This window comes from Sorghum bicolor, chromosome 5 (assembly GCF_000003195.3).
Source record: "Sorghum bicolor cultivar BTx623 chromosome 5, Sorghum_bicolor_NCBIv3, whole genome shotgun sequence".
In the NCBI taxonomy this organism is placed as follows: domain Eukaryota; kingdom Viridiplantae; phylum Streptophyta; class Magnoliopsida; order Poales; family Poaceae; genus Sorghum; species Sorghum bicolor.
The window spans coordinates 68113152-68223520 of NC_012874.2; the positions used below are offsets into that span (position 1 = coordinate 68113152).

Consider the following 110369-nt stretch of genomic DNA (forward strand, 5'->3'; position numbering starts at 1 on the left):
TTTTGAGCCTAGTTAGTGCATGATTGGATAATATTTATTAAATAAAAATAAAAATAATACAGTGTCAAAATCCAAAAATTTTTCGGAACTAAACAAGGCCTGAGTACTAGTACAAAATAAGCATCCAAAGTCCAAATACTAAACAAGCAAGCTAGTACTTGCCCACGATCGTGAAACGTACGCCGCCGCCATGGCACACGCTGCCTGTGGCACTGAGGCGCCGCTCCTGCCCTCCTCGGCGGCAGGGACGCCGCCGCCGCCGGCAGCCGGTGCACCGCGCCGGAACTGGTTCGCCTTCGTCTGCGCCACGCTCGCCTCCATGACCACCATGCTACATGCCTACAGTACGTACGTACGCTGCCCAATTGACTTCCATGGTACTACCATCTATGGAGAAATTTTACATCACGGAGAGAGAAGCTTGTTGCAGACCTGACACTGATGAGCGGCGCGGAGCTGTTCATGCGTGAGGACGTGGGGCTCACCGACGCCGAGGTCGAGGTGCTGTCCGGGTCGATGAACGTCTTCATGCTCGCGTCCATCCTCGCCGCCGGCTGGGTGGCCGACCACCTTGGCCGCCGCCGCACCCTCGTGCTCGCCAACGCCTTCCTCATGGCCGGCGCGCTCGCCATGTCGCTGGGCGCCAGCTTCGCCGCGCTCATGGCGGCGCGCTTCGTCACCAGCGTCGGCTCCGGGTTCGCCCGCGTCGTCGCCCCCGTCTACAACGCCGAGATCTCGCCGGCGTCCACCCGCGGCGTCCTCTCATCCATGCTTGACGTGCGTATCCACCATTTTAATTGGAACACATGCATGCTGCCTGATTCCGATCGAATCAAGGTGTGTATAGTGATTTCACTATTGCAGATATTTATCAACGTCGGCATCCTGCTCAGCTACGTGTCCAACTACGCGTTCGCCGGCCTGCCGGTGCACCTCGGGTGGCGAGTCATGTATGGGATCGGCGTGATCCCACCGGTGTTCATCGCCGCCGGGGTGCTCTTCATCATGCCGGAGTCACCGCGGTGGCTTGTCATGCAGGGCCGCCACGGCGACGCGCGCGGGGTGCTGCTGCGCACGTCGGACGCCCCGGCCGAGGCCGACCTCCGTCTCGGGGAGATGAAGCGAGCCGTCGTCACTGACGCCGCCGAGGCGCCGCCGTCCGCTGCTGCTGCTGCTGCACGCCACGGCGGCGGCGGCGGCGTCTGGAAGGAGCTTTTCTTGCGGCCGTCCACGAGCGTGCGGCGGATCCTCGCGTGCGTCCTCGGGCTGCAGTTCTTCGTGCAGGCGTCCGGCGTCGACGCCATCCTCCTCTACAGCCCGCTGGTTTTCAAGGCGGTCGGCATGGCGTCGAACTCCGCCGTCCTCGGCGCCACCGTGGCCATCGGAGCGGTGAAGACGTGCTTCATCCTCGTGGGCATGCTCTTCACCGACCGCCTCGGCCGGCGCCCGCTCCTCCTCGCCAGCACCGCGGGCGTCGCCGTGACCTCCACCGTCCTCGCCGTGACGCTGTACGTAGCCACGAGCACGACGTCGTCTTCGTCGTCGTCAACGACGACGGCGACGGCCGCGGCGTGCCTGGCGTCGGTGCTGGCCGTCGTGGCCACGTACTCCATCGGGTACGGGTCAGTGGTGTCGGCGTACACGGCGGAGGTCTTGCCCCTGCGGCTGCGCGCGCAGGGCTCCAGCCTGGGCGTGGCGGTGAACAGGCTCACGTGCGGGGTGGTGAGCATGACGTTCATCTCGCTCGCCGACGGGATCGTCACCATGCCTGGGTGCTTCTTCCTCTACGCGGCGGTGACGGCGGCTGCGTTTGTGTTTGTGTACACGCGGCTGCCGGAGACCAAGGGTCGGAGCTTGGAGGACATGGAAGTGCTCTTCCACAAGTGAGGAGGACAGGCATCCATGGAGCTAGGGAGGACGGAGCAGCTCTAGTGGCCGTGCGCCGGCCGAGAGCCTGAGACTCATGAGCGCAAGCAATCGAGCAGATAAGGTTTGGTTTGGGTGGGGAGACGATGACACATTACACATACTGTTGTTCTTATGAGCTTTACTTAAATGTGAAGCAAAGACGTACCTTAATTGTATGGTGGGTCTAACAAAGGAGCTGGCGGAAGCTTGATTTTTTGTTTAGGCTTATAAGTTATGACAAAAAGTACTGTTGGTTGATTTTTTGTGAAAGAAAAATACTATTGAATGACTAACATATTCGCCTGATAAGTTCAAACGAACAGGCTAGCCATGTCCTTTCACATCTTATTAGGTTCCCTTTGATATAGCTTCATCAAACAACTTCACCAGCTATCATGAACTTTTTTTTACCAAACAATTTTTTTTTTCAAAAATAATTTTATGAATAAAGCTCTTTTCTTTTCCTCTCCTGTTTCACATACAAAATGATAGATCAAAACCGAAAATTGTTTAGAATATAGAAGGAGAACTAAACACCCCTTATCCTAACTTCATCAGACAAAAGTGAGCCCAGCGAGCCCAGCTTCTTCAGACATAAGATGTACGGAAGAAAAACCGAGAAGATGTACAGAGCAAAACCAAGAGACCCGTGAGAGAAAAAATGGAAGAAAAGAAAAACATGGGGTATTATTAGGCCTTGTTTAGTTCGCAAAAATTTTGGTTTTTGGCTACTGTAGCATTTTTATTTTTATTTGACAAACATTATCCAATCACGGAGTAACTAGGCTCAAAAGATTCATTTCACAAATTACATGTAAACTGTGCAATTAGTTTTTATTTCCGTCTATATTTAATGCTCTATACATGCGACCAAAGATTTCGATGTAACGGGGAATCTTAAAAATTTTTGCGAACTAAACAAGGCTTTAGTCAACTTATTCATTTTTTCTATCATACGAAGCTATTTTACTAGAGTTACGAAAATAGCTCAGCCTCACCATAAAAACTGCTCTTGAAGCTAAAACATATAACTAAAAAAGCTGACATAAAGCCTTCATAATATTGGTGTAGCAATTCTTTTCATGGAAAAAAAATATGCGAGGATCATCCGTACGGAGATAGCATGGAGATGTATGGTTGACGTGTGGCATATGAGACATCTGATTTACCGTGTGTTCGCTTAGACTATACTTTCTGCCAAGCCTTATCAGCTAAACGAATAAGTACGTGATAGCTAGAGGCTGCAACTTTGTTTATATAGGATCGGAATATGCCCAAACGGAGCTTAGGGCGTCCGCTGTGACCTTTAACAAATCGCTAGCTCAGATCAAATAAAATATGAAAGAAATTTGAAGTACCATGAGAAGATAGCAAAAAGGAGGAAGAGCAGTGACACAAGCAGTATTGAAGACTGCGAGCTGAGCGTTTCACAACTCGCCAACGCTTTGCTTTTTTACACTCTCTCTTCAACAGAGAATATAATATGTTTCTGACTAGCGTTTTGTGCTGCCGTTGAACACGCCCTTACAAGTGACGTTTTAGTTGTTCACTGATTTGTTCACGAAGTATATGAGGATTCAGGATTTGTACTCTTTACGTGAGGGCAGGGTGACGCTCCTTGGTATGTCTGGTCCTGTAGTCACCTCCATGGTGTGTCTGATCATGTAGTCACATCGTCATCGCCTTAAGGACCATATATATCATCTCACTTTATCCTTTTGATCAGCAGGTTGAAATATTTGGCGCAGCCATTCCTTTGACTCGGTTTTGCCCATGCTATCAGCATCGAGCCATCGAACTCAGCAGTTTTAATTATTTCACTCCGCAACAAGTCACGCCAGTTTTAAAATTAGTCGCCTTGCAGGCCTATGGCAACATCAGAGAGCAGATGGCACAAGACCGGGCGCAGTGAATGAGGCATGCATGCTTGCTGCATAAGCAATTAAGCACAAGATGAGGCTGCTGAACGCTGAGCTGCACTGGTCCAACAACAGCAAGTGTGAAAGGCTCCTAAGGCCACCGAGGACGCCTGCAATCAAGCATCACTGCAGTATTTATGCCGATGACATCACCATTTTCATGCACCTAGACGTGGCCGAAGCTAGGGCGATTATGGAGATCCTAAGACTTTTTGGCGATGCCTCAGGACTCACGACCAATCTCGCCAAATGTTCCATCGCGTCGATCCACACACCAGACGACAACCTGCTTCAACTCTAGAAGATCATTGGCTGCCAGCTCACTAAATTCCCCATTACATACCTCGGCCTACCCCTAAGCACAAAAAGGATCCCTAGAGCGCGGATTCAGTCGAGGCCATCGGTAGAAGACTCATAGGTTGCCATGGCCCGCTCATTGCCAAGAGTGGTAGACTGATATAGATAAAATATGTCCTCTCCATCATCCCCATCTACACTATCATTGCGGACAGTCTTCCGCCTTGGGTGATTGAGGAGATCAACAGTGTGGACTGGGAAGGAGGGATTGGTCAGGGGAAAATGCATGGTCGCCTGGCCCACAGTCTGTCGGCCAACAGACCTCAGAGGCCTTGGCATCCCCGACCTAAGGCTCACCACCATTGCCTTGCAGTCCTGATGGCTTTAGCTGCAGAAGGTTGATGAAACTCGGGCCCTGGGCACATCTGCCCATCGCAAACCTCAAAGGAGGTGTTGGCCTTCTTCAACGCTTCCACATACACCGTGCCTCGAAACGGTCATTCCACGACATTCTGGACCGAGAGGTGGATCCAGGGCCAAGCGGTCAAGGACGTCACACCATCACTCCTGGACTTCGTTAGCCAAACGAACATCAAGGCAACCATCGTCGCTGTAGGCCTGACAGGACGTGCGTGGGTACGCCAGATCCCCGAAGGGATCACTGTGTCGGCTATCCTCGACTACCTAAGGGTATGGGACCTAGTGTCACAGATACAGCTTGGCAACGGCGAGGACAAACTCATCTAGCGCTGGACGGCGGACGAAATGTACTCCTCCAAGTCAGCAAGTCAGCATACCGGACACTACTGACAGCCTCACACCCGGTCCACGGTTGCTCTAGGATCTGGAAGATGTGGGCTCCACTCCGTATCAAAATCTTCTTATGGCTCGCCATGCATCAGGGGGCGCCATTGGACTGCAGACAGGAGATGACACCATGGGTTATAGGCAGATGACCATTGCTATCTCTGCGACCAAGACCCCGAAACCATCAACCACATCGTTGCCTCTTGCTCATTCTCGCATCAAGTCTAGTGGACCATTCTAGCGGTTCTCGGGGCCGACGCGTCCCAGGTAGGCTATGGGACTCTGCTAGCCTGGTGGGACCAGTGGCGGCGGAGATGGCACGGGGACAAGCAAAGAGGAGTCGACACCCTGTTCGCACTGGTAGCTTAGGAGGTCTGGAAAGAGCGAAACGCACGATGTTTCTGAAGCGCCCCTTCCACCATCAACCAGCTTTTGTCAACCATCAAGCATACGCCGTGGCGATCTATGGATCGATGTCAGGGCTCAGAACCTGAGTTGTCTCATTCGTGAGTAGTAGGTTACGAGTAGAGTGTGGGAGAGGCTTTGCTGCTTGTAATACCTGTTAGAACCTCCACCCATCCAGTGCTACTGTGCGTTTGTAAGAATTTTTTTCTACTTAATAATACAAAGATGCGTAAACCTTTTGCTTATTCGAAAAAAGTGTTCTTGTCCAAAAAAAAACAAGTGTTGTGCTTACAGCCACTGCCACAGATCACAGCATCACTTCCGGGTCTCAACCAGCCACCAGCCCACCACTGCCGGAAAACGAACCAGCAACGAGAAAATGGCAATAACAGCAAGTATTTTATCATGTGCTCCATTATTGCTACTACCACATATCACAGCATCACTCTGGGACCTCAACCAGCCATCACTATTGGAAAATAAACTGGCAGTGACATGATTTTCTTATCATTGCCTGTTGTTCCAACTAACCCGGCAGTGATACGAAATAAAATAAAAGAAAATATGTGCCGGCAGCGATACGAGATAAATAGGAAAATATTTAGATTCGAATCGAACTCATGAGCTCGACATTTATGTTCTCTCGTGACATTTAGTAACTAAGCTATACGACATATATATATGGCAATATAGTTGATGCTATTGTTTTATTAGCAACACAATTTTGAATCATATGTTATATATTTGACACTCAAAACAATCTCAAATGAAAAAAGTGTTAATGACAAAGTTGTAGATCCCGTCAAGAGTACTACAACTTTGAGGTTGGCTTTATTTTCATTTGACATTGTTAATCATGTAAAATCAGATCCAAGAACTTACATTGAATATTTAGACTTGTAATACTACAAAAGTTTGAGATGTCTTTAAATTCTACTATTTTGATATAAAATCTCGGCTGGTTTCATATGAAGAAGTTATGATTTTTTTTTTTTAAAACAACTATCACTTCCCGTTGAAGCCACGCCTACCATTGCCACTTGAAGCCATGAATCAGCAATGATACTCTCATTGCTAGTTCCAAAACACCTACAGTCACGAGCCGACACTGAATTGATATTAGTCTACTGTGATAATTGATGTTTTCAGGTGTCCCATTAGAGGCATATAATTTGCCAACCACTAAGCGTCTGCTGGATGAGATCCTAGATCGGTGAAGATTTGTTGGAGTTTTTTTTAGTTGGTACCGCTGCCCTCTTCTGGGATTTGTTGGGCTTTTTCTCATTATTTTGTAACTGTGGTGTCAGTTTCTTGGCCTGCAGCTGCTCAACAGATGTGAGGGCAATTGCCAGGGCATGTAGCCGTGAGCCGCGTAGCTCAGCCGATGTGAGCGGGCAACAAGGCATGGAGTTTTTCCTGTCGGTTTTCGGTTCTATAAAAACCGTCAGGAATTTTCTCTGCATGTGGGTGAGCGGCAGGTAGGTGCAGATGAAAACGATGTCTCACCTCCAATGCAGAACGAGTCATTTCTTCGTCCTTGTCGATCTCATTATCAGGGGAGAAACCGTTTCTGCATTTTCTTCTTCAATATCCTCGTTAGATTATTTGCCACATCAGATTGTTTGCTTATATATATGGCTGGTTATTTTGGTATAGAAACTAGTATAGCATCGGGTTGGCACTGTCCTAATTAAACACATAATCATAATTGCATCTTTTTAGGATAAGTGGTAGTATGAATGCCACTACCTTATTTTTGATGCTCCGAGGCTGGCTACTGTCGAGCACTAAGTAGGTAACTGCGACACAGATTGATGCGAACGCATTCATGATTGATGTAGCTAGAGAAGTGAGATCCGGCCATGCAGCAGGAGATTGTCAGGCTGGTAGGATCTCAGTGTTAATCGTTTCTTAATTAGCTCCTGAAAACGACACACTGATTGCTACAACCACGTGGTCTAGCTGCCGACTGTCATGGGGAACATGTTTTTTTCACTCTCTTCGCTTGAGCTTATTAACTAGAAATCAGCAACTATTTCAGTGGTGTTTCTCTGTCACAACAAGTAAGCATCAGTACCAGTTACAAAAACCATCCAGTGAATATGGGAATTAGACATGAAGCACTCTAGCAGACCCATAATCGGTAGAGGGAAGGAATATTTCAACTTTCCCAAAACATGAGGTACACATATTTTCTATAAATCTAGTCAAAATTTTAAAAGTTTAACTTGCACATATCCTACAACGACCTCTATTTTAGAACGAAGGGAGTATTTCATACGCTTTCTCACAGGAACATGAATTGATTTTAGCCCCCTTTATATGATTTCCAACTACTCCAGCTTCTAGAGAGAGAGAGAGAGAGATCTCCTAGAAACTGACTAACAATGCTCTACTAGTATCTACTATATCTAAATAGGAGAAACCTACTAGCAGATTTCTCTACGATCTCATGAAACCACGTCATCAAATGGGTCCCATAACTCACTAACCTTGAAGTGCTCCTATAAGGAACTGAAGCGTCCAGTCCTATATCCATGGCTACCTCATGCGACACTCTCCGTTTCCAACCATGGCACGCACAGCTGTAATATAAGTCGCTACACATATATATATGCTGCTGTCCCTTTAAATAATCTGCCTGTCCTTCAGCTCACCACAACACAACTTCACACCGTTCTGCGAGAAGCGATTTTCTCACCAACCCAACTCTATCCAAGGAATAGTAAGAGAAGGACATGGTTTAGCGCAGCGCAGCGAAAGCGTCGTCGATGGTGGTGAAGAGCGTCGGGGCAGTGGAGGCGAAGGACCGGGGCATGCCTTTGCCTCTGGAACTACACACCGTGGTCCATCCATTCAAGATCCATCCGATCCATCAGGCCACTAAGGCCAATGTGCCGGCATTTAAGGATGGGGACGGTGCTCTAAAAGATAGCCGTGGTTTTTCTCTAGTCTAATTTAATAAACTAGATAAAAAATAAGAAAAGAATTGTCTATTTAATTTATTAAGTTAGACTAGAAAAGAATTGTGAATACCTATTTGGAGTATCATCCCCATCCCCACTTGAGTATTTGAATGGTTTTCTCTTCTCTCTCTATACATTTCTTTATCAAGAGATACCGTTTGATTGTTGGACATTTTGTCAAGCTTCTTAATTAGTCATTGAAGATGAGTCATTGTCTCCAATGTTTGACCTTTCAAGTTAAAATTATGAAGAAGCCAAGATTATTATACTATGAGGCATTTTTCCTCTACATGCACTACTGGACTCGCGTGGTTTGACGAGGGCTAGAGGCCCTCAGAAAAGGCCTAGAAACCCTCAGGAAAGGACCTCTTGGGAAATTTTTAGACGACAAAGGGACTGGTTTTTGCCGAGAGCCCTTTATTAGGCACGCAACAAAGCATTTGTCGAGGGCCTGGATGGTCCTCGACAAAGAAAAGTTGCTGTCACGGCACCGGCGCCGTTGGCAGTTTCTTTTTTTTTTGAAAATTCTTTGCCGAAGGCTTCCTAGGGCCCTCGGCAAAGACTAAAAAAATTTAGGACGAAAAACTAGGTTAAAAAAAAGCCTAATGGCCCTCGGCTGCCGTGACCCAGTAGGCCAAATTTGCCGAGAGCCGCGGCCATCGAGGGCCTATCGAGCCCAATCTTTGTTGAGGGCTTCTGGGGCTGGCCCTCGGCAAAGAGTGCCTTTGCCGAATGTCTGTGATTTAGCCCTTGGTAAAGCATTAGGTCCTTGGCAAAGCATGCGTTTCTAGTAGTGATGCTTCCTCCATAAATTCTTTTTCTATATAACACTATAACTTCTGCAGTAATGCGTGGTAAAGAATAGTACAATTTTCATATACAGTACTTCGTGAACAAATTTGGGAACAACTAAAGCGACATATGTGAGGTTTCCATTCTGTCACGTGTTGATTGGGCAAGACAAACTGTCATCTGCACTCTATTGTCATCACACGCATGCATGTACTTGAAAACACCTTTTTAGGATTTGAGTTGACTGTACACAAGTTAGTCCTTAGGGCACTCCCAATATAAAAACTACAATAGTTTGTATGGACATTAATTATACTACTATCTAAGTATTTCATTGATGTGGCAAGATTGTTATTGAAGAGCGAGAGTAAAAAATCATAAAAACCAGATCTAAGTTAGAAACCATGTCTACATGAGAACCAAGACATGAAGGGATGTGATTGGTAAGAAATAAAGAGAGAATGCATGTGATTGGATAAAACATTGTTCTATAAAAACTATCTAATACCATGATTTCTATATGTAGTGTTTATGAAAATTAATAGGTATAGAAAGCATTGGGACTGCCCTATGTACAATTGTACTCCCTCAGCTCCATTTCAAAACTTACTCTCGACTTTTCAAGATATATAGCTTTTACTATGTATCTAATTATAATATATATCTCGATGTTATTTTTGCAAAATGCATGTGTAAAATATTTTTAGAGGTCTTGTTAAGGAGAACACACTAGTCACGACATTTTTTTCTCGAATACGCAAAAGATGTGGTCTAGCAACTAAACCAACCTAGCAGACTGAACCCTAATCCGATATTACAAAATTGGGCATAACTACATCTATGTGGCTGCAACAAAGAATATACTCACCAAGTGTGCCAAAAACTAGAAGCGGCCACAACAACTATGCATTTCTTTGCTTCCTCTCGATGACAAAAATGTTAGAATTGAGTTTTAAGTGAAACATTTTTGTATTAGTTTAATCTTCTTTACATAATAAGTGGTTTGATTCATTACCAAAATATGAAATTCTCCTAATGTTTTTAAGTAGTAGTAAAACGCTACCACTAGTTATAGTACATAAAAAACCCCACTGTGAAGCATTTGGTAGAAAAAGTTTATACTAATTTTTAAATAATAAAACACTAAGAGAATCCCACCCCACGAGGAGAAGTGGAAAATTTTGGTTGTTCTTCCCTTAATTAATTTTGGTTGTTATTCCCTTAATGAGTTCCAAGGGATGAAACCGGATTCAATTCTTATCTATGAAAAAAAGGTGCATAGTAAAAACTATGTATTAACAAAGGCTAAAATAACTTACAATTTGATGTGAATGTTGTATTCACTACAGATGGATATCATGATTCAAACTTGTAGAAAGCATATATGTACTCTCTGTCACAACCCACCATCACTATATTTATCAAATGTAGATGGATATCAAGATCAAACTATCATTACTATTGATGATCTAACAGACAGATCGAAATAGCAAACTATATGTGGCTGCGCTCTCACTTGTGGAAGAGCACTTCCATGTCCTCCAAGCTCCGGCCCTTGGTCTCCGGCAGCCTCGTGTACACGAACACAAACGCAGCCGCCGTCACCGCCGCGTAGAGGAAGAAGCACCCAGGCATGGTGATCACGTCGGCGAGCGAGATGAACGTCATGCTCACCAACGCGGCTGTGAGCTTGTTCACCGCCATGGCGAGGCTCGAGCCCTGTGCGCGTAGCCGCATCGGCAAGACCTCCGCGGTGTATGCCGGCGCCACCGTCCCGTAGCCGACGGAGAACGTGGCCACGACGGCCAGCACCAACGCCAGGCACGCCGCCGCAGTCGCCGTTGACGACGATGAAGACGACGACGTCGTGCTCGTGCCTATGTACAGCGTCACGGCGAGGGCGGCCGTGGTCACGGCGACGCCCGCAGTGCTGGCGAGGAGGAGCGGGCGCCGGCCGAGGCGGTCGGTGAAGAGCATGCCCAAGAGGATGAAGCACGTCTTGACCGCTCCGATGGCGACGGTGGCGCCGAGGTCGGTGGAGTTGGACACCATGCCGACCGCCTTGAAAACCAGCGGGCTGTAGAGGAGGATGGCGTCGACGCCGGACGCCATCACGAAGAACTGTAGCCCGAGAACGCACGTCAGGATCCGCCGCACGCTTGTCGATGGCCGGACGAGAAGCTGCTTCCAGACACCACCACCAGCACCGCCGCCGCCGTGGCGTGCGGCAGCGTGTGGTGGCTCGGCGTCGGCGTCGGCTCGCTTCATCTCCCCGAGACGGAGGTCGGCATCAGCTGGGGCGTCCGACGTGCGCAAGAGCACCGCGCGCGCGTCGCCGTGGCGGCCCTGCATGACAAGCCACCGCGGTGACTCCGGCATGACGAAGAGCACACCGGCGACGATGAACACGGGCGGGATGACGCCGATCCCGAACATGACACGCCACCCGAGGTGCACCGGCAGGCCGGAGAACGCGTAGTTGGACACGTAGCTGAGCAGGATGCCGACGTTGATGAACATCTGCACGTCGATGAACGTGTTTAAATTTCATGAATTAAAGACGACGAAAACGAACTTTTTTAATCAACTACGCGTTGATTAAAAAAGTTTGTTTTCGTCGTTGTATCCATGCTTGACGTGTATCCAAAATGCAGACGTACGTACGTCAAGCATGGATGAGAGGACGCCGCGCGTGGACGCCGGCGATATCTCGGCGTTGTAAACGGGGCCGACGACGCGGGCGAACCCGGCGCCGACGCTGGTGACGAAGCGCGCCGCCATGAGCGCGGCGAAGCTGTGGCTCAGCGACATGGCGAGCGCGCCGGCCATGAGGAAGGCGTTGGCGAGCACGAGGGTGCGGCGGCGGCCAAGGTAGTCGGCCACCCCGCCGGCGGCGAGGATGGACGCGAGCATGAAGAAGTTCATGGACCCCGACAGCACCTCGACCTGGGCGTCGGTGAGCCCCACGTCCTCCCGCATGAACAGCTCCGCGCCGCTCATCAGCGTGAGGTCTGCACGGAGTATATATATTTGATAAGAACATCTCCATGGATGATGGCCATGGATCGAAGAAGGTAGCAGCAGCAGAGCACACTGGCATCATCACGTACTGTAGCCATTTAGCATGGTGGTGACGGAGGCGAGCGTGGCGCAGGCGAAGGCGAACCAGTTCCGGCGCGGTGCAGGCGGCGGCGTCTCCGCCGCCGACGAAGGAAGCAGCGGCGCCTCAGTGCCGTCGGCGCTGCCGACAGCAGCCTGTGCCATGGCGCGCGGCGGCGTAGCTCCTCTATCGGCTTGGTTTGCCGTCGGCACCGGCGACTTTGTATAGTACAAGGTCGTGTTGTGATATACATATACTAGAGTACAAGGTAGTTGGCAAATTATATGTCTTGAAAAAGACATGAGAAAATACCAAAAATACTCACTGAGTCAATGTAGTGAACACATGACAAATTGTTGGAGCAGTGCAGCTCAGCAACGTGCCATCTGTCTCTCTGATGTTGACCAGCCTCCTGCAAATAATGCCACTATTTTAGCCTCTGTTTAATTCCCTATCCAAAAATTTTTCAATCATCCCGTCAAATCTTTAGATAGATGCATAAAATATTAAATATAGAGAAAAAAAACTAATTACACAGTTAGAAACAAATATAATTGTTATAATAACTTCCATATATACTAATGACAGATTAATTAGACTTACCAAATCCGTCTTGTACTTTTCAGGCTAGCTATATGTAATTTGTGTTTTATTAGTATTCGAAAATCTCTTTCGACATTCTTCCGACACATCACACCCAAAAACTTTCTTTTCACTAACTAAATACAAGACCTTAAAACTGGTGTGACCTGATGTCGAAACAAAATAAATCTGCTGAGTTCGAGGTCGATGGCTCGATGCTTATAGCAGGGGAGAAAACGAATGAAAGATGAAAAATTCGGTGTGGACCATTCCTACCAGTCTTTATGCACCATACTTTTTCATTTTTTTTCTTAATCCCTGTGCCTAGATCGAGCTAAAAAGATTATTATGTGACCGAGAGAGTCTTGTGTTACTTTGTTTTTTATTAAATAGGAATTGTTGTTTTGCTTTTAAATATGTAGAAAACTTAATTCTAGTCTAGATATGGTCTATAGAGAATCAATTATTAGTTAGATGATAAAGTTTATAGTAAGACAATTACAAATTTATGATCTAAATTATTGACACGAAGACAACTAACAATAAATAAATATTTTTATAGTAAGACAGTTAAAAGAATGATCAGAATTGACCGAAAGATATGATGTACGTACGAATCTTGAAGCAACATCAAAGGACCTCATCGTCGTCTCAAGTCTGAACAAAAGACAGATTTCAGACACACGAGAAAACGTGAATATATATGATGCATTGGTTGGGTGGACGATGTTCGATGGATATATATCTAAACATTCGATGTGATAGAGAATCTTGAAATTTTTTGAAAACTAAACAAGGCTTGAGATCCCCAGCAATTACCAAACATGAATACACCTAATGTAACCTTCCAAGAAAACAACGAAAAGAAATCTGCCCTAGAGAATCCAAACAATCGAACCACCTTGGCCTAAAAAATGGAAAACCAAACCAAATTAGCACAAATGTTTGTCATGATGAAGTCAGCCATCATTCTTTGAGAACTGCTAGTGCAATTATTTAACAATTTTTTGATATCCTAAATGTTTTAACACTTCCACAATTTTGAATTTAAAGACTCCATGATTTATTTTTTCAAAGACCGTCTTTAAGAACCCTCCGCATCAGAAAATCTCCACGCTGAGTTCGATGGCTTTGATGCTTATAGCATGGGAAAAACCATTTTTAAAACAGGTGTGACTTGATGGGGAATGAAATAAAACTGCCGAGTTCGATGGCTTGATGCTTATAGCATGGGAAAACTGAATGGAAGTGGAAAAAAAATTGGTGCGGATCATCTCTACCAGGTGTCATGCGAACTATGCAGCTGATACATAGGCCATATTTGTAACAGACTGGAATTTCCAAAATTAAAATCAGATATCTTGAGACTATCATAGAGGGCAAAAAGGTCAGGATTTCAATTTTGGAAATACCGGTCTGTTACAATATTATCATCTTATTAAACGTACATATGGTATATAACCCCCACAGTGTCTCCATGCGGCTGGTCCTCACGCAACTTTTTCCATGAAAGGAACGGCTCTGCACCAATAATACTAATTGTCCCACTTGATCAAAGGACAAAGCGATTTAATTTCTCCATAAGAGCAAGTATTATAATACAGCCAGCTGCTGGCTGTAAGACTTCTTTACAACCTTTTTGCAGCCCACTCATATAATGGTTAGCCCGTCACTATTAATACATGGGCCACTTGTCTGTCTCACAGACTTTCTTGGTTTTTGTGTCTGAGCCGGCTGTAAGCTTACAGCCCGCTTTTACTCTCTCTCCTCCACCTCAGCATTTAGCTGGTTTACAGCCTACTATAATACTTGCTCTAACATACTACAGGTACAAGTAGCTACCATCTACTACTTTGGTGCGTAAGTCATTCTAGCCTCCTAGAGTTGTCCTAACTTAATTACTATTATTCTTACTCCTAATAGTTTTTCTTTTTTATGATACATCTCTATCTTAATATCCTTTTCTCGTTTTTTTGACATGGAAGAGCTCTCCATTACTCATTAACAGACGGTACATGAGTACAACTTGAAATGCTATCCTAAATCGGAGTAGCACCCAAAATCAAACACGCTCCTTGGGCAGCTAGGCTATAAGCAGCCAAATTACAAGAACGAGGGTTATAAACAACTACATATGAAATAAAACTGCTGGCTAGCATGTCTTTCAACTCCTCCGCAAAGCAACGATCAAAGTCGAAGGAGTTTACCGCGTGCACAACCATCCATTTCCAAGATCACCTTTTGGATTTCCAAAATCAGCTGGCCGCTGCAATGCTTGCAAGCAGGCAATGATCTCCATATAGATGGCCGTAGCACGATACTTTTTCTTTCATAATCTCTGTGCCTAGAGCTAAAACGATAAATATCACGAGACTGAGGGAGTATTGTGTTATTTTATTTTTATTGAATACTAATTGTGTTATTTTGTTTTTGAATATGTAAGCTTGATTATTCTAGTCGTAATCACTGAAAATACTGTTCGCTGATTTATCGTGAGATAAAAACACTACTGGTTAGCAGAAAAAATACGGCTTATAAGACAAGCAAATAGGCTAGTCTACATAGAATTAATTGCTAGTTCAATGATAAAGTGTACTATATGCGTTCAGATGTGCTTGAGCAAATGTAGTATTTTGAAACAGGGCATGGAGGAAAGCATAGGAGTATATGACCAATTAGACTATGACTTGCTTCATGTTTTCTATATTATATAATTATATAACATACTATTCGAAAGAGGCCCGGATCCAACATCAGTGCAGGGGTGTCCGAGCCCCACTGGTCCCTAGGGGTAAGTGGAGCCCCACATAGCCTCTTCTCATTTTTTTCTGCCATGGATTGAAGTTTGGCATTGAAGAAAGGTGTTGGAGGTCGAAGAAACAAGTTGTTTGTCTAGTACCCTTTATGTCTAGCCCTCCAACTCTTAAGCCCCGTTTGGTTGCATCTATTAAAAGTTTATCATTCTCTCAAAAAAAGTTTATCATCCGTCACATCGAATGTTTAGACACATGCATGGAGTACTAAATATAGACTATTTACGAAATTAAAAACACAGCTAGAGAGTAATTTGCGGGACGAATCTTTTGAGCCTAATTAGTCTATAATTGGACACTAGTTGTCAAATAAAACAAAAATGCTACAGTACATATTAAAATTTAACAACACTAACCAAACACCCCTTAATTTATTTCTCTGATCTACACTTACAGGCCTAATGCATCCAGCAAAAATCTGCATAGGGAGTGACCCTATGCGTTTAGCTCACTACTGCAATCGCCACAAATACAAGAAGGTATACCTAAACGTGAAAAGAACTATGCATAGAGTACGACTACTAGCTAGTTAGACTGTTAAATAATTTCTTGAAGATCTAGGAGTTAACTGTAAAAAGAAAAAAAATTAACTCGTAGATCTTCCCCAACTACCCTCCTTCCTTGCTAGCCTCCACTGCCCCCTAGATTGCCGGCAAACTCTCTAACAACCCCACCATTGCCACCATCTACCCCGTCACCACACACCTCATCCACCACCCATACGACCGACGCCACCATGACACTTCGCCCATCTCTCACCCCACTGGCGCACTCTCCTCGTCCTCCCCTAATCTTGTTGCAGATGGAATAATCAACTCTGGACACATGTCCGTGCATTGTTGGTGTTGGGCCATTGTGCACGATAGAGTACTAAGTAGTTGGCAAATTATATGCCTTGAAAGGGACATGAGAAAATACCCCAATTAATAATACTCACAGCAGTGCCACATGACAAAATAATTGCTGGTGTTGGATTGGACCAGTGCAGCTCAACAAGGTTCAGCACCACATGTGTGCCATCCGCTCTCTGATGTTGACCATGCATGGCAACGGCATGTGGGTCTATATATAACACCTCAACTCCAGCCTCGAAAGCGGCTGTTTCAAAACTGGTGTGGCTTGATGTGGAACGAAATAAAAACTTGTGAGTTCGATGGCTTGATGCTTATAGCATAGGAAAAAACGAAATGAAAGGAACGGTTGGGCCAATACACACTAATATTTATCGAACTGATCAAAGGACAAAGCGAGATTGAATATGTCAATACGACACTGCCGCAGGTTGCTACGATGTATTAATTCTAGCCTGTGGTAGACTTATCCTAAATTATTTATTATTCTTACTTCTAATAATTTCTCTTTTTTCAGTAGATCTCTATGTTAATACCTTTTCCTCGTTTTCTTTTGTGCAGCATACATTTCTCATTTTATTAATTTCTATGTGTAGATCTAAAACGACAAATATTATGAGACGGAGGGAGTATTGTGTTATTTTGTTTGTTTATAAAATAGAAATAGTAATTGTGTTATTTTTTTTAATATATATGTAGAAAAATTAGTTCTAGTTCAATGATATGGTATATAGTGAATGAATTAATTGTGTTATAAAATAGAAGTTGTTTACAAAACTTGTCGAACTTGCGGACAACCCCACCATTCACCTCCCACCGCTACCACTGGGACGCCAAACACCCCCGCTGCCGACGACAAGCACTCCGCGATGCTACTCCACCAGTCACTACTCCTACTCGGGCACCATGGCCGCGTCGATCGTGTACCTCGTCGGCATTGCCATTGCGTTCTACTACCTCACCCGGGTGCCCGAGGGGTTGGACAGGCCAGGGGCGTTTGACGTCGTTGGGCATAGTAGTCATCAGATCTTCCACGCGCTTGTCAACGCCGGCCGGGGCGCTCGTATTACGGCGCCGCGCGCCATCGTGTTCCTCAAGGTCCGCGTGCCCGACCAGTTAAGCGAGGATGGGGGAGAATCGAAGGAATTAAACCATTTAGTTTACTGCTTTAATTTACTTATAGCAGCAGCAACAGCAGCAAGATTGATCGTTAATTATTACCATGCATGGCCTGTTGGAAGGAGAGTTGATTAGCGTTACAGATTATATTCCTTCTCAATTTGTACATAGAAATAGAAGAACTGAAGAAGCTCATCAAGTCATGATTAGTACTCAAAGGCAGCGAGTGGCTAGGCTCCGCCCGACCAACGAGGCCAGCTGCACCCCTGGCCCCAGCGTCCGCGCAGCTAGCTCCGCCCCCTGCCCCAGCGCATGTTGGAGGATGGAAGGAACAGGACCGGCGGAGGAAATGGAGAAGGGTACGATGGAAAAGCAACGTGAGGGCATTTAGGACTTCTTCTAATGTAGATTGACATCGTTAGATGAAAAAGTGGACAGAATGATTTGAGAGACAAAAAAAATAAAGTGTCATAATATATAAACACATACAAATTTTTTAGTGAAACCAAATTCTTCCGATCTCTCTCCGCCCTGACAAAGTAGAGCACTTTGCTCGCTTCTACCACTGTCTTACCGGCCGACCACACTGAGAAAGCAAACAACATATCATCCATGTCGTCTCATAGGGGGCAGCTAGGACGACGTGGTCACACCGTTCCACAACCTGTACCCTTTAGTCTGTGCCACGCTCATGACCACGGTCTGAAAGGTCTTAATATGACTAGAGGGAGAGTCTCACTAGAGCAAGATGTTAGTAAATAACAAAGCGAAGCTTTTTGCTCTAGCTCTAATGTGGTGTTTGCAAGCCACCTATCCAACAAATCTAGTTGATATAATCACTAGGCACACAAGAGCTATGTCACTACTTACACTAGAAAGCTATCTAAAGTTTCTATACAAGTAAGTAAGCTACTCTAGTTTGCAGGAATGTAAAAGAGATGGTTTGAACTTTATACCGCCGCGTAGAGGGGATGAACCAATCAATAATATGAAGTCCAATCACCGGGAGAAATCCAATGAACAATCACAATGGAGACACACAATTTTTCTCCCGAGGTTCACGTGCTTGCCGGCACGCTACGTCCCCGTTGTGTCGACCAACACTTGGTGGTTCGGTGGCTAAGAGGTGTAGCACGAACCTCGTCCTCACTAGGACACCACAAGAACCTACCCACAAGTGAGGTAACTCAATGACACGAGCAATCCACTAGAGTTACCTTTCGGCTCTCCGTCGAGGAAGGTACAAGACCCCTCACAATCACCGGAAGATGACCACGAACAATTACCAACGAGTCTGTCTACCCAGAAACCGGTTGTTTTGGGCCTCCCCAACAACTGGTTGTTGGAAAGCACCAAAACAACCGGATTTGCAATCAAATAAAATCTGGTTGTTTTGGCTCCATCCAGCAACCGAATTTCCTGAACCTCAGATCAAATCTGATGATCCAAATAATAGACACTAAAATCTAATGACCACAGTTATAATCAACACTCAATCATAAATACAAATATTACACACATAATGCAAAAAAGAAATATTACATCAACAAAGGAATAAATTTGCATCAATGTAACACTAAAATTACAATGAACAAACCACCGTAAATATAGAAATATAGCACTGTAAATACTTTACAAGGAGAATATAAACACATGAAATTGAAGACCTGTTATCTGAATCCACGAGGAAAAAAATAACAGCCTAGGCATGGGTGCCTACTTGAGGTGCTTCAACATCTCCTGGAAGAACTGCATGTGCATGTTGTGGTCACACCAGAGCACAGATGTCTTCTCTCAGCGAATCAAACATTGAGTCCCTCGCAACAACAAAGGTACCAAATGATGAGCAATCAGGGATGTACACTTTGCAGCAGCAGTCAGAATCACATAAGAAACTATGAATTGAAAAAAAATGACCCTATCTTAAAAGGAACTATTGCCAGGCACTACACCATACTTGTACTCGCACAAGAATGAAGATTGAGAACTGCATAACAAATATATATATATATATATATATATATGATATTTTCTTCAAGTTCTTTGGCTTCATTGAAAATTCTCCAGTTGTCATGATTTGTATCTTTGGAGAGCAATTCTTCATATTCTTGTCCCAGATCATAATGCGTATTACTGGGAAAAGGGTAACATCCCTTGTTGATATAGACATCATGGGTTGCAGGCCTTAGTGGTGGCGTGAACCTTGGTGGTGATGAATAAAACATAATCTTGAATCTTCCTTTCAAGCTGGTATCGGAGCCAATAGGTTCGCCCGAGCTCCCCAAGCCATCTTCTCCGAACGGGGGGAGAGGGTGCGGTAGTAGGCCGAACTCGCGGAGATCCCGTAGTGTGTTGGTACGCCGAAGTCACGGAGATCCTGTTTGCTCTTGTAAGAGTTCGCCTCGACCCGTTAGTCTAAGCTTGCCTCGACCCGTTAGCCTTGTTTAGCCGAAGGATAGGCGTTTGTTGGCGTAGAAACGTTGGACTAGCAGCTTAGGCGGTGAAACGTTGGACTAGCAGCTTAGGCGGTGAAACGTTGGACTAGCAGCTCGAACAGAGAAACAAGTCGATCTTAATTGTGAGGTTTAACCCTGCCGTTGGACTGGAAACCATATACCCTACAAGGTGATCTTGATTGTGAGGTTTATCCCTGCCGTTGGACTGGAAACTACCCCATCTAAACTCCTTTGTCTTCGTATAAGATGTCTTGGTTAGTAAGGACGCTTAGTGCTTCTGACAGGTCTGTTGCCTCGTGTAGCAGTGATAGGTCGGTTAAGACTATGTCTGTGAAATATGCATCATCTATTTGTTTTGAAGATATAGAAAAAAGCATTGCAAATTGGAAAATCACAAAAATAAATATTAGAGAAATCTATCATGTAGGAACCTTCTCTCTTCGTTCAGACTACTTTATTAAAACTATTGAAAAAACATGTCGTATTAATACCATGCATGAGACCTTGCACCTCCTTTCTGAAAGAGAAATAAATGACATTAGAGCTAAACCCCAATATCATTATCTGCACTTTGGTTTGGTCCAAATAGCTATCAGATCCTTGACCAGAAAAGGTTTAAATGTATCCATCTTGGCCTGTCTAAGAGACTGTAGAAACAAAAGATTTCAGGATTCTTTACTTGGGATGGTAGAAACACATAGGTCACTTGGTAGAACAACAAAATTATTCAAATATATCTTTGCATGCTCTTGGCCAGCAGACAGAGCGGATAGAAGCCATTCTTACGGATGGAACAAAGCCTAACAAAAGTGAAGTTAAGGTAAATCTTCCTTCCAGCTCTCATTCTGAGGTTCCCCAGACACAAATAGTCATTCCACCTTTTGTTCCACAAATGGCCTCTTCCAACTTCAAGCTTGGAAAACAAAAGGCTATGGGATCCTCTGTTTCTGAGGAATTGATCAATGAATTATCCAACAAACTTGGAAATCTAAAGGTCAACAAAAATATTAACCAGATCACTGATGGTGAAAGTAAAGATGTGATCAACAAAATTAAAACGTTTAAAACAACAACCCAAACGGCTATGACAAGAAACTACTATCCAAGACCAACCTATGCAGATCTTCAGTTTGAAGAATTGCCGCACATAGCCAACATGACTTGCTTCAATGGCAAATAAATAGTTGAGTGGAACCTTGATGGGTTTGTTGAATACCAAATTTTTACCATGTGCCATCAAATGGTTATGTATGCAAATGCTTGTATAGCAAATGGAAATAAAGAGAAGGAAGCAGCCCATATGATTGTCATTGGATTTTCAGGACAATTAAGGGGTTGGTGGGATCACTACCTTAGTGAGACCCAAAGAAAATCGATTATTGAGGCCGTTAAGATAGATGAAAATGGTAGGCCAATTGTCCTAAACAATGATCAAGGACAATCTCTAGGATCTGTTTCTAATGCCATCTCAACCCTGCTCTACAACATAGTTTACCACTTTGCTGGCAACTACCAAGATATTTATGAAAAGAATAGGGAACAATTGATTAGTTTGAGATGCAAAACCATGACAGATTTTAGGTGGTACAAAGACTCCTTTTTATCAAAATTATATACTCTTCCAGATCCTAATCAAGATTTTTGGAAAGAAAAATATATATCTGGCTTACCTCCTCTATTTGCTGAAAAGGTTAGAAACTCTTTGAGAAAAGAAGGAGAAGGTAGCATAAATTATCAAAACCTAGATATAGGAAAGATAACTCAAAAAATACAGTTGATAGGAGCTGAACTTTGCAATGATTTAAAAATTAAGGAACAGCTCAAGAAGCAAAGGGCTATTGGGAAAAAGAAATTGGGAGAATTTTGCTACCAATTCGGTTTCCAAGATCCTTTTGAATCCCAAAGAACAAGGTCACATAGAGATCATAAAAGAAATTATGATGACAATAAGAAAGCAAAACACCCTATGAGAAGAAGGCATAAGAAGAAATATGACACAGGAAATGTCTTCAAAAATTTTAAAAAGGATCACAAGGCAAATGATTTAGTTTGCTTCAACTGTGGCCAAAAGGGTCATAAATCTTCAAACTGTTTCAAATCAAAAGTAAAACAAGAAATTCAAGCCTTGCTTGAATCAGATTCTGAGGATATCAAAGGAAGATTGGGAGAAATCTTAAATCATATACAAAGTGATGATAGCTCAGAAGATAACACTGAGATAAATTGTTGTGAAAATAAAGAATGTTCATGTTATGAACAAGGTACCTCTGAAAATGAGTCAGATGAAAACGTTCTAGTTCTCACTGACCTAGAACAGTTTGTTTTAGACACCTTTGACACTGTGCAGGACCCAGAAGAAAAGGAGATTATCCTTGAAAAATTCTTATCAAGGGTTAAGAATAACAAAGATAAATTGGTTAATGAAATTCAGAAAAAGAAATATTGTTCTGCAGATGAGGTCTTCCAAAGGGTTGAAGATCTAAAAAAGAAAAATAAGCAACTAAGTCTTGATGATCTCTCAAAAGAATATAATTTCATCAAAGAAGAGTTAATAGATCTCAAAAGAAGAATTCAGATCTTGGAGCTCCATAAAAAGAATGATCATGGGGAAAAACTTATCGAAAGAGAGCCACCTGATGATGAATTAGTAGGCTCTATAGAAAGATATTTTAAGCAAAAATGGTACACTGAATTATCATATGAATTCTATGATGGGCATAAATTCACATATAATACCCTGCTAGATTCTGGTGCTGATGTAAATTGCATTCAACAAGATATCATCCCATCCAGGTACTTTATAAAATCCACACATAAGATTCACTCCGCCGAAGGTCATCTTCTGAAGGTAAACTACAAAATTCCAGAGGTCAACATTTGCATTGAAAACATTCGTATTAAAGCATCATTTGTGCTAGTTGAGAATCTAAAACAAGATGTTATTCTTGGGACACCTTTTCTATCTTCAATTCGCCCCTTTATGGTTACTGATGAGGGCATCCAATTTCATTTAGATGGAACCAAGATAGAAATATCCTTTCTATCAAAACCAGAAAAATAAGACTCAATCAGATTTCAGAAGAATCTATCAGTAGTATATCATCAGATGACTCTACGGGAGTAAGATTTCAAAAGGGTAAGATATTACATGATTCATCCCTAACAAAAAGGATTCTCTTGATGCAGCAAAAGCTAGAGATGGCTCCTCTCTTGAAGTACAAACATCTCATGCGGATGAGTACTTGGAGGCTGCCGATACTTCCAGATGGAGATCGTGATCGTTTCAATCATAATTTTGAGATCAATGACTTGCAGCAAGGGTTGTTAAACCTACTCTGGCAAGTTAAAACTAAAAAAGATAAAGCTCATGCTCTAAATGGGATAGCATACTATTTCAGAAGCATGGGAAAAATCCCTTGCATGCAAGATAACCTTTCTGATCATCAGAAAAGGTCTTCAAAATTATCAGATGATGACCACCTTGAAGAGGGGTCCTCAAACTTATCAGATTCTCTCCTCATGCCAGGAGAAAGATTTCCAAAATTATATGATCAAAATGATCCCAACTCAAAATTATTAAATCACAAGGTATGTGATTCTGAGACAAAATCTTCGGAAATATTCCGATCTCCACCAGATGATACTTTCCCTCAAAAAGATAAGATGCCTCATGCCGAGGTCAAAAACACCAAAGATGCTTCCACCCAAATCGATTCAATCCTCGATAACCCCAGTCACCACCAAAATTATACCACCATAGATGAAACCAACCTTGCTCCACTCAAAAGACACAAGCCAGGTTCATTACCTATCAGCACCCCTTATGAGTTGCTTGTCCCAAAGCTAAGCTTCAAAACTGAGCAAGCCCTTTCAATCCTTTCCCAGGATTGTATTAATCTAATCTGGGAAAAATATCAGCAAAGACACATGAATGTGTTCCATGGTCTCCAAGATTATTTCCTAGACCTTTATACTGGGAAAGACACGCACAAGGGGATATCCATCAAGATTCATGCATTCCCCTTCCTTCATCTTGATGATAAATTGATCATCCAGCCACGACACAAATATATCATCCTCAGAGCAGATATAAACCTGAAATATTTCAGGAGCCTACAGACTTATTCCGCCGAAGATATCTCCTTACAAACTATAATAGATCAAGGGTTGGTCCATGCAGTTTATGGATCAATGGAAGAAATTCTTCATTCTGATCTGGGAATAGCCATTAAAGAAGCCTGCAAGAAGCTATACCATCTCAAAGGAAGATTCAAGATTATGTTTTATTCATCACCACCAAGGTTCACGCCACCACTAAGGCCTGCAACCCATGATGTCTATATCAACAAGGGATGTTACCCTTTTCCCAGTAATACGCATTATGATCTGGGACAAGAATATGAAGAATTGCTCTCCAAAGATACAAATCATGACAACTGGAGAATTTTCAATGAAGCCAAAGAACTTGAAGAAAATATCAGATTTGATCCTACATATCATATGGTTTTCCAAAATAAAATTATGAGGGTTTTTCTGCCAGAACCCCATGGAAGTTTTGGGCCAATTACAAGATGTGTCGGAAGGCTGATAAAACCAGACTATGGTAAAGAAACACAGCTAAGGAAAGAATACCGTGAATTTATGGCCTGGCAAGACATGTGGCAACCTGATGAAATTGATGGTACAGAAGCAGCACCCATGATAGATTATGATGAAGAAGACTAGATATCCTTCAAGGACAAAGGAATCTACATTATTGAAGATAAGACCAAACATTATCAAGAGTCTAAAGGCTCATCATGAAGGCCTTTTCAAAGTCAAAAGTATCATCATAATGCCCATAGATAGTCAAAAAGAGATATCATGAAGATGCTCCACTACTTTTGTGAAGTCAAAAAGATCATCATGAAGATTTCCCAATAAAGTATGACAAGGGTTAAAAGGACCATCATGAAGATGCACCAATAATGCAAGAAAAGAGTCAAAAGAGTCATCATGAAGATGCACCTCCACCAACAACCATATCCTTGCCACCCCTATATAAGAAGAGGAAGAGGCAAGAGGAGGGAAGACGCAGAATACAACGCAGAAAACTTCAGACACAAAAACTTCAGACGCAGTCCACACACACCAAAGCTCAAGCCCTAAAGATTGAGCAACACCATCCACCTAAGTATTGTAGTAGTGTCATGTACTCTAAATAAGAGGCTCAGTGTGAGAGTCTAATGAGAGTCGTCTTGTAAACAAGTCCCTGTACTTTGTTCGTGTGTTCGTGTGTATCAAGAGCCTGGTGTACTACTCGAAGGCATTCACCTTCGACTATCAAGGTACCTAATATAATCCATGACTATGTTTGTATAATTATGTTCATGTTCTACTTTATTTATATTTTGTTCTATGTTATATTGTGTTAGTTTTGTGTTTCTTTATTAATTAAAAATCCAAAAATATTTATAGTTATTACTTTCATATTAATTACTTTTATGTTCATTCTATCTTCTGCACTGCATCCGATTTTACTTTCCTGCATATAAACTGCATATAAAACCCATAAAAACTCCACCTTCACGGACATACCATCCTAATCCCACCTAGACCTGGACTCGATCCTTTCAAGCTGTATAAAACCCATAAAAACCCATAAAAACTCCACCTTCACGGACATACCATCCTAATCCCACCTAGACCTGGACTCGATCCTTTCAAGGTGGTATCGGAGCCACTAGGTTCGCCCGAGCTCCCCAAGCCATCTTCTCCGAACGGGGGGGAGAGGGTGCGGTAGTAGGCCGAAGTCGCGGAGATCCCGTAGTGTGTTGGTACGCCGAAGTCACGGAGATCCTGTTTGCTCTTGTAAGAGTTCGCCTCGACCCGTTAGTCTAAGCTTGCCTCGACCCGTTAGCCTTGTTTAGCCGAAGGATAGGCGTTTGTTGGCGTTGAAACGTTGGACTAGCAGCTTAGGCGGTGAAACGTTGGACTAGCAGCTTAGGCGGTGAAACGTTGGACTAGCAGCTCGAACAGAGAAACAAGTCGATCTTAATTGTGAGGTTTAACCCTGCCGTTGGACTGGAAACCATATACCCTACAAGGTGATCTTAATTGTGAGGTTTATCCCTGCCGTTGGACTGGAAACTACCCCATCTAAACTCCTTTGTCTTCGTATAAGATGTCTTGGTTAGTAAGGACGCTTAGTGCTTCTGACAGGTCTGAAGCCTCGTGTAGCAGTGATAGGTCGGTTAAGACTATGTCTGTGAAAAATGCATCATCTATTTGTTTTGAAGATATAGAAAAAAGCATTGCAAATTGGAAAATCCCAAAAATAAATATTAGAGAAATCTATCATGTAGGAACCTTCTCTTTTGAGTGGAGCAAGGTTGGTTTCATCAATGGTGGTATAATTTTGGTGGTGACTGAGGTTATCGAGGATTGATTCAATTTGGGTGGAAGCATCTTTGGTGTTTTTGACTTTAGCATGAGACATCTTATCTTTTTGAAGGAAAGTATCATCTGGTGGAGATTGGAATATTTCCGAAGATTTTGTCTCAGAATCACATACCTTGTGATTTAATAATTTTGAGTTGGGATCATTTTGATCATATAATTTTGGAAATCTTTCTCCTGGCATGAGGAGAGAATCTGATAAGTTTGAGGACCCCTCTTCAAGGTGGTCATCATCTGATAATTTTGAAGACCTTTTCTGATGATCAGAAAGGTTATCTTGCATGCAAGGGATTTTTCCCATGCTTCTGAAATAGTATGCTATCCCATTTAGAGCATGAGCTTTATCTTTTTTAGTTTTAACTTGCCAGAGTAGGTTTAACAACCCTTGCTGCAAGTCATTGATCTCAAAATTATGATTGAAACGATCATGATCTCCATCTGGAAGTATCGGCAGCCTCCAAGTACTCATCCGCATGAGATGTTTGTACTTCAAGAGAGGAGCCATCTCTAGCTTTTGCTGCATCAAGAGAATCCTTTTTGTTAGGGATGAATCATGTAATATCTTACCCTTTTGAAATCTTACTCCCGTAGAGTCATCTGATGATATGCTACTGATAGATTCTTCTGAAATCTGATTGAGTCTTATTTTTTCTGGTTTTGATAGAAAGGATATTTCTATTTTGGTTCCATCTAAATGAAATTGGATGCCCTCATTAGTAACCATAAAGGGGCGAATTGAAGATAGAAAAGGTGTCCCAAGGATAACATCTTGTTTTAGATTTTCAACTAGCACAAATGATGCTTTAATACGAATGTTTTCAATGCAAATGTTGACCTCTGGAATTTTGTAATTTACCTTCAGAAGATGACCTTCAGCGGAGTGAATCTTATGTGTGGATTTTATAAAGTACCTGGATGGGATGATATCTTGTCGAATGCAATTTACATCAGCACCAGAATCTAGCAGGGTGTTATATGTGAATTTATGCCCATCATAGAATTCATATGATAATTCAGTGTACCATTTTTGCTTAAAATATCTTTCTATAGAGCCTATTAATTCATCATCAGGTGGCTCTCTTTCGATAAGTTTTTTCCCATGATCATTCTCCTTATGGAGCTCCAAGATCTGAATTCTTCTTTTGAGATCTATTAATTCTTCTTTGATGAAATTATATTCTTTTGAGAGATCATCAAGACTTAGTTGCTTATTTTTCCTTTTTAGATCTTCAACCCTTTGGAAGATCTCATCTGCAGAACAATATTTCTTTTTCTGAATTTCATTAACCAATTTATCTTTGTTATTCTTTACCCTTGATAAGAATTTTTCAAGGATAATCTCCTTTTCTTCTGGGTCCTGCACAGTGTCAAAGGTGTCTAAAACAAACTGTTCTAGGTCAGTGAGAACTAGAACGTTTTCATCTGACTCATTTTCAGAGGTACCCTGTTCATAACATGAACATTCATTATTTTCACAACAATTTATCTCAGTGTTATCTTCTGAGCTGTCATCACTTTGTATATGATTTAAGATTTCTCCCAATCTTTCTTTGATATCCTCAGAATCTGATTCAAGCAAGGCTTGAATTTCTTGTTTTACTTTTGATTTGAAACAGTTTGAAGATTTATGACCCTTTTTGCCACAGTTGAAGCAAACTAAATCATTTGCCTTGTGTTCCTTTTTAAAATTTTTGAAGACATTTCCTGTGTCATATTTCTTCTTATGTCTTCTTCTCATAGGGTGTTTTGCTTTCTTATCATAATTTCTTTTATGGTCTCTATGTGACCTTCTTCTTTGGGATTCAAAAGGATCTTGGAAACCGAATTGGTAGCAAAATTCTCCCAACTCCTTTTTCCCAATAGCCCTTTGCTTCTTGAGCTGTTCTTTAATTTTTAAATCATTGCAAAGTTCAGCTCCTACCAACTGTATTTTTTGAGTTATCTTTCCTATATCTAGGTTTTGATAATTTATGCTACCTTCTCCTTCTTTCCTCAAAGAGTTTCTAACCTTTTCAGCAAATAGAGGAGGTAAGCCAGATATATATTTTTCTTTCCAAAAATCTTGATTAGGATCTGGAAGAGTATATAATTTTGATAAAAAGGAGTCTTTGTACCACCTAAAATCTGTCATGGTTTTGCATCTCAAACTAATCAATTGCTCCCTATTCTTTTCATAAATATCCTGGTAATTACCAGCAAAGTGGTAGACTATGTTGTAGAGCAGGGTTGAGATGGCATCAGAAACAGATCCTAGAGATTGTCCTTGATCATTGGTTAGGACGATTGGCCTACCATTTTCATCTATTTTAACGGCCTCAATAATCGATTTTCTTTGGGTTTCACTAAGGTAGTGATCCCACCAATCCCTTAATGGTCCTGAAAATCCAATGACAATCATATGGGCTGCTTCCTTCTCTTTATTTCCATTTGCTATGCAAGCATTTGCATACATAACCATTTGATGGCACATGGTAAAAATTTGGTATTCAACAAACCCATCAAGGTTCCACTCAACTATTTATTTGCCATTGAAGCAAGTCATGTTGGCTATGTGCGGCAATTCTTCAAACTGAAGATCTGCATAGGTTGGTCTTGGATAGTAGTTTCTTGTCATAGCCGTTTGGGTTGTTGTTTTAAACGTTTTAATTTTGTTGATCACATCTTTACTTTCACCATCAGTGATCTGGTTAATATTTTTGTTGACCTTTAGATTTCCAAGTTTGTTGGATAATTCATTGATCAATTCCTCAGAAACAGAGGATTCCATAGCCTTTTGTTTTCCAAGCTTGAAGTTGGAAGAGGCCATTTGTGGAACAAAAGGTGGAATGACTATTTGTGTCTGGGGAACCTCAGAATGAGAGCTGGAAGGATGATTTACCTTAACTTCACTTTTGTTAGGCTTTGTTCCATCCGTAAGAATGACTTCTATCCGCTCTGTCTGCTGGCCAAGAGCATGCAAAGATATATTTGAATAATTTTGTTGTTCTACCAAGTGACCTATGTGTTCAACTTTTATAGGTTCAGCATAGGTAGCTCTGGATATGTTTTTGAGTGGACAGGCCTTAATGCTTTCACCTTTTGCTTCCAATTGGATGGGTTCAAAAGGTGGATGCATAGCTTCTACCTGTTTACCACTGGTGGTCTTCCAATCTTTAGAAACCTTTTTTATCATGGTTATCTTCTCATTATCAGACTCAGGTTCTATCTTATCCTTTTGCTTCGAACCTGGTTTAAAGAATTCTTCAAAATGTCTGATCTGACTATTTTCATACCAATCAAAGAAGAATATGTTCTTCTTTTGCTCAATCATCTCTTTGTGCCAAACTTCTCTAATTTTCAACCTAAAAGGCTGATCCACATTTTTGAAATACCTTTCCTTTTTGGCTTTATTTTTGGGGAGTGCTATCTCTCTACGGAGAAGCTCTTTGTCTATTTGGAACTCCTTTTCCCTTACTATATAACAATATGTTTGTAGTTCGGGATCATCAGTCTCAATGACATTGATTTCAAAATCAGAGATTGATGGTTCATAGGAGTTATCTTCATAGGTAGCATAGACGATATTCTGTGGTTTCATTTGGGGTCTATTGTCAATGCTAACTGAGGGCCTAGATTGGACAAAGGCTTTTCTTTTGGAGGAGAAAGCGACTTCAACATCCCCATCAGGAGTTTCAGAGATAGATTGGATTTCTGTTTGCTCAAGGGTTTGTGGCTCAACAGCTTGTGTCAAGGTCCACTTTTCGGGCAGCCTTATTTCTTCCCATTTCAAGGCTTTTGGAGTGATAATGTTGTTTCTGGGATTAGCCTGTAGCAAGGTACTAAGGCCTTTGGGTGTATATTGTTTTGCACATGGAGCTAAGGAGGTCATAGCTTTGTAATAGATTCTGTAGGTTACAGAAATGTTCTCACTCCCTGGTTCAAGGTCAAAGCCTGATGTTTGCAAATTTAGGGTGAGAGCTTTGTTGATATTTGGATCAGAAAGAGATACTGAGAAATCTGGAAAGGTGTTGAAGAAAACTGGACCATTACTGAGGCTAGCTTCAACCATCCCAAGTAAAGAATCCTGAAATCTTTTGTTTCTACAGTCTCTTAGACAGGCCAAAATGGATACATTTAAACCTTTTCTGGTCAAAGATCTGATGGCTACTTGGACCAAACCAAAGTGCAGATAATGATATTGGGGTTTAGCTCTAATGTCATTTATTTCTCTTTCAGAAAGGAGGTGCAAGGTCTCATGCATGGTATTAATACGACATGTTTTTTCAATGGTTTTAATAAAGTAGTCTGAACGAAGAGAGAAGGTTCCTACATGATAGATTTCTCTAATATTTATTTTTGTGATTTTCCAATTTGCAATGCTTTTTTCTATATCTTCAAAACAAATAGATGATGCATTTATATATATATGTGTGTGTGTGTGTGTGTGTGTGTGTGTGTCAATGATTTAGTCTATTGACTACATGAAGAGAGCAAGCAACCACAACAATTCACATAGACATAACATACTCCTCAGAAAAAAAATCAAAAACAAAAAACAGAGAAAAATATCAGACACATTCTAAAATTCAAAAAAAATGAAACAAAAATCTTCAGAAAGACATACAAAACTATGACAAAAATTTTCAGAAACAAGAAATTCCAAATATTTTCTATGGAAGCCATATATACAAGAAGAAATGTGGTAGATACTTCACAAATGCAAAACAAACTATTTCAAAAAATGAGAAGGGGTCTTATACCTAGCTTACATGTGTGCACACACGGTGCAGCTTCCGATGGAGAAGGTGTGCACAAAGAAATCCTGAACAAACAAATGCAAAAAAAATAGCCTTGAATTTGACAATAGCAACATCCTAATAAATCTTCGGTCATTTAAAACCTAAAGCTCTGAAGTGAACTAAGACTTTGGGAAAGAATCAGAACTGCTACATCAAAAGAATGATTTGCTCTATTCCAAAACACAAAACACATTTCCACACTCTTCACAAATGAGATAGATACTTGACCATATGTTCAAATAAAATAAACACAGATCTAACAAGTGACAACAAACAATTTCACACTTGACAATCAAAATAGGTACATCATTATTGCTGGAATAATACATTTAGAGAGCAAGGAACTTACAAATTCATCATTAGAATCAGCATGGCCTTTCAGCATGGCCTTTCATAACCAATATCTGCATGGCATCTCTTAGTTGCATTAGAGGCAAATTAGCAATAAAGGTATAAAACCAAACATTTTATAGACAGAAGGTAATTGATGTGTAAACCAAACAATTTATAGATAGCATAATATAGAACCTCAGTTTGACAGCAAATAGAAATAAATTCATGTTTCATTTTCTAAAGCTATCTCTTGTTACAAATTGAAATGACCTAGCTAAACTCCACACCATTTCCAATTTTCCTGGCATTGTCATCTCTAAGAATAGAATGCCTAGTAACGTCATTTTTAGAAATACAACAATTAGACACTACAAACACACCATAACCAAAGTCTTATCAGAACTACCATGAACAAGTATACACAATATGATCTACAACTTCGACAGCTTGAACTGGTATAACTCAACACATATAGGGAAAGTACTATAGAAAAAACAATAGACCCAGCATAAGCAAAGCTCACCATTCCTTTCCTATAACTCTACAACCTCCCATCTATCTACCCCCAAATTTCTACACGGCCAAAGGAGAAAGGACACTAAATCAACCAACAGACCTATGAACCAGATATCATTAAAGCATAGCCAAATCTGCAGAACACGGCGACAAAGACGACGCATCCACGCTGAATCAAAACACCTACGTCAAACCCCAGTTTGAGCAGCACGCATCCACAGAACATGATGACACATAGGCAGCATCTATGCTAGAACAAAATCATTGGGACAACAGAACACGGCTACGCAGATCCCGCATCCTGAATGGACAAAACCTCGACAACCTACCCAAAAAACCAAAACACATCCAAAAAAACAAGGACACAGAGGCTGCATCGGCACTAGAGCAAATCCACAGCGACAAACACCAAATCAACAAGAGCAGCATCCCCAGAGCATGCCGGCGTAATCCCATCCTCGATGGATCAAAAACCCGGCGACAAACCCGAGATGAACAAGACATCAAACCACCCCTAGAAATCAGAGATTCAGAAGAAATGAAGACAAACCACCACACCCAAATCACTGACTAACGCGAGAACAAACCCTAGCAACGGTTGAAACTATCACAACAAGGAGCAGAAACAACTTAGCTCGCCAAACCCTAGAAATGTCGGCCGCCACAACGGGAAACGTCGAGTCGCCCGGAGAAGAGACGAAATGAGAAATGAGGAAAGGGGGAAATGGGCGCTCCAACTTTGGATGCGCAGACCCCACATGACAGAGTCACGGAGACCCAAGGAGCGATGGCCAAACAGAAAGCGCGAGATCAAACGTCGCAGCACGCTACACGTGCCATATCTAACGGCCCAGAATTCGGTTGCCGGAGGGAGCTAGAACAACCGGTTGACAGATAGTAATTCTGATTACCAACTCGTGCCAATCCTCCTCCGCTGCTCCAAGCCATCTAGGTGGCGGCAACCACCAAGAGTAACAAGAAAACCGCAGCTAGAACGATCCCCAAGTGCCACTAGATGCAATCACTCAAGCAAAAGCACTTGGAATCACTCCCAATCTCACAAAGATGTATAATCTATGAAGGAGATGAGTGGGAGGTGTTTGCTTAGGCTCATAAGGATGTCAAGTATGTTAGAATGCCAAGAGAGTGAGCCCTAAGCCGGCCAACAACTATTTATAAGCCCCTCAAACAAATAGAGCCGTTGGCTCTTTCACTGGGCAAACTGCGGGGTCACCGGACGCTCTTAAAGGGGCATCGGACGCTCAGCACCTGCGTTCGGTGCTCCAACGTCAGCCACGTGTCGCCTTTTGAAATGCTCGTGTCAGAGTCTAACGGTCACCTGCAGTGCACCGGACGCTGAAGTGCACACCGGACCCGTGCGCAGAGAGCTCCGCAAACTCGCAGGGTCACCGGACGCGAGCCACTGGACGCACCCTAAGCGTCCGATGCTCACCGGACTTAAACTCAGAGAGCTCGGCAAAACGGACCTCACACCAGACACGGACCACCGGACGCACAGGCCTGCGTCCGGTGCCTGTCGTCCGGTGCCTTACCCTAGCTGGGTCAGGCACTGTCTGCACCGGATGCTCAGACGCAGCGTCCAGTGCTCCAGAAGCCAGCGTCCGGTGAGTGTTTTCTCAACGAGAAACACTCCCGCGACTTCTCCAAATTTCCCACCGGCGCAATAGAAAATATGCACTTCATTTTCTCAAAAAGCGCCGAATCCCGCCGAGCAAGCTCGGCGGGAGGGAGAGAGGAACCCATCCTCTCTCTACCCTTCAAACTCCACCTCTTTCTCAAAGTGTGCCAACACCACAACGTGTAAACCAACATGTGCACGTGTGTTAGCATTTTCGCAAACAATTTCTTCGAAGGAGATAAGTTAGCTCACTAGGTTCTAAATGCATGCACATGAATAATAACACCTAGTGGCACTTGATAACCGCTTAGCCAAAGAATTTCTCTCTTTATAGTACGACTATATATCCTAAATGTGATCACACCCTCTATGGTGTCTTGATCATCAAAGCCAAAACCCTAAGCAATACCTTTGCCTTGATCTCCATAGGGTTTTGTTTTTCTCTTTCTTTTTTTCCAAGTTGAGCACTTGATCATCTTGTGGTCATCACCATCATCACCATGATCATCACTTGCTCCATCACTTGGCATGTACCAACCTCATTAAGTCTACACACTTAGTATAAAGGTTAGTACAAGGGTTTCATCAATTATCCAAAACCAAACTAGGGCTTTCACGGTCCTCATAAGCTAGAGTTCATTCATCATCCTACTCTTCCATCTTCAACTTCGAGTTAACAAGTAGCCGATGCATGGTCTACCGCCAAGCCGATGCTCTATTCTTGTAGATCTCGTGGTGATCAGTGGCGTGGAGTTGTTCATTCGGGAGGACCTGGGCCTTACTGACGCGCAGACCGAGGTGCTGACGGGGTCCATGAACCAGTACATGTTCGTGCCCATCCTCGCAGCCAGAGATGAGGGTCGTGCGGCTGGTGTGTGCGGCGGTCAGCATGACATTCATTTTGCTCACCGGCGCCGTCACCAGTGCTTCTTGCTATACACCGGCATGGCGGCAGCTGCGTTTGTGTTTGTGTACACGCGGCTGCCGGATACGAGGGGCCGGAGCCTTGAGAACATGGAGGTGCTCTTCGCCAATTGAGGCAATGGGCGTCCTATCTGGCTGTGCTAGCACGGTAGCAACAAATACTTTCTTTCTACAATTCTTTTAAGCTACACCTTATTACTTCCTATAGTGACTCAGTGTAATGATGTTACTTGTGTTCTTTATTTTGTTCATCTACTTGCCTATGCGCACAGTCATGCACCGCGGAAAACATCGATCTTATATACTAAATCTAAATTTAAATATTATAGTTTGAGCTATTAAGAAGACTATTAAGTTACTTAGTCTTTCTTTATATGCCACAAATTAATTATACTTATGTGTCTACATATATGCTGCCATAAACTACATTAACACTTATATTATCACACTTTTTTTTGTCAATGTTGAGGAATATGCGCAATCTATTCTCTTTTTTTCGAAGCGAGCTCGAGCTTTATTTATTAGAACTTTATATAAGAATCACTCACACATTACTAGTGACTAGTATGCCATAATTTATCTTATGTCATTTGTTCAAATGTTTTTCTATTTCCCTTATGTAGGCTTTACATTTATAGTGGCATCTTGCTTGCAGTGTCATAGCCCTTAGGGTTTGAAGGACACTCATATCTTGCCTATGAAAAACATATCTTCTCTAGAATGTTCCTCATATTTATGTAGTTTCTAGATATTTTTTGTGAAGCTAAAAATATCTAGTTTCAAATATTCCATACTTATTTTACCATGAAGCATGATTCGTGTATTCTTTGTTTGTCTTCAAGATAATTGTAGAATTTTAAATGATAAATATCTTCTCTCTTTAAATCTCCACATTCTTCTAGAAACATCCAAGCATGCAATAAAATTTATTTTCAATGGTCAACATGCTTGGTTATAAAAACAACAATATCAATAACATGGTGTCTTTTAACTGTGTCATTAGATCAATTCGACTAGAGGCTCTACTGAGGCGTCAGACCAAAATTTGAAGGCATATCTAACAGGACTGCTACTCAAGCCCAAAAATAGAGAAAGCCCTTAAATCCTTTCTATTGGTCCTTATTTCGAGATACTTTTCTTAGGGTCCATATGTTTTTATTGTGTTGGTTCCCCACTAGTTCTACACGTGCATCGGCATGGAACACGTTGATGCCTCCCTTCTATTCACTGCATTCTCCCTCACCGCCACTAATTCCAGCTACTGGCCACTAGAGCAACTCCAAGAGAATGCATTCTAAATTGTAAGATTTAATCATTATGCAAAATAGAAAATCCATCCAAAATGTGGTGTTCTATAATAGGCTAGCTAAATTTTTGCTTGTTCATATTTAAAATGTCCACATCATCCCATTTTTCACAAAGATCTGATTGGCATCCTGCCTTCGTTCAGCGCCTGAAGCCTACGTTGCATGGCTAGGTAGGGTTTTGAGAGAGGCCTGCATAGAGACAACTAGCAGCTAGCACGGGTAGCCTGCATCATTTACCCAACCTTTTGGAGTTGCTCTTAGATCCGCCCTTCACTACCTATTGAAATCGGCTCCCACACCTTTTCTCCTCTTTGCTTCTTTTCTCATCACACATCAGCCCTCCTCGCTGGCCATCCTCTCCAAGTCCAGCCATCTTGACCATGAGCTCCCTCACTGCTAACCATCTTAACAACGATAGTAAATTTTAAGTTGGGGCACAAGAAGTGGTCGGTGATCATAGTTTTGGTTCACTATGGATGACTTTTTTTTAAAAAAAATGAACACAACTTTAAGGTAGTCTATATAGACGTTACTTGTACACTATACATTATGGAGGTTCCACATTAAGAACTTGAAAATGATAATCGTTGTACTAACTCTAGAGTCTTTTTGGATCTTGTTCTCACAGTGAGAGTCTGGATTCTATATAGTGAATGTAAAATCATGATTTTAGATAAAAAAGCGAAGACCGTTTGGATTTCATTCTTATAATGATTGTTGTCGTCTTTACGTATTAAAAATCTCAAATAGTAGGTTTGCTCTAAACCATAGGAAAAAATACTGTATGTGGTATTGTTGGTATAGATAGATTCCAGAATTCCATTTTAGAATTTCAGTGTTTAGATCTAATTCTTTTTTTCTCACCTAATTCATATTTCTCTTATCATATCAACCAAAGCCTTACATACTTCAAGGTAAAAAAGACAATAAATGTCATCTCTTTTCAACTGCTGCACTGTTATTAAAGAAAACAGAGCTCTGCTAAGTCCGTGCAATCTTAATCTTTTTTTTATTTCTTAGCCTATAAGAATTCTAAATACAAGATAAAACTTACAAGATTTGAACAACACTTGTCTGAAATTTTGGAAGCCACTGAAATTTCCATTCACTAGTGGAAGCCTTTTTTGCCAGCCGCAATCACATCACAATCATTAGTATCTTATCTTATGTAAAAGTTATCAATTATATATTCAAAAGCATGCATGTTGAAACCTATTGGTTGGATTATGATTTACGAACTTGACAAAACATGAATATGTCGAAATAAGTGTTGGAGTAGTAGATATTCCACAATAACTAATCCTTGTAATCACTTGGCGAAGAGAACGCCTATGTCCTCCAAGCTCCGGCCTTTGGTCTCCGGCAGCCGCACGTAGATGAACACCGCCGCTGCCACCGCCGTGCTGGCATACAGGAAGAAGCACCCGGCCATGGTGATGGTGTTGCCAAGCGAGATGAACGTCATGCTGATGACGCTGCACGTGACCCGGTTCGCCGCGATGCCGAGGCTCATCCCCTGCGCGCGCAGCTGCAGCGGCAGGATCTCCGCGCTGTACGTCGGCGCCAGCGGGCCGAGGCCGATGGAGAACGCGGTGACGAACGCCAGCACCGACGCGACGCACGCCGCCGCCACCGCGGGCGTCGGTGTCGTCGTCGTCTCGCCGTCGCCGGCGCCGAAGCAGAGCGCGATCCCCAAGGACGTGAGCGTGACGGCAATGCCGGCGGCGCTGGCGAGGAGGAGCGGGCGGCGGCCGAGGCGGTCGGACAGGAACGTGGCCACGAAGATGGAGAGCGTCTTGACCAGCCCGACGGCGACGGTGGCGGCGAGGACGGTGCTGGTCGACGAGATGCCCGCCTTCTTGAGCACCAGCGGGGTGTAGAGCACGATGGCGTCGATGCCGGAGGCCTGCTGGAAGGAGTAGAGCACGAGGACGTTGGTGATGATCCGCCGCACCATCGGCGACGGCCGCACGAACAGCTCGCTCCACACGCCCGCGCCGCCCACCTGCGCCGCCACGGCGCGCCTGATCTCATCGAGCCGGTCGAGTGCCTCCGCCGGCGCGTCGGAGGTGCGTTCCAGCACGGCGCGCGCCTCGTCGTCGCGCCCGCGCATGGCGAGCCACCGGGGCGACTCCGGCATCGCGAGCACGCCCGCGGCTAGGAGCAGCGGCGGCGGCACGCCCAGCGCGAACATGACGCGCCAGCCGAGCCCCAGCGGCAGGCCGGCGAGCGCGTAGTTGGAGACGTAGCTGAGGAGGATCCCGGCGGTGATGAAGAAGTCGACGAGGGAGGAGAGGAGCCCGCGCGAGGACGCCGGCGCGATCTCGGCCGCGTAGACCGGCGCGACGACGACGGCGAACCCGACGCCGACGCTGGTGACGAAGCGCGCGGCCATCAGCGAGGCGAAGCTGCCGCCCAGCGACATGGCCAGCGCGCCCGCCATGAGGAACGCGTTGGCGAGCACCACTGTGCCACGCCGGCCGAGTGCGTCCGCCGCCCAGCCGGCGGCTAGGATGGAGGCCAGCATGAACATGTTCATGGACCCCGACAGCACCTCCACCTGCTCGTCGGTGAGCCCCAGGTCGTCGCGCATGAACAGCTCCGCGCCGCTCATCAGCGCCAGATCTGCAGGTGGGGAGGATGCCAGTGTCATGAACGATGATGAAGTCCATGCATGAGGATGGTGGTCATGGAGACGAGAGTAGCAGCAACGACGTACTGTAGCCCATGAGGATGGTGGTCATGGAGGCGAGGGTGGCGCAGACGAAGGCGAACATGTTCCGGCGTGGCGGGGCTGGCTCCACCTCCACGGTGGAGGAGGGGAGCAGCGGCTCGGCGATGGCATCGGCGGCGGCATGGTGCTCCGTGGTGCCCATGGCTTGGGTTTCTTGGCTCGTCGCTGGTGAGGACGACTGAGATAGTGGGCTGGTCACTGAATATATCGGATCCCAGTGTGTGTCACTGTCAGTGTCATCAGCTCGGATGCTTGAGAATTATTTGAGATGCACATTGTTGCATCAGGAAAGTAAAAAGGGGATGAAATCAAAGTGTTTGCACCTTGCAAAAAGAAGCATATGAACATGGGACAATCATACAAAGCCATGGGATTCGGTGGTAGGGTAACGTGATTAGCATAGCACCGGGTTAATTAGTCACCTTTTTGTTTGCCCACGCCACTAGCTTATAAGAGGATTAATGACAGTGATTATCACCTAACACGATCGACAATGAGGGGCCCTATGCGGACATGGATGCCACTAGCTCGACTCAGCTCGCTCTGCTGTGGCGTGCATGCCTGCGTGTTGTCGAAGCTGATGGTGGTGTGAGAGTGACGACGGGAAGAACACGACGCTCTGGGGAAGCTGATCGGAGTTGGGAGGAGACAGTGAAAGATTTAAGCTTTTAGATAGATGATGGATGGAAAAGGCCATACAGCAACGTACGGCCTCCAATGGTTCCCGAGCAGCGTCACCTGTACGTGGCGCAGATGTGATCTGAGCAACTCTTGTGGGACGATATTTGGTCATGTCACCTGCCGGGGATTTTTTTCTTTTATTAATCCCTTTTTAACTTTTTTTTTTACTTTAAAAATAGCCTCACTTATTTTGTATTTTTACTTTTAACCCTTTTGGTAGCGGCTACGTGCCTGGCGTGACAAAATGGCGCTGTCATGTCACATGTGTTGTTGCGGCATGATCTGCCATGTAGGACGATAATTTTTACATGAAAAACCTTGTCACACCATTTCAATTGGCATGGCAGCATTGTTTTGTCGCGTCAACAGAAATGATATGGCAATACTCAATCTTAGAAAAATTCATATCTTTTTCAAACGACGTCGGATGAAAATAATTCTTATATAGAATATAGAAGTTATATATCTCGATGAGATTAATAACTTTCTAGTTTTGAGTTTTTTGTTTGAGGCATTTAAATGCTTGCAAAAATAATATGAAATTTTACAAGCATAATAGTCGCATAATAGTGCTCATCACATTAGAAAAAAATCTTTCTTGTATGGTGTCAAATGAAGATACTTTTTTTTATTAAAGTTGTAGTTCCAAATGAGATCTATAACTTTATAGTTTCATTATTTTGCAGATCTTGTTAAGATGCTCGAGAAAATAATGTAAAGTTTTAGCAACATATCAATCGTGTATTGGGGCTTATCGCCTCACGAAAATTATATCTTTCTTATACAGTGTCAGATGGAGATAGTTTTTATATTAAAGTTGTAGCCATAGATCGAGATCAATAACTTTAGTTTTGAGGTCTTTTCATTTAAGAGTTAAGGAACATATTACTGGCGGCTTTGTCTTTTCAAAAAAAAATGACATATTTCTTATTTGATGTCAGATAAAATTAAATTTAAATAAAAGATGTAGATCTTATCTAGAGCTACACATTTCATATAAAAAGTATATTTATTCAACACTATATAAAATGATGTGATTTTTTCTAATAAGACAAGTTCTGATATGGGATTAATATGTCCCTTAAAATTTGTATTACTTTCTTGAGCACAGTAACGGTCTCAAATGAAAAACCTCAAAACTAGAAGTTGTAGATCTCATTGATAGCTATAATTTTGATATAGAAAACATTTTCATTTGACACCATACAAGAAAGATATGATTTTTTGTGATGAGGGGAGATCACTGCAAAATGAAGAAAATGGGGGCAAACCTAGAAAAGCTGATGACGAGAGTCAAATATAGGGGTATGCTAAGTCCCCGGGTAGGAAGCCCCCTGCAAAATGAAGAAAATGGGGCAAACCTAGGAAAGCTGAGACGAAGAGACTCAAATATAGGGGTAAATATAGGGGTATGTTAAGTCTTTGGGTAGGAAGCCCCCTCCCCCTGCTGATCTCAAATATCACTCAGGCTCACGAGCTATACCAATTGGGTATGCTGAAGTAGACCTGCCGCAAGGAGTTAGGGAGAGCCGTAATCCTGTGCGGCATGTGGTCGCTGTGGATGGCGAGAATTAGAAGACGACATGGGGAGGAGGCATTACCGGTGCATAAGGCAGTGCAGTGTGGGCAAAGGATTGTACTGCCTTGGATGTGTGGCAACTGCTACACCCGGCGAAGGCAGTGGTCAGTTCACTGCACAGGTTGTAGTCCTGGCAACGTCCGGCTCCTGGATGGATCAATGGTAATGTGGATGCCGAGTTCTATGCCAGGGATCGGTCAGTGTCGTCGGATGTCGTGCTCCGTGATCATGAAGGAAAGGCATGTGGAGGCAGGGCGAAGTGAAGTGATACGAGTATTGTCTGAATCCACTTGTAGCTGAAGCATTAGCCTGCTGTGATGGCCTGCAGCTCGCGTGGGAACATAGTGTGCGGTGACTGCAACTTGATATACATTGCCCAATCCTCGTTAATAATCTGGTTAAAATCGGAGATTGATCCTTTTTTTTAGAAAGGCGGCAAGAGCTTTGCCGTATTTTTATTAGACGAGGAAAAAGAAAAACAGAAAATATTTACAACAACTTACATAGCAACTCGACTTTAAACTACTATGGCACACATGCCAAAAACCAAAAGACTAACAAAAAGAAAAAAAGTAACGAGTTCCAAACCACTGTATTGCACTGTATTGCACTAGTATAAACACCTACTCAACCATAGTGCTAGGTCTTGTTGCCATTTGGTATTGTTGAATTTCATCCTTGCACAGCTGGGCTACTTGGATCGGTTGCAGATGTTTTTGTTGGAAAGTTCTTCTATTGCGTTCCTTCCAGACGTTCCACCAAAAATAGATCATGACACCATCTATCTTTCTACGTTCACTTCTATCAAACTTTGCTCGACATTTGCGCCAGTAACCATGTAAGGATCCATTCATTTCAACCGAGTTTAGCGCGTATAGATTGAGCCATTGTTTTAAATAAGACCAGACTTGCTTTGCGTAGGTGCAGTCTTTGCAAAGGTGAGTTGGCGTTTCTGGGTCCATTCCACATATTTTGCAAATGGGATCATTTGCCCAATTACGTTTTATCAAGTTGTTGGCAGTTAGAATTTTCTTGTGCAGAAGTGTCCACGCAAAGAATCGGCATTTAGGTTCAGCTTGTGCTTTCCAAATTGGTGTCAATTTTAGCTTGCTGAAAGATCCTTCAAATTGGATGTTGTATGCGCTTTTGGTTGTGTATTCCCCGTCTGCTGTCCATCTCCAACGAATTGTGTCCTCACTATTTTCCTCAAGTGTAGTTTCTTGTACTTGTTCCCATAGTGTGGCGTACTCATGCATCTCTTGAACCGTTTGCAGTGGTAGAATATATGCCACCCACCGGTTATCTTGAAGTGCCTTCCACACCGTAATATTTTTTCTCTTAGCTTTTCGGAAAAGGTTCGGCGCAATGATCTTTGGCGATGTTCCCTCAATCCAAGACGACGTCCAAAAGTTCGCAGTTTTACCATCTCCTATTGTTACCACTGTAGAGGCCGCAAAGAGATCGCGATCACGCCAATCGCATGGCAAATCTAGGCAATTCCAAGCACGCTCCTTGTGTTTCCACTTGAACCAAAGCCATCGTAGTCTTAGCACACGGGAAAAACGTTCTAGGTCCAGCACCCCAAGCCCTCCTTTTTCTTTCGGTCGACACGTCGTTGGCCAATTTACTAGGGAGTGACCGCCATACACTTTGTCCGGGGTGTCATCCCTCCATAGAAAACTCCTCCTAATGCGATCGATCTTCTGTACTAACCATTTCATTTCTGGGAAGGCGGTCATGTGATAAATTGGTTGTGCTGAGAGAACCGTCTTGACTAGAGTTTCCCTTCCGGAAGTAGATAGTAGCTTCCCTTTCCATCCCGGCAGTCTTGCACCAATCTTATCTATCAACGGTTGTACCTCGATTTTGCGAAGCTTTCGAATATGGAGTGGGAGACCAAGATATTTTCCAGGAAATTTACAAATTTTCCCGGGGAAATTTTGGAGAAGTTGTGTAATGGAATTACTATCCACCTGAATGGGGAAAACTTCTGTTTTGGAGATGTTGATTTTGAGTCCTGAGCAATCTCTGAAAAAATTCAGTATTGTGTATAGATGATCCAGTTCCAAAGTTGATGGGTCTGCAAAGATGGCCGCGTCATCGGCGTAGAGGGAGCATCGAAGGTTTGCCGCCTTCGGTAGGATTGGCCTAAGAATGCCTCTTTGAGCTGCAATCTCGATGATGCGCTGTAGCGGGTCAATTGCCAAAATGAATAGCAGTGGGGATAGGGGGTCTCCCTGCCTCAATCCGCGGGCGTGTGTAATCCCTTGGGTCGGTTGGCCATTCACAAGCACCTTTGATTTTGCTGTTCCTAGTAAAGATGATATCCAATCTCTCCACTTTGTACTAAATCCCAAAGCCTCCATGACCTCTAGTAGAAAGCTCCATCCAATGGAATCAAAGGCTTTTGAGATATCAAGCTTGATGAATAAGGCTGATCTCTTCTTTTTATGGAGGAGTTGTATAACTCTTTGGGCATATATAAAATTGTCATGTATGCATCTTTTCTTGATGAAGGCATTTTGAGCATTGGACACTAAAGAATTCATGTGGGGTGCAAGACGGTTAGCTAATATTTTTGTAACAATTTTGACCACGCTGTTTATAAGGCTAATCGGCCTGTAGTCCGTTATTTGTGATGCTGTTTTGATCTTCGGCAAGAGAACGATGTTTGCCTCATTTATAAACTGTAATCTTGCTGTGCGATGACTGAAAAAACTCATAATTGCTTGGATGATATCTTGTTTTACAATACTCCAACACTTCTTGTAGAATAGACCTATAAATCCGTCCGGTCCCGGTGCCTTTTCTGCTGCCATTTCCTTTATTACTGTTGCTATTTCATCTTCTGTGAATGGTGCGTCAAGGTCCTCCAAATTATGGTGTGCATACCCTAACTGTTGCCAATTAATGGCCTTTGTTCTTGTGGTTGGGGTCCCTAGAATTTCAGAGAAATGACTGTGTACTAGCTTTGATTTTTCGGTTTGAGAGGTCACCATTCCGGACTGGGTGTTTAAAGAGCTAATGAAAGTCTTTTTCCTTCTCGCGTTTGCGTGCAGTTGGAAAAAACGTGTGTTTGTGTCACCTTTCCGAATCCAAGTTAATCTTGAATGTTGTCGAGCCCTAGCTTTTTGCATTGCTGCAATTCCAAGTGCTTTGATCTTCAAATATTTCTTGAACTCCATTTCTTCCGGTGTGAGAAGTCGGACCTCTTGTGCCCTTTCTAAATTGGATAAGACTATATTGATGATCGCCCAACTGATTTTCCAGCCACTAAAATGTTTTCGCCTCCAGTTTTTTAGAGCTTTTGCTGTACGCAATAGCTTGACATGAACCCGTAGAATCGCATCTTGGGTGTTAACTGGTTTGCTCCAAGCTTCTTGTACTGTATCATGGAAACCTGGACAGCTTGTCCAGAAAGCTTCAAACCTGAATCCTCTATAGAAGTCAAAAGTAACATCTCCATGGAGGAGAAGTGGACAGTGATCAGAGCCCATGGAGGCCAAGGCCTGAAGGTCTGTTCGCGGAAACACGTCCAGCCAGTCATTTGTGGCGAACAGGTGGTCGATTTTAGTCATCGTTGGTGTTTGATGGTCGTTGCACCAGGTGAATTTCCTTCCCCTGAGATCAAGTGGTGCCATTAATAGGTTGTCAATGGTATTCTTAAATCTGTTCAACATGAGGATGTTGAGGCGTCCATTATTTTTATCTTGAGCACGATAAATTAAGTTGAAGTCACCTAGTAGTAGCCATTCCGGGAGCATTTGTTGTTTTAGGTCTGTGATCTCTTGCATGAAAAGAATTTTTTCATTGTCCGTCTGTGGTCCATAGACCCCTGTGATTGACCACTGTACATTTTCAGCCAGCATAGTGACTGTTGCCGAAATTGTATTTGTCGTTGCATAGGTGTTTTGTATTGTAAAGAAGCGATCTGAGGCTGCAATTAGGATTCCTCCTGAGGCACCTATCGAGGGTAGGAATGCTACATTTTGTGCCATGTCTGCTCCAACGGTCTCATTTAGCAGGGAAGGCGTCCAAGTTCCAATTTTTGTCTCTTGCAGACAAACAATGGTTGCCCCCGACAAAATTATCTGGTTTCTCACACTAGCCCTCTTAGCTCCGTCATTTAGCCCGCGAACATTCCAACAAAGGATATTGCAATCCTTTACTGACATTTATAACATAGTATGACTACTGAATGGCCGAGCACAGTTAACTGACGCTGACCAACCAGCCTGAGAATACTCCTGATCAGACATGCTGGGAGGTAGCCGAATCAGGGAGGCATGGATGAGCTTAGCCAAAGCTTCGAAGGTTGCAAGTTTCTTTTCGTCAATAGAAATTGTAATCTGGTAGCTCATGAGTGTGCTCGCTTGGTATCTAGTAATTCTCGTTTAGAGGAGTGGCTTATAACCCCACCTAGATTTCAGGAAATCATAATCAATGATTGTAATCCTGGTCATGGTTAATATATGATTATATGAAGCACCGGCTTCCCTAAAAAAAGACCTTCGTAATGAAACTCTCTACTCCTGCGGCAACATGCTGGATCTTATTTGGATGACTACTACTCGATTCAACATGTTGAGAAAATAAAACCAAATATATTTATTAGATCCAGGAGTTCAACAACTTTATTTATGGCAACAAAATTACAAGCAAGCTACCGCATTACACAGGTAGTAGTAATACATGTAGGGGCGGCAAGGATCGTCGTATTATTGCTGGATCAGACAGAGCAGCACCAATCTTAAGGCAGGCATGGCTTCACACAGTAGCATTTAGCGGGGAACCCGTCACATGCACCGCCAAGATTGTCGTGGCTCTCGCTCAAGCACTGAGTCCTACAATCAGTGTCAAAACCGCACACCCCGGTAAATCCGCTGCTCAGGTGCCTGCAAAGAGCACCACCTGCCCCAACAGATGACATCTCTGCAGGCATGAAAAAAACCAGCCAAGAAGGTCGTCGTTGATTAGCCGGATAAAAGAAAATATGCTCAAATCACTTGGCTTGCCATATTGTTACACACATGTCCAAAGTTACTGTACATTTTGGATTTTTAATAAAGAAATATAATAACAGAAACTATATATCTTGAAAAACTATAAAGCGACCAACAATTTAGGATAGATAGGGTACTACATACCGGTGACCACGATGATGAGTACAAGGACGATGGCAGCGGTTGCAAAGAGAGTCCTCCGTGAAGGTGCCATTACTATTGCTAGCGAGCAGACGGCAGATGAGTGTTGAGGAAGAAGTTTGGCAGGTAATATATAGAAATCACATGACGAGGAGACAGACAAATTTGCATTGGTTGTGAATGTTTTTTTATCTAAATCTATATCTAAATCTAAATCTATACTTATATCTAAATCTAAATCTAAATCTATTTCAAAATCTAAATCTAAATCTAAATCTATATCTGTACCTATATCTATATCTAAATATAAATATAAATCTATATCTAAATCTAAATCTATATCTATATTTATATCTAAATCTAAATCTAAATCTAAATCTAAATCTATATCTATATTTAAATCTAAATCTATTTCAAAATCTAAATCAAAATCTAAATCTAAATCTAAATCTAAATCTATTTCAGAATCTAAGTCTATATCTAAATCTAAATCTATATCTAAATCTATATTTATATCTAAATCTAAATTTATATCTAAATCTATATCAACAAATATCAATATCTATATCTATATCTATATCTATATCTATATCTATATCTATATCTATATCTATATCTATATCTATATCTATATCAGAATCTAAATCTAAATCTATATCTATATCTATATCTAAATCTATATTTATATCTAAATCTAAATCTATATCTAAATCTATATCAACAAATATCAATATCAATATCAATATCAATATCAATATCTATATCTATATCTAAATCTATATCTATATCTATATCTAAATCTATATTTATATCTAAATCTAAATCTATATCTAAATCTATATCAACAAATATCAATATCAATATCAATATCAATATCAATATCAATATCAATATCAATATCAATATCAATATCTATATCTATATCTATATCTATATCTATATCTATATCTATATCTATATCTATATCTATATCTAATAATAAAGAGACCAAATTTCTAGCCACTTTTTTGTTTATGGTCCCTAACTAACTACTCGGATAACAGCGAGTTTCTCACATGCAGACTTATATGACCCGTTCTCCTACGAGTTAGAATAGATCACATTTAGGCCTTGTTTAGTTCCAAAAAATTTTGCAAAACTTTTTAGATTCCCTCTTTAGACGTATGCATGGAGTATTAAATATAGGTGAAAATAAAAACTTATTGTACAGTTTGGTTAAAATTGACGAGACGAATCTTTTGAGCCTAGTTAGTCCATGATTGGACAATACTTGTCAAATACAAACGAAAGTGCTACAGTGTCGATTTCCCAAAATTTTTTGGAACCACGTATTCGGTCATCGTGTGCAAGGACCCATGACATGTTCGTGTCTTTTTTGTCTACGTGTATTAGGGCACTCACAAAGCAGACTCTATTATAGAGTCTAAAATTATTTATTACCTCGAACAATGTGGACTTAGAGTCTAAATAAGACTTGGAGTCTTATTTTTCCTATCACTTTCTTCAATAAATATTCTGTCACATCAGCAAAATACCATAAATAATATGTAATTAATTGTCTTGGACTCTGTGATAGAGTCTTGCATTGTGAGTGCCCTTACAACCCAAAACGTAAAAATAAAATGGAAATACTATGGACCGAGCGTCCATCAAACACCTCGCCCACTCATGTGCAGTGTGTTAACTTACTCTACTTCCATCCGCATCGCTCTCCTTTCTTCTTCTATGCCATCTCCCCCGCTTCTTCTCCGCTATCGTCTGTGCTGGTCCCCCACTTTCTTCTCTGCCGCTTTCCTGCGTGTTGTCCACGTCGTCGTCGGGATAGGGGCACCGTTCCCTCGCACCCATGAGGTCGCAGCGTGCCCTCGCCCGCTTGTGCTCCCTTCCTCCCTCCATCCTTTGCCCACCGCGACCTCCATGCCTGCGCCCACTATTCCTGTGACCGTAGTCCCACATTCCACCGGAGATGAGGACGATGGTGGCGTCTCCAACCATATAGGACGCAGAGGGATATCGATGTGAGACATGTTGCTGCTCCAGATTTGGATCTAAGGCTTCCTCCTCCTCCTCCTTCTCCTCCCCTTTTCTCCTCTAGATCTAAGGGGATGTGGCGGTGGTCAGGGTTCTGACGAGCTCTCAGGGGTCAATCTCACCAAGTTGCATTAGTTTTTTTATGTTGCACTAGATTTTTGGTTGATGTTGCAGTAGAAATTGTTGCAGTATGTTTCAAATGCTTTTCAATCTTATGTCGCAGCAGTTTGTTTGATGTTGTTACAACAATTTGTTCGATGTTGTTGTAATAATATATTTATGGTGTTTCAATTGCTCCGTCCTAATGTTTCAGTTGTTGTTCTTTGTTGTTGCAATAATATGTTCAAGGTGTTTAAACTTCAACATCCTAATTTTTCAGCTGTCATCCCTTTCTTCTCTGTGGGAAGCTGGGGACAGGGGGAGTTGGGGGGGGGGGTGAGCCAGCGGCAGGCGTTGGTGTTGGGGCCGGCGAGGTTTTGGGGCGAGGCGGGTTCCATGCGCTAGGGTTCCATGAATGGGGAGCAGAGGAATTGAAGGGTTGTTCTGATATGTACTCTTTCTTCTCCGTGCAGGGAGCAGGCGGAGTCACGATTCGGTGTGGAAGGCAAGGGTGGCTCCTATCACCTTTCTTCTCCGTATGGGGCGGTCAGGAGCGCAACATTAGACACAGTACGAAGGTGCGGTGTCTGGACGCTAGCGCTCGGATCGGACGTCCGAGCGCTAGCAGTTCCAAAAAAACTAGGCGTATAGGAAAGAAAAGAAATAATAGAGACAATATGTATACCAGTCCAGAACATCACTTTTTTGGACGGAAACTAATCAAATCTTGACTTATATATGGAGTTATACACCTTTTCCGGTTAAATAAAATAAGCAACATCCATGCATCGATGAAATAAGAAACGTGATGGAGTCGGATATGTGGATGAGGTTCGATCAACTCGTCAAGATCTTCTGCTGCCTAGGGCGAACCACCGTCATTTGATGTGCCTGTGCTTGCACGGAAACCGAAACACGCATCAATACATTGAGCTGCACATATGTGCGAAGACCGGTGCCAATGATAAAACAAGAAATGAGGGAAGGTATAGTGAGTATGGTTGCCCAGCTGGAGCCAAAAGCGTCATCACCGTCTCAACTGATGTGGCACAACCTTGGGAGTTCGTCCTCGAGATCGGGGCCATTGGATGTTTAGCTTTCGGCTCTGAGCGCTGCAACTTCATATCTATATTAAGGAGTTGATATCCCTAGACAGGAGTTGCTAGCTGTTAGAAACTTTTGAGTTATCTGCCACTAGGCTTGTTTTTTGTAAGACGGGCGTGTCTTTACGCAGGAACTAAAATCTAAAATGGTGTGTTTGCTTTTTGAAATACAAAAGCAGGAAACCTCCTTTTTTTTTAAAAAAAGTGCGAAGACTGTGTAATTACCTTTGGATGCTGCCGTGTGCGGCGTCGATGTCAGTCTGTACGTCGTTGTCGCCTCTGCGTGACGGGTTCCTGCTCCTAGGTCAGAGCACGGTGAATGCTCTCTATCGCTCTCTGCAGGTGCAATCTGCAAACTAGAAGCTGCAGATTCCTCCCTGCCACAAATCGGGTGCGGTGTCCGGTGAGTTGTCATGGGTATAATGATTCCTGTCTGACGGCGGCCGCAACGGTGAGTTGGCGGGGGTATGGATGCTCGCCATGGAGATGCAACGGTGACTAGGATCTTCCAACTAGTACAAAAATGAAATTTAGAGGTGCCTCTCTTTTCTAACAAAAACGGTTATCTTAGCAGGCCACCGCTAACTTTCGCGAGAGGCACTGTAGTTATTCAATGACCGCTAAAAATCAATTTTTAGGGGTAGTTTCATTAAGAAATCTCTGCCTCTAAAAATGAATTTATTTTTAGGAACAGTTTCGTTAAGAGAATCGCCTCTGGAAATATATTTTTAGAAGCGGTTGACATAAGACAACTGCCTCTGAAACTGAGTGATTTTCACCAACGTTTTATTAAGTCAAGCACACATAAAATCAATTTTTAGAGGCGGTTGTCTAAGTCAACCATCCTTAAAAATGGTTGTAGCACAAATACATTCATAACTTTTCTAAATGAAGTCGAATAAAAATAAAATTATCTCAAAATTGTGGAGCTCAACGAGATCTGATGGTAGTTGATAAAATTTTTGTATGAGATCATTTAGGTTTCCAAATATATAAATTAAGTCTTAAATTTTCAATTTTAAAATTTTGAATTTTGAATTTTATAAATGACCTTGGATGGAGAAAATATTTTATATCAAAGTCATATTGTTGGATGAGATTTAAAACTTTGTAGTTGAAAGTTTTCTTATTTAAGGTTATTTATGAGCTAAAATATTGATTACAAGATTTGTATTTATTAGTACAAATAGAAAGTATCGTAAATCGTAAAAGTAGACACAAGTGATTGTATGGTGCGATGGTAGCGGATAGATCCCGCGAGGGTAGGGAATGGGTTCAAATTCCAAATAAGTGAAAAATAAATCATGTGAATACCTCTTTTGTATTAGGTATAGATATAGATATTATAATTATATATTATATTGTTTATTTATTTTTTTTGACTGAATTGAAGGGGCCGAGGCCCCTACAGGGAATATTAATAAAATTAAGAAAGGTAGGTAATAGATAGATTTTAAAAATAGCCTCACTTATTTTGTATTTTTATATTATTATAGGAAACCATGGAGACACGCCCGCTCACGGACAATCGATTTATGCTGGAGTTTGGTTCAGAACAGCTGTTCAAGTTTGTGACTAATGGAGGTCCACGGAGGCACAAGGGTTCATCGTCATGCCGTATGACGGCCTCGGGGGTCCATCAGAGAGATTGCCGTGGACAGGATTGGATTATCGGTGTAATTTCATGATGTGCCTGATTTTTTGATGAATAAAGATTTCACACTGGAGCTGGCAAAGAAGTTGAGCAAAGACATCGTTAAAGCAGTAGGCGCTGTGGAGGACTTTCTGAGAGTTAGATTGCTGTTTCCCCTTGCAAATCCACTGCAGAATTTCGTTGAGAAAAAGGTGGCTTGCCGAGTCAAGTACGAGAACGTACCAAATTTCTGTTTTCCCTGCAGCAAGCCGTCGGATGGTCGTCCAATCAAGGAATGAGGTCGGGTTGCGACCTGGCCTGTCTGTTGGAGGAGCTAGTACGTGGGGAGGGTAGATCTGTTCTTTTGCCAATTTACAGAGGGGGCCGGGGTGTCTTTGTAAATGTGAACTGCTTAGTTAATTAGAGTCAGCGTCAACTCTGAAAAATTTCATTACACTACTATGGAGTATGGAATCAATTTTTAGTCACAGTCAAAAACTATTTGTAGAGATTTTTTTCTCTTACCACCTCTACTCAAGTCAAAAACTATGCCTGGCTCTACGGGCCCTGCGTGCCGCCGCCGCTGCCACCGAGGGAACTGTGACCCGCCACGCTCTATATCGACGTCCACATCCGCGCAGATAGCTCGTCACGTGTCTGCGCTAGCATCGCCACCACACAATTCCACCACGGGTATGGGCTACCTCGCATGCCCTCATGGATAGGGGCCACCTAGCCCTGGATCCACGCAACCACGTCATCGATCTACACCACCTCGCCTTCGATGTGCACCGTCCGGCCCTGGATCCGGGCCACCCCATGTGCCACCACGGGTGGAGGACCTCGGGGAAGCAGCACGCCGCCGTTGGGGAAGGAGCTAGCGCCGCTGGTAGAGAAGCGCGCTACCAGGTTGCCACGCATGCCAAGAGCCTGCCAGGAGCATCGCCTGGGCTAGGCCCGTGCCCGTGCTGCAGCTTCGGCCAAGCCACATGCCCGGCAAGGCCGCGCCACCGCGCCGCTAGCTCCTCGATCCAAATAGGTCGTGCTGCCCCGCTCCTCGATCCATATGGCCACGCCGCCTTAGTGATGGAGAGGGAGAGGGAGGCACAGGAGAGTGGGTGAGAGAAGAGAGGAGGGGACGCTCGGGAGGCATGTGAGAGTGGGTGTAGAGAGGGATGCACAAGACAGAGGATGGGGCGCTCAACTGCTGAGTGAGGAGGCGAGTTCACCCTTACTCCCCATCTCTTGTATACATAAAAACCCGATAGTTGATTGGATATGGGCTTTTTTTGGGCTACGGGATTATTAACCGAGGTAGGCCTTATACAAGGCCCACCTTTGGAATAGAGGTATTTTTGGAGGCGGGTCTTTTTTATAAAGCCCATGTCAGTTAATGGAGTTTAGGAGGCGGTTATTCTCGGTAAATTAATTTTGCAAGGTCGTTGACCGTGACCACCTAGGTTAATCCTAGATATTAAACTAGGCGGTTGAAAAGTCTGTCCGCCTCGGAAGCCAATTCATGCCTTTGTGATTCATGTATTAACTGTGGCCTTTTGATGGAGATGGTTGCCTTTGCCCGCCTCGGATAATGGAAAATATATATAACAGCAATATAAGGAAACCCCTTTGTTCAGTATACATAGTTGTAAAGAAACGGAGAATTGTTACATATGTGCGGAGAGGTAATATATATTAAGTAAATAAAAAATATGCAAACAAACAACTCTACGCATGTAGCAGAGTGCTCCGGTTGAACAGGAGCAGTTTTGAGCTGGGGAGCAATTTATTTTATATTTCAGCTTGTTACTGCTGGTTGTGATGTTGCTGCTGGCTTGTCTTTTGTTTGTTTGTCGCAGCAGAAGAGAACCAGCCAAACGACGAGCAATACAGGGACGAGCATGACGACGACTTTGGTGCTTGTCCCCCACTTGCGAGCGCTGCCCGCCGCGTAGGCTCCCAGGAGAGCCACCAAGTCCAGCACCACTGCTCCATACAGCGGCGAAAGATGAACAACGACAGAACTCGCCGTCGTCTTCGCCGTCGTCGTCGTCGCCGTCGTCGCAGCTTCGTCGTCGTCTTTCCGGCGAGGTCCCCAGATCATCCGGACAAGTAGCCAGGCGATGATGTTGATGGAGATCATGAAGGACGCGGAGTTGTTGTAGAAGAAGGCGTTGTACCGATGCTTGCCGGTGTCGTAGAGGACGGGGCTCCCCGCCGAGTGTCCGTCGCCGTCGTCCCTCCAGGTGCCACCCGGCGGCTTCAGTCCCGTCAGGTACGTCACGCTGGCGCCCAGTATTCCGACCAGCATCAGATACGTCATCGCGTCGCCGTCATCCTTGCGTTTTGCCTTGTTGGTTTTGGCTTTTATTTTGGGCCTTTTTTGGCCGCCGCCATCATCATCATCATCACCTTGGCGAATTCTGGCTTTCTTATCGTTGCGTTTCTTCACGTAGATCGCCACCGCGAACGCTGCGACTGTCAGCAGAGACGCAAACACCAAGACAACAATGGATGTCCTGAGATGCAGGGAGCTCCCAGCTGAGTAGGCACCCATGAGTCCCAGCATCCCGGCCACCATGCAGACGTAGAGCGCGTAGCACCGGATGCCAGGCTTGTACAGGTTCTGGTTCAGGAGGAGGACGATGAGCGCCACCGACGCCATGAAGCTCGCCGCGTTGCAGTAGTAGAATGTCTTGTAACGGAGCGGGAACTTGTCTAGGAGCACCGGGAAGCCGGCGCGGTGCCCGCCGCCGGAGGACGACGACGAATCGCCGCCGCCGTCTTCCTCCCAGGTGCCGCCCGGCGGTGTCAGGCCAGCTTGGTACGTGAGCGTCGCCGCCAGGATCGCGAGCAGTAGCAGCACGTCACGCCTCTTCTGCAGCTGCTTCTCCTCCTGCCTCTGCTCGTCGACATTCTTCTTTTCACCCTTTTGTGCCGCCGGCGCCGGGGTGGTGCTTGGATCCTCGTCGGCGACGGCGTGGTTCTCACCACCCTCTGCAGGCGGCGGTGGTGCCGGGGTATCTAGGGTGAAGAAGACGATGTGGATGACGACATAGATGAGGACGGCGCCAGCCAAGGCCACCGTGTACACGGAGGTGGAGGTGTCCCGTGCTCCGCCGGCGGCGAATGCGCCGATGAGGGCGAAGAGGTCGAGTATCATGACCGCCTCCAGCGCGTGCTTCCGGACCAGACGGTCGCTCTGCAGCATGACCATGATGGCCAGGGACGCCACTAGGGCTGCCGAGTTGCAGTAGAAGAAGACCTTGTACCGCACGGGGTGCGTCGTCAGGAGGATGGGGTCGCCCACTCTGTGACCGTGCCCGGTTTCCGCCCACACGCCGCCCGGTGGATCCACCCCTGCTGTGTAGGCAACGGTCGCCACAAGGATGGCAAGCAGCTGCAGATCTTCACGAGTCTTTGCCCAGTTCTTGTATGGTAAAGCTTTTGTTTCGTCGCTGCTGTTCATTGTGGATCCACTCCTGCTGTGTAGAGTTTTTGTTTCGCCGCTGTTAATTAATTGTGGATGGTAAAGTCTTACATGACATAATAAATAGCACGAGTCATTTTGAGTTATTGTAACATTATACTAATAAATTTACTACACTACCGGAGAGCCGGTCTTTGCCGTGTGTTCAACTGTTTGCCGTGAGCAACACACGGCAAAGGCCAGGTTTGCCGTGTGTCCAGCCAAAGCACACGGCGAACTCGAGGCACACGGTATACTTGGTCTTTGCCGTGAGTCCCGCACGGCAAACACAAGGTACATGGCGAATTTAAACCTTTGTCGTGAGCAACACACGGCAAAACTGGGCACACGACAAAAGCTAACGCCCGCCCCAAGCCGTCAACTTTTGCTGTGTGCGGCCGTTAGGCACACGGCAAAGACTGGGTTTGCCGTCAACTTTCGTATGTCGTGTTTATTGTGGCAAATGTGTGAATACTGTGATATTTGTGTGCTATGTGTGATTAATGTGAGTTGTGCTATGATACATATGGCTGCAAAAGCAAAAAAAACAAAAAAAACCTAGGAAGGGGCTTTGCCGTGTGCTAGGACCATAACACACGGCAAAGAAGGGGGTTTGCCGTGTGCTATGGTCATAACACACGGCAAACTCGCCTGCCAGGGCGCCTATGCCAAACCTGTGAAGGGGGTTTGCCGTGTGACACACGACAAACATTCTTTTCAGGAAAAACCAAAAATATTTTATAAGTCTTTGCCGTGTGCGCTGCTTAGCTCAAGGCAAAGCCCTTCCGTCAAGCCCGTCTCCCACCATCCGTCACCTTTCTTTCGCCGTATGTCAAGTTTGACTCACGGCAAAGCTTCGCCATGTGCAGACAATTTGGCCGTGAGTAAAGGTAAGGTTCGCCGTGGCATAGTTTGCCGTGTGCTCTTCGCCGTGAGCAACACACGGTAAAGCCTTCGCCGTGTGCTACTTAGGCTTTGCCGTGTGCGCCACACACACGGCGAACCCCCGGAATCCGGTAGTGCTAGATTACTACAATTCCTTCTAAGTGATTTGCGATAATTTGTGGTTTTTTGTTTTATTTCAACCACCCTTAAAAAAAGTTAGGTAGATTTGTAGTGATGCTACTATTAATGGAGTGTTTGGGACTACTCTGCTCCACGTTTTTCAGCTCCACTCCACGTTTTTTGGCCAAACGGTTTCAGCTCCACGCACTCCCTTCGAAAAAAAAGTGGAGTTGTGAGATCACCTAAAGAGGTAATCCATAAACTTCAGTTTTTTGTGGAGCTGCTCTATGGTGGAGTTTGTAGAACAGAGACAGCCCCTAAGTCAACCGCCTCTAGAAATATTTTTTTGTTTGTATAAGCTACAACACAATACGACATTATTGTAAAGCTGCTTTACTCTGCCTCTGCTGAGAAAAATAGGAGACAATTCTAAAAATCATCTTTGTAGTAGGACGACAAAATGTTAATCCCAATACTATATATGCCATTAGTGGTGAAATATGATTCACCATATATATGACAAAATGTTGTTGTGTTGCGACATACCACTGTCGTCACTATTCTTTGTAGCGCCACTAGCTACGCACTAAGTCCTCAGCATTATTTTGTATAACGTGAATAATTATTATTTCACCTTCTTAATTATTGGTGCATTAGATGACAGATTTATCTCCTACCATGGACTTCAGGAATATGGAAATCTAGAAATTCTAATATTACTTGAGACAAATTATCTTTAGAAGGACTATCAGTTAAATTGAACATGCATGGATGTTAAAACCAATTTATATCACTTCAAGCTAGGGTGTTATTAGCTAGTGTCCATCGACTAAAACTTATGTTTGTTTGTATGTTATTTTGCATTAATGGAACATCTATCTGTTAGTAGTGAACATTAAGACTGCTTGTGTGCAATTTTGCCAAATTCTATTACGCACTTACAGTACCAGACCCACGGTTTTTCCAGTGAGAGAGGGAGAGAGGAGTACTTTTGGGGAAGTTATCGGTGAGCATGGCTGTTTTGACTAGTTAGGCCATCCTCACTCGTAGTTTCATAACACAGTTTTCAACACATCTATATTTTAGAAACAGTGCATAGGAGTTTCATAGGAATGAAACTCTCCCTACTCATGAAACTCTTATTATCTTTTTTTATTAATATAGCTCTACATCAACATATTTAATGTGTATGAAACTCTAATGAAACCTCATTGAGACTAGCCTTAATGTGGATTTCAAACATTTATGGTAGTACAAATACATCGATTATAGATCCAAGAACTTTAATTTCTAGAAGTGTATTTAAATTGTAAACAAAGTTATTAGTTAAGGAAAGAAAATATGTACTACACATCATAAATAGTTACCTCAAAAAATGTACACATCATAAATAGCAATTGAATAAATATAATTCATGCAGCATTTAGAGGAAAAACTGACACTCAACAATACTTCATACCTTCTGCTGGTCGACTCGCTCTTGGTAGGGAGATTTGCTCTGTGGGCAACAAAGAGCAGGAGAGAGAAATGGAGATTTGTCACTGTTAATATAGATATAGATATAGATATAGATATAGATATAGATATATAGGTAGTTAGGTAGGTAGATAAGAGAGAGTGTGTGTGTCGAGACACTACTTTTATTAACCTATGTATTTGATCACCTTGTTTATACTTGTTACCCAATAATTTATTGTGTTAGTATATCCTCTGTTCCAAATTGTAAGTCTCAACTTTTCTAAAATACATAGTTTCTCCTATATATATCTAAGATATAGTGTATACCTAGATACATATCAAAATCTATGTATCTAGAAGAGTCAAAGTGACTTACGATTTGGAACATAGTAAGTGTTACGTAGTAAACTTTAGGGAAGTTATCAGTCATGCATGTGGCTGTTTATTAGATGAAGATTTCAAACATTATGCTAGTGTACAGCTAAAAATACATACATTAATACTTTATAGATCCTAGAACTTTGTTAATTTCCAGAAGTATTTACGATGTAAAATAAATTTATTAGCTAAAGGAAAGAAAATCTGTACACATGCATCATAAATAATAGGAATAGGCAGATAGATAAATATAACGCATGCGTATATATACAGAGGAAATAGATTAAAAACTGATATACTGAAATATGATTGAACTAGAAATGCCAGTAACAAAAAAAAGATCAACAGTACTTCATCATACCTGCTGTTGGAGTTCATCCTCTTTGCTATCATTTGGGCAACAAAGAGCAGGAGAGAAATGGAGGCAGCAACTAGAACAATATAGATGGTGTGCCTGCTGTCCCTGCAGCTCCCTGCGGCGTAAGCACCCGCAAGGCCCAAGAGTGCCGTGACGTTGGGTCCAAACAGCGCAAGCTTCCTTACTCCCGTCGGGATACGGTCCTGCTCCTCGTATTTCATCTTGTCAAAGCTGACGACGAGCATGATGGCGAGCAGGGACGCGACGAAGCCGGTGGTGTTGAAGTAGAAGAAGACCCTGTAGCGGGTGCGGTGGAGGCCCTGCAGCACCGGTTCGCCGGCGTTGTGGTGGTGGTGGTGCCCGGCCTGCTCGGAGTCGTCGGAGCTCCGCCAGAAGCCGCCGGGAGGGTTCAGCCCGGCGACGTACCCGATGGTCGCCGCGAAGATGGCGAGCACCAACAGGATCTCGTGCTCCTTCTTTCGCCCCTTGGCCTTGGCCTCCTGCAGGCTCTCTTGTTTATTTTGGTCGTCGTCGTCGGCGGCGGCGGCGGCGGTGGTGACGAACCATTTCGTTACCAAGGCGACGGCGGCGTAGGCGACGACGCCGGACGCGAGCACGGTGGCGCCGCAGACGGTGGTGAACCTGTCGTGGCTGCTGCCGACGGCGTAGGCACCCAAGAGGCCGAGCAGGTCGACCAGCATGACGGCGCGCACGAGCTGGAGCAGCGCCCAGTTGCCCCAGCTCTGGCCGTCCTGGTGGACGATGAGGAGGAGGAGGCCGACCATGAGCGACGCCGCGAAGGAGATGGCGTTAAAGTAGTAGAAGACGATGTAGCGGCGGAAGCTGGTGTCCCGGAGGATGGAGTCGCCGGCGAGATGCCCTTCCGGCAGGTCGTCCTCCAGCCAGGAACCCCCCGGCACGTTGAGCCCCGCCGCGTAGGTCACCGTCGCCACCAGGGTGGCCAGCAGCAGCAGGTACTTCTTCACCTGGTACTCCGTCGCTGTTTTGGTATTGTAGTCGTGGTCTTTGTGAATGCCAAACAACAGTTGCAAATACTTGTATTGTACTTGGGATTGTGACCTGCTGGCCATTCTAGCGTTATTGGGTGCTTGCATTGGTGGAGCGACACTCGATCGATGATATATCGTGATGCTCTCTGCATATGCATTAATATAGAGACGCGATCGTGGAGCTCTGGCCTCAGCTGGCTACCAATTTATAGAGACGCGATTGATCCGGCTGGAAGAAATAAAACTGCATGCAAAAGTGATGTGCGTGTGTCCCAATGATGGCATTACTTGATATATGGTCATCTTATTTGGGACTTTATTCCGTTGCCAGTCTAGCTAGCTAGGGTTATCGAATTTGGCCTTTTGCATTGGGTGTATCAGGCAAGTGATCATTGTCAGCACGTTAGGTTTCGGTCCCTCAAGTGTCTTGTGCACACTGTTTGTTCGGAAAAGCCTAATCAGCAAATAACAAATACTATAAGAGTACTACTCCTAATACGAGTCGTTCTATATGGTACATATCCTGCATGCATATGCATCTAGATCTAAATGGTTATGGTTCAAAATGTTTGCAACATGCATGCATGCATTTGCATGAGTCCAGGCTCCATATATAGCGTGAACTATATATATATATATATATATATATATATAGTACTCCCTCCATCCCAAAGTGTAAGTCATTTCAAGAATCTTGGACAAAGCATTTTCAAGTTTGACCAAAATTATAGAGAGAAATACTATACTATAATAAATTTGGTGAAACTTAGAAAAGTTTGACTCTACAAGATTCTTGGAATGACTTACAATTTGGGATGGAGGGGGTGGAGGGAGTACTAGTATTCCAAAACAAAATTATTATTCCTGGCGGTGAGGAAAAAGTACAATTATTCTGTGTGTCATCCTAGAACCGACAGAAAAATTAAAATATTTATATCAGTACTTGCTCACGAGAATTCGAGTCTTTAGTTACTTGATGAATTATTATTTCTGCACGAGCGGTCATTTTCTATTGCTCTCCATGCATGCATGCACCCCCACCATTAGATGAAAGAAAAAGCTTCTTCTCCAAACTATATGGGTACTGCCGACTCTGTAAAGCGAGCGGGGTCCACCCAAAGGTTTCTTTGATTTCCAGCCTTGCTCATGGTATTCCCACGCAACACAATAGAAGACCTTTACACGACAGGATTCGATTCCTCGTGTCATCTGTGCTTGTTCTGGTGTCATTAATCTTTCGGAATTGATTGGGTATTACATATGGGCTATAGATTTTCACATGCGGTCATTGCTCCGATGTAGTCGATCATGTTTATCTCAAGGTTTGAGAATTACACTGTATAAAATGTAGACGCCCAAGACACGCATGCGCACTCATCAAACATAAGTACGCGAGTTTTATCTCTATAAGCATCTCAAAAAGATTGAGCCGATAGATTTTGAAATTCACGAAGTTATCAAAGACACCTTACTATTGATAAGAATATCGTCTACCACTAAAAACATAATGCTATTAAATCCTACAATAAATTAATCTAGAAAAATACGAGTACCTTTGCTACACCGTGATCTTAAACATGAGTGACATGCTTTTTTCGGTTGCATGGTTTTGGTCCGGGAGAGCGTTACTATTTCCACTCTGGCCGGTAACTAGTGGATCGATCCCCATGCTGTCAGCCTGTCACCCTACCTGTGTTGGGATTTAGTGGCAATCCGAGCTGTTCCCATGCCTTTCTTTGACTGTTTGATACATATACATGGCCCATATGTCCCGGTGATTTGGCCTGGCTCAGAAATGGCATGGCAGATGAGAGGGCTGTTCCTAGGCATGTTGGCCCGTCTAAGTCATCTCGTATCATATCATATAAAGATAAGGATGATGGTCTAAATAGGTACTCCAGTTTAACTTATATTGAACTAAATAAGTAATTTTTTTCTTAGTTTTTCATTTAGTTTATTAAATTAGACTAAAGAAGAATCATGGATATCCATTTAGAGCACCAACTTCATTGCACGCCCTCTAGACTTCTCTCTTGCTCGAGGCCACTTCACTACACGGCGGCTCAAGCGATTCACCCAGAAGATACTTTGCAAAATGACCTTGCTGCCGCTGACTGTGATGCATATCGCCCACAAAAGCATTATCCAGGTTGCCAGCAGCCAAGCACTATCGGAATCCGGCTCTTTGGCGACTGTTTTTTTTTTGGGGGGCACCTGGTCTCCAAGCCCTTTGTGGAAGCCCATTAAAATAAATTTCTTTTGGCAGTCACATCATCATGATGAAGTAGATATGGTCCGACACGGAATCAGATCGCCATGACTTCACCCCTCTCGACGTATGGCTGCAGTCACTAAAATCCAACCGTCAAATCGCATCCAACGGCGAGATGGATGAGAACAACCATGCTTCCAGCTACCTGGTCCTTGACCCATGAAGAGCCGGCCTGTTTCCGTGGGGCTCGTTTCTTTCTTTTTTTTTCTTTGCACATGTTTATTGTTTTTGGCGTGGCCCTTGGTTTTTTTGGCGTGAGATTACGGCACTTGTTTATGTTTTGGCACGAACCGCAGGGGTAAGGCACAAGGCGATCATGCATCTCGTCGCCTTGCATGCTCAGGTGCCGGCGATCCTCGTCGGCGTGCATGCTCAGGTGTCAGGTGCTCAGGTTCTAGTGTACTCTTACCTAGTTGCTTCTGTCCTCCCTAGTAACTCATTCCACCATTTTGGGTTTGATTCATGAGAAAATCTGCAGGTTTGAGATGGAAAAGTGAGGGAAACATCAATTTGTTGCATGCATCAAAACTAAATCTGAAATATTTGAGATCGAAGAGAAAAGGTGTGTCATCATAACATTCAAAGCACAATTACGGGTTGCATAAATTGTTATGACCTGTGCTTCCTATCTAAAGTCCTGCACAGTTGGTACACAATGCAAGCACAATTACAAAACACAAATCTTCAACAATCCAAGCACGGCCACCTCATCCATGGCATCTTGATGTTCCCAGTTCAAGCACTTGTTCTGAAAATTGCTCTGATTGCAACCTGCTGAAAATTGCGGCTGCAAAGTGCAGATGAAGCTTACAAATCAGGGGCTCCACCTCGACTGTGATTGACGGCGGCCGTGCTGGCGACGAGCAAGGAAACCCCTTCAAAAGCACCAGCTTTGGGAGCGGCAACAACTGGCACGCCGCCACCTGGTCAATCGAGGAGGAAGTCGGATGCGCAGGATGCGTGACCTCGCAGAAAGCGGAACCTCAGGGTCAATCGAGGAGGAAGGCGGCGGCGGAGGACAAGGATGAGTCGCCGCCGGTGGAGGAAAAGGACGAGTCGCCAGCTCTATTTTTTTCCCGAGAGAGAATGCGTGTGTGCTCTGGTCGTGGACTAGTGGGCTTTCATGGGCTGGACTAGCTGTGTGGCGTGCTAAGCGTGGAGGCTCTTGCCGTTGGATATGAACGGACGGTCTGATTTCCGTGACTGCAGCCATACGTCGCTCGGGGTGAAGTCAGGTGATCTGATTCCGTCCGACTCACCAATGCTAGTAATGAGGATTGAGCAAGCTTTGCAGCGTCCCAGAGCAAAGAACCGATTCCCTTTTGTGGAGCACGTTTCGATGAAGAATGTGTTGTACTTCTTAGACAAGAAAAGGGTGCTCTACTTTCCCTAACTGAAACTACTAATGCAAACGTTAATTTATGATAACTTATTAACTTACATATGACCGGATTCAGGGATTAATAATCCAAGCATGTTAAGATGGACATGTGTGCAGCTTTGCTCTTCATCGAAGCAAGCATACATATGCCGACACCAAAAGCGCAAAAGTTAGCGTATTCTCTCACTCCATCTTCACAAGCATATTTAAATACCACGGGAAGAGAACCGGACACCATGCGCGCTGTGCTAGCTTAGGTTGCTTATTCCCCTGAATAATACAAAAATGAGGCCAGTGTCCAGTGAGATATAATGCGGAGGTTGGCGGTGGCAACCTGCTGATGGACAAACGAAGGTAACATTATTTATTTTTATGTTTTTTGCTTAATTTCCTTTTGCCTATTTAAATGAATACTCTGTCTATATAGTGTATATATATTCAGAGGCTGCTTAGACCTATCTCTCCTAATTAGTTGGAGTACTTGACTATAATCGGAACGTGCAAAATGATGGATAATAAGGTTAAGCAATCACTATTAGAGATGGGCAGGCATTTCCACTTGCAGCCATCTATTTATTTTTCTGTGGCAATGATTTTCAGAGGCATGCAGCTGCTCCCTGTTTTGTTGCTATTTTTTTTTTTTATAAAACCAGCTAGTTTTTATAGGCGGTCATCGTAAGCTGCTGGATGAAAACCATCAATAGTATTCTTAGACCATCGGCTTACAACAACTGCATGCCTATAAAAAAACAATTGCATAGGCACCTGGCCCTTTAAAATGTTAGTAAAAATGACATGTATATGCTCACAGACCCCTTTTATGACGGTTTGGCATGGAAATGTTTTTTCTCAAACACACAAAAGGTATGCATGTCTTTATATTTAGAGAAAATGTTCAACACAACACGCCTTACCGGTGCTCTAGGGGGTCAATATGTTGTACATGAACGCTCTAACCATCCCTAGTGTACTACAAGTTTTACGTTAGACAAAGATTAACCCAAATTGTGGCACCTGCTCAGAGGCTTATGCCCGGGCCGCCGAGTGGCGGCGGCGTTGCTTGCATGTGCCCACCTCGCCATCTGCTAGGAACAACTCACACGGCGCCTGCATATGAGCAAGATCACCGTTGTACATTTCGTTGTACGCCTTCTAGGTCGACGTAGATATGGAGACGGCATACCGCTGGTTACCAAGGCACTTTATGACAAGATACTCATCTTGCTTGGAAGCCGGGATGTGAGATACACTTTGTGCCACAATCCACCAGGGTGGTGCATATCTACCATAGGCTGTGTTATCTCCAAGCAGCTCCAGGGGAAGCGGCTGCCTCTGCTTTTGTGATTTGCTTGGTAATGTGTTTGAGGCATCTCTCGTTATATGCAAATGTGACTCTGCCACATATAGCAACACCTTTTGTAGAGAGAGTGGTGGATTGGATGATGATGGGGCTGCTCAAATAAATGAAGAAGTGTTTGTTTAGAAAATGAAACAATGGAAAAGATGCAGAGAGAGAGAGAAGTATAGCATCTATGTAGACGTACTTGCTCGGGAGTGGGTTGGGGTGGCTTGGCTAGGGACGGGGGCAGCGTGAGGGATGTGGTGGCAGTGATTGGCAGCAAGGGGCGGTGGCATGGGGTGCAGGCATAGGGACATGGGGCAACACCGTTGGGAGGCAAAGAACGAGAGATATTTGGTTTAAAGAGAAAAGCTCTATTTCCTTCTTGATTGGAATAGTTGCAATGCCCCTATATTTATAGTCCCTAGAAGCCATGCACACCAAACAATCTAGCAGGGAATCCTTATAGGTTTGGATTCACCTTTTACAAAACAAACTATGAATTTTTCCTAACGGGACACAGTTGCCACTACATCGGAGGGGCGACTCGGTGGCGCACCCCGCTCTTCGCCGGTGATGGCCCGTCGCCGGCCTAGCTCGACTGCGTCTCTTACGTAGGTTTGCTCCTCTTCGACAGATCTACCTCCTCCACCCCCTCCCCCCTGTCCAGCGTTTTGCTCCCGTTCTGTTCCGCCCGAGCTCCCAGATCTACTCATGGGGAGGCCGGGGTCGTCACGGATGTGGCCTGCCGAGGTCCGCGAGGCCTTGGAGGAGGGCTCGCCGGGACGTGTGCTTGAGGCGCTCGAACGGTTTGCTGAGGTGGCTGGGAGTTCTTCGTCGCGACGCCGCTGGGCGGATCTGGACTCGGAGGAGCTACCGCCGGCCAGCTTGTTCTTCGCTGGATCGCCGGGCTTGCTTCGGGAAGTCCTCGACCGTGGTCCTGGGGAGCGCGTGCGCCTCAGTGACTCGGAGGACTCCTCGGAGTCGGAGGATGAGTTGCGGCCGGTGGAGCTCCCCCCGACGTCAACAGGGGATGGCAAGGGGAAGACGCCAGTGGAGACGGGCTGTCGCAAACGACGCCGCAAGCGTCGACACCGACACCCCAGGCGTGCAGAAGGCTTCATGGCCGACGCTCGTCGGGGACATTCTCCGGCTGGACCCACGGCGGATGCTCGTCGGAGGCGGTCCCCGGATGGTAAGTCTCCGGCTGGACCCACGGCGGATGTTCGTCGGAGGCGGTCCCCGGACGGTCTGGCCTCGCCGCCGCAGCCGGCGGAATCGTCGAGGTGTTCGCCGTCTGCCCACCCGGCGCGTATGCGCGGGCCTCTGGATGCTGATGGCTTCTACAGGGTAGCGAGCAGGAAATTCGGGCATCGGAGTACCTCCCCGCGGTCGCCGAGGTCTCCGAGAACCGATTGGGACGGGCTCTGTTACAACTGCCTACGTCCGGGACACGTCCGGGCTCGATGCCGGTATACTTCCAGATGCTACAACTGCGAGGGAGATGGCCATATTGCCGCCGTATGCAGGGAGCCAAGACGGCGGAGGACCCTCAAGCGAGGACGTTCACCAGTGTCGGTGGGGCGATGGCCTCGTTCTGATGATGGAGGCTCGCCGCCACGCGTTCGACGTCGACGTCGGGTGCCGGCTCCGCCCCTGGGGCGCCGTGCAGCTTCGGCAGACACTGGGTCATGCCGTTCAGTAACAACCCCGCCGACGCCGAACTCTGGGGGCTCCGTGGCGAGGGCAGACCTTGCGAACTCTGGCGGTTCCGTGCGGATGGCGGGCGCTACAGAGTCTGCGCCGGCGCACCCGCCGCCGTCGACGCCGCCGCCGCCACCTCCACCACCGTTGCCGCAGCCTCCGCCGTTCCGTGCGCCTGGGAGAGGTGGGCCTCTTGATGAGGCGCCCAACGTTGGATCGCTGACCGCTGTAGCAGTAGCGAACGGTTTGCTCCAGGAGCCCCTGACCGTAATTCCACGGTGCCTGAGGCTACAAGAAACGGATGATACTCTGGCCAGCTTGGCCCTAGTGGCCACCATTGCAGGAACACGGCCATTTATCTCAACTTCTATGGTCTACCAGGCGCTGCTAGACAGATTTGAGATAAGGAATGATCAGGTGGATGTCCGTGTGCATGAGCCTGAGGACTTCCTGGTGCGGTTTGCGGTGGAGACCATGGACAAGGGTCTCTGGGGCTGTCGAGGTGGCTTTTCAATATCGTGTTGTGATTGCTTTAAGAAACATCCCGGCACATGCGCGGAATGCTGAGACGGCACAAACCATTCTAGGCCGCTGCTGCGCGGTGGTTCAGCTGACAGACCTTCGTGATCGCCCCATTGAAGATGACAGGGAGCTCTTTGTGGTTGCTTGGTGCTCGCACCCCGCACTCATTGAGCCGAAAAAACTCATTTTCATCCCGGAGCCGCGAGTACAGTGGGTGGAGATGCACGCCCAGGAGAGGGTGCAGAGAGGGCTGCATTACCTGGTGCGTGTCCGCATCATGGCACAGCAGAACTTTGGTGAGTCACCCGGGACGCCACCGGATACTGATAAGGAAGACGATGATCAGAATGAGGATAACAGGGACAATGACGACCGTGCGTTCGATTACTGCCCAACGCCATGCAGAGACAGTGATGATGACTCGCCTGATTCAGACCCGAGACATGGGCGACATATGCCGTACTGTGACTACCCAGCCGAGCTTCCAGAGGATGCTGAATATCATTTGGGAACGATCATGGTGGGACAAGTTCCCTGCCTTACCTGTCCTTTGAGGAACGGGATGATGGTTACCCCTGGGTGGGCCGAGACCCATCTACGTGCTGTTGCTGATGATGCTGATGATGCTGCACCCGCCACTCCTGAAGACCGTGCCCGCCCTAATAAGATTTCTGCTGGCCTAATCCCTGATGGGGCGGAAGCTGTTAGGTTGGCAGGATGGACATCCTCAACGCCTTCTACGGGTTCTGGCTTTGTAGGACGCTATCTAAGAATTGCACCTACACTATTGCACGCAGGCAATTGTGCTCCAGCTGAACCTAGGGCGACTACTCAGCATGTGACCTCCCTGTCCCATGACATGTTACAGCCTCAGGACTGCTCGGTTAGGGAGCTGGAGGAGGGCCACGCCGGGTTGCCACCACGGGACTGGTGGGCGGCGCTGGTCGATGCGGAGTTCACAGAGGTTCAGAGGCCTTGCCGGTCTCAGAATACCTAGTTGAGGGAAGCGGTGCTCCCTAACGTTTCTGGGCTTCAACGGCCTCAGGGACCGACTTGGCCTCCATGTCGGATGGGGAGATGAACACAAATGATGCGGCCAACCGGGTGCAATTGGAATTGGAGGACGAGGTCTGCATACCTATACAAACTCCCCTTGTCATGAATCGGCCTAGACTGCGACGAGCTCGCTCGCCTGTTGCGGTTCACTCCCTGCGTCGGAGTGGGAGGATTGCAGCTAGATCGCGTGCGGCTAACGCGACGGCACAGGCGCAGCGTGTTCTACTAAAGAAGCTGGGGATTGTGATACATGACGCAGAGCCAGATAACGACATTCAGCAGAAATTCAAAAATGCATTTGCTGGAAATATGTCGCTGAATAAGCGGCATGCCCTGCAGCTGTTCCTCCAGGGAGGTATCGACCTTGCCGCTATGAGGTTGGACCTTGATGGAGTGGAAGAGGAGGCGCAGTGACTGCCACCCCACCTTGGAGGTTTATTTGGTGACACAATGTTACACAACCAAGGAGTGACGGTTTGGAACGTGCGCGGTGTCAATGATGTTGCCCGCCGCAGCGTTCTGCGAAACTTAATTTTGGCGCAACGTCCGTCGTTAATTTGTATCCAAGAGACTAAGCTCTCAGTTATTTGTAACGCAACTGCAATCGAATTCCTAGGTCCGGCGTATGATTATGTCTACCTTCCTGCTGTTGGGGTGGCTGGGGGAATCGCCTTGGCCTGGGACAGGGAGGTCTGGGAAACTTCGGAGATCTCCATGGGCCGTTTTTGCGTGTCAGCTGGGATGCAGCGTCTCGGAGCCTTGCCAAACCTTTGGAGGTTTGTGGGGGTTTATGGGCCGCAACAAGATGAAGAAAAGATGGAATTCCTCTCTGAATTGTCGCAGCTCATGATCTCCTCGCCGGGCCCTTGGCTGGCCGCTGGAGATTTTAATATGATTTATCGAGCTTGTGACAAGAATAATGACCAGCTGAACAGAAGAACCATGAGAAGATTCCGGGGCTTTCTGGACCGTTCACATTTAGTGGAGATTGAGCTTTGTGGCAGAAACTTCACCTGGTCCAACCGAAGACAGAACCCGACGCTCGTCCATCTTGATAGGCTGTTTGTTAATGCTGAATGGTTAGACTTGTTCCCTGCCCATTCTCTGAAGGCGCTCTCATCTGATTGCTCTGATCATTGCCCTCTATTATTGCTTCTAAATGCGCCGTTTGGACTTTTGCCACGGTTTCGTTTTGAAAACTTTTGGCCGAAAGTCCCAGGATACGATGAGGTTGTGGCGTCTGCGTGGGCGACGGTGCCACCGGCGTCGGATGCCTTTCGTCTCCTTGATCAGAAATTTAGGAATGTGGCAGTTGAACTCAAATGCTGGAGCTCCTCGAGGATTGGGAGCATTAGGCTGCAATTGGCAATGTCTAGAGAGGTCATTCTGAGATTTGATGAAGAACAGGAGCGGAGAACTCTTTTTGACTGGGAACAGGACCTGCACAAGCTACTCAAGGTTAGGGTGCTCGGTCTATCCTCACTTTCCAGAACAATAGCCAGGCAGCGCTCTCGGGAAGTTTTTTTGAGAGAAGGGGATGCGAACACTCGGTTCTTCCATCTCCAGGCTTGTCATAGGCAGAGACAAAACAGAATTGAATCCCTGGCGGTTCAAGGGGTCGAACTGCTATCTGACAATGCCATGGCGGATGCCATCTATGAATACTATAACTCGGTCCTGGGGAGTGATTTTGTACGCTCAAGAAGACTTGACTTGGCTGTGATAGGGGTAAGAACAGTGAATACTGAACACCTGGAGATCATGTTTACTGAGCAGGAAGTGGCGGCAGTGGTGAGGGATTTACCAAATGACAAGGCTCCGGGACCGGATGGTCTGACGGGGCTGTTCTACAAGACTGCTTGGAACACAATCAAGTCAGATATCATGAACGCGATGCATGCTTTCTGGTCGCGTGACTCGAGAAGTTTTCACAGCGTTAATGAAGCCTTTTTGCTGCTTCTAAAGAAGAAAGACCAGCCGACAGAGATCAGAGACTATCGCCCGATTAGCCTTATACACAGCTTTGGGAAGCTAATCACGAAATGCCTTGCAAACAGGTTATCCACGGTCATTGGAACCCTGGTGAGAAGAAACCAAAGTGCGTTCATTAAGGGGCGAAGCATACACGATAACTTCAGAGACGTTCAGTTAACGTGCAAACACTTGCATAAGCGGAAGACTCCATGTGTTTTGCTAAAGGTGGATGTCGCCAAGGCCTTTGACTCGGTTGCTTGGGTTTTCCTCCTAGAGGTCCTCCAGCATATGGGGTTTGGCCCGAGATGGAGGGACTGGATTTCTGTTTTGCTGTCGTCGGCCAGCACGAGGATTTTACTCAATGGAAGACCTGGCCGACGGGTATGCCATGCTAGGGGGCTGCGGCAGGGGGACCCCCTCTCACCGTTGCTGTTCGTGCTGATAATGGAGGTTCTGAATGCTCTCCTTGATTGGGTGGAGGAGCGTGGTTTCCTCACCCCTTTGCATGGGATACCAGGCGCTAGGGTCAGCCTCTACGCTGATGATTTAGTGATATTTGTAGCACCGCTGGAACGAGACTTGCTGACCATAAGGGGAGTGCTCTCAATCTTCGGCCTTGCTTCCGGCTTATTCTCCAATCTGGATAAAAGTGTGGCGACACCAATCTTCTGTTCACAGGAAGACATGGCTAGGGTACAGAACATCCTGATGTGACGCTCTGAAGCGTTTCCATGCCGCTATCTTGGTATACCGCTCTCTGTTCACCGTCTTAGACGCGCGGACGAGCAGATTTTAGTGGACAAAGTGGCTGCGCGGATCCCAACTTGGAAGGGTAAGCTTCTAAATCCAGCTGGTCGAACGGCACTGGTCAAGGCAACTCTCTCGGCCATTCCAGTGCACACGTCCATCGCCTTGTGTCTCTCTCAGTGGGCAATCAACTTGATCGATAAACTGCGAAGAGCTTTTATATGGGCAGGTTCTGAAAATGTGACAGGAGGCAAATGTAAGGTTGCATGGCTAACTGTGTGTCGTCCGAAAGAGCTGGGGGGATTAGGCATCACTGATCTTAGGAAAGCAGGCTTGGCACTCCGCGTGCGTTGGGTTTGGAAAGACACGACAAGCGGGAGAGCGCCGGCGACCTGTGAGCGCGCGGTGATTGCACTCTTTCAGGCTGCAACGGTGCACCACTTGGGCAATGGGGCGTCGACATTCTTCTGGACCGACAGATGGCTTAATGGGCGCAGTTTAGAGTTGGAGGCCCCGACTGCTTTCAGAGCTGTTCGAAGGACAAAGAGGTTTGCCACGGTAGCAGAGGCATTGCCGGAAAACGCATGGGTGCATCATATTAGCGGACCATCGTCGTTACAGATGCTCATTGACATCGCGCATATCTGCGACCTCATTGAAAATATTGAGCTTTCTCAAGAACCTGATACCTTCTCTTGGAACCTGACGCCTGACCAGTGCTACTCGGCCGCTTCTGCGTATGGGGCCATGTTTCTCGGCTCAGCCCCTGTCTTTGGGGCCAAGCAAGTCTGGAAGACAGCTGCCCCGCCGAGAGTGCGCTTCTTCTTCTGGCTGGCGGTGCATAACCGGTGCTGGACTGGAGCTCGTCGTTATCGTCATGGCTTACAGGATTCTGATATCTGCATCCTCTGTGATCAGGGGTCTGAAACGTTGGACCACATCCTTTTGGGCTGCTGTTTCAGCCAAGAAGTCTGGCATCTTTGCTTGGGGAGGGTGCACCTTAACTTGGATACCAGGCTTGGGGAGCGATCGGCGCTGGAATGGTGGATTCATTCTAGGAAAGCCGTGCCCAAATTCTTCCGTCGAGGCTTCGATTCCTATGTCTTGCTTGTTGGTTGGTCGCTTTGGAAGGAGAGGAATGCCAGGACTTTCCAAGCGCGAGCTACGGGCGCGCAAAGGCTGGCTGCCCTCATCAAGGACGAAGCGAACGTTTGGTGTGAAGCTGGAAATGGACATCTAGCTACTTTGCTGGCGCGTGCAACTGCTTGAGGGCCCTTCTCGTGTTTTGCAGAGGGTTTAGGGCTTGTTTGTTTTGGGGTTCTGCTTGTGGGGGTAACAACGGTGTTACCTTGTAAACTGTCCTTCGAACTTTCTACTGCTTAATGAAATACGCGCTTAAGCGTGCTCTCAAAAAAAATTCCTAACAAATCTTGATTCTATTTTCCTAAATAATTATCTATCTATTTTCGTGAACTACTTAAAATATGGGGATAACAAGGGAGAGGTGCGGCGCCACTCCATTGGACGCGCCTGTTGCCCGCGTGCTGGGGGCACCCTTGGCCGGATCACTACCCCTCCATGGGCCCTGCCCACTGAGCCCATTGGGGAGGGCCGTTCTTAGGACCATGACAATGTAGCATGTTGAAGCGGATGAGTACTGTAGGGAGCTTCTGTCCTACTGCTCTAGGCTGCAATTGCAGAAGAGGCTTATAATTTGCTTTTGTGGCTTGCTGGTGGCGGCTTGTACATTGGACAAGAAGAGACCGAATTCGTTTAGAGGGGTTTAGATATGTCCGTATCCGAGTCCGAATATTCAACATCCGATACCGTATTCGTATTCGAATACTTAAATCGTATATTTATGATGTCGACATCCAATTCTATCTTATCTGACATGATTGACATTATTCGTATTCGAATCCGAATCCGATCAGAAATATGAAAACAAATATGATATTGGTAATATCCGTTCGTATCCGATCCGTTTTCATCCCTATCTATAGTTAGATTAGAGGAAGGATGACGCAGAGGATGATCTCATAGCTCAAGCTGCTACAGATGGAAGGAAAAGGCATATGAGAAGGGGAAGCTTCATTCATGGTCGTCTGGCCAGCCACGCCCGCCTTGTTTCACCTCCACTAGGCATGGCCACGGTGGTCAAGGCTTGGTGTGACACTATGCTACAGTTTCTGTGTCATGGAGATGGTGTGGATTGTTGGGAATGACGACGGATAAACAACGAAGAACACAAGATCAAATTACAGCGGAGACATAAGATTTAACGTGGAAAACCTCTCTAATACGAAGAGGAAAAACCACGGCCACCAGCAGCAAACACTCCTCACTATTATAATGTGCAACTGAATTTAGAACATATTTAATGTAGATCCCGATGCTAGCATGGCAACGACTGAAGTTAGCTCTAAACCATGCGGAATGTTAGATCTTGATAATGCACATTTCTTTTTAGTGGTGGTGTTTTACATTTCCCTTGTGAATAACTCTTGTCTGTCTCCGATCGATTTCGACAGCATGGACTTGGGGCATGATGCCAAAGAGGCATGGGACGAGTGGGAGATCCACTGCCTAGTCCTCGCGAGCCTCTCCCTGCAAGTTTTCCTCTCCCTCACAGCTGACCTGCGGCAGCGCAGCGCATCACGCGTGCTTTGCACTCTGCTATGGCTAGCCTACCTGTCCGCCGACACGGTGGCCGTCTTCGTCCTCGGCCACCTCGCCGTCCATGCGCAGGCGCCGAGGCACGAGCTCATGCTGTTCTGGGCGCCGTTCATGCTGGTCCACCTGGGCGGGCAGGACAGCATCACGGCCTTCTCCAAGCAGGACAACGAGCTGTGGACGAGGCACCTGCTGGGCTTGGTCACTCAGACAGCAGTGGCTGGCTATGTGGTGTCCAAGTCATCTTGGCCGGATATCCGGCTCAGGGCTGCCATGGTGCTCATGTTCCTGTGTGGATTCTTCAAGTATTCTGGGCGCACATATTGCCTTTATTCAGCAAGTCCAAAGATTGTTAGGGCTTCAACCATGGCTGGTTTGTGGTTAATACAATCTGATCTGCGACATGGGCAGCAAGCTTCTGGAAATAGAACAGAGGTAACATATGCTAAAGAAAGATTCGAAGTGATGTTCCAAGCTGACAAGTGCTGGGAATTTATAAAAGACCAAACTCGTTTCACCTCTGAGGTGGAAGACATCATGTTAGTGGATACTCCGGTTGATGATGTGCTCATCACCATAAAATCAGAGGAACTATCAGACATAGTGATGGAGTTTAAGGATATGCCAGACCGGTGCGTAGCTTACCAGTACGTGGCCGCACATCTGGTACAATCCTACCAATGGCTCTACACCAAAGCATCACTTTTAAAAATTGTGCAGGATTTGGATTCCGAAACGCGTGCTGATACATTACTTCACTGGCTAATTCTTGTCCCTTTTGATCTCACTTACAACCTATTCCAGTATATTTCAACCGCAATAGCGCTGGTGCTCTTTGTGTCTGCTCAAAAGGAGGGCCACCATAGTAAAGCCGATATCGCTGTGTCCTACATATTGCTCATTGGGGCCATAGTCCTGGATCTGCTGCCTGCCTTCATGTCCATTGTCTCATATGCAAGAAAACCATTGCGTCCAAGATCAGTGTATGAATGTGCATTCTTCTGTGTTTCCAGCTGCATTCAGCCTCAAGGCTGGCGCACAATAAAGCAGTGGTCAGAAGAGCTAGCACAATATAGCATGATCAGGAGGTACACAAGTCTGCGAGGCGACCATGGATGCATGTCGTCCATATGGAAATGGATCCTTAAATGTAAACCCTTGGGTGCCTGGTGTGTTGAGTTCCTTGACTTGGCAAGGACACCAGTTAGTGATGACCTCAAGTTGTTCGTCCTCGACAAGTTGTTATTCTTGGAAACCAGGATACAGGAGTGGGACTTTGCAAACTTTCGTGGCCAGAGAGCACTTGGGAAGTGGATGGACAGCCATCAGGTTCCAGTTGAAGAACCTGAAAGGTCATGCTATGCAGCACTGCATAAGAGCCTCAGCAGCGGTGTTGAGTTCCCGACGAGCGTCCTCATCTGGCACATTGCAACAGAAATCTGCTACTTCTCGGGGGACAATGGCCATGGTATTGAAAATGATGAAACTAGGACGACGACGGAGAGGAAGAAGAGGAGCAGGGAGCTATCTCAGTATATCATGTACCTGGTGTTCAAGTGTGATGTCCTGCTTACAAGCAACTCCAGGTATCTACATTACAGAGCTGTTGAAAGACTCACAGAAATCCTTTTAGATCAGTCAGCAACGGATAATCTAGATGAGAAGAAAGCTGCCATCAAGGTGTTTGATGCTATGAAGGAAGAACAGATGCAACCCTTGGTTCTGCAGAGTCCGGAGAAGGAAGCCCTTTACTCTCTGGTGCTGCATCGTGCCCACGCGGTAGCCCAGGAGCTGACTGACATCGATGATGAAGCTGACCGTTGGCACCTCATCTCGGAGGTGTGGCTGGAGATGTTTTTCTACACGGCGCCTCGTTGCGGGCCTGATTTCCACTATGAGCATCTTAGCACAGGTGGGGAGTTCATCTCGCATGTTCTTCTTCTCATGCGTTCTCTTGGCCCTTTTATGCCAAAGCCTGCTGCTTAACAGGGGCATCATGCCCTTCTCCATGTCAAATAATATAAGTGCTAATAATGTCAAATATATATATGGATAGGCGGCCTGCAGTAACTATTCTGTAAGAACACTTTTAATAAATTCCCAGTTTCTTACTCTTGCAGCGAGGGAATAGACATGGGACATTTCTCTGTTGTGATTCCAGTTTTCTGATTCAGAGTGTGAGGTGTGTTATGAGTATTAAATTCATGTAATGGGTGTTAAATACTAAGAGTGATTGTAGTAGTGATTGTTCACCGGAACTCAGCGTGGCCAGGAGAAGGGGAAGACCTGGCTTGTTTCGATACCCTTGTAAAATCTGTTTTGATAGAGCATTTATATGAGAACTGTAAATTTTTATACATTTTTTCTAAAACTTGATCAGATTTACATAAATTTGACTTAGGATAAAGCCAAATTGAACTATGATTTAGAGCTGAGGACGAAGTAGTACTTCTATTGACATTCATTTAATTAATTATATTGATGAACTAGATAAGTTCGGGCATCCATACCTTGGGGTATCAACTAGTAATGATTGAGGACCATATGCTTTTGCTGCATCCTAAAGCAAAGAATCGATGGGCTTGCTTATTCCACTGAACAGAAAAATGAGGTCACTGAGATATGATGCGGAGGTTAGCGGTGGCAACCTGGTGGAGAAACAATGAAGGTAACAAGATTGATGTTTCTTGTTTTCGTTTTGCCTATTTAAATACTCTCTGTAATGTATATATTCTGAGGCAGCATAGCCCTATGTTTCTTGTATTTGACTATAATCGGAATATGCAAAAATGATGCCTAAGGTCCAACAATCATTATATTAGAATTTAGAAAATGGGCATTTCCAGTTGCAGCCAATAAAAACAGTAGTCTATAGTTTTCTCAGGAAACGATTTTCAGAGATAGCTGCTCCCTTTTTTAATGCTATTTTTCTGAACTACTTTTTCTTTTATTGGTGGTACTCTTAATCTTGATAACGCACCACTCCTTTAGTGGTGTTATACATGTCCAACATCAGTCGGTGGTATTTTTTAAAAATGATGTTTTTTCAATGCTATATAGAGAACCAATTTATCCTTGTGAATAACTCATGTGTACTTTTTCTTAGCATGGACTTGGAGCATCTGAAAGAGGCATGGGATGAGTGGGACATCCACTGCCACATCCTCTTGAGTCTCTCCCTGCAACTCCATGCATGCCACGGCAAGCAGCCTGGCGGCACGGGCGGAGCTAGAATTTGAACATACGGGAGGAGGGCGTACAAACCGAAAACAATCATGTATATCAAAATATTACATAACAAGGTGTACATACCAGCAAAATAAACGTTTGCGTTACGATAAAAAAAAAGAAAAACTAAAAAAATAAAGATAAATTAATTAGTCTCAGGTCTCTAACCTTCACCTAATCAGTCTATTTATTTGGCCAGGAAAAGAATCACAATAAAACAAGTAGTTAAACGGGGCAAAATTAATTAGCCCAAGATCCTAACAATGAATGACAAACAATCAGTTGCATGTCGTTTAGCCTCAGCCAAGACGATCACTTAAACGGGTAAAATGGTCATTTAAATAGAAGGTTAAACAGAAACACCATAGCATTGTTAGTGTTTAAAAGTTGAGTACACGAGCTAAATAACCGTTTAGAGTTTAGACAAATAATGACAAAAACTTAGGAGATAAGAAAGATAATAGGAAGACTAATGCTAAATAATATAGATCTCATTGTTGGAAACTTGGGATCAATTCAGAAGGATTAAACAAGAAAACGCTGATTTTTAATTAACTAGCTAATTAGATTATGTAGTAGGGGACAAACTAATGTTTGATAGGCAATAATAAAAATAAAAGATATGAATAAAATATTAGAAAGATCTAGATTAGATTTTATTTGTATAAGAAACTATTAGAGATTAATATGAAATAAGAATAAAAATCATAGTACAGATAATATTATTAACTAGTTAATTAGACAATTCAACATCTAATCTATAGAATATATTAAGGGTAGGCAATAATAAAAATAAAAGATATGAATAAAATATTAGAGAGATCTAGATTTTATTTGTATAAGAAACTATTAGAGATTAATATGAAATAAAAATAAAAATCTTAGTACAGATAATACTATTAACTAGTTAATTAAACAATTCAGCATCTAATCTATAGGATGTATTAAGGGAGTTATGGGAAGGTTGGAGGGTGCCAGGCCCCCCTCAGCCCCCCCTTCCCTCCGCCACTGCCTGGCGGCGACGTCGAGGCAGTAGATCACCACCACTGTGGTTCTGCAGTAGTCGCAAGTCGTGGTCCCTGTACCGTCGCTGTTTCCACCCACCAATTTTTCTGCTGTGATTCCAATTTTCAAATTCAGGACGTGAGAAGCAACTAAGAGACACCACAACTTAGGTCTTCTAAAAAATTAAAGAAGCAAGAAAACATACTAATAATGACCAATTCACCCGTGCACCTAGAAGCTTGTGTGTCAATTCCAAGTTTCTAACGCGCAAAAGATTTTGCAATCTAGTTCAAACCTTAATTAATCTAGCAATTTAGAAATGTAGATTGCAAGATATCTCATAAAGCAAGTCCTAAATGTAACAGAGGGAACAAGGAACCTAAATTTTCCGAAATTTTTAAGAATTGGCAATTTTCACTAGTACTTATAGCGCACTCGAGAGAGTATCACTCCTGCTTAGTCTACGTGAAGAGATCAAGTGCTCTTTGTAGTAGGGAACACTACTACAAAAGTTATTTTCACAGCCAGACCGAAGCGGGGGGCATTGCCACCTCAATCACAAGGTTTTAATAGATAGAGAAATTTAGAAGCGGGCAAAGGTACCTCCACTATAGCTGCTGTTTCAGGGTGTGTTAGGATACTCGCCTCTATAGTTTTTGTGTGCTGACAGATCAAGACTAGCTAAGCTCTTAGATCTTTTTATATTTGTTCAGTATAGCAAAACCTGGTACCATGGGGAAAAAAAACCCAATTGTCTGTTGTCCACTTTACTTCTAGCATTTACTTTCATTATGATCTTGCTTGCTTAGTGATTGTTTGTTCCTGAAGTTATCTGGTGACAACCGACAACTGACAAGGATTGTTCTTGTAGTATTATGCTCCTTTGTTAATAGATCTTTAACATTTCCACATTTAGGACAATACTTTTAGTGTGCAATTGACTAAGGGCATGGCTTCATGTGGTGTTAATACTAAGGTGTTTGTTAAGTTTGTAGGGTTAGCCATGCAAGTGGGTTGAAGTAGTTGATTTATTAGCAGGTTATGATTGTTGCATTAAATTTTTGGAGACCGCTCCCCGCCTCCAACCATTGTTACATTTGATCCCTATATGATGTTTATGACCTAGATGTTTTATAGCCTTGTTGTGAGGGGCGGAACTTTTTCTTGCTAACGATGCTAAAGGGACACTTGTAGACAAACATGTCGCATTAGCATCTACTACAAGCTCTAGCATCCAAGTCTCGTAATTGACCATAGTTAACTGCCTAGTTGATCTAAGACAACTATAGCCTAACATTTGGGGCCTAAACTTGACAACTACTATGGGGGTGTGTAGGCTTATGGACAGCATAGACTTAGATCTCGGTAAACGTTGATTGTCAGTGTGGACCCATGCTATGGGGATGTGTAGGCAGTCAAGGCGCTGAAAGCAGTGAACTCGTCGCCTTCCTAATTGGGCAGTCACTAGTTAACTACTATTGCTCAACCTATCATTACAACTTGGGAGGGCGCCGGGGGCTAGTAGAACTGGTGGACTGATTTTCAGCAAAAGAATTTAAATTTATGCAAATTTGAGAATAATTTGAAAATTGAACAAAAATCTCAGTTGAACAAAAAATAGAACAAGCAAAATATAAATAATTAGCAGAGGTGACAAGTAGAACTGATATTCATAGGTTCTCGACGAATATCAGCTAAATTTTGAACCACCTCCCTCTTTTATAATATTGGCATGAAAAAATTCAGTCCTCACCGATAAATATAAAATTTCAGGAATTTCACAAATATTGGGTCAAAATTAAACAAATTTATATAAGACCAATGAAAAAACACAATATATCACATAAGTACAGCAGCAGCAGTAATCCGACAGGTGATGGTAGAAGAGCTGCATATGCTAGAGACAATTGAAGGTATGAGTGAGTAAATTAAATAGAGTTGAAGAAATTAAGGCTTTGGTGAGGCTAGAGGATATGGAGAGTCATTTTAGAGTGGTTTGGTGTAATTTTGGAGCAAAACATGAATTTAACTGAAAAAATTTAACCCATATAAAAAAAATTCACACCCTAACAAAAAAATACAATGTTTCGGAAATTTTGATGAAATTTCACAGAAATTGTAAACTCTCTCGGAGTCTGATATTGAACTGCACAAAGTCTATTAGCAGCAGGCAATTTCTTTTTTTTCATTAATCTAGTATTGTACTGTTAGTTTCTTGTTGGCTTCAAGGAAATTCAACTTCCAACCAATTTTCTGTACCCATCCCCCTGTGTGTCTCTCTTCAATTATCACATTAAATGAGAGATCGCTGGATGTGAATTGTCATGGGCCCTTATGAGCAAATCACAAGGGACTAGTGTCAAATTCTTGGTTGAACAACAATCACACCAACAGTTCACTGTCTAATTTACGCCAAAAAAAAAACTATGATCACTTGGCGGCGAAGAGCACGTCCATGTCCTCCAAGCTCCGCCCACTAGTCTCCGGCAGCTGCAAGTACACGAACACGAACGCGGCTGCCGCCACACCGGCGTACAGGAAGAAGCACCCGGGCATGGTGATCCAGTCGGCGAGCGAGATGAACGTCATGGTCACCAACGCACACGTCACCCGGTTCACCGCAGTGCCAAGGCTGGTGCCCTGCGCGCGCAGCCGCAGCGGGATGATCTCCGAGCTGTACGCGGGCGCCAGCGGGCCGAACCCGACCGAGAACGCGGCCACGAAGGCCAGCACCGACGCGACGCACGCCGCCGTGCTCACCGTCGACGTGTCGCCGACGCAGAGCGTCAGGCCCAAACAGGTCAGCGTCACCGCCGAGCAGGCGGCGCTGGCGAGGAGAAGCGGGCGCCGGCCGACGCGGTCGGAGAAGAGCGTCGCCACCAGGATGAAGCATGTCTTGACTACTCCCACGGCGATGGTGGCGCCGAGGATGGCGCTGTTCGACGACATGCCGGACTTCTGGAACACCAGCGGGCTGTACAGCACGATGGCGTCGATGCCGGAGGCTTGCTGGAAGAACAGCACGCCGATCACGCAGACGAGGATCCGGCGCACGCTCTTCGTCGGCCGCAACAGCATCTCCTTCCACACGGCGAAGCCGTCGCCGTCGCCGGCGCCGCTGCTGCCGGCTGCCCGCGGCGCCTCGACGGCTTGCTTGATCTCCTGCAGGCGGAGGTCGGCCTCAGCTAGGGTGTCCGAGGTACGCACCAGCACGGTGCGCGCGTCCTCGTAGCGCCCGCGCATCATCAGCCACCGCGGCGACTCCGGCATGGCGAGCACCCCCGCGGCGAGGAACACCGGTGGGAGCGCGCCGACGGCGAACATGACGCGCCAGCCGATGTGCACTGGCAGGCCGGCGAACGCGTAGTTCGACACGTAGCTAAGCAAGATTCCGACATTGATAAACATCTGCAGGATCGAGACCACACGTACGCACATCAGACAAAAAACATCTGAAAAGAGGAACGCATGATGACATGACAACGATGGAGTCATAAACGTACGTCTAGCAAGGACGACAGGACGCCGCGCGTGGACGCCGGCGAGATCTCGGCGTTGTACACCGGCGCGACGACGCGGGCGAACCCAACGCCGACGCTGGTGACGAAGCGCGCGGCCACGAGCGCGGCGTAGCTGCCGCCGGCCGACATGGCGAGCGCTCCGGCCATGAGGAAGGCGTTGGCAAGCACGAGCGTGCCTCGGCGGCCCAGGAGGTCGGCCACCCATCCGGCGGCGAGGATGGAGACGAGCATGAACAGGTTCATGGACCCCGTCAGCACCTCGATCTGCACGTCGGAGAGGCCCAGGTCCTGACGGATGAACAGCTGCGCGCCGCTCATCAGGGCGAGATCTGCAAGCACACGCAGAGCGCTCACCATGATCACCATGACATCGAACACATGCATGCAAGGCAACTACGAGATGGTTGACGTACTGTAGCCCATGAGGATGGTGGTCATGGAGGCGAGCGTGGCGCAGACGAAGGCGAACCTGTTCCGGCGTGGTGATGCGTCGTCGGCGGTGAGGGTAGTTGAGTGGAGCAGCGGCGCCGCTGTCTCGTCCGCCATGACTCTGCTTTCTAGCTTTGCTCGTCGACGTCAGTGTTGGCCGTGGGATGCAAACAAATGCAACATTGTGTATATTCTACTAGTGTATGTGTGAACTAGCAAGCTGTGAATATATGACAATTATTGCAAAAGCATCAGGACTTGAATTGTAGAGACAATATATTTAACATGTGGCTAATATGTACAGTATATGTTTTCCACGAATGGGAATTATATGTCTTCAACTACTACCCACTCTTCTTTTTCTGCCGACTGCCGTGATGATTTGGATGGGAATCCAACCGTGAAAGTCTTCTTCCATCACCCAATCCTCTTCATCTGTCATGACCATTTTCTTTGTTCCTTTGCCCTTGTGTGGTTTTGTGTCACTAGACATTGACCTGTATCCCTGCATAAGTTATCAATGTAGCAGACATCTGTATTTTAAAAGATATATAAACATTATATGTGTATTGATTAATTTGGTAATAAGTCGTATATAATCTGATGGAAACTATACATTTTTTAACTACACATTTTCGAATCTTATATTGTATATTAACACTCAAAACTATTTCAAATGAAAAGTTGTTAACAGTAAAGTTGTAGATCTCGCCAAGTAGAACAGCTTTGATGTTGGCATTGTCTTCATTCCGCATTGTTAATCATGTCAAATCCGATCCAAGAAATTATATTGAGTATTTGGACATGTAAACCATCTCAAATTAAAAGTTTGTCAACTATACAACTCTATAATTTTGATACAAAGTTTATATTAATTAATCTGATGTCGTAATTAGATCCGACAGCACAGCATTACCTGTGCGTCTAGAGTGGTAAATTTAACTACATCAAAATTTGGACACTCCAGCGACCACCGGCGCCTCGATCGATCTTTGTCCTCGGCCTCCTCGCCATCATATCTCACGCATCCTACCTACCGCCACCGTCAGGTCAACCGCCGGCCGGCGAGTCGAGGACTCGATCGAATCTTGTAGTTGTTGCCCTTGCTTCGATCTTTTTAGTCGATCGTTTCTTTTATTTCTCCTGTAGCTTTGAGAAATGGAAAAATTTAGAAACGTAAAATGTGCCACGTACGGAAGGAAATTAAAGTTGATCGTAATCAGAGTAGAGTCTGAGTGGGATGCATGGTATCGTATCGTATCGTATCGTATGTGCGTCACAGGATCATCACATATCGTGGGGTTCCTTGCTTGATCTTGATGGTTACTGCATGAGCATCCATCATGGCTAGCCTTGTTTCGTCTTACTTAATTAACTCATGGTGAAAGTGATCGATGGCAATGATTATTTTATACTATATTACATGTTACTTCACCTAATCTAGATAGGGTCCGATCCCTCTCCCCTCTCCCTCCTGAATTAAACTGATGAATAATGCATGCCACCAACCAGATCGTACTTCAGCTTCAGCTATACCGAGGTCTGTCCACTGGGTCGATCGGGATCGATCTTTGTAGCTTTCGCGGAGGATTCATCGGTATTACTCCCTCTCCCTCCCAAAAGATAGATAGATATACTTCTGAAAATAATTTATGCAGTCAAACGATTTAATGTTTTGCCAACTTTGAAGGTGAAATGACAACGACATGTTGTAACTGCAAGTAGTAATTAAAATAATCACTTTCAGGGTTAATCACCGGAGCCATTTTTTTTTATATATAGAGTAAGGAGTTGGAGCCTCAAAAATGTTTCTTCTCCCCTCTCACAAAATTGACACAAATTATTACAAAACTGCAATTGGAGTCACGCGTGCCAAAGTTTTACAAATTTGTTTTAACTTCACCATAAAAGCTACTCCATGTGATGAGCTAGAGCCCTATCAAAAGGAGTCTTACTGTTGCCGTTTTTCTTTTCTTTTAAGAACCTTTTGACATGCAAAAATGTCCCGACAGGGGAATTGGGCTACACCATCTCAAGTTACTGACACCAAAGACGTGCTAGAAAATATTTGTGTGGCATGAAGACGACAATGGCAGCGCCCTGCTGAAGCCAGACAGGTCGGGTCCCCAAATGTCACACCCCCAAAGTTTCAATTTTAGGTTGTGAGTATAAAATGATTTTATAAAATTTCTAAAAAAAAACTCAAGATTTCATTATGGTGTTTATAATTTAAACAGTGGAAAATGTGTTTTCCTCAAATTTTTGGAATTTAATTTAACATGTCTGTTGCATTCATGTTGGGTGGATTAATTTTATTATGTGAAAAATATTTATTAAAATCTCTATTATGCCACGAAAAGGCTTTTATCTATTTTTAAAATTTTAAAAAACAGTGATTGGAATAACTTTGATAACTTGTTTGCCTCAAAAATATTTGAATTACAGTATCGAACTGAGTTTACTTGGAAAAGGTCAAAACACCCTTCTCTTACTGATGATGGGCCTTTTTCAGCAGGCCAACCGTCCCCTCCCGCGCACTCTCCCTCCCTTCTCTGGGTTGCGCGGCCCGCCCCCGCTCTTCGGCCCAGACCAGCAGGCCGGCCCACTCCTCCCACGCGCCCCCTCTTTCCTTCCTGGGCCACGGCCCACTCCTCTCCCCTGGTGAATCGGGCCATGAAATCAGGCACCTAATCCTAGAACCAATTCATCCGAAACCGAGTCTTCCTTTTCTCACTTCAAAAAAAAAAAAACTTCCTGCATGCAAATGCAAGTGCCCAGTCCAGGACGAACGCTTCAGCAACACAAACCCACGGACGGATTCATTTTTCAATTAGCAATCGATGGCAGCCGATGAATCGATACAAAGATAGTACGAAGGTTACTTTTCGTGTAGCCATGGAGACGGACTAAGGGAGGCCATAGCCGAATTGCCGAGTGAGAGCACATAAAGGCAAATATTTTAACGAAACACAACACAAGAACATATATAGAAAAAGAAAGCTCTGAAGAACATAGTTTCAAGCATCCAACTCCTCGTGGCATACTGGCATTTTGCTTCGAAACTTTTACAGTCTTCATTCAGCTAGTTCCTGTTCTTACTGACAGTCTCTGTCACATTTTTTTTCTGAACATCACGATATCATCAAAGATAAAATGAAACCTGATTATCCAAGCACATGAACTATCAGTTCAGGAGACCATAGCTAAATCACACAAGAATGCAACTTGGTGAGTTCAGCTACTGAAACTTCAATTGTCACAAGCCAACACAGGTGACCAAAATTGGCAGAGGCATAATATCTTAGAATCGCAACGAAAAAAATCCATCACCAGGGAGATTAAATGAAACACTGTAGTACTATCCAATTATCACTTTATATAAGGATATAAGGTACATGATTCTGCTTTACAGTTCAGTTCCAGACTCAAGGATCACCAGATGAATGGAATACAGGATGCAGTGACACATGATATTTTAGCTGCTACCCAATTCTAGTTGGATGCAAGTATAACAAACAGATCTCTAGACTGGGGATTAGATGTGACAAGGCTTTTAAGCCATCCCACCGCTGGTCGCCGTCCTGATAATCTGAAACAACGCTGCAAAGGCAAAAGAGGCAAAGCGTGTTAATTCATCTCTAACTGCAAATAAACTGTAGGGACAGATGGGTAAACACAGAAATGGGACAACCATGCAAGATGCAACAGCTCAACTAAATTATGCTGTGTATCCTGTTTTGGGGTTGATACTTGGTATAGTTGGCAATTTGGCATCAAATTAAATACATGTGCAGTGTTAGCACTAACATAAATTCTTGTTTGTTCATCCATAGTATGTTAAGGGAGCTACACTAAAGAAAAGCCGCCAAGTGGTAAATCTATGGCCATGGAGGCTACAAGCTAAACTTCTGGATGAACCATATACATATTCTTATAGAAAAAAGGCTCGCCAGTGTGCATTCTAAAGTAGCATGTCACCAGCATAAAACAATAGAATATGAAAAGAATTTGAGAGGGTTGAAATGCATACATGATCCAATGACGACAAAGATGAAGAACCCGAGCACTACAGGGCCAACAGGGTAGTCATTTCCCTTCTTAACAGTGGTCTCAGGGACGGAACCCCTCCTGGTGATGTTCTTCTGGAACTTGGCAGTCTTCCTGTCAGCAAGGCGCCTTGAAGTAGTCTGTCCAAACAAAACCCACAAGTCAGCATATCTGAATACTCAGTCAATCTGATACCTACTTAACACGGAGTGTCAAGCAATTAGCAAATGTATCAGTAGTTTTTCAGATTACATGCCGTTGCCGCATGAGGTTGAATGAAAAATAAAATACCGTCCTAGAAGAATATATAACACAAAATAGATGGCCTCGCAACCATTTCAAGTACTATCAGCTGAGAGGAACACACCAAGGTTCAGTTTTCTGAACCATATGTCATTCCCAGTTCTGTAAACGAAATGGGTCAAAACAATTCTTGTGGCGTACTGTAGTCCACCTCTACTAAAGGAATAATAATGCTCTCTTATCGATCGTTTCTATTCCCAAACTAAACCACTATGCTCAAAGTGGGTAATAACATGAAGCATTTCCATCTCTAAACTACAACAAGCTCGTACATCCTAAATTAGATGAGGGCAGTTCAACAACCACCAACAACCCTGAATTTTGCAAAGTTGTAACCTTCGTCCCCATGTATCCCCTCAAGAACAGCATACCAATTTGGTAGCAGCGCGGTTCTGCTCACAGAAAGTTGAGGCCTACAAAAGGGTCACTGAGACCTAACATGGGCAAATCCTCCTATCCGTACCTGGCGCTAGAACGCAATTCCATTCCCAGCGACTTATCTCCTAGGTACCAAAAACAACCATCCGATCTCGCGATCCGTGGGACACCTCCGCGATCCGATGGTCTAGATCCCAAGGAATCAGCAGAAGCAGGTGCCGTCCAAGAGGCACACGGATCAATCCAGGGCGAAGATCTCACAAGGGTCGACGAGGCGAAGGGATCGACCGTACCACCACCGATAGGTAGGCGAGATCCCTTACCTATCTTATCTATTATCCCGCCGCGCAGAGGGAGAGGAACCAAGAGAGAGAGAGATCTGGGCTGGATCCAGGATCTCCCCCCACCCAATTCGGACCGAGGAGGAGGACAAACAGACGCCACAAATCCACGGCGAAGGAGAGCGGTTCGGAGTCGCTTACCATGTTGCCGCCGCCGGTGAGTGAGTGAGTGAGCGACGTCGCCGGACGGAGCCTGCAGCGGTGAGTGGGGGAGCCGGGAAGCTGCACGCAGACGCAGGGAGCACGAGCGCGCGCGAGAGAGAGAAGGGATCAGGACTTCAGGAGGGATGTGTGCCCGGATTTGGGCAAGGCGAGGGTGTTTTATAGGGAAGAAGAAGAAAAAAAAAAAAAGTTGGCGGTGCGACCGCGTGAAATGAAAGAAACCGTGGACCGGGCAGGGGAGGCCCCGTCTGGTTCCGTGGGCCCGGACGGTCGAGGGCCGTCGGTGCCACCTCGAGATCCGCGCGACAGAGAGGTGGTTGACTTGGCCTATTCCCCGGTGTCTGTGGGTCCCGCACGGTTGGGCCTCCCGCACCCACGCGTCTCCTCCGCCTGCACGAGCCGTGTTCGAAGAAAAAAACAATTTTACGACACTACGGTATTTTCGTTTGTTTATGGTAAATTATTATCCAATTATAGACTAATTAGGTTTAAAAAATTTGTATTGTAAATTTCGACTAAATTGTGTAATTAGTTTTTATTTTTATTTATATTTAATACTTTATGTATGTGTCTACAGATTCGATGTAGCTGAAAATCTTAAAAAAAAATTAAGTTTTATATAGAAGTAAACAAGGGCTAGGAGCACGACGACGTGCCGTGGACTTGTTCCCCCGCCGGCGACTTGATCCCGTCCCCGTCCGCTACGGTACGGCGGCGCAGGTGGCGACGGCGACCACGTCACGTGGCGTGCGTTGTGTTACCACTCTCGTCGGCTCGCGGGGCCGTGCCCGTCGGAGCGTCCCCCGGAGTCGGTCGGTTCATGCCCGCACGGCACAGACGGTCGTCGGTTTCGTTGGACACCCACCCGTGTGCTACGTGCCTTCACTTGAGATTATCTACGATTAATTAATTAAGTATATATTTTGCTCACAATAAATTAGCGAATACAACTATGACTTTTTTTTTTTGACAGAAACGAATAGACTCCTAGTGCCAAGGGGGGCTCCCGATGCCAAGGGGGGCCTCGGCATCACGCCCGGCTGACCATGACCTTTGCTTCAGCGAGGCTCAATGACGTTGCTTCCACATCCCATCCACACAATGGCAATCTTAACCAGCCCAGATAAACATCTACTGCAACACTTCTGCAGATATTAAAAAAAAAACGAACAGTTCAACTGTATAGCTACGCTATTGGTTACACTCTAATTACCAGGATACAATTGTCATACAACATCACATAATCAGTGAACCAAATCACTACTAAACAATGCTGCGCTCCTACAGTCATTTTTTTTAAAAAAAAAAGAAATGCAGTATACATCCATCATATAAAGTTACCACTACTCCAGTAGTTAAACAACCACGTCTACCAACAAACAATCATCAGATCGATGGAGGGGCAAATGCCCGCGCCCAGCCCACGTCACGGCTACTTGGAGCGTGGCCCGTCCGGCTTTGCCGACGGCATGCTGCGGACGTTCTTCAGCAGGTCCTGGATCTTGGACAGCATCATCACCTGCGAGGGTTCGCCACCAGAGCTCCCACCCCTCATCCCAACACCACCACCGCCACCGCTGCTGCTCGCGACCTGCGGCGGCGCGCGCTGGTTGTTCTCCTGCAGCTTGATCTTCTCGAAGATGAACTGCTTCTCAGCCTCGGCCTCCTCGAGGCGGCGCTTGAGGTACAAGCTCGCGAGGTCCTGCCCGGCCTCCTCCGACTTCTTCTTGGCCAACGCGATGCTCCGCAGCCGCTCGGCCTCCTCCTGGGCCTCGCTCGCCTTCAGCTGGAACATCTCCGCCTCCGCCTGCTTCAGACGGATGATGCTCTCCAGCTCCTCCGCCTGCTGCAGCTTCCGTAGCCGCTCCACCTTCAGCTCCTGCGCCTCCCGCGCCTTCTCCTCCAGCTCACGTTCGCAGGCTTCCACCGCGAGGTGGGCGCATTTGTACAGTCGCAGTTTCTCCTCTGCTACAATCTCCATCTTTCTGACGGCTTCTTGGACCACCTCGGCGATCCGGTTGCAGGCCTCTTGGGGAGTGATCAGGCGCCCTGGCTCTTCGTTCTCAAAGCTCTTGGAGGTATCAATATCCAGCTCTGGGAAATACAAGAAAGCGTTGCATGTGTTCAATTCACCATTTAGGGGAAAGAACAAGGGAACATATCTAGTGCAAACCACAACCTCCGTGAAAACCTGTGCAAACCATGGCAAAAAAGTTGTCTAAATTCATCAAAAAAAACACACATGTAGATGATTTGATAATACACAACATTGTAAAATATCTTGTCCAAACTCAACTTTGTTTGTGAGATATAAAAATAACAAATTTCAAGCCAGAAAGGTGTCCACAGAATTTGCTAGAAATTTGTTATTTTTATATCTCACAAATGAATTCGAGTTTGGATAAGATATTTTACAGGGTTGTGTATCATCATATCATCTACATGTGTGATTTTTTGGTGAATTTAGATGACTTTTTTGCCATGGTTTGCACAGGTTTTCACGGAGGTTGTGGTTTGCACTAGATATGTTCCCAAAGAACAATCACAAAAACAGGAGATATGCTGGACATACATTCACATGGAAAACAATCACACTTACTATCTTTTCCATCGGAAACAATTTATACCATCCAAATAGCCTAAACATGCAGATGCAGCAAAACCACAAACCCAATCTAATAAATAAATGAGCACGCCCCATAGAAAAATTTTGATCAGTTTCAATTGGCAAAAACTACTTCGTACAGAGCAAGCACAGGCCAACAATTCAAGCTAGTCAAACTAGTGCACTGAAAAATAGTAGCAGGGAGATCTCTGCCCCAAAAAAAACAAAAACGAGATTAAAGCCTGGAGAGCAATCATGGACATGTTTATCATGGATGCAGTAGCAGAATGAGTGTGTAACAAATAAATTAGCAAAGAAGCCTTAAATCACAACGTTACAGTTATGGATACAGCATTTACCCTATAATTGTTGCTAAATTGACTGGAAAGCAACTATGGTAGACAAATTTATTCAACTACAAGGTGAAGATGTCCAACTAGAATCGCTTGTGAGTGATTCTAAATGTAACATCTAAGTGCCTCATGCTTTGACTGTGAGATAATAGTTTCAATGGAAATGAACATCAGTAGAGCAACCAGACAACTGACTTAAAACATTATTGTTGTTTCAAAGTAACTGTCAAGTAAAACCAAGATACGGAGATTACATGAGCTGGATGGCAGTAACAAGCCAGGCAATCATACTTCCTGAATGTTAAACAACATGCTTTTAATAAGAATATCGTAGTGGAAACCTACATTTTTTTAGTAAATCCAAATAAATTTGTGGATAAAAGCCCTATTATCAGTGGCATTCAGAAATTTAACTTTCAAGTATTGTCTGTAGAGGCCCTGCAGTGCACTGAGCTACAAATTAGCTGGAGCGCAGACAATGGAAGATCACAGTATGGGCTAACACAGATTGCCTAAAGAACCAACAGGAGTTCATGTGCAATATGACAAAAAAAAGTCTCTCAAGTTGTAGAGCTAAACATGAAACAGGACAGCCAAAAAATTATGTACACTCGGGGACCGGTCTTATCTTCCAGCATTGAACATGAAAACAATAACAAACTTTGAAACTTCAAAGGTAATAGTTTCAATACATCATGCATTTCTATGCACAAACTGCAGCTTAAGTCCAACCTGAACAAAAGAACTACCAACTGAAATTTACCATGCAAACTAACTTGTCGCAAATAACAAGTACAGACAGCATACTGTGTATTTGACAAGTACTCCCTCCGTTCCAAATTATAAGTCGTTTTGAGTTTTTTGGTTCATACATTTTGCTATGTATCTAGACATATTATTTATCTAGGTGCATAGCAAAATGGATGTATCAAAAAAGTCAAAGCGACTTATAATTTGGAACGGAGGGAATAACAATTTTGCATCATTCCAATTATACCTATAAGCAATTAAAGTACAAAATCCCATACATCATGCATTTCTATGCACAAATTGCAGCTAAGTCCAACCTGAACAAAAAAACTACTAACTGAAATTTATCATGCAAACTAACTTGTAGAAAATAACAAGTCAAGACAGCATACTGTGTACTTGACAAGTAACCATTTTACATCATTCCATTTATACCTATAAGCAATTAAAGTACAAAATCCCAACCATAGTTACAGCAGGAAACAAGCAACACAGGTAATTCAATTCAACTAAGCATACAGATATGAATAGACCGAAATATGAGTAAATAAATTGCAGGATCATGAGTAAGCTATGTGTGAGTCATTCCATGTCACATACAAGTTAGGTTAACAAACCACACATACCTTGCAGTGCTTGTAGCAGAATTCTAGGAGTCGTTGATTCAGCAGAACCACTCCTCAATCTTTCAACTACTTCAGCACATTTTCTGAATAATTTCCTCCCCTTTGAGTCCTCACTTAGACGGAATATCTTGCAAACATAGTCGAGCTCGCGCAGCAAGGCATCCCTATCCCAACCAGGTGCACATTGCTGAAAGACATCCCTAACCCATCCAAACAGTTCAGATGTCCTCTGGCAGGCCTGGCACCGGAAAAGCATCTCGGCATGGCCAATGCCATTCTTAATCGTCTGCCCAGTCCCAATCTGTCCATCACGAATTGCACAGTCCGTGTGAGTCCAGTGTGAGCAGATATCACACCCAACCCAGCGGCACGTATTGACCTCAAAATCAAACTTATTGCAGATCACGCACATGCAGAGATTACAAAACCCATTCCTGTTGCTGCATATGTTGCACTTGCACTCCTCAGCGGGCACAGCACTCTGGCAGGCAATGTTGCGGCACCTCTTGTACAGGAAAATCTCAGCGAGGCAGCTCTGGGGTATGTCGACGCTCGGATGCAAGAACGCCTGTATCCCAGTCTTGATGGCAACCAGGATCTCCAGCTGCACGTGGTGAGCCATCAAAAGGACGGGCAGGGTGAGATCAACCCTGCCCTGAACAAGCTTCTGCAGGTACATGAACTCCTGAATCTGGTGCGGACCACCACTCCCTTCCAGAATCGACCGCAGCTCGGTCTTGGTCTCGTCCAGCAGCTCGTCACTCATACCCTTCATCTTCTCAGCAACAAGGTCCACCCGTTCTCGAGCGACCTCCCTGATAGTCATCCGACTGGCACTCGGCATCCTACTCCAGATGGCCTGCATCTCAGCGACGCCATTACCAACCACCTCCTTCTCCTTGCTATCAGCTATCCTCAGCGCCGTTATCGGTGCTGCCGCCACAGGAGGACCACCGGCACCGCCACTCTTGCCAGGCTCCCTTGGCCATGTCTCGCGCGAGCTGGCGCTCTCAGTGGCGGAGTCGTGCCCACCGTCGGAGTTGGACAGCGGCTCCTGCATATCCGGAGGCGAGCCGACCTGCTCTGGCGAGGCGGCGCGAGCCAGGGAGAGAGATGTCTGCAGCGTCGGTGCTCGGCCGTTGGGGCGCGGCGGCGGCGGCGGCAACCCCTGTTGGGTGGGCTGCTGCTGCTGGTGGTTGTGGAAGTCCGCGCCTGACGAGGTCCCCATGAGTGAATCAAAGCCTTGGTAAACCAAACCTGCAGAGGAACAACAGAAGCTGGCAATCAATGAACCAACAATGATCAGATTGAGAGCAAAAATAAAAGTCTGATTTTTTTAATTTTATTAGCGACCGAACGCACAACACAACACAACACAACTGGGACGCGTGTCTGCTGTTGTTACTGTCAGCTTGGGCAGAAAACCATCGCGGCAAAGCAAATAGATTAGCAGCGATTTGGCCCTGCCCCTGAGGCCTGACCCTCATCGGTTGGAGGTGGTAATCACGCAACAAATCACCACCAAGGAGCGACCGCGATCCCCCCGACCCCCACCCAGGCGGAGAGATTAGAACCCTGCCGCGGCGGCGGCGGCTGCTGCTGCGAGATGGGTGAGCAACCGGTAGACATCACTGAGCCGTAAAATCCTAGGCGAAAAGCAACCCCCAAAACCGATCGAGAACACCCCCTCACTCGCTTCCCATTCCCATCCACCCCACCTGACCTACGCACCCAATCCAGCAGCCGCAGCAGCAGCACAGCACAGCGCCGCCGGCCGAAACCCCAGATCCCGTCCGCCGGACCCCGCGCCCTACCCCCATCTGACGAGACAAGGAGCAGCCGCAGAAGCGCCAGGACGAGGAAGCACTCACAGCATCGAAGACGAGCCGCAGACGAGGAACCGCCGCCGCTGCCGCCGCCCTTGACGAAGAGGCCCGCCGCCGGTCCAGTTGTGTGTGGGGGAGAAATGGGACGAAATGGTAATGGGCAGCACAAGATGGAATGGAAGGGGAAGGAAGGAGTAACGGGCGGTCGGCGGTGACTGGCCGGTGAGGGTGACCGGTTGACCGCTCGGGATAGGGGGTTGACTGGCAGCCAAAACTGGGCCCACCCGCAGTGTCACAAGGTCTGCTGTGCCGCTGGCCGCTGCGGTGGAATGGAACTGGGCCCATGGCCACGTCCTGAGGAGGGGAAAGCTTTTCTTAAAAAAAAAAAACTACTCGTTCTCATCAGAAACACTACTTAATAATTTTTAAAAAGTCATAAAAACTTTGATCTTGACTTTTGATATTCCAACATATATGTGTATTCACGTTCTTAAATTGATTACAAAAAATACTACCATAATATATATAAACTTTTTAAAATATTTTACATGAAGATTGCTAGTCAAGTTAAAAGAACAGAGTTTGACACATGTAACTAGGTCTCGAAAAAAAAAATGCTTGATAGTATATCGCTGTCTTGGACGACTCTCCTACAATCAAGATGATCTTTATAACTCAAACTGCAAGATCCATGTGGAGCTTTAAGGTTGTAGATTAAAATAAACTAGTCAAAATAATAAATATATTAATTCCACAATAATAAATACAAATTGTTGAAGCGAATATCTTCAATGTTATTTCTTGTTTAGATGTAAGGCAAAATCTGTACACTTTTACATCTATACGTCTCTGTTCTGTGTTCTCCCCTGGAATTTCACCAGGAAGGTGAAGCAGAGCATGCCCAAACTTTCTAGCACACAGGACAGGATATCTTACAGGATGAGGATCTTAACCTGATAAAATCTAGGAGCACTAGCTATAAGAATAATATTTTTGCAGACCATCATACCGATCGATCACCAACTAATCACTGTCACAAAATAAATATTGCTAACGCGCCCGGTAATGTGCTTTCCTTTACATTGTTTATTCATCAGATAAGCAATACCATCTGCTGCAACTAGCAGACACTTTTTACTAAGGCAAGCATCAGCACCACAATCTCCCATGATCCTTATTTTATGGAACCACTAGCTTGTGCCCAATCAATATAGCAAGCAGCATCACAGCGACCCTTATTGTTCATGGCAGGCAATGCCATCTCTTATAGCCAGGAAAAAAAAAAAGGAACATTTTGAAGAAGATACTCAGGGAATTTTAAAGAGCAGCCATCTGCACAACATCAAGAGCATATGTATGTTTGTCGTCTACACCATCTTACCATCTCGAACTCAAATCCACAAACCCTATACATGGAAAATAAACAAATCAAGAAACACGCACACATCACACACGACGGCTCTAAGGGGAACACCTTTCAAGAACATTGAGACCTATTGCTTGCTATATGGTACACAAGGAGAGGGGCTTTAGTATAGGTACAGCGCTGGAACGACAGGGATGGTGGCAGCATGGCAAGGCAAGGCAAGGTGGCTGACAGCGAGCCTGCTAAGCTTCCAGCATCAGGGAGACGACACGGGACTGCCAGTTCCGCGGCTGAGAGCGAGCCTGCTAAGCTTCCAGCTTCAGGGATACAACGCGGGACTGCCGGTTCCTCTTGGCCACCCGCACGAACACAACTGACAGGCATGATGGCGCCCACCACGGCCTGCGGACTTCCTGCTCCCCTTTCAGGCAGGCAACTGGCGAGAAATATGACTAGGAGTTAGATGAAACAATCAAGCATGTATTTTACTTTACGACGTGCAAATGCAAAACAGAGAGAAGCTACTACAAGATTATCACCAGATTGTAGGAAAGCCAAATAAATCTCAGTTGTTTCAGGTTCCAGGAGGAACGTATTGGTCAAAAGATAAGCAATGCAATCTGACTGATAACACTTATCATACTTTTACAGATTAAAATAGATAAGTAGCTTTCATCATATCTCCCTTTTGCCTTGTACCCATAATTTTATTTCTCAAAGTAAATGATTTGGTGACTGAATTTTCCATTTTTTACTTCATATATACTAGTCTTGGTTACCGTTGGACTGTGCTAAATGTACTGGCCTCTAGCTGCACTCTGAAGATTGGAGCTCTAGAAAATCAAGATAGACCTGTGGGCTGTGGCTGTGGCACTGTAACCCTGCTGCTAAAGTCATAGCTGAGCAGTGAAATGTCATGGTCATAGGTCATCTTAGATTTCAGGTGATCAGGTCATGCCTAATCAAATCATCTGTGCATGTGCAGGTGTTTGACAAGGAAACCCCGTTACCTACTGACATCATTGAGGACAATATTAAACATTCTATAACTAAACCATAAAGTTTGCACACAATAACTAATCATTAGTTAAACGCCACCAGAACCATAGCCTGATTTTTTCCCTATGTTGCTAACATAAGGTCCAGGTTCTGCAAAAAGAGTTGCTCACTAGGAGCACATATTTCAATACCACATGCCAGGGATGTCTTTGCTTCAAAAAATATAAGCCTGAAAATTAAGCTGCTAGAACTTTACAGTATTTCATTTGTTCAAGATAAAAGAAGTATTGCTAGGGGAAAGACCATATTTCTTCACTGTTTCACACATGTCAGAAGCTGTGCAAACTCAAATGGAAAATGGAAAAAAAATCTGGAACTGTAATGGGAAACATATAATAGAAATATGTATAGGACTGTAGGTAAACCCTTCCTGAAGCACAAGAGTAGAAGCAGCAGAAATTTGAACCTTTGATGCGTCTCAACTCTTTACAGAGGGTGATAAAATCTCCCCGTTTCATATGACACCGTCTTATAAATCGAAGAATCTGTTCAGTAGTGAACATCGACAGGCTTTCTAGATACTCTCCATTGACGCCATTCTCTTCAAAAGCCTGTCGATAGCTTCCAAGATTTATTTCCTCCAACCATAACCCTACATCCTGCAGCACAGTTATGGCCCATGTCATTGTACTTAGATCTATTTGTAAGCAATGATCTATACTGAGTCTACTGAGTCTACTGTCAGAGAATGACCATTTAGTTAAAGTCATCGCAAATCTCTCATTTGCACTTGTCTAAAAGCCGGAAACCTACATTAACAGTAAAGCTGGAGAAGGAACAGTTCATGCTTCACAAAAGCATGTTCCTTGCCAGCATCCCAATTATGTTATCCACAAGCAAAATTATATGTTTTCTTCCATTAGCAGTACAGTTTGAGTGCCATGGTATGTGAAGCTGCAGAGACATGTAAATGATCCCCTCAGCAAATTAGTAAAAGAAGTTACAGAATGAATTCTACAAAAGCAAAATAATCAGCAAAAGTTGTAGGGGCAACTATTTCCAAATTTTGTACTGTACTACCCACACAAATATATATATAAAAAGACAACATCTAAACAACAGAAATTTATGATCTTACCCCCACAAAAGAAATTCAGTAGTTGGAGGAAAATAAAAGTTAAGGCAAAAGGTACTCCCAAGTACCATAGAGTGAACAATGACTATCCCAAATTCCCAAATCCCTTATATTGGGTTAAAGAAGCAAAAGATTCACACTTTATATTTCTTTTGTTACCCAGCACCCGAGTGTCCTAAAATTCGCAGGAGATCAATCATGGATTTTGACATCCAAACTACTGTTATTCATGAGAAGAATAGAATAGGCAATATAGTTCACCAAAATTGAAACTAATAAAACGATAGAAATCGCAGCACCTCCACAGTCCAGATGAAGAAATCCAGCGGCTCCGGCGACCGCCCCCGGCTCATCTCCGCCTCCCTCCCAACCGGTGGCGAGGCCCTCCTGCTGCAAACAGGTCACCCCCGCTCAGATCAAGAAACGGCTCTGCCATGAGCCAGAAGCAGGGGCGGACCCAGTAAAGGACATGGGTGTACACATGTCACCCAATACTTTTTTTCCCAAAAAAAAAGGGAAAAATGGAAGTTTGTAGGCAAACAATACATGTATCCTACACTTGTAATTGAATCAGATCAGATCCGAATACAAATAGCTTGGGTTTGCGACAGTTGCGCGCTCTGTCTCCCACAGCCACAGCAGGAATGAAGGAGAAGGTGAGGCGTACCTGGCGGCTGCTCGTCGCCGGCGAAGGTACGGAAGATGGAGGGCTGGGAACCTGGCGTAGGGCGGCGGCGGCAGTGGCCGCCCAGTCGTCGCCACCAGAGACAGACAGCGCCCGGCGGACACGGGAGAACGACGAGAGTCGAGAGAGAGAGAGAGAGTGGAGAGTATGCCGGGCAACCAGAGAAGAAAAGGCCACTGATTTCTTTCAGAACTGAACACCTGTTCGGGCAAAAAAAAAACTGATTTTTCTTGACAGCCTCTTTTTCCGAAGAGAAGGGCTTGGGCACAATGCATCCTTTGTTATCTTTTTAGTGGTTTTTTCATGTAGCCGATGCAGTCTTTACTATCTAACCATGGTTTTATTAAACACAAAAGTCAGAGTGTAGTCTTTGTGCCGAATTCAATAATTAATTCTAAAATATTGGACATGCTATAAGATCCAAAATTTGGAAACCAATTCAAAACTTGTCAAAATCGATGAAAAACATTGACAGTTACCCGTTAGGCGTAACAAAGGATTTAGATTTATTACCTCAAATCTTCAAAGTCATCACAGGTAATAATATCTTGAAGAAGATTATATTACTTTACTGGTACATTTATTTGAGCTAAACTCTGAGTAAATTTGATATACAAATTACGGGAAAACGAGGTGGACCTCTTTTTACCACCAGCCGACGTACTCGAGAGGAAGAATGAGAGGAGCCTAAGAAGAAGAGGAGCCCTAGGTAGACAACGGTGATGCTCGCGTTCCGTACGTTGCCCCCCTAATTGTAATTTTTTTTTCTTGACAACATGAACTTGATATAAACCTGAAGTAGAGTTTATTTTTTCCCACACGCATATCAAGTTACGCTACTTACCCGTACATGAATAAATCAATTTCTAAATTGTCTTAAATCAATCTTTCTTATATTTGGCAGAATTTATAGAAAGGAATATAAACGTTTCTGACAATAGCCTTGCATATTATAAATCTTACCTCTATATTTTTTCATCAAACAGATACAGCTCCACAAACTTGCTTCAATAAAAAATGTGGAGTCATGAGAACACCTAAGAATGCTCTAGAAACTCTAGTCTTTTATGGAGCTGCTCCAAAGTAAAATTTGTCGATCAGAATTTGTGGAGCAGTCTTAAAAGGCCCTAAATGAGCTAGCTTATTGCAAAATGACCTCCTTTGAGAGAACTCTCCCAAGTTCCGCTTCTCGTAACACGTACTGTAACAGGCACTATTCATGCTACCTAAATTTTTCTCTCTTTATCTACATAAATTAGGAGCAAGTGAAACAATGCATGTTTTTTTTTTTGGCTTCACCGGCTCTGGCTCTACTACATGGGACGTGGAGAAGATAGAGCCCACGGACCCTTACCAAATGGTGCTAGGATACATGTTTCCTTTTAGCTTTCTACGAATTAATAGTATCATACGTAAACACATGCTCCACAGTCTCCAAATTAAACATGTGCTATGACTGCAAGTTAATTTCATTCTTAGAATGATCAAATTAAAAGGATACTGTGATGTCGTAGGGTCGCCAGATTGGGGAGCATTTTTTGAATTGAAAAGGCAAAAAGTGCCAAACCGAGAAGAGGAGGACACATTAGATATATGATGAGGCGCAGGGGACCAGAGAGCTTTGGAATTGATTCTTCAGGTTTTTCCTTTTTGTAATTCTTTGGATCTTGAAATTGGTTGCATAAGGGGGACCATGATCATGATTCATGAGGTACGTACGTTGAATTTGACCCGAGGACAGCTCAACAAATTTCTAGAGAATATATACTGGTGTACAACACTACAAACATGTAGTTCATTCATGTATAATAAGTCGGTTAGCAAAGGGCCTGTTTGGTAGAGCTCATTTAATTCTGATTCTCTATTGTAGCTCATTCTTTAAGAGAAGTGATTTTGTGGTTGAAAGTGATTTTCTTTGATTTTTTATCATAAACTCTCAAAATTACGATGGAGAATCACTTCACAGGAGAAGCTACCAGCCTCTTAGTTTATTTCAGAGAATCATTTCACAGAGTAGAGAAACACTTTTTCTGAAAAACTGATTGGCATGCTAGATTCAGCAGAGAATTAGCTCTAAGAGCTCTATCAAACAAGCTTCTCTTACAATAGGTATGCTCCCCAAAGCTAATGCTAATTTGTTTATTATATTATGCCTTATCACAGAAAATCCACATTCTTTTGTATCTATTTTTAATTGAGTAAAAGGAAAACAATGGTGATTTTTTGAGATGTTTGCAGTACTTTGCAGCTTAACAACTTTCTAAACACTGTCCAAAATGGTAACTGTCTACTGAACAGCTTAGTAACGCACCGTCCAGTTCACCCAAAAAAAAGCACCGGACTGTTTCAAAAAAAAATGTATCTCCAATCATTTGTCGACAACATTGCAAGTGCATTGCATCAAAATGTGGATTTGTCATGTGCAGAACCTCCAATTAATTATGCCGGCACGAACAAGTATGATATCTAGCGCTGTCCTCTGAAATCAGAATGATAAGCTTGGTGGGGGTCAACTTGAAGCAAACGAGTTTGTCGAGAATCTCGTTTCAAAATATGCCAAATTTCCTACGAAAAACACTTCTAAATAGGGGATCAAATAAAACTGACTACAAGAAGATTTGTTTTCTTAAGTACTTTAGCAGTACTTCTCATAGAATGAACATTGTTTTTCTCTCACAACAAATGAGCATAAGCTAAATTTCAGTGAAACGTTGCTAAAAATCAGTGAATGTATGACTGCGTTAAATTTAGGCCTTGTTTAGTTTGCAAAATTTTTGGTTTTTGGCTACTGTAGCACTTTTGTTTTTATTTGACAAACATTGTCCAATCACGGAGTAACTAGTCTTAAAAGATTCATCTCACAAATTACAGGTAACTGTGCAATTAGTTTTTATTTGCATCTATATTTAATGCTCCATGTATGCGACCAAAGATTCGATATAACGGAGAATCTTGAAAATTTTTGCGAACTAAACCAGGCCTTAATTCATGTGTGCTCAGCAACACAAAAAAAAAGAGAAAAAAATACTGTGAAGGTAGGCCAGTGATGCAGCTGCTTTGCAAGACATGAATGATGCCACACGGAAAGGTATGCCCATGTATATATGTCCGAATTCCTTTCAGCTTTAATGATGCAGACGAACAGACCGTGACATCCAGTTCCTCATGATATATCTACATCATATCGGGTATATATCGCCCATACTATGCCATTGGATATCTGTTCAGTCCCCAAAGTTTTTGGGTCATATAGTATTTTCATTTTTATTTAACAAATATTGTCTAATCATGAAGTAACCAAACTTAAAAGATTCATCTCGTGATTTACAGTTGAACTATACAATTAGTTTTTGTTTTTATCTATATCTAATGTTGCATGTATGTGCCGCAAGATTCGATGTGACGGAAAATTTTGAAAATTTTTGGATAGTTTTTGGAAACTAAACAAGACCTAAGTTGCTGTGTTTATAGGAGACTATAGATGACAAATGTGTGTAAAACCATTTGGACTTTTGGAGCAGGGATACAATTAGTCAAAAGGTGAATAGTTGAAATACAGTACATCTTCACATGTTTACTTCGGGCCATCATGCATGTCAGTCGAGTTAGAAAACAACATGGCCACTAGTTGTGGGAGTCAAAGTCAGAACCTTAGGAGTGTTATTCAACCATCTAACCAACTCAGTTAGAAACCCTTTCGCGGCACTAGTGTTTTTAAGAAAAAATTCTAAGTAGGCTGATGTATGTGAATATAACATATACTTGTATAATCTGATGGCTCAAAGGAACACAACCAGCGCATAAGTATGTGGCTGAAGCCTAAGCTTCATTGTTCTATTTTATAGGCAAAATATTTTTTATATATTAAATTGCACATATCTATCGAGCTGTTTCTAATAAAATACTTCATATGTTTAGAATTGTAAGTTGTTTTAGTTTTGTTCTAAGTCAAATTTATCTAATTTTAACCAACTTCAAAGAAAATATGTTAACAATTATATCAAATAGATGTGTAATTAAAATATATTTCATGGTGTGTAATTTTAATGAATCTTGTTTAATGTTGTAGAGCGGCACGTTTCCGGGACCTAAGAGTGCTTGGTGTCGCAGTATTGAGAAGGAGCGCCTGTAGTCATGCCCCCAAGAATTTAGACTTTGGCCGATCATGCATGTTCTTCTTGGTAGATCTAATCGTTGTTTTCATGCATGGAGATTAGCGAAAAGCATGCGACAGTCAGGGCTAATTTCTAACAATCCTCAACGATCCCATATTCCCTGCATCGTCAAGGATCACATTTTTTTCAAGCAGTAGTATATTCAGCTTGTTCAGGTTCAACCAGAATGATAAGATCATTTAGTTTTAGGGTGTTAATGGGGAACGGTGTGTCTTGTAAATCTGCATCTCTAGTAGACTCAATTGTCCTTCGTTAATGTATCATTGATAGTGTCTTCACATGGCATACAATATTATCCTTTAAATCAGGTATGTGTTGACGATAGTTATACCATTTTTTTACCCCATCTAAACCGTCAACAAAACATTCTTTCTAGAAGGAAACCACCAAACACATAGTAACTTATGTACAAATAACTTGGTTACGCATGTACTTATCATTATTTGATTGCAGGCACTCAGAACGGGTACTTTTCAGTGTCCAGAAGCTCCATATGAAGGTAGAGCAACCAACCAAGATAGACAATGGACAAACCAACTTCACATTCATTAATAGCATAGCTTCTAGAGACAATATACAAAAGAGGGGCACAAAAATGGCGTCAGCCGATACCCTCATGGGACTATCTCAGACACTGGCAGGATCCTCCCAACACAGTCCCAAGCAAGTGCCACCCTTGGATCACAAGTGTGTTTCCTCTCAACAGGGGAAGATGAAGTCACATGGATCCATGGACCAACATCCATCATCCGAGGTGATCAGGGGGTCCCACCACTTCATACCCACACTAGAGAGTAGAGACAGAGGAGGGGCCCACAAGCAAGGGAGGTGGCCCCACCTTATTAGTGGGGGTCGCTCGACCCCCTTACTGTGGCCTCCCGAGCCTACTTTCACTCCATCGACTTAGGATGTCTTCTAAAAAACCAGGCTGGGCCCATAGGTCAATGGATGGGGTTGCCCGACCCCCTCCCTGTGTCCATCTAGGTCATTGGCACTCTACCGACTCCCTGCACGCTTCCCACATGGTGGTTGATCCAAGGCGTCCATCCAAAGGCCACTACAAAAATCCTATGATTTTTTGACTTTTTATTTATGTCATTACATATGAAAATAATGTCACAACATAAGAATTGTGACAATTAATTGACAAAAAAATATATGTCAAAAAAATCACTGTCATAAATGGATCATGTGACATATGTATATTCTTTGTCATAAGGTATGACATTGATTTTTTCATAATATCTGAGACCTCGCCACATGGCAAAATTTCATGTAAGATGAAAAGCTGACGTGGAGATGACATGGCACAAAAAAAAATGTCATAAAATCAATTTTGGCCTGTTGAAGCCCATATAGCAACCAGGCACTTCATGGGCCACACAAGCTCTTTTTATGGGCTGAAATTGTTGAGCCTATTATTTTTTCTTTTTTCTAGCCCATATCTATTTTGTTAATTGTAGCCTATTCAATTTTTGAGCAGTACAATTTCAGCCATCTATTTTCTCATCCCACTAAATTCAGGCCTTTTAATTTTTTTTGTCCTATGTAAGTCCACAAAATTCAGCCCAGCCCATACAAATCACAACACAGCCCATACATCACATAATTCAGCCCATACATCACAGAAATCAGCCCATACATCACATAATATTATCTCCAAATCATCAGTCTTACAATTCAAGAATCTACTGCTCGAACACAGCAAAACATCACAATAATTTTAGTATAATAGTCTTACAATTCAAGAAACTGTTGTATCAAATTTGCATAATAGCAGCGACACAATAGCAGAACAATAGCGTAACAGCGACAACAGCAGCTCATAACAGCGGCAACACAACAGCGCACAACACAAAATAGTCTTGCTGCAGTCAACAAAATCATCCTTGGCATCGCAAGCACCAATGCCACCAAAATATGAGAGCCAAAGAGGTTACTGCTGAAGATCTGGCGGAAGGCCTGATGCAAATTTCTCAGTGAACAAGGTACGAAGGAAGCCTTGCATTTCAAGAGTTTTTTGCCTTACCTTTTCAGTCTCCTCAGCATTCTTCTTGGCTGCTTCTTCAATCTTCCTTGATGCCTCTTTCTGTTCCTCTAGCCGCTTCTCCAAATTAGAGACTTGTGATTGCAGTCCAGCTGATCCCATCTGAGCAGCTTGCACATCACTCTGAAGATCATTCACACGAGTAGTCATTTCAGCAACCTTGGTATTTTTCTTCTTTATTGTGAGCTGCATACCAACATTGTGAAGAAATATTGAATTCGGCAGAACATGAGCTACAACCTCAATTTGGCAGAACACATGTGGTTTGGAGGTCGGTGTATCTAAGGGTGGAGGTGGAGAGGCACACGGATCACTGACGTAGCGGTAGAATAGCCTCTACTCCAACACCCCCTATAAATACCCCCCATAGGCCCTCACTTTAGAGTGTGTATCATAGGGAGAAGAGACTACTTAGTAGCTTTAGTGCAAGAATAGAGGGAAGAGAGTAAGGAGCTTCCAAGGAGGAGTCCCGACCTATTGGGAATCTTCTCCAAGGTGTGCAGTGTCTCAGCAGATGTGAATCTTCTTGTAAGTTTTACATCTGAGTCCTTCTAGTACTTTATATTCTGGCTTAGTATTTTGAGTATACTATTTTCTTACTTGGCGCATTGCTTTACTAGTTAGAGTACTCGAAGCTTTAGCTAAGCTTTGAGTAGTAAGATTAGCGTAGACGTGGTGTCTAAGCTACATCTTACCTTTGCAGGCTCCTTGTCGCACTGTGTAGATGCCTAGCAAAGAGTGAGAGGCTTTGCTAGGATTTAGAGTTCCTTGCATGTGTTGGAGGCAAGTTTCTAAATAATAGCAGGGCTGCACTGGTAGCTGTCTTAGTAGGGGTTCTGTCTCCTACTTTTTCGACTATCGCCCCCAGTAAGGAAATATCCCAATACACTTAGAATATCATAGCCATATTGTTTCTACTAGATAGACCTCTCTATACCTAATCCTAAACCGCCTTACGGTATATCCATTTGCCACTTCTGGTGTCAACGGTATGACACTAGGCCCTAAGAATTCTAAGTATACCCCACGTGTTGTGGCGTGAATACAAATGAATTTTAGTGGACAGTAAGGTATCCTAGCATGGACAAATAAATGCATTATAGAGGATATGATGGATTGCTGACATGGATAGCTTGTATGAATAGATAGGTGACATAATTTCAAACACAAATGGGTTGCTGATGTGAATGTCTTACACATCGAGATAGAATCTTAGTGGGATTTAGGATTGTGATAGATATAGATATAGATATAGATATAGATATAGATATAGATATAGATATAGATATAGATATAGATATAGATATAGATATAGATATAGATATAGATATAGATATAGATATAGATATAGAAGCTTGCAAGAGATTTGCAATACTTAACATTAACTAGATCCAGTATATTTTTCATTGTTATTAATAAGGTTTGTTAGTACTTGCATTCTCTTAAAGGTATGCAATGTATGCTTTGGACATTTGCTTGAAAGTTAGAAGGTCTTCATCTATACTAGTTTGTTTTTTCTCGTATATTGATTGGACATGATGTTAAGTCTACAATTAGTTTTGATGTATTCTTTGGTTCTAACTTGATTTCTTGGGGTTCTTAGAAACAAGCCACAGATTATAAAACTATAGATAATGCAATAGTAGAGATAAGAGAGAATTCCTTATCTGACACTAGAAATTAAAGATGAAATATTCCTTTCTTGGCCCTCCAAACTTAGAAATCCCATATTTGACACTACTTGTATCTTTTGCGCCCAAAATAAAACTGACGTTACTTTGAAGCCTAAAAGTGTTAGACTGAAGGTAATGGGTTGTTTGGTTCACGTACTAGCCTGGCTAGTGTATGGGAGCCAGGCTCACATGGGACAGGCCGAGCACATACAACCCTGTTGTGTTTGGTTGACTGTACTCACTTAGGTTGGCTGAGAAGAGATATTATTTGGTTGCCTGAATAAAGATTTGTTGTATGAAATAAAAAATATTAAAAGGTTATGATTATGATTTTTTATGAAAATACACTTCTAAAGTACTTATTTTATCTAACTATGTGTTAAACATCTTTAAAACATATTAATATCACTTAATATTCACTAAACATACACTAATACCATCATTAGGAGAGAAACAACTACATCTAGTGAGTCAGGCTCACCAGAAATGTCTAATTCGCTTGTTTCCGTGGAGCCTGGCTGCAGGGTGGCCGCTGCACGCGTAGATCCTGGCTCAACCAAGCGAGCAGGCAACCAAACAACCGCACCCTGCATCCGGCCATCCTGGTTCAACCGGATGCAGGGAACCAAATAGGCCGTAAAAGGACCATATTGTCCCTCAGCATGATGTTCAGACTTTTATGCAGCAAGATGTTTAGACTTTTCATCTCTAGACCATGTAAGTAAGACCTAGACATTCTACAAGGATAACGCTTCATAAAATGGAAATATTTCACACAATATACTATAAAAAATTTCACATAAATAGTGTGGCATGATGACACAAAACACATGACCACAAGGTGGTGGAACACATGAGCATGTAACAAACTTCTTAGATGGAGATGGATAGATCATGATACATGGAGGTGGCATTATTAGTAATACAAATCATTTTGTTACGAAAGAAACAATGTCAGCACGAGAAGAGCATATACTTTTGTGAGAAAGCGATAAAAAGCGTTTCACATAAGAAGAGTGTACGTCATTGCTAGGGAGCCTCGGAAAAAGTGGTCAGTTGCTTAGTCTTACCATAAAAAGAGGAGAAAATAAATTGTGGATCTTATACCATGGTAAATTTAGTTAAACTTAACTCTTCTCTTATTTGGGAAGTACAATATTTGTGTGCATCCTTCACCCAATAATTTAATGTTTTTACAAAGGTAATAAAATGATTCAAAAGGGCACTTCAAGAATTAACTTAGAATTTATTCTATAATGGGATGAAATGGAAATATCTTTTAGGAGTAAATGTGCATGATTTTGAAGTATTAAACCTGAGAAGAGTGAGGGATCAAATGAAGACAGGAAATGGGACATAAAAACTACAGTACAACTATACGTAATGCTCTATATGACATCTTCTAAAAAAAGATGAGGAATAGTGGGAAAAACAAAAAGGAAAGCTAGATAGAGGGAGGGAAGCAGAGATATAGAGCGAGGGGGAGAACAATAGGTAGGGAGCACGAGAAGAGTGTATAGTATACTTTTGTGAGAAAGTGATAAAGGTGTTTCACATAAGAAGCGTGTACGCTATTACTAGGGAGACTAAGGCATATTCAATTCACCTTTTTTCCAGAAACTCTGAAAAAAGTTGTCGGTTGCTCAGTCTTACCACAAAAACCGGAGAAAAGAAGGGCAAGAAATTGTGGATCTCATAACAACTATATATAACGCTCTAGATGACATCTTCTAAAAAAGTGAAGGAATAGTGGGGAATATAAAAAGGAAAGCTAGAGAGAGAGGAAGGGAGGCAGAGAGATAGAGAGAGGGGGATAGAACAATAGGTAGAGGAAGTGAACCAGAGGAGGAAGTGGTGGCGGCTGTGTGTCCTCTAAGATTGCTATGGCTCCTCTAGGAACCTAGATCCTAGCTTTCCCACACTGCTGCATAAGAATTTGCTTTAGTTGGTGCCCAAAGTTGTTTCCAATTCGTGTGCGAGTGTGTGAGAGGTGTTTATGGCGACGGTCCAACAAGAGATGGAGGCAGATGCTATGAAGTTGTTCATCGGTGGAATCTCATGGGACACTAATGAGGACCATCTTCTAAAGTACTTCAAGAAGTATGGGGAGGTGGAGGAGGCCATCGTCATGCGGGATCGGGCTACTGGTCGTAGCCGAGGCTTCGGATTCATCATGTTTGCTGACCCTGCTGTAGCCAAGCATGTCATCATGGAGAAGCATATGATTGATGGTCGAATGGTGAGTACACTATTATTTTTTACAAATCCTAAACTTATTAGAATATGCTAGATCCATGTTCCTCTAGATTATGTTAGTTCATATATAGCTTGTATTAATTACCCCATTGCAAATAATACAATATGTTTGGGTGTGTTTTGTTAGGTAGAGGCAAAGAAAGCTATTGCTAGAGATGATCATCATTCTCTTAATAATATTCATGGTAGTGCTCATGGACTACAAAGGCCCAAACACAGAAAGAAGATATTCGTTGGTGGTCTAGCTTCCAATGTGACAAAGGAAGACGTTATAAAGCACTTTAAACAATTTGGAACAATCATTGATGTTGTCGTGGTATATGACCACCACACACAACGCCCTAGAGGCTTTGGGTTCATCACGTATGATTCAGAAGATGCTGTGCATAGGGCATTAATCAAGACCTTCCAAAAATTGAAAGGTAAGATGGTTGAGGTCAAGCGAGCTATTCGTAAGGAACCATCTCCTATACCTAGCATGTGCTCTCCTATCAATGGGTTCAATTATGTAACCGGTAGAGCCAATAGCTTCCTTAATGGATATACCCAACATTACAATATGAGTCCATTAGGTGGCTATGGAATGAGGATGGATGAATGTTTTGGTCTTCTATCAGGTGGGAACACGAACAATGGTTATCCATCTTTTGGTGGTAGTCATGGAATTGGAATGAATTTTGACACATCGATGAACCCATGTACTGAAAGTGGCTCTAGCTTCAATAGTGGTATTCAACATGGATGGCATCTTAATCCATATTACAATGGAAATTTAGGTGGATTCAACAACTCTGTTAGCTATGGTGGAGTCAGTGGAAATAATGGTTTACTGTTTGACTCACTAGTTCATAACCTTTGGGATATTTTTGGTCTTAATCACTCTTCTAGTTCCACAAGCTCTAATTTCTTTGTGCCATTTGGAAATGGGGACCTTAGTGGAATTGGGAACAACAATGTGAATTGGGGAAACCCTCATCATGTGCCTGCTCCAGGTGCCAATAATTGCTCTGTTTACTGTACTGGAAACTTTTGTTATGGGTCCAGTGAAACCAACTTTGGTCAAGGTTCTAGTGTTTATGGAAGGAATATTGGATCAAGTGGTGACAATAACTTAAACCAATCAACCAGTGGGTATGCAAGGAACTTTGGAGATTCTTCAGTAGGTGGTGGCTCCATCTATGGAGACACAACCTGGACATCTAGATCTTTTGAGCATGATGTTACAAAAATGAATTCAACCGGTCACATGGGCCATTGACTACTCAAGGTTAGATATTTTCTTTCTTGTGTCATGATATTGGCTTTCAACACTTCATTAAATTTTTTTGATAGTTTTCAATTATTAGATCCAAGTATCTTGACAATGTTAGTGTGTAATGTTGATAGAACTTAACAGACTTTACTTAATACATCCAAGATTTAGTTTTGGAATTTTTGTGTTGTTTTTCTTGTGTGGTCCTAGGCCTCCCTATGGCTCCAAAATCACTAACCATGTTAAATATTCTCTAAGATTATTCCTTCCATATGTGCCATGAGAAGAGTTTGTTCAATTATGTTATATGATCGCCCTTTTGTTTGGTACAGGATGTATGAAATGATTGAGTTTACTTACACAAGTTGGTAAATGAGTAAGTTTGATATGATGTGTGGTCTATGCAAAACTTATTGGTTTGAGTATAGGTACATCCTCCATTCCAAATTGTAAGTCAATCTGCCTTTTTTGGGTACATAGCATTTGTTATGCATATATATATATATATATATATATATATATATATATATAGGACGCGTTTCTTTTACACGCGCGTGTAGTTACTCTCATCTATGTATCTCTAGATTTAAGGTGTATATGACCGGACGAAATGTATATAGACAAAGTATATGATCATACTAGACCATCTAGAGTGATATGTATGTTAAGTATGCATACATACATAGAGTATATGGTTATACTTATTGTATATAATATAGTAGTGGCATTTTAGTAATATATTTAAAATATAATTTTTTTTGAAAAATTTTCGCGTGGTAAGATCCTGAGTATCTTAATATGAGTATATAAACATATTCAAACTGATAAACAAGTATGAATACATACACAATGTAGTTTATGAAGATGAGAGTAACTACACGTACGTGTACAAAGGAATTTCCCATATATATATATATATATATATATATATATATATATATATATATATATATATATATAATACATAATAAATGTTTGTATCTAAGAAAGCCAAAATGACTTCCAATTTGGAACGGTGGGAGTACTTGGCAGCTTGAGGCCTTTATCTTTGTGGGACATAGACCTATATTTTGTTCTTTAGGGAAGCAATGGTTATAATTGGCCTTTTTCTGGATTATGGACTTCTGTTGTGTCTAAACTTCTAATGATTTTACAACTTATAACACTCTTTTGTCCTTATTGCACTATTCCTTTAAGCTTATTTCATATGCAAATATCAATTGCTCATTGTTCACATGTAAATGACGCCAAGGAAGCACAACTTTATTTAGGTGCTCTTTGTCATGCTATCCGGTTTGTATTATTTACTAATAATGACAACTTTGCCTTGTGTAGGAACAATGCTGCCAAGGAATCTTTCACATATAATATTTGTCATAATAGTTGAAGAGAGGACTAGAGGTGCTTCAAGTGCAAATTTTGAACCTCACATGTAAAGCTAGGCGGGGGGATCGGTCAAAGCAATGAAATATATCCTTAGATGACCCTTTTCTTTAAGGGGATTTATGTTTTATGTAAGATTATGGATTGTGGATTTCCTACAAGGATAAAGCTTAGGTTTATGCAACTTTTGTGGGATGAGATAATGTCAATTTAAGTTTGCAGAGAAAAATGTTCATTTGTATGGTAGCGTTGCACTGCGTATAGAACCTAGCCTCCTATTGGCTTTCGTTGCTATAGTAGGGAAAGGTAGTCCAGATATGTGTATCGAAGGATGATGAGTTTTTACCCTTTTTTCAAGTTTTTAATCCTATCTTACTTAAAGTGTATGTACCAAATGTCTATCCTATGCTTTTTCTCTACTTTTGAGGGGATGTCCCTTTTCAAGCCTCGTAAAATAATAATAATGCTACTAAAATATACTTTGATTCATTTCCATGAATTTTTAGGCTATTTTTCAATTGCGATCGAACATTTAGGTATTATAATTCCTCTATGTAATTCAGTAATTAGACAATGTGATGCTTCTATTTTGGATCTCTATCATTTGCAGTGGAGAATGGATGGTGTGAGGTTCCCCTTTCATTGCCCTTTTTTGCCCATAAGTCACCTCCCATAGACCTTGCCAATTGCCATCATCCCTCACTGCCTCTTCGTAATGGTGGACTTAAATCGACAACGGTAAGGCAACATAGAGGTCCGAGCTCAGGACCCTCACCGCTCCTCCTCTCATCCCTCCCTACCTTCTATGAAGCAGCCGTACATGGATCCTCTTTCATGGATATGTGGTCGCCTTTATTTTTAAAAACTTTTCACAACAAAAACATGACATGCAACTAACAAGAACAAAACATGCATTTAACACTCAATGCATTTATATTTTTCTATTGTAGAAGGTTTCAAAACATGTTTAGACATTGATTATAATGTTTTTGGAATTTATCAAATCGTTTAGATATTCTTTTTCCATTTGCCTAGAGCTAAATCTAGTTTCTAGAAACTTTTAGATATACTTTCATGAGCTCTAAATATTTTTTGGATTTGTCATGTCCCTATCAGTCTTTTGAATTTTTCACATAACTTTTAGAAGTTTAGGGACATTTGTCGTGGTTTAAAAAACACTATCAAGTATTATTGGATTTTTTAACTATAAAAAATGATGAAACCGTCTTGAAAACCATGAACAATAATTTTGATAGTTGAGGAAGAAAGAAGTTTGATTTTAGAGTTTGATGAGCAAAAAAAGTCAGATCATGATATTCACAAAGGTAAAACAGACTGTTTTCAAGAGACAATCGCACATAGAAAACACTATTTATTTCGCTGAAATTTGGCCGTTGCTGTTAAAGTAGTGCTAAAAATAGAGTCTGAGTACTGGGCCGCATTGCCTGACAAAATACTGAGCAACCAAAAGCAGCCAAGGCGGAGCGGGTGGGTGGAGGGATTCCTCCTCCTTTTCAGTCTTCCAGC

At 43.8% G+C, this 110369-nt stretch overlaps 9 protein-coding genes and 1 long non-coding RNA gene across 19 annotated transcripts; 3 read left to right on the forward strand and 7 right to left on the reverse strand.

Annotated features, from left to right (window-relative positions):
* Positions 36–2201, forward strand: LOC8079147 (polyol transporter 5). 5 transcript variants are annotated; one of them, XM_021460833.1, is made up of 3 exons: positions 37–344; positions 431–777; positions 865–2201. In XM_021460833.1, the coding sequence occupies exons 1-3, from the start codon at positions 191–193 to the stop codon at positions 1885–1887; spliced, it is 1524 nt and encodes a 507-aa protein (XP_021316508.1). In that variant the 5' UTR covers positions 37–190; the 3' UTR covers positions 1888–2201. The 5 variants fall into 5 exon arrangements, with proteins under 5 accessions (XP_021316507.1, XP_021316508.1, XP_021316510.1 ...); XM_021460832.1 differs by having other exon boundaries at positions 36–344; positions 431–2201; XM_021460835.1 differs by having other exon boundaries at positions 203–348; positions 431–2201.
* Positions 10552–12382, reverse strand: LOC8068330 (polyol transporter 5). The gene is made up of 3 exons (XM_002451125.2): positions 12205–12382; positions 11759–12105; positions 10552–11614 (listed from the first exon to the last, which is right to left on the reverse strand). Exons 1-3 carry the CDS (start codon positions 12356–12358, stop codon positions 10607–10609), a joined length of 1509 nt encoding a protein of 502 aa, XP_002451170.1. The 5' UTR covers positions 12359–12382; the 3' UTR covers positions 10552–10606.
* LOC8068334 (polyol transporter 5) lies at positions 36937–39076 on the reverse strand. Its single transcript, XM_002451127.2, has 2 exons — positions 38670–39076; positions 36937–38575 (listed from the first exon to the last, which is right to left on the reverse strand). The coding sequence occupies exons 1-2, from the start codon at positions 38824–38826 to the stop codon at positions 37260–37262; spliced, it is 1473 nt and encodes a 490-aa protein (XP_002451172.1). The 5' UTR covers positions 38827–39076; the 3' UTR covers positions 36937–37259.
* On the reverse strand, positions 45550–46198 carry LOC110435348. Its single transcript, XR_002452998.1, has 2 exons — positions 46092–46198; positions 45550–45876 (listed from the first exon to the last, which is right to left on the reverse strand). It is a non-coding gene; the product is annotated as an uncharacterized LOC110435348 (long non-coding RNA).
* Positions 52577–58710, reverse strand: LOC8079150. Its single transcript, XM_021462161.1, has 3 exons — positions 57623–58710; positions 56885–56923; positions 52577–54433 (listed from the first exon to the last, which is right to left on the reverse strand). The coding sequence occupies exons 1-3, from the start codon at positions 58708–58710 to the stop codon at positions 52750–52752; spliced, it is 2811 nt and encodes a 936-aa protein (XP_021317836.1). The 3' UTR covers positions 52577–52749.
* Positions 62531–74620, forward strand: LOC8079151. 3 transcript variants are annotated; one of them, XM_021461034.1, is made up of 2 exons: positions 62531–62636; positions 72156–74620. In XM_021461034.1, exons 1-2 carry the CDS (start codon positions 62623–62625, stop codon positions 74281–74283), a joined length of 2142 nt encoding a protein of 713 aa, XP_021316709.1. In that variant the 5' UTR covers positions 62531–62622; the 3' UTR covers positions 74284–74620. The 3 variants fall into 3 exon arrangements, with proteins under 3 accessions (XP_021316709.1, XP_002449903.1, XP_021316708.1); XM_002449858.2 differs by lacking the exon at positions 62531–62636 and adding an exon at positions 63956–64239; XM_021461033.1 differs by lacking the exon at positions 62531–62636 and adding an exon at positions 63956–64235.
* On the reverse strand, positions 78846–80923 carry LOC8068335 (polyol transporter 5). The gene is made up of 3 exons (XM_002451129.2): positions 80465–80923; positions 80034–80380; positions 78846–79938 (listed from the first exon to the last, which is right to left on the reverse strand). The coding sequence occupies exons 1-3, from the start codon at positions 80595–80597 to the stop codon at positions 78961–78963; spliced, it is 1458 nt and encodes a 485-aa protein (XP_002451174.1). The 5' UTR covers positions 80598–80923; the 3' UTR covers positions 78846–78960.
* Positions 83796–85864, reverse strand: LOC8079152 (stress-associated endoplasmic reticulum protein 2). Its single transcript, XM_002451130.2, has 3 exons — positions 85691–85864; positions 84511–84667; positions 83796–84080 (listed from the first exon to the last, which is right to left on the reverse strand). Exons 1-3 carry the CDS (start codon positions 85691–85693, stop codon positions 84034–84036), a joined length of 207 nt encoding a protein of 68 aa, XP_002451175.1. The 5' UTR covers positions 85694–85864; the 3' UTR covers positions 83796–84033.
* LOC8079153 (OBERON-like protein) lies at positions 86844–96342 on the reverse strand. 4 transcript variants are annotated; one of them, XM_021461200.1, is made up of 5 exons: positions 96039–96342; positions 95671–95758; positions 94703–94895; positions 90046–91302; positions 86844–87805 (listed from the first exon to the last, which is right to left on the reverse strand). In XM_021461200.1, exons 1-5 carry the CDS (start codon positions 96329–96331, stop codon positions 87144–87146), a joined length of 2493 nt encoding a protein of 830 aa, XP_021316875.1. In that variant the 5' UTR covers positions 96332–96342; the 3' UTR covers positions 86844–87143. The 4 variants fall into 4 exon arrangements, with proteins under 4 accessions (XP_021316875.1, XP_021316874.1, XP_002451176.1 ...); XM_021461199.1 differs by having other exon boundaries at positions 95671–95761; XM_002451132.2 differs by lacking the exons at positions 86844–87805; positions 90046–91302 and adding an exon at positions 93164–93673 and having other exon boundaries at positions 95671–95761.
* On the forward strand, positions 105838–107465 carry LOC8079156 (heterogeneous nuclear ribonucleoprotein A1-like 2). The gene is made up of 2 exons (XM_002449859.2): positions 105838–106190; positions 106335–107465. Exons 1-2 carry the CDS (start codon positions 105948–105950, stop codon positions 107463–107465), a joined length of 1374 nt encoding a protein of 457 aa, XP_002449904.2. The 5' UTR covers positions 105838–105947.

Bases quoted from the DNA above. Each gene is read 5' to 3' on its own strand.
- LOC8079156 (XM_002449859.2), top strand. From the start codon at position 105,948: ATGGCGACGGTCCAACAAGAGATGGAGGCAGATGCTATGAAGTTGTTC. The intron at 106,191-106,334 runs GTGAGTACACTA...GTGTTTTGTTAG, and splicing joins ATATGATTGATGGTCGAATG to GTAGAGGCAAAGAAAGCTAT.
- LOC8068330 (XM_002451125.2), bottom strand. From the start codon at position 12,358: ATGGCACAGGCTGCTGTCGGCAGCGCCGACGGCACTGAGGCGCCGCTG. The intron at 12,106-12,204 runs GTACGTGATGAT...TACTCCGTGCAG, and splicing joins CACCATGCTAAATGGCTACA to ACCTCACGCTGATGAGCGGC. The intron at 11,615-11,758 runs GTACGTACGTCT...ATCGACGTGCAG, and splicing joins TCCTCTCATCCATGCTTGAC to ATGTTCATCAACGTCGGCAT.
- LOC8079152 (XM_002451130.2), bottom strand. The intron at 84,081-84,510 runs GTATGCATTTCA...TTGCCTTTGCAG, and splicing joins CTTTGTCGTCATTGGATCAT to CGTTGTTTCAGATTATCAGG.
- LOC8079147 (XM_021460832.1), top strand. From the start codon at position 191: ATGGCACACGCTGCCTGTGGCACTGAGGCGCCGCTCCTGCCCTCCTCG. The intron at 345-430 runs GTACGTACGTAC...AGCTTGTTGCAG, and splicing joins CACCATGCTACATGCCTACA to ACCTGACACTGATGAGCGGC.
- LOC8079153 (XM_021461199.1), bottom strand. From the start codon at position 96,331: ATGCATTGTGCCCAAGCCCTTCTCTTCGGAAAAAGAGGCTGTCAAGAA. The intron at 95,762-96,038 runs GTACGCCTCACC...ACCTGTTTGCAG, and splicing joins CGGCGACGAGCAGCCGCCAG to CAGGAGGGCCTCGCCACCGG. The intron at 94,896-95,670 runs GTGCTGCGATTT...ACTGTGCTGCAG, and splicing joins TCTTCATCTGGACTGTGGAG to GATGTAGGGTTATGGTTGGA.
- LOC8079150 (XM_021462161.1), bottom strand. From the start codon at position 58,710: ATGGCCAGCAGGTCACAATCCCAAGTACAATACAAGTATTTGCAACTG. The intron at 56,924-57,622 runs GTATGATGAAGT...TGTTGCCCACAG, and splicing joins AGGATGAACTCCAACAGCAG to AGCAAATCTCCCTACCAAGA. The intron at 54,434-56,884 runs GTATGAAGTATT...TCTACACAGCAG, and splicing joins AGCGAGTCGACCAGCAGAAG to GAGTGGATCCACAATGAACA.
- LOC8068335 (XM_002451129.2), bottom strand. From the start codon at position 80,597: ATGGCGGACGAGACAGCGGCGCCGCTGCTCCACTCAACTACCCTCACC. The intron at 80,381-80,464 runs GTACGTCAACCA...GTGTGCTTGCAG, and splicing joins CACCATCCTCATGGGCTACA to ATCTCGCCCTGATGAGCGGC. The intron at 79,939-80,033 runs GTACGTTTATGA...TCGATCCTGCAG, and splicing joins TCCTGTCGTCCTTGCTAGAC to ATGTTTATCAATGTCGGAAT.
- LOC8068334 (XM_002451127.2), bottom strand. From the start codon at position 38,826: ATGGGCACCACGGAGCACCATGCCGCCGCCGATGCCATCGCCGAGCCG. The intron at 38,576-38,669 runs GTACGTCGTTGC...CCCCACCTGCAG, and splicing joins CACCATCCTCATGGGCTACA to ATCTGGCGCTGATGAGCGGC.
- LOC8079151 (XM_021461033.1), top strand. From the start codon at position 64,198: ATGGCCCGTCGCCGGCCTAGCTCGACTGCGTCTCTTAC. The intron at 64,236-72,155 runs GTAGGTTTGCTC...CGATTTCGACAG, and splicing joins AGCTCGACTGCGTCTCTTAC to CATGGACTTGGGGCATGATG.